General features: G+C 34.4%; 2 protein-coding genes, 1 long non-coding RNA gene, 1 other non-coding gene and 1 pseudogene across 7 annotated transcripts; 2 read left to right on the top strand and 3 right to left on the bottom strand.

Moving 5' to 3' along the window:
- Positions 1–9,377: 9,377 nt before the first annotated feature.
- On the top strand, positions 9,378–10,080 carry LOC120179731. The gene is made up of 4 exons (XR_005521640.1): positions 9,378–9,447; positions 9,559–9,624; positions 9,811–9,873; positions 10,053–10,080. It is a non-coding gene; the product is annotated as an uncharacterized LOC120179731 (long non-coding RNA).
- Positions 10,081–20,176: 10,096 nt separating this feature from the next.
- On the top strand, positions 20,177–20,258 carry TRNAS-AGA. The gene has a single exon. It is a non-coding gene; the product is annotated as a tRNA-Ser (tRNA).
- Positions 20,259–26,720: 6,462 nt separating this feature from the next.
- On the bottom strand, positions 26,721–75,892 carry LOC120179734 (probable LRR receptor-like serine/threonine-protein kinase At1g56140). Of its 4 annotated transcripts, none has more exons than XM_039185256.1 (24): positions 75,787–75,892; positions 50,211–50,400; positions 49,971–50,042; positions 49,770–49,841; positions 49,594–49,665; positions 49,445–49,516; positions 49,271–49,342; positions 48,806–48,880; positions 48,611–48,682; positions 48,447–48,518; positions 48,240–48,311; positions 48,087–48,158; positions 47,939–48,004; positions 47,717–47,779; positions 47,510–47,554; positions 47,301–47,362; positions 46,676–47,185; positions 28,575–28,640; positions 28,320–28,478; positions 28,106–28,224; positions 27,813–28,023; positions 27,507–27,738; positions 27,253–27,403; positions 26,721–27,173 (listed from the first exon to the last, which is right to left on the bottom strand). In XM_039185256.1, exons 3-24 carry the CDS (start codon positions 50,009–50,011, stop codon positions 26,781–26,783), a joined length of 2,769 nt encoding a protein of 922 aa, XP_039041187.1. In that variant the 5' UTR covers positions 50,012–50,042; positions 50,211–50,400; positions 75,787–75,892; the 3' UTR covers positions 26,721–26,780. The 4 variants fall into 4 exon arrangements, with proteins under 4 accessions (XP_039041187.1, XP_039041185.1, XP_039041184.1 ...); XM_039185253.1 differs by lacking the exon at positions 75,787–75,892 and adding an exon at positions 50,482–50,589 and having other exon boundaries at positions 26,722–27,173; XM_039185255.1 differs by lacking the exon at positions 75,787–75,892 and adding an exon at positions 50,482–50,554 and having other exon boundaries at positions 26,722–27,173; positions 50,211–50,371.
- Positions 68,207–77,173, bottom strand: LOC120179733 (annotated as a pseudogene).
- Positions 77,174–78,343: 1,170 nt separating this feature from the next.
- On the bottom strand, positions 78,344–85,289 carry LOC120179732 (G-type lectin S-receptor-like serine/threonine-protein kinase RLK1). The gene is made up of 3 exons (XM_039185252.1): positions 82,861–85,289; positions 79,427–80,357; positions 78,344–79,312 (listed from the first exon to the last, which is right to left on the bottom strand). The coding sequence occupies exons 1-3, from the start codon at positions 85,287–85,289 to the stop codon at positions 78,344–78,346; spliced, it is 4,329 nt and encodes a 1,442-aa protein (XP_039041183.1).
- Between the last annotated feature and the right edge of the window lie 48,577 nt (positions 85,290–133,866).

The following is a 133,866-nucleotide window of genomic DNA, read 5'->3' as shown; positions in this document are numbered from 1 at the left end:
CTAACTCCATCCAAGCCACTACTAGATCAGTAGGATTACAAGGAAACCCCCGCTGTAATTTTCCAATAATACAAAAAAGAACACCAAATATCACAAACAAACTTACATGATACTATAAGATACAAAACAATTTCGGGTTCGAGCTGAAAAGAGGGCACAATATTTTTAAGCCTTCCATACCTCATTTAGCAAGCTCCACCTTAACAACCAACTTCTAATGATTACTTGTTATACAAAAGTTTCCACTCTCGGGGTTCCACCCTGATCCAAACTTGCTTCTTCCAAACAATTTATAGGTTATCGTTCATACATTAAACTCACACAAACTTACTAAATAAACGCCCTTCCCATTCCCCGACCATCATCCCATCATTACTTTCCTCACCACAAGGAAGATGAAGTAAAGAATTAGGTTTACCCATTGCTCCACCTCCCAATCAGCAAGGTTCATTCTCAAAGGAATGTTCCAACACCAACCCTATTGATTCTGACATCTAAACTCAACAATCTTTCCCTCCTTATTGACTCATAAAAACATTCTCGAGAATTGCACCTTAAGAGGTAACAATCCAGCCAGTTATCAAGTCAGAACCTTAAATTCACCATTTCCAACCTAAAATTTTAAATGACTTTGAAAACATTACCCAACTCTCCTCATTCTCACAATTATTCAGTATTCCTTTCCAAATCTAGGATTCCCTATTAGTTATGTAAATTCAATCCGAATAGCTCTCAGATCTACATATACTTTTTGCACACCAATCTTTTCCACCAAGTGTCTATTTCTCTCAGAAATTTCCAAGACCATTTTTCCAAAGAGTGCTCAATTCATAAGATTTAAATCTAAGATACACACAATTGACAATTAACCCAATGGATCTTGTTCTTATCTTCTAAACCTCCCTGCAAAAACTTGGCCATAATAGAATTTAGCTTCTTTAAAACATGGGTTGGTATTCTGAAATGGACAGGAATATTGGGCAAAGAACTTAGCACTAATTTGACTAAAACCACTATCCCAGCTAGAGACAGCGATGCCACTTTTGACCCCGGCTAATGTTTTGTAGAATCTTTGGACAACCGGCTCCCAAAGCGCATCTGAGTTCTTTTTCGCACCAAGGGGAAGTTCCAGGTACTAGATCAAAATTCCCCCATAACATCCAAGTTCGTCCGTCCGTTCCTTAATAGTTATTTCTTCTATATTAATTCCAACAATTCTGCTATTCTTCAATTCAACTGCAGACCCGACATTAACTCAAAATACAAAGAACTATATCATTCTTCAACTGACCTATAGAAGAATTGCAGAAAATTCACAAATCATTCGTGAACTGTAGATGTGATAGCATAAAAGATTCCCTGCCATTCCGATGTTAAACCCATAGAAAAACCCCAAATTTACCGCCTTGGACAACATCAAGTTTAATAATTGCCCGACCAGATTAAATAACAAGGTGACAAAGAACACCCTTGTTGAAGCCCTCTAGCAATCCTAAACTCTCTGTCGGATTTGTTGACTAAAATAGAAATGGAGGCCGACGAAATGCACTTGAATATCCAGGAACGCCAACTCGTTCTAAATCCATCTTCTCCATAATTTTCAACAGAATCCCCCAATCGAAAGAGTCATACGCCCTCCTAAAATCCACCTTAAAGCTACCCCTTTAAGCCTTTTTTCCTTTAGTGATCTATACATTCATTTGCAAGGAAAGAACAATCCATAATTTGCATTCTCGATATGAAAATGAATTGTGATGACCCTATTAAATCATCAATACACCATCTCAATCTCCTATCGAGAACCTTTGATTAAATTTATAAAGAACCTATAAGGCTGATTGGCCTATAATCATCAAAGCATTATCGGCTATACTTCTTAAGAATAAGCACAATGAAGGAATGATTTGTTTCATTCTCCCAATCCTTCTGCATATAAAGTCATTGAAGAATCTCATTATCTCGGGCTTTAATTTGTATCAAAATTTCTTGAAGAAGTCTATACTTAAATCATTAAGATTCGACGTTTATTACTATCCGTCGAAGTAATAGCCTCTTCTATATCCACCTCTGAGAATATGCTCTCAATGAGTGAACTCTGTTATTCTGATAGCCTACAAATTTAGATCCATAGAACCACATCTAGGTGTTTTTCTGATTATAGGAAGCTTTGAAAAAATCCCGGACAATGTTCTTTCTGTTTCGGATCCGAAACAACATATCTTCTATTCTTAGATACTTAATTATGTTAATTCTACCCCTATTCGATGCACTTTGATAGAAAATCTCTAGTTTCTATCGCCCTCTTAATCCACTTAACTCGAGATTTTTGAAACCAAATTTTCTCATCCTTTTTGTACAACTCCCTTCTTCTTGCTTTCGCCAGTTCTTCCCTTGAAAATTCCAAATACCCTTGTTGTAATGACACCTTCATCTCATGAATCTTCTTTTCCAAATCCAAAATCAAACCCGACAGTTTTAAATAATTATTATTTGACCACCCCTTTATTGACTTGTTAGATTTTTTAGAGTACTCGTAACAATTCTTCTCCTCCCCTTTTGTGTCTTCTCTATCTCCATTTCTATCATTATTAAAAGCCATTTCTTCTAAACAAATAGTTTAAAAATCCAAATGGCTCTGGACCCCAATTGTGTCCCCTATTTTCAAGCAAATAACATGATCAGACAATAATTTCGATAGTAGATGTTGCAATAATTTTGGAAAAACATATACAAATCAATCTAGCATAAATCGGTCAAATCTGATTTTCGTTGATGCTTTTCGATTATTACTCCACGTAAAATGCTCACCCGACAAAGGTAAATCAATATGATTCACATGCATCACAAAGTCGTTAAACACCTTCATCGAATGCAAATTCTGTGACACACCAATTTTCTCCTCTCGATTCAGATAAACATTTAAATCACCCTTTATACAGAAGAAATCCAACTGACCCAATGAAAGACATCAGTTCCATGAAAAAATCTTCTTTTTTTCGAGTCTAGATGGCCCATAAACATTTATAAAACATTGTACACCAGATTCCTTAAAATCTACTCAAATTGTAATAAACCTTATGTGACTTTTTGTTTCTTTAGAACAAAAACATTCTCATCCCACAACTTACCATACCCCCGTTGTTCCAATCGAATGCCACAAACAACTCCTCATAAATATTTCCCCTATCTTTTCAATAACATAAGACTTACTAACTCCATTTTTTATTCCTGGATGAACACAAAAGACAACTTATTCTCCATAATCAACCTCCTCACTGCTCCACCCTTCTCCTTTGTACCCAACCCCCTTTCATTTCCTGAAATTATTGACATCTCCAAAATTAGATGAAAACAAATTTACCATCAAGTGAAGCGAGAGATTAACTCACATTCCTCTTAGTCCTCTCCTTTCAACTTGGCCACTTTATCTACAAATACTTTCTTCTTATCCCAAAAGGTTATGCCCATCATATTACTGATTTTGCACGTAGTTTTACCTCTTCCACGTCAACTAACCTTTTCGAAGATACAGAGGGGCGAGAAATTCCCATTTCTTGTTATACTGTAAACCATATTGAAGAATCTTCTATATTCTCTTCCCACCGAAGCATGCCTCCTACTTGACATTTAACGATCTCTTTGACCTAGAGATAGATACTTAGATTTAGATCTATTTAATGATATTCCCTCTCAAAATTCTCCCTTTATCGCTTAAGATCATCTCTCCATTCAATTGGGTTCCTATCCCTTAGATTAGGTCTCTCATAATACCCAATTAAGGAGTTTTCAAAAGTTACAAGGCTATAGTTCAACCTTCTCGACCCATTTTCTAATTACATTCACAAGAACTATTATTTAAACCTTCTTGACATTCCACGTTGACTTCGTCCACTCTCCTTATTTCAACGGTCTACATGCCATTAGGTTCATTACCTGAGACAATCATTAATGTATCCTAACCCAAAACAACTGGAGTATTAAAACCTCTTTATTTCCAAGAAGACTGCCATTCTGACTCTCCCTGCAGCCATGCTTCTACCCTTCCATGCAAGATCTGGTCTGACTGATGGTCTTCTCTGTTATCCTGAAACACACATTCTTACAGATTTTTGTTAATCATTCGAAAAGCTCCCCGACGAATCATTTTCCGTCCCTATAATGATCTACTTCTGATTTATTCCAAAGAACATCTGTGAAGTTATCCTCCATCAAATCGACCTTAATCATGATTTTATACGACCTTCTATTCTTTTTTATATAATGTATTCAGGAATATCAAACAGACTCGCCTTCCTTAACACTAACTTTGCTAAACAGAATTTGACTTTTAGGAGAGTCTCATATTGTATCTTTACCAATGATCCCCATCTCAACGTCAGTTTCAAAAAGAAGTCTCCACACCAGCAATTCATATGCACATCTATATTACTGAGCAAAAAGCCATAGATATTAATCCCTTGGTACACAGAGACCAACTTTTCAAACCAGAATTCTAAATCATTCGCTCTGTTCTCTATCGCTTTCTTCTTCTCCTCCTTAGATGAAAAGGTGACAATGTAATCTTCTTTGCATAGCCCCAAGATGCCACTTTACCTTGAAGTCATCACTCGTAATACATTTTGAATAAACTCCAATTCAACAGTGGGATTTAAGAATAATTGTATATGACAACTTAATCTACTCCATTTCTTTCATCGGTATGAACATATTCAGAGGACTCTTTACCTCCCTATCACTATTATTCTTTCTTCTTCCATCACCCGTTTGATCATTCTTAATTCCCATCAATGACTCTTTATAAGATCTATCATCACAAAACTTGTTAAAATGTCGTTTCTTTTCTCTATTTCCCTAACGACTCCTGAACTCCTCCCCCTCTTTTTTCTTTTGCTCATCTCTTTTCTGATACTTCACCACCACAACAGTTATCCTTTTCCCATCAATCATAGTGTTATTGATTTTCTCAATGGCCTTGAGATTATCATCTTGGTTTCAAAAATGGACAAAAGCGAACGTGCATATTGTTGGATCCCTCCTTAATTGGAGAGGTTTTAAAAAAATTTAGAGCTTTCTGAAGAAGTGTATACTTCTAGAACATTTCGAAGAACTTTAGAGAAGTGTTTAACTCTCTATAAGCTTGTGGAAGAGTGTGGAATCCTCTAGAATATTCTAGAGATGTGTGGAATCTTATGGAAGAGTATGGAAGAATATGAAAGCGAGTTGAAGAGTCTAGAGATTCTCAGAGTGCGGAGCATTATAGATAATTAATCTTTACCCTTGGATGTAAGTAATCTCCACTGTTCATTGTGGAGGTGGAGTAGTATAATAGGGGTTGAGACTTCATTTCTAACCATCCAAGAAATCCAAAAATACTAAGAGAGTTAGAGAGCCTTGTTGAGATATAATAGAGATAGCTTGGGAAGTCTTTATCCTCAAGCTTGAGTGAGCCACCAAGTGTGAGTAAAATTTTGTGAACACATTCTTGTAATCCTACTATTATTTTGTATAGTGAAATAATCTCCAAATTGGAGAATTATACTCTTGCTCTCTTTTATCCGTAATCTCTAAGTGTCTATCTTAACTTCATAAAGCGGGAAAGACCATGATTCCCAACACATCTATGTACTTTGGCCTTATATTAATAACATGAATAACACTTTATTAATCTTTCCATAGTGTTTAAAAACCGCTCCCATAAGGCAGTCCTCGACATTCTTCTACTCAGATTATCAACAAAAACACACCACTTTGCTCCAGTGGGGCGAAGCGTCAGAAGAACTTATTTTTTTTTCCAAAATTTATTAAACTAGTGGTGATAGGTTATAAACTTATAAATTCTTAATACCTGAAGGTGATTCTATGCATCGAGTGCATCTTTCATAGTTGAAAAAGATGCAACTCATACAAGCTTTTGGCCCTCATGATCCATCTCGAAAAATATAAACTCGAGCACACTTTCAATAATTTCATTAGCTCTCTCTAGTGTCTAAAGGAAGACTGATGATAGAGATGGTACAAATAGATAGACTGTCAAACTGAAAGCTACTCATTCATGTTATATAAGATATATCAGAACTAATTAAGGGACTAAACATAATTAAATTTAAAATTAAGAATTTGTCTGAGTCATGAATTAATTTGAAATTTTACAGACCTAAACAAACTAACTCTAAAATTAAAGCTACAATATTTATCCTAGTTAATCGAATTAAGGATCTAATTAAAAGAAACCTAAAATTTAAGATTGATGAAAATTGTTTATACTCCGGCACAATGGTCGGGCATCGCTGAACGACAGAATTTAACAGAAAAATAAGACAATCGAAGATAGCAACATGCAATCGAACAGTTGAAGAGAATCACCGTATCAGAAACTATACCACAATTTAATAAACTTAAAAATCATAAAGTAATGTGGAGTAATCTAGATGCCTTACCAGAAACTGAAATCAAACGTGCAATCGACGAGATCAAATCCAATTTGAAGAAAATTATCGTATCAATGACTCAACAGTCTAACCACAAACAATAGACTAGTCTAACACACAATGCATAGCTACTCATTTAGGAGTTTCATCGAGCAGTTTCTCATTCAGATTGATAAACCTCACTAAAATGAAAACATGAGCAAACCAAATAAGAACAAGAGAGATTATTTTGGGGAGATAGAATTATAGAACTAGACTTGTGGTACGATTTGTGTGCATGGTAAAATCCTAAATTTTGTTTCTTGTTTGATTTTTGTGCAAAAATATTGACAAGTTATTTTTCAAGAATTACGTTAACTTTAAATCAATGTTTTTAAAACTGGACCGGACATTGAACCGGTGAAGGTACTGGTTCACTGGTTCAACCGGGTTCAACCGCGGTTGAACCGGATTTTATATAAAATATTTTTTTTAAATTTACATAATATTCAAAGCAATATTAATATATGTAACACTCTTTTTAAGTTTACAATATTAAAAGGTATAAATATCACAAGTCATAACATATATTATTAAAAGGTATAAAATCACAAGTCATAACATATATAATTAAAAACCATAAAATCAAGTGAAACAAAATGATTCAAATCAACTACAACATAATATTTAAGGTAAAACATATTAAATAATAAATATAATTATATAACTATAATAAAAAAATAAAATTGGGGCTTAATTATAACAAATGATGTAATTTGGTTTAATTGTTTTAAAAAAAATCCCACATGGCTAAAACATAGAAGAGCATTTCAAAAGTTTAAAGAGTAAAAATGAGAACAAAACAATCCCACATAGCTAAGAAACATAGAAGAGCATCCCAACTTACTTCTATAAATAGTAGAGGTAATTTGACATTTAAAACATAGAGTTTTTGGTGAGCACAAAGCGAACTATTCTTTCGCTTCAATTGAGCTCAAATTTTAGGCTTCAATCGAACTTCTAAATTTTTTTTGCGTTCGAGCATTTTCGATTTCAAGTTTTAGTATTATATTTCGAGTTCGAGTTGAACTTTATAATTTTTAGCTCGTGAGTTTTTGTTGAGTTGAGCTTACTTTTAAAGTTTTCGAGTTCGAGTCGAGCTCAGCAATACTCGAATTTGACTCGGTTCGTTGAACAAACGACGTCGTTTGGTTTATTTTTTTTTAAAGAAAAAAAGTGAACTGGCGGTTCAAACCGGTTTTGCTGGTTTTTAGCCGATTCACCTCGGTTTTACCGGTTTTCAGCCGGTTCTTCCAGTTCTTTACCGATTCTGTGCTCATCCGGTTTTGGGAGTTAACTGGACCGGACAGCCCACCGGTTCACGGTTCAACCGGTCGAACCGGCCGGTCCGGTCCGGTTTTAATAACATTGCTTTAAACATGTGTAAACGGTTCTTGATTAAATTTAATATACCAAAAATGAAATTATAGTAACAACATAGTGGACTTGACGGAATGGTTATCGGGCATTACTACAAATAGTTTGGGCTTGTCCATGCGGGTTCGATTTCTGCCATGCACATCATTTTTGTCATATGATAAAATAGTTTTGTTTTTAAGCAAACAATTACTCTTAATTCTACCTAATGCCTATGTGAAAGGATAAATTTGTTGATAATATCTTACGATATTCTACCCCCTTAATAAGCATGAAGTTTTAGTTACTTAGTACATATTCTGCTATAGTGTTGTTGCTTTAATACCATTTGAATCAAAACTAGATAACATCAGTTATTCTCTCAATAGAAATTAACGATATAATTTATGAAGATTTTTTTCTTTTTAAGTTTTTCTCTCGAAATTATGGACCAATGTCATGCAGGTCTTTTGATAATAATGATTTTATGGAACATTGCCTCCAGAACTTTGTAATTCAGCCAACCTTGAGCAATTGTAAGTTATTTCTTAAATCTTTGTAAGGGACGTACATGGTTGTCTTTAAAGGTTACATTATGAAATTATAACTGAGATAGGTTTATGAATTTGACAGATACATTAACAGTTGTAGATTGGGTGGTGAGATTCCTTCAACATTATCTAACCTTAAAATACTACGAATTATATAAGAAAAATCATTCTTTATTCTTATTGTCTCTCTCCTGGTCCTACAAATTTTATTAATAACTGCAAGCTTTGTTGAATTTCAGGTGGGCATCTGACAATGCATTCACAGGCAAAATACCAGACTTTGTTGGCAATAACTGGACAAAGCTTACATCGTTGTAATTCATCAAAACATCTTGATTATAATCTTCATATAAGTTCTCTCTGATTCAGGCATAAAAAATGATATTTGCCAAGATTTTTCATCAATTTGATTAGTCAGCCAAATGTTTGTACAGGAGATTAGAAGGTTACTCTTTTGAAGGTTCAATACCATCCAATTTTGTGAATTTAACCTCCTTGAGTTCTCTGTATGTAGATATATCTTGCTTTCTTGATGGTATACTCTCCTCCACCATTGGACTTTCTGCTTTGTCTGCATATTCATGCATGATATATGTATGTTTTCATGAATTTATGTGTATATAACAAGCACTTGTTTTTTATGCTCATATAACATGTAGGCGAATTGGAGGCATATAAATTGGGAGTTCTTCTCTTGAGTTCCTAAGAAATCTGAAGAACTTGACTGACTTGTAAGTGAAGAATATTCTTTACTTCTTAAATTCATATGGTTTCTTGTAAGTGAAGTATACTCTATTTGAATTTATCTGATTAACATACTTATTTTTCCTTTTTTTTTAAAATAATCCTATAGGTTCTAAAAATGTGTTGCTCACTGGCATTTTGCCATCTTATATGCAGAATTACAATCTTTACAAAAGCTGCAAGTTTTATTAAAAGTTAATCGCTTGAGTAATTTATGATATTCACTTTACTTCATGTTTAATTTCTTACGGTTCCAGGGATTTGAGTTTCAACAACTTAACAGGCCAAATTCCAAGGGCTTTGTTCACTATGAATTCTCTCAGAGACTTGTAAGCAACAGAAAAATGAAAAATCGCCTTTAATATTTGAAAATCTCAGGGTCCAGCCTTATGGTTTTCGCTTGACATTATTCCCTTCATTCATGCTACTGAAATGGCCAGGTTTCTTGGAAATAATAGTCTATCAGGTTCTATTCTCAGCCAAAAGAGTGAAACTCTTCAGACCATGTAAGTTATTCTACCACAGTAACAGTAACAGTAACTTATTTCATGTAATGTTACTTTCAAATGTCCAACATCTGATATTAATCATAGTCGGTATCTCCATTCAGTGAACCATCAAATAGAAAAACAGTTAAATCCTTCTGATTATGGTATGCATATACTTGCTGTCTGATATACTTTTTTATGCAGAGATTTATCATACAATTTACTATCAGGAAACTTGCCTTCTTGGGTAAACTCATGCTTAAAACTGTATGTATTTTAGACCAGGCTACTTCCTTATATTTTCTTTCTAATTCAAACACTGTTTTGAAGCTTATGCCATTTTTGGGGCTTAAATTGAGCATACTTTCTTATTGTTCATATCACATTGTAAAATGTAATCAATTGCAAATAAATACCAAAGAGCTAGTTTCATGGAATTCATGTAGGAACTTTGTAGCTAACAACTTCACACCTAGTAGCTCAAATATAAGGTGAGTTACTGTTCCTTCAACACCTGACTTTCCCTTCCCCTAAACTTTCTTTAAAGAATTCTTATAAGTTATACCTCTATAAAGACAAGTGCTTGCTATTATCTCTTCTATGCAATGAATTCTTTCAGTTTCTATGCCAGGAGTGTTTTGAAATTCCTCAGGATATTTCCAGGATTAGAATGCCTTCAAAGAAACTTCCCATGCAATAGAAATCCTCCACGATGTACTAGTTCAAAATTTTGAGCCATTATCTTTGTTGAGGTCTTAATTATAATATTTAATCTTGACTAGTGCTTAATACTTAGCTAACACATTTTAATGTTGGCATTGGAAGATGCAAACTTCTCAATCAAATGTGGGCGGACCACAGATGACATCTGATGGGATATCATTCGAGGCTGATGATGACACTCTCAACACAGCAAAATTTATGTTAACCAGTACACAGAAGTGGTCAGTTGGCAATGTAGGTTTGTTTTCAGATAGACAAAATCAAGAATATATGCAGAATGCCTCATCGCAAGTGAGAGGTACCGACACTCCGGAGCTGTATCAGAGTTCAAGGCTATCCCCTGGATCACTCAGATACTATGGTCTAAGCCTCGAGAATGGGGTCTATAATGTAACCTTGTTCTTTGCCAAAGCAAGTTTCAAATACAGAAGCTTACAGTCTTGGAAGAGTCTAGTAAGGCGTGTTTTTGATGTTTATATTCAGTAATGTTTCGTTTGAAGCAAAAATTCATGCCATTCTAAGTTGTATATTGTAAAATGTATTCCCTCTATTTGTGATGTTTCTTTCTATGATGATAATTGTGTTCACTAAATTCTACATTTAGAAATCTTATCGCTCTAGTATCTCATCAACATTTTATCAGGGAATCTGATAATTAAGGGATTTTGATATATCGAAAGAGACAGGTGGTGTTGAGAGAGCAATAACTAGGAATTTCACAGCTAATGTAACGGGGAACCATATTGAAATTCACCTTTTTGGGCTGCTAAGGGGACTTGTTGTACACCAGAACAAGGTTATTATTGTCCATCCATTTCAGCTATTAGTGTTGTTGAAAGTCAAGCTATTCGGTGCATTGATGCACCGAATGGATCAAAAAAGGGGCACCGAATGGTGAAGTCAAAAGGAGCAGATTTTGTTGAAATTGTGGTAAGGGAAAATTGCCAAATTTAGTTAATGTACTTTAGGGTATTTATAAGATTAGTCCTTAAGCTTCAACAATAAATACCCTAACCCATTTAGCTTCAACAACAAATACCCTAACCCATTTAGCTTCAAAATCATCCCAAAATCATTTATTTCTCCCAATACTAAAGAGTTTAGAGAGTTTTCTTGTGAGTGTTTTGTAAATACCTATAAATTTTTTCCCTTTAGTAAAAGATCTGCAACAGTCTAGAGACGTAGGCATAATTGGCCGAACTTCGTTATCAATTTCGGTATTATTATTTTACTTTTATTTCGTATTCTCACTAATCTGGTTATAGGGAAATTACTTGTCTAATTTCCTAACAATTGGTATCAAGAGCTTTTGGTGGTGAATTTTGTCAGTTTTTCTGCAATGCTACTATTCATGTGAATATTAAAATTTGGTCGGTGATACGAGTTTATCGATGGAGGTGTTCTAATATACGGTTCGCAGAAATTGTTAGAAACGATCCAAAAAGCCAGATTCGAGTGGGAGCGATGGTTGCAGACAAAAAATGAAGGTGAAAATTGAGAAGTTCGATGGTGCGGACTTTGGCTTTTAGAAGATGCAGACTGAAGATTTTTTGTACCAGAAAAAGCTATATCAATCTCTCTTAGGAAAGCAACCATAGGGCATGAAAGATGAAGACTGAGTTCTTCTCGACAGACAAGCCCTCGGAGTTATCCGACTGACATTATCCTACAATGTTGCTTTCAACATAGCAAAGAAAAAGACCACGGCGAGTATTATGACGACTCTCTCTAGTATGTATGAGAAGTCATCGGCCTCAAACAATGTTCACTTGATGAGGCGATTATTCAATTTGCAGATGGCGGAATGGGCATCAGTGGCTCAACACATAAATGAACTCAACACAATCACAATCCAATTGAGTTTCGTAGAAATTTAATTCGATGATGAAGTTCGAGCTTTAATTCTCTTATCATCTTTACCATACAGTTGGAATGCTACAGTTACAGTTAGCAGCTCATCGGGAAACAATAAATTGAAATTCGACGATATTCGGGATTTGGTATTGAGTTTGACAGAGAGAATCGAGTGAAGCATCAAGCTCCTCAGCCTTGCACACAGAGTCTAGAGGGAGAACACCAAAAAGAATCTAAATCATGGCAGATCGAAATCTAGAACGGGAAAAAAGATTTTAACTATTATAATTACGGCAAGAAGGGTCACTTTAAAAAAGATTGTTGAGCACTGAAGAAAGATACCGACACACAAGAATATGCAATATGACAGAGAAAAAAGGTGATGTCATGATTCTAAGCGTCAACAGTCCGATTGAATCATGGATCTTGGATTTAGGGGCATCTTTCCACGCTACCCCATGCCAAGAAATCATGGAAAACTATGTCAGTGGTGATTTGGGAAGGTTCATCTAGCTGATGATAAAACCTTAAAGATCGTTGGAAAAAGAGAAATCCGATTAAAGTTGCCAAACCAGACCACCTGGAAGCTGAAAGGAGTGAGACATATTCCTGGCCTCAAAAGAAATTTGATTTCTATAGGACAGCTTGATGGAGAATGATATTGTACAACATTTTCAAGTTGTGAATGGAAGATTACCAAAGGAGCACTCATCATTGCTCATGGTAAGAAGACTGATACTCTCTATGTAACCTCAAATTTGGAGAATATCATTGCAGTAGAAGATGTTGATGGAAAATTAAACCTATGGCACCAAAGGCTTGACCATATGAGTGAGAAAGGGATGAATACACTTTTGTCAAAAAGGAAGTTGCCGGATCTAAAAAGAATAAATGTTGGACTATGTGAGGATTGCATCTTTGGCAAATAAAACAAAGTCAATTTTGCAAAGATTGACAAGACACCCAAGACTGAAAAGTTAGAGTTGGTTCATACTGATATATGGGGACCATCTCTAGTTCTATCTCTTACAGGCTCACTATATTATGTCACCTTCATCGATGATTCTACAAGGAAGGTGTGGGTTTATTTTATGATGAAGAAATCAGAAGTATTTGATACCTTCAGAAAATTGAAGGCCATGGTGGAAAATGAGATTGGTTTGAAAGTCAAGCAGTTGAGGTCTGATAATGGAGAAGAATATAAAAATAGTAGATTCAAAGAATTTTGCGTAAATAATTAGATGAAGATGGAGACAACAATTCCAATGACACCGCAGCAGAATGGCGTAGCAGAGCGCATGAACATAACTCTGAATGAACAAATTGCTATGGGCTGAAGCTATTAACGCTGCAACTTACTTGATCAATCGTGAACCCTTAGTTCCCTTGGATGATGGAATACCAGAGGAAGTTTGGAGCAGAAAAGAAATAAACCTTTCACACTTAAGAGTGTTTGGTTGTATTTCTTATGTACACATAAATTCTGCATAAAGAAGTAAACTTGACGCTAAGTCCAACAAATGTGTCCTTGTTGGTTATGATGGTGATGAGTTTGGTTACCATTTTTGGGACTATGAAAATTGAAAGATCATCAGAAGCAGAGATGTAATTTTCAATTAGAATATGATGTACAAATACATGTCAACCATAGAAACAAAGAAATTTGCTGAGTTTGAGGAGATTTCTGGAAATGATGTTCAGATCAGTCCTGAAGCAGTTCAAAAAGAACTAGGCACACCAGAACTGAGACGCTCCTCCAAAATTCCTAAACCAACCCAACGTTATTCACCTTATTTACACTACTTGTTGCTGACTGACAATGGTGAACCAGAGTGCTATGATGAAGCAATACAGGTGAATGATTCAGTCAAGTAGGAGTCTTCCATTGAAAGATCAGATGGACTCACTTATGTCAAATCAGACGTGGGATTAGCTGAATTACAACCAGACAAGAAAGTACTCCATAACAAGTGGGTTTACAGGATAAAAAAATAGCACGATAGGAGCAAACGCTATAAAACAATATTGGTTGTCAAAGGTTTTCAGCAAAAAGAAGGTATTGACTATAATGAAATTTTCTCTTCAATCGTGAAACTGTTTATAATCATACTGGTGTTGAAAATTGTAGTTGCAGAGACTGTACATCTTGAGTTGTTAGATGTAAAGACAACTTTCCTTCATGGTGATTTGGAGGAAGAAATCTATATGAGGCAGCCAGGAGGCTTCATAGAGGCGGACAAGAAAAACCTGGTATGTAGGTTGAAGAAGAGCTTGTATGGTTTAAAACAAGCTCCTAGACAGTGGTACAAGAAGTTTGATAGCTTCATAGGTAGCAGTGGTTTTACCAGATGCTAAGCAGATCATTGTTGCTACATCAACAAGTTCGACAACAACTTCATTATTTTATTGTTGTACGTTGATGAAATGCTCGTTGCAGGCTCATACATGCAAGAAATTATAAACTTGAAGCCAAAATTGTCGAAGCAGTTTGCAATGAATGATATGGGCGCTGCAAAGCATATTCTTGGGATGAGGATTAAGAGAGACACAAAGTCGAGGACTTTGATGTTATCACAGGCTGAGTACATCAACAAAGTACTCTCCAGGTTCAACATACAAGATGCTAAACCAGTAAGTACACCTTTAGGTGTTCATTTTAAACTATCCAAAGAACAGTCACCAAAGATAGAAGAAGAACATGCACACATGGTAAATGTGTCGTATGCCTCAACAATTGGAAGTCTGATGTATGCCATGGTTTGCACTATACCAGATATTGCTCAAGCAGTGGGAGCTGTTAGCAGTTATATGAATAATCTGGGCAATGTACACTGGGAAGCATTCAAATGGATCCTCAGATATCTGCGGGATACCACAAACAAAGCACTTTATTTCAAAGGTGAAGATACAATACTGATAGGCTATGTAGATACTGACTTAGCCGGAAATGTTGACATTATAAGAAGCACTACAGGGTATGTCTATACTCTAGGAGGTATTACAGTGAGTTGGGTTTCTTAACTACAGAAGATAGTTACTCTCTCCACAACTGAAGCAGAATATATCGCTGTTACGGAAGTCAGTAAGGAGATGGTTTGGCTCTAAAGTTTCTTGGAAGAGTTAGGCAAGAAACAAGAAAACAATGTCTTGTATTGCGACAATCAAAGTGTTATCCATCTAGCCAAGAATCCATCTTTTAATTCCAGGATGAAGCACATATAACTGCGATATCATTTTATTCGGTCTCTTCTAGAAGATGGGATTTTGAAACTTAAAAAGATTAGTGGAGCTCAAAATACGGCAGACATGTTAACAAAGACAATGACTACGGACAAACTAAAGTTGTGTTCAGCTTCATTTGGCATGCTAAAGTAACAAGACCAGAAATGTTGCTGCATTGATCGAGGTGTGAAGACAGATTAAAATCAATATTCAAGTGGGAAATTGTTGAAAGTCAAGCTATTCGGTGCATTAATGCACCGAATGGGTCAAAAAAGGGACATCGAATGGTGAAGTCAAAAAGAGCATATTTTGTTGAAATTTTGGTAAGGAAAAATTACCAAATTTAGTCCATGTACTTTAGATTATTTATAAGATTAGTCCTTAAGCTTCAACTATAAATACCCTAGCTCATTTAGCTTCAAAATAATCCCAAAATCATTTATTTCTCCCAATAATAAAGAGTTTAGAGAGTTTTCTTGTGAGTTGTTAGTGTTTTATAAAACCTGTAAATTTTCTCCCTTTAGTAAAAGATCTGCAGCAGTCTGGAGACGTAGGCATAATTGGTCGAATTCTGTTATCAATTTCGGGTATTATTATTTCGCTTTTATTTCGCATTCTCACTAATCTGGTTATAAGGAAATTTGTAACATCCAAAATTATGGGTTAGTGACTAAATTGTAAAATTTTAGAATTTGGTGATTAAAGTGGAAAAGTTGAAAAGTTCAATGATTTGTGTGGAGATAATCCCTGGAAGTTTTAGTAATTATCCAAAGTAGTAAAGGGCAAAATGGTCATTTGACAATAAAAGATATTTTTATCCCCTTTAATAGGAGATTAAAACGTGGAAGATGAAAACATTTCATCTCTTCTTCCTTTCTTTTTTCTCCTCCCGTAAGAGCTCAAGGGCAAAGGTAAGTTTCTTCATTAGTTGATTATTTGTTCAATTAAAGGTTGGGTTTTAATCATTGGATGGTAATTAAGCTTAAGGAAAGCTTAATTGGTTCTAAAACAACAAGATGAAAGATATAGGAGAGATTAAAGATTTTGAGTTTTTGAATGAAATCTTGAAATAAAGTTGATAAGTTGAATTTTAAGTTGAATCTGACTTGTCAATAGTTGAATTAAGAGATTTGGAGTGATAGAAAGGAATTTAGAACATGTTGAAATTTGAGTATAATTCTTGAATTTCATTAAGAGGAGAGGATTTTGAGAATTTAGATGGATTAAATGAGTACAAATGGGCTTAAGTATGTGTGTTTGAGTTTAGTATATAGAAGAGGTTGAAATATGAAGTGTTTAAGATGAAATGAAGTAAATTTCGTGCTGAAAATATGATTTCTGGGCAAGGGGAATCGGTACCCATTCAAGGGGAATCGATACCCATTCAAGGGGAATCGGTACCCATTCAATGGGGAATCGATACCCCTCAAGTGAACCAGAAATTCCAGAATCTCATAGGGGAACCGATTCCCCCACAGGAGGGAATCGATTCCCCCTAAAGGAAAAATGTGAATATTGGTTTAATAAGTTCGTTTAAGTTGCTAGTATCAAATTACAAGGTGTAGGTATTTAATGATTGCCTTAAATGTACATTTATGTAGATTCTGAGCGTAAAGCAATTCCGGAACATTTGGCAAGTAAGATCGATCAAGGGAATGATAAGAGATTTGAATTGATTAGTGAGGCCAAGGTGAGTGCATACTAGTGACATGTAGTGTTTAAGGGAAATAAGACTTGCGATGAGTCTATTTCCTAGAGTAATATGCATGAAGTCATGGACATGATTATGTGTTGGTTATAATTATATGTGATTATATGTATTACATTGATTGTATGTATGCATGACTAAAAATAATGATATGCTTTGTATATGTTTATGATTTATGTAAAACTTTATTATGTAATAATGGAAAAACATGGAATAAGTTATATGATAGAGTCATAAGAAATGAAATGAACATGAGAGAATAAGATAATCAAGTATAAGTCATATAATATGGTATAAGTGATTATACGAGAAATGTTAGGAGACTCTACGAGGATAGTATAAATTCGAGGGCATAAACATAAATAAGGATACATAAGTTATATAGGGAAGATTGATAAATTAAAGGAAACTATGGTTTATGTATTAAAGTGAAGAGCTACAAAGTTTTATTAAAGAGTATTGTGGAAGTCATGAGAAATTGAACTAAATAAATAGATGGTTTATGTGAGTGGAAAGGGAAAATGATATAAAATAAGTGGAAATTATTTATAAGATAGAATGAGACTAATTGAACCTGTAAGATAAACTTTATAAAGGAGTACTTGGGTAAAATCATTATATGATACAATTATAGAGTATTACTATACAAATTATATTAAATAGGATATATGAGAATATGAGTAAGTTTATAGGTTATTGATAGGACATATAAGAATATAAATGTATGATAATATGAAAAAGTGAACTAAGTTTAATGATGTTGAACCCTATGAGTAGAAGTTATGTGATTATAAGTAACATGATTATATGATTACAAGATATGATACATGATATGAGATATATGAAAGAGAAAATATATGTTATATGAAATATTATATGACTATGTGATTATGAAAATGTTCTACGCGTAAGTGAACCATGTGTTTATATGTATATGGGATATGTTATTTATATAACAATGAGCTATGTGAAAGGACTACATGACTATGTGTATATGTGAATGTATGTTAACACAAATATTAATGCCCATGTTATGTGTCATGAGAGCTAGGGATATAGTTGGCATGCCAAGAGTCGAGGGTCTACGCGGTTCTTCGGGACATATATGTATTCTTTGGAACATGTGTGAAGTCTTGTGAGACACATACTTGATCCCTAGTATATGTATATGATTCTTAAGGAATGATATGTGGTCCTTATGGACATTATTATATGGCACTCCGGTGCAATTCTATGCGGCACTCCGGTGCAATTCTACGTGACACTTTGGTGCAGTTATACGAGCTGTGGTGATAGCATAGTGCACAACCTCTATACTCACATATCTATAGTTCTCACATGTGTACATGGGCTTTAAAAAGAGAACATAATTTAATATAATGATATGTGTATTTCTAATGACATGGTACAAATGCATATATGTCATGGTGATATGAGATGCTATGTGTTTATGTATTATATGACTATAGAAATTAGTAATGTATTGTGGTATGTTAAAATGTATATTATATGTTTATGCTCATATGACGGAATTGAAGTCATGACAAGGGAATTAGTAAGGATAAACATGTTGGTGATATGAGAACAATGTAGGTGATATATGTATATGATGTGTGATATGAATTGCATGATATGATATATGTGTGATAGGGGTTATGGTATTTGTTACATAATATACATGAATATATGTTGATGCATATATAAATGAGCTGTATGATTTGATAGCATAAAACGATCATGCATGATTAGTGGGTATGAATTCCATTAGATGTGTTTTCTTTATGCCTCACTAAGTCATCGGCTTAGCGTGTGAGTGTTTCACACGCATGTTACAGAAAGTGAATATAGAAGCTGTGAGGAGCAAGACAAGTCAGCATCTCCCTTACAAGATTTCAGATCAGAAAATAGATGAGTTAAGTGATTTTTTGTTATTTTGAATCTAGTTGGCATGTACTAATTGATTGAGTTAAATATGCTGTGATCGATTTTGGTTATTGTGGTCAAACTATGTAACTAAATCGCTTTTACTTTAATGGAAGTTTTAAATTTTCTTTGAATTTTGTCACGAGTCAAAATTTGAAAAGTCAATGTGACACCTCAGACTCGTATCCGGGTCGGGTACGGGTTGGAGGGGTGTTACAAAATTACTCGTCTAATTTCCCAACAGATACCGTAACACTTACGAGTCTTTATGTAATATATGCTTCATGTGCTTATTTTTTGTTTATAATACATCTATTTTGTTCTTCAGATTTCAGACCAACTGTTAGTGGGATACTGCCAGACAATCGTAAAGAGAAGAACCAAATATCTAATGCAAGACTTTGAAAGACTTTGAAAGAATCAATTAAAAATCCAAAATAATTTTCAAAAATCTTTAACTGCTCAAATCAATATTTCAAAGAAGCAACCGTCATATCAACAACAACAAAAATAATTAACTTTGAAAGACTCATCTGCTGATTGCATTTCTTTATCATGGTCATTCTCATCAAATTGTCTTTTTCTAAAAATACGACGCTTAGTCGGAAAAATTGGCTCTATGTTCATATCTAATGCAAGACTTTTAGCAATATCTATACTAACTTCGAACCCCTTATTTCTATAGTTTTCAAAATTGAAATTATGATTAATTTAGTTTTTAACGTTATGATGAGAACAATAAGTCAATAAGAAATAAGTTTATAAGCCCTGCTTCTAATTTAGTTTATTAATATTTATGAGCCCTGCTTTTAATTTAGTATATTAATATAGGTTTTAACGTTATGATGAGAACAATAAATCAATAAGAAATAAGTTTATGGGCTCTCTTGCATTAATTAAGAAAATAATATATTAACATTTATAGACCCTATTTTTAATTTAATTTATTAAAATATAATAAATTAATATAAATTAAAATTATAGATCCTGGGCGGGTGCCCCTTTTGTCTCTGGCGAGAGCCGGCCCTGCTAACTTGTATATACCAATGTGAGTGAATGAGAAAATCTAGTGCTTACCTAGTCTTAATCTATGCTTACTTAAAGTTGTGATAAAGCTTAATCCACTACTTATCAAGTAATGTGGACGTGCCGGAGTGGTTATCGGGCATGACTAGAAATCATGTGGGCTCTGCCCGCGCAGGTTCGAATCCTGCCGTCCACGTTCATGAATCTTTCTCATGTCTTGTGCTTTCCTCCAAAACTGTTTTCTTATATTTCTCTTTAGTTATTAATCCTTAAATGCTCATTTGGAAGCGTGTTTTCTATTTTGGCGGCTGACCCTGGCCTTCACCGACGTGCAACTTCTAGTTAATTAATGCAGGTGCTACACCAAAAAGGAAAAAAAACTGGGTTATGTTTTCTCCATTCTTGATCATGATGATTTTTTATTGAACGTTGTTGAAATTTCTACTTCAAAAACAATATCATTCAATGAACCAACTACAATGGTTTCTTCTTCCAACAATGTTGCTAATAATACAGTTCCTCACATTGAAAATGTAGCCCCTAAATTGGGGTGTTACAAACCCTAAAATGACTTTGATCTTCGGCTCTTACTACATTGAAAACTCTCAACCAGTCAACAAGTCACCTTATTTCAATGGAGCAAACAATGCCTATTAAAAGAATAGGATGACACTCTTCATTTAAGCCAACTATCTAGGAGCTTGGAACTCTATCATGAGAGAATACTTCTTTTCAACCGGTGAGATGGATGATTAGAGTAATGCAGGAAGAAGAAGTTCCAACTCAATGCTAAGGCTATGCACATTCTCTTTTGTGCATTAGGCCCAGATGAATATGGAAGAGTCTCCTCTTGTTCCAATGCCAAGGAGAATTGGGACAAGCTCCAAATCACTCATGAAGGAACCAATCAAGTGAGGGAAACCAAAATCAATATTCTCAATTTTGAAAACAATTTGATTTAGAGTTGCCACCAACCTTTAAGTTAGGTAGGTTGGAAACCTTAAACGACAAAAAATGGTATGTGTTTTACCAAAGATTCATTTTTAAGAGTTCGAGAGTTGATTACGTGTGGGGAAGGGTGAGCACCTCCACAACACCAACATTTTGGTACCTAAACGATTATATGTTGTTTAAATATTGGGAATTACAAACTTCGAAAATATATTTAAATTATGATCCTTCTATTTATTCAAATTTATTTATATAAGTATCAATTAAAAACAACTTAAAATAAGGAATGCAATGGATCAAAAGATTAAATAGCCCAAAAAATATTTTTATAGAATAAAAATATTATAATTATTTTTATAAGAGCAAATGTGTCATTTTGTACGAACAATCCTTGAAAATACACTTCCTTTATAGTTAGGAGATTTTTTCATAGATTCCCCTCACAAAAGACGTTACTTCACAATTTTTCGCAAAGATAAAATAAAATAAAAGTGAAAAAAGGTGAAAAATAATAAAATAAATAAACGTACAACAAAATTATTGAATACAAAACAAACAATCATGCGAAAAATCCTCGAGAGACGCCTTTCCTTGTAGTTGGGAGATATATTCGTAGATTTCCCTCACAATGAAATTTTTCATTTACATATTTTAGAAAACAAGATGATATATAAAAAAAAATAAGGTGTAAGCAATAATACCAATGTGCAAATAGATAAGGGACCAACGTGCAAACTTTCTAAACTAACCATCCATATTAAAAATACCATACAAGTGAAGGAGTAAATAAATAAGACTGAAACATAAATATTAAAAAATTACAGGCAAGAAACGTAAATATACCATCAGCAAGCTCAGTGACTAAAATAAAATAACAGAAAGCAAAGTGCCAAAATCAAAAATAAGTAAAACATGAAATATAACATATTATTGACTAAATTGAAAGTAATAAAACTAAAGTGCTAAAAATAAAAATAATAAAACATAGGGATTCATGGACTAAAATGTAAAATACGACATAAAGTAGAGGGGCCTAGAAGAAAATAAATCAAAATGTTAGCGTTGAGAAGTAAAAAAAGGAAAATCACTAAATCAGTCCCTAAGTATTAAAAATAATTTAAATAGTCACTACACATGACCATAATGCAAAACACACCTAAAAGTACAGGGACCAAACAAAAATTAAACCAAAAATATATAACATGCATCAAAAATATGTAAACTACAAAAATAGTCCATGTGGGTGACCATTTTGCAAAAAAAAGCTAAACTTAGGGGGACCTAAGTGAAATTTCCACTTAAAATAGATTTTAGAGAGAGATGGTCTCCGCTCTCTCTAGAAAATCGGCGGGTTGTCAGTGGGTTACATCCGTCGACTGCCATGACGTCTGTCGCCGATCGTCGTGTCGTCCACCACCGTCGATGGCCACCAAATTACATCTGGAGGTCCGTCTCAGCCACCCCGTCTCCGATCTGGGGTCGGTTTCGCGAGTATAGGCTCAAGGTTCACAAATCTAGTCAAAACCATTCGACTTTCTCTCTCTGATCTGTCTCCGTCAGCCGTTGAATCGTAGCCATTTTTAGATATGTCGTTCTACATTGTCTTATCTTCCTTCTCAATGGTCGATCCACAAACCGAGCCCTCATACGCCGTGAGCGTCGCTGACTGAATGGGTAAGAATCCATTCTCTCCCTTTTTTTCTTTGTTTCGAAATAGGAAAAAATATAAAAAAAAGAAATTTGTTTAAACTTTTTTTTATTTCTTTTCCTTTCGAAATGTTACACTATGTTTTGTTCGATTCATAGTTCTATTTTCTAGAAGATTGATTCTTTTTTTCGAGAATGTTTTTCAGTAAAACTCAGAGCCCCTTTTTTTTCTTTTTCGGCTTCTCCCTTTTTTTTGGATTGATTGTTATTGATATATGTTGGAGCTGCTTGAATGTTTGGTGAGGTTTGTTGTTGGTGACAGGGTAAGCTTGGGATGACTGCAGCATGGTCACGGGATGGCTGTTGCAGGCAGTTAGTGGACGTGTTGGAGCAGCGGGGTATGGGGTAGGGGTGTGCAAAATTACCCGACCCAGTTGACCCGACCCGTCGACCCGAATCTAAAAAAATCGGGTAATTCTCTAAAAAAAATTACCCGGTCAGGTCGGGTACCGGCCGACATTTCCCGGGTCGGGCCCGGGTCACAAAATCTAGTTTTTCCGGGTACCCGGTTACCCGAGTACCCGGTTAGTTTTTATTTTTTTATATTTTATATATAATTATATAAAATATAATGAATTATTTATATTATGGATTATTATATTTTATATTTCGAACTTTTAAATTTTATGTTCGGATATTAGAGTATGTAATTCGAAGTTTCGAACATTTAAATTTGTGTATATTTTTTTAAATTAATAATTTGAAAATAAAAAATTAAAAACCGGGTATCGGGTACCCGATTACCGGGTACCCGTAACATCCGGGTCGGGACACGGGCCGAAAAATCGTCGACCCGGAAGTTCCGGGTACCCGGAAATCAGGTACCCGGATTTGCACACCCCTAGTATGGGGTATGGCAGCAACAAAAACTGAGTCTGGACCGGGTCGGATCCCTCTTTGGGTTGGGTTGCACACTGGGCCTGAACCGGGTTGTAATATGAGTTTTAGGTTTTGCAAGGTATGTTGGGCTTGATTTGTAACTTGGGCTCAGGGTAGGGCATGCAAAATAAATGTAAATATATATTAAATAATAATAATAATAATAAATAATTAATAAAATGAGAACCCATGCAAAAGTGGGTGTCTACACTTTTAAATCTGTTATACTGTAATGGCTTAGAGAGCAAGAAACATGCAAGCTAGTAATGTGACAAAGGGTTCGATTGTTGAAAGAACAATCACATCTGATGGAAGGGTTGTTAGCAGGATCCTCGAACACAGAAAAGCTTTCGGTGATGGCAGTTCCACTGCATGGCTCTCCACTGATGTTCCATGAATCCACCGCTTGTATTTGCCATTGTTGGAAGATCGAGTTCAATGCCCTCACTATTTCCCCCCATTCATTAAACTATCAGTGAAAGGAACGAAAAACATTAAAAAATTATACGAGCATATTAGCATATGTATCCCTCTTACAAAATTAAACATGCATCGTATAAGCTGGAATCACCAGCTACTTCAATCCAAAAAAAAAGTACCATAGCACGTTAGATACCTAAAAATATGTTTGTGTATAATTAAAAACATCATTGATGCTCAAATCATGCAAAATAATATTCTTTATTAATTATTAAAGTTTAAAAAAATTCGATTTTTCTTTATAATTAATCAAGACTACTAAAAGAATTTCTAAATAAAAACTAAGATAAATTACGCATGTAGTATCTAAACTATCAAGTTTAGTTTATTAGTACTTGAACTTTTAATTTTTTTAAAATTATATCTAAAGTTTAGTTTTTGTTTCATTTTATTATCCGCCGTTAAAAACTTTAGTTTTTTGTTTCGTTTGAGCACCTTGTTAAAAATTTAAAGTTAAGTTTTGAATTTTTTTTTAAAAAATTTAGGAACTAAAATGGACGAAAACTGATAGTTTAGGTACTAAACGTGTTAAATTTTTAAAGGATGGTACTAAAATAAAATGAAAACTAAACATTATATATAATTTAAAAAAATTAAAAGTTTAGATACTAAAATAGATAAAAACTAATAGTTTAAATACTAAATACATAATTTGTCCTAAAAAATAATCACACTTAAACCACTCGAACCGTAACTTCTTGAGTATTGTAATATTTATTTATTTTTAATGCAACCTTTAATTTTTTGGATAAACTACACGAGAGACCACCAAACTATGATTATTAATCAATTTTACCACCGAATTAATTTTTGTCTCAATTCGACTACCAAACTTTTTAATTGATTCAATCAGACCACCGTACCGTTAATTTTAACAGACTTTGTGACGTGTCCGTTAATAAAGTTGGCATAATTATATAATTGGTCCTTAATATTTACATATTCTATCAATTTAGTCACCATTTTAATTCAATTACATAAATTTAACTATCCAATTAGAACATGACACGTATCACCACCCAATTGAAATAGAAAATAGAAGAACACGACAATGCAGCAAGGAGTTTCAAACCTGTGTCTAAGGGGGAGAGTAACCAAGCGCCCAAACCGTTGGGTCAAAGCTCCCAATGGTTTTACCTTATATCATTTTGTATTTGACTTGTAAAAGTTTGTTAATGATAAAAAAATTAAACAAATTATTTGTTTAAATATTTTTTATTTAACCGTTAATCGAACCGAAATTTATTTTAAAATATTAATCGAACTAAATTAACCAAATTTTTTCTTTAACATTAATCGAACCAAAATTATTTGACCGTTAATCGAACCGAAATTTATTTGAAAATTATTAACCGAACCAAATTAACCGAATTTTTTCTTTAAAATTAATCGAATCAAAATTATTTGACCGTTAATCGAACCAAAATTTATTTGAAAATTATTAACCGAATTTTTTCTTTAACCATTAATCGAACCAAAATTATTTGACCGTTAATCAAACACAAATTTATTTGAAAATTATTAACCGAATTAACCGAATAAAATAAATTATTTTCTTTAACCGTTAATTGAACTGAAATTTATTTGAAAATTATTAACCAAACCAAATCAATCGATTTTTTTCTTTAAACATTAATCGAACCGAAATTATTTGACCGTTAATCGAATCGAAATTTATTTGAAAATTCATCCCTTTCATCCGAAAATACCTTAAAAATATGACAATATCGCTGCTCTTCTTTGGAAAATAAAATAAAAAATACAAGAAAAAAAGACCCACTTTCACACATTAAATAGGCTTCTAAAATGTATCTTTGGTAATTTTCTTAAAGTATTATTAGTTAAACTATTCATTTTAATCACAAAATCAAAATATAAATGGATAAAAAATTAAAAAAATAACGAAAAGGATGGTTTTAAACGGATCGTCAAATTTTACCCTTACTAATGTTTGAGCTCCACTTAATTATGTATTTACATTTTACTTTAATAATTTAATACTAGCATCTTTAAACATAATTTATTACTTAATAATTTATTTTAATTACTTAAAATTAAATAAAATTCATAGTACTAATAAGGGTAAATAAAAGTCATAGTATTCATGTCTACAATTGACTCTCTATCTTTTCAAACTCACTTTTTAATATCAATCTTAAATAATTAAATTTTAAACTACATTTAAAAAAAATCTTTTTTGATATAACTTATTATTAATGAGTTAATTCATCAAATAAAATATTATTATAAATAAAATTAATATAGTTTAATTAATCAATTGTTTTTGATCAAATGAATTAATGTCACCGATGATATATTTGAGTTGTAGTGATTATTAATTGTCCACTTCTTCTGATTTAAGGAACATGATAAGTAAAATTAGTAGATAATATTTCCTTTAAGTTCGAGTAAGTAGAGAAATGAAGATACTAAGCCTAAGTTGAACGATTATAATAATTTGACATTAAACTTAATTATGATAAATTATGTGAATACGTCGATAGTCGAGAAGATAACTTTCAAAAGATATGAAATTTTTGAAGAAAAAAATATTATTTTCGTCTTAGTAATTATAAATTATCCACAATAATTTGTTTATACTAATCAACATTTTTATACAGAATTTTCAACTGAACTGGAATTAATCAGATTATTAAACGTAGGGCGTTTATTACAAGACAACTTACTCTCTGCAGAAACGTTAGTTTGTAGAGCTCACTCTCACGGTCTCACCTTCCTCCCCTCTACAACTTACGACTGAATAGAGCATTGGTTGATCATCTTCCCCTGAAAAAGTGTTGCCCTTACTCTCGATTTCACTGCCGTTACGATCGGATGCAACGGTAGATAAGGTGCCTGTTACATCCTTATAGTCCCAGTCGGTTAAATAACTCGGTTTCGTCGTAACAGTGCTCACTTCGATATCTCCTGCAAGCATAGAAACAACACGAGACATGGGTGGCCGCATTGATGGTGATGCCTGAGTGCATAGAAGTGCTACCCCTATCACTCGGAGAGCTTCATTTTCATCGAACTCTGTTACTTGCGGGTCAAGCAAGCTCAAGAGTTGGTTATTTTCGTTCAGGGTCCACACCTAAATATATCCAAGAATAGTAATGATGAGTACTCCAACAAACAGTACTACAAAAGGGAAAGATGTCCTTATGGATTACCCATTCTAGAAGATAAACTCTGTCATCTTCTAATCTTTTGTCTGAGTTTGGTCTACCACTCATAATCTCCAATGCAACAACTCCGAAGCTAAAAACATCAACTTTCTCTGAAAGATGCCCGCGCATTGCATACTCTGGAGCCAGGTAGCCACTGCAAGATTATTTCATTGCATTTGTTAATAATGTTTACTGATAAAACTACTAATTCTAGCAATTAGGCAGCACTGATGAACAAAATGGTCGAAAGGTCTTACATCGTTCCAGCGGCGCGAGTTGTCATGTGTGTATCATTGTCATCATATAGCTTTGCCAATCCAAAATCGGATATCTTCGGGCAGAGCTTTGCATCAAGCAAAATATTGCTTGCCTTCACGTCCCTATGAACAACCCTTAGCCTAGACTCCTCATGAAGATAAGCTAGGCCTCTTGCAGTCGATAAGCAGATATTGAACCGGGTCGGCCAATTGAGATGAAGTGCATTTTTTCCTGCATTTGCGGTACAATTGTCCATTAACCAACAAATAATAGCATAAAATTGTCATATTATATTGTTCTCATACCCCAGAGTGCCTGATCAAGGCTTTTGTTCACATGATACTCGTAAACAAGGAGTCGCCTATTTCCTCCGATGCAGCACCCATATAGTTTGACAAGATTACGATGTTGAACAGCTGATATGGTAGCTATCTCAGTAAAAAATTGTTCTTTGCCCTGGGTTGATGCTAGAGAAAGTTGTTTCACAGCTACTACTTTCCCATCAGAAAGTGTACCCTAAACCGGAACACGATTTCGTAACATTGTATACAGGTCATAACCAAAGTGACACATACTGAGAATGTTAGACGTTGTTTACCTTATATACAGGTCCGAACCCCCCTTCTCCTAACTTCTTTGAAGAACTAAAGTCTTCGGTGGCGGCTTTCAACTCGGAATAACTAAATGTGTTTGGTCTAGGGCTGATGCCAAGAAGCACTGCAGAGTCAAGTAAGGCAATAATTACTTGGCTGTAATTTCTAATATGAACGATATGATAGATATATTTTATGATAAAAAACCGATGTTTTTACCTTCCTCGTCGTCGTCATCTGTGTTTCTCTTCACATAAATAACTGCAAAAATAAGTATCAAAGCCAATGCCAAAGCAGGAACCGTAACACCAGCAATCAATGCAGTGTGGTTCTTTTTATGATTTCCTGATGGTATCTCATTAACAGTAGGTCTGAAATCTGAGAAACAAAATAGATGTATTAGAAACAGAAAACTGAAGATAAGCACATGAAGCATATATTACATAATGATTCATAAGTGTTAAGGTCTCTTACTTGGAGTAACACGAATAGCCGAAATGGATGGACCATAATAACCTGGTTCTGGTGCACAGCAAGTCCCCTTTGTCGTAACCGGTTTTCGCCCGGGCACGAATTTTTTTTACTTGGTTGAAAAAGTGATGTGAATAAATGGTTTTGAAAAATAATTTGGGAGTCGCCATCGGCTTTTTGGGCCAGGTAGGTCGAATACCTAAAAATTATTTTTTTAAAAGAGTTTTAAGAAAACATCAATTAAAAAATGAACTGATCTGCGTTTATAACCAAAAATTAGTTCTTTTTTTTTTAAATAAAAAGGATTCGTGGTCGATTACGTTTAGGGAATGATTAGCACCCCTACAACGCCCAAAATTGGTACTTTTTAATTATAAATTGTCTCTTATTATTAAAATTTAAAAATTCAAAAATATATTTAATTTATAATCTTATTATTTCAAAATTATATATAAAAAATATTTATTTATTTAAAAATATCAGAAAAGAACTTCTAGGTGCCTTAAGACAGCTCTTTTCTTTGATATTGATAAATATTAATTTAAATAATATTGTTTAATTTTTAATTTTAAAATATCAGAATAGGACATCCAGTTGTATTAAGACTGTCCTTTTCTTCGATATTAAAAATAAATATTAAAATAATTTATTTAAAATAAATATTTATTTATTATATAACAACATTTAAATATATAAACAAGTAAAAATACAATTCTAACTATATATTTAAAAGCAAAAAAAAAAAAAACTTAAAATAAATGACTAAAATATAGTGAAATTAAAATTGAAAAACCTAATTCATAATTAATCAGAATTACAGAGATTAAACATGCTATTTTCTTATTTAATAATTTAGTGACTGAAATAAAATTATCTAAAATTCGGATATTATAATAAAATAAAATAAAAATATAAACTAGGGATTAAAATATTATTTATTAAAATTAAGGGATTAAATCTGTTATTTATCCTAAATATATTATTTTAATATAAAGGACTAAAATAAATGAAATTAAAATTAAAGATCTGAATTAAAAGTATTATAAACTCAATTTAGTGACTAAAATGTAAAGTTTACAAGTTTAGATGGCTGCGGAAATGATTTAACTATTCTTTAATTACACGAATAGCCCTCCCCAAAACGACATCGTTTGGGAAGGGCTATTTAATGCCCAAGACAGCCGGCCCTTCGGGCCATCTCTTTCATTTTCAATTTTCATTCTCTCTCTATCTGAGAGAGAATGAACAAAGCTCTCCCCTCTCTCTAGCTTCCCTCACCGGAGGGAAGCTGGTCACCGGACGGCCACCGTCTGCCGCCGTGACCGTCACCGCTGGCCACCGCATTCGGTGGCCGGAAAATTTTATTTTTATGCTATTGGGTAGATCGGACCGTCCTAAGGACGGTCCCGGTGTTCTCTTCCCTTAAAAAGCTCTGAATCGGAGCGAATCTACAAAAATACCTTCGGCGTTTCGAAGGTTCTGGCGAGATCCGGTGGCGGTTGGGGTTCTCCGATGACAGTAAGTTTCCATTCTTTCTTTTTCTTTTCTTTCTTTTCTGTTTCTTTTTTCTCTCTCCCTGTCTTTTTTTTTCTTGCAGATGGGGTGATGGCTTTATAGCCATCACCGGTGTTCGTCTCAGACCGGTCCGAAGAATGCCCTTTGGTGAGTCACCGGACTCCCAGTGGTGACTCACCGTTTGGGGGAGACGTGTGCGGCTACGGCCGGCCTTCTGGACTCTTTGGTAGACGTGGTGGAGGCTGGAACGTTGGTGTGGCGGTGAAGTCTTCTGGAAGCAGCAGCGGCGGCGGTGGGACGTGTCCCTAGGGTATTGATACCCTAGGGTTTCCTCTGGCAAACTGTGGACCGTTGGATCAAACCAGATCCAACGGCTGGAATTGAAGATGGCGGCTGAGGAATTAGAAAACCCTAATCTGTTAGGGTTTGTTATGGGCTCGTTGGTTTGGGCCATCAAGTTTGTAATTGGGCTTCCATTTGGGCTTGTAATTTTAAATAATAATAATAATAATAATAATAATAATAATAATAATAATAATAATAATAATAATATGAGTAAAAAAATTAGTATCTTCAGCTGCCCCTCTTTGCTCATTCTTGTGTTAACAAGAATAGGGCAAAGATGAAAAGATAATAAATTTTTTTTATCCATTTGGCTTCACTTGATCATAATGAAGATATTGAATAAATTCTTCTCTCTCTCCAGATGAGTTCTTCTCATTATGAACTTTCTGCTGGGGATGATGATGACCTCCTTTTTTTCTGTGATAGAGTCATTCAAAAGGTTGAATAAGCTTTTGATGAGTTCTTCTCATTATGAACTTTCTCTTCTTTCTTCAGATGAGTTCTTCTCATTATGAACTTTCTCTGAAAAAAATAACCCATCAAGTAATAGATTTGAGCAAAAAGGTTGAACAAATTCTTCTCATTATGAACTTCTTCTTCCTTCTTCAGATGAGTTCTTCTCATTATGAACTTTCTCTGGCAAAAATAATCCATCAAGTGATGAATTCAGACAAAAGGTTGAACAAATTCTTCTCATTATGAACTTCTTCTTCCTTCTTCAGATGAGTTCTTCTCATTATGAACTTCTCTGGCAAAAATAATCCATCAAGTGATGAATTCAGACAAAAGGTTGAACAAATTCTTCTCATTATGAACTTCTTCTTCCTTCTTCAGATGAGTTCTTCTCATTATGAACTTCTCTGGCAAAAATAATCCATCAAGTGATGAATTCAGATAAAAGGTTGAACAAATTCTTCTCATTATGAACTTCTTCTTCCTTCTTCAGATGAGTTCTTCTCATTATGAACTTCTCTGGCAAAAATAATCCATCAAGTGATGAATTCAGATAAAAGGTTGAACAAATTCTTCTCATTATGAACTTCTTCTTCCTCCTTCAGATGATGAGTTCTTCTCATTATGAACCTTCTCTGGAAAAGCTAATCCATCAATTTGATGAATTCAAATAAAATGTTGAACAAATTCTTCTCATTATGAACTTCTTCTTCCTTCTTCAGATGAGTTCTTCTCATTATGAACTTCTCTGGAAAAGATAATCCATCAAATGATAGATTTGAATCTTTGCTAAAGTCTTTGAAATTCCTGTTAAAAATTCAACATAGATGAAAATGAATGAAAATGCACCTATTTTTGTAAACACCTAAAATATGATGCATGAATGTTAATTTATTTGATTTCAGACTGGTGAATTGAGTATTTCTTCAATTGTAAAAACCCAATAGATCTTTCTTCTTCAAATCAGAGAATCTATCATCTTTGACAAATGTAGATATAATGTCACAAAACCTCTTGAGAATAAAACTCAATAGTATAGGCTCTTGAAAAGCTTGCATTCAGGCAACATGTTGATTCTGATAACAACTCATCTGATTATGAAGTGACCTTTCAAGATGATTTCACAGATATCGATAGTTCTTCTAATACTGAGAAATCTTGAATTTTGATTCTGATGAGGAGAATAAACTGTTATACTTGACAAAAATGAGATTCTCAAAGGCTGAAGCTTCAATAGCCATGTAGAGATGTGTAGTCCAAATTCATCAATTGCAAAATTAATAGATTTTACATGTGCTGTTCAAATGACTAAAAATGCTGACGCACTTCTTCCGGTAAAAGATGGGAAGCCATTATGTAATAATCCCAGTTACAAGCAAAGACGAAACTTATGCTATGATTTTTGGAAAAGGGATAAGCAAAAGAAGCTTGAAAAGAAACTTCTTAATGAAGACGATCATGCAGTTCATCTTTTAATTCCAATGATTGGTTTCTGGGGTTCCTACCGAATCAGATCAGATAACTCAAAGAACACTTCCAGAAGATGCTATTGGCAAATTATCTTCTAAATTCAATGATTGGTTTACCAAACCAGATCAGATAACTCAAAGAACACTTCCAGAAGATGCTATTGGCAAATTCATCTTCTAAATTCAATGATTGGTTTACCAAACCAGATCAGATAACTCAAAGAACACTTCCAGAAGATGCTATTGGCAAATTCATCTTCTAAATTCAATGATTGGTTTACCAAACCAGATCAGATAACTCAAAGAACACCTCCAGAAGATGCTATTGGCAAATTCATCTTCTAAATTCAATGATTGGTTTACCAAACCAGATCAGATAACTCAAAGAACACTTCCAGAAGATGCTATTGGCAAATTCATCTTCTAAATTTAATGTTTGGACTAGGATATCACAATGCTTATTCGAGGTAGAGCCAGAATTTGTAGATTCGAAGCATTTCCATGCTACTACACTGAAAAGGGCTATATTCATAATTCTGCCAATTAAGAACAGATTTTCTCTTTATTCTGCTTCCTCCATGTGCTGATGCTTTTCCATTGACAAAGAAATGATGGCCTTTCTGGGATCCAAGAACAAAGTTGAACTGTTTATAAACATGTACAGGAAGTGCCAAATTGACAGAAAAGATCTGTAAGGCTCTTGAAGCTTATGACAATGAGCCACCTTCGAGTGTCCAGAAGTATGTTCTTGATGAGTGCTGAAAATGTAATCTAGTATGGGTTGGAAGGAATAAAGTTGCTCCACTTGAACCTGATGAGGTGGAAATGATTCTAGGTTTCCTTAAAAACCATACACAAGGATCTGTATAGAGATATGTTTCCCAGTGATATCAATGTCTTGTTTCTTTTTGCTGAAATCAATGCTACAAAAGTTGCCTTCTACTGTCTTAGTATATTTTTGAAAACAGATGTGCAAGAACTGAATGGTGATCGGTTGGAGCAATTGATGAGTAGAATTGTCAAATTCGACCTTGTTCAAGATGGTGATGATTTGCTTACTTTGTATTCCACGTATTAAAAGTATTAACATAAAGTGATATTCAGAAATCTTTAATTTATTTCAAAATTATGTTAAATCATAGAAGAATAAATTGAATTTCCAAAAATAAATTGAATCTCAAATAAATTGAACTTGAAATAAATAGAATTGTATTCAAAGTTATGGCAAACATAAGAATGATAAAAATTCAAATGTCTCAACAAATTATAAGCATAAGTATTTCTAAATTAATTAAGTTGACACAATTTAGAGATGATGTAAGCTTTTGTCTGGAAGATCTCAAACGTTGTCAAAATGATTGTAGATGTGAAGTTTCTCCCAAACTGTCAAAATCTTAAGAGAGTTCAATTGCCGGATGCCTAATATCAAACTTCATTTGAGCCGCCTTTTCAGGTTTTCAACTCAAATCCTTCCTTAGGTTACAAGATGCTCTTTGCGAGTTTTCACCTTGACCCCCCTTTTTTTTTCAAGCATAATATTTCTTGACAGAATCCGAGTTTATTGAATTTTTCAGAATTTTTCCATCCATTTCTGCCAAGATCAACGCTCCTCCGGAAAAGGCCTTTTTCACAACGTATGGCCCTTCCCAATTAGGCATCCATTTCCCACGGAAATCTTTATGTATAGGCAAGATCTTTTTTAGTACTAGATCACCCTCTTGGAATTCTCTTGGATGTACTTTTTTGTCATGAGACTTCATCATCCGTTTCTGATACATCTGTCCATGGCAAATAGCTTTCAATCTTTTCTCCTCAATAAGGTTCAATTGATCAACTCTAGCTTGGATCCATTCAGATTCATCCAATTTTGTTTCTCTCAATATTCGAAGCGATGGAATCTCAACTTCAATTGGTAAGACTGCTTCCATCCCATAGACTAAAGAAAAAGGCGTTGCCCCAGTAGATGTTCGAACAGTAGTTCGGTATGCATATAGAGCAAAAGGTAACTTTTCGTGCCAATCTTTGTAAGTTTCAGTAGTCTTTGTAATGATTCTCTTGATGTTCTTATTTGCTGCTTCAACTGCCCCATTCATTTTTGGACGATACGCCACTGAGTTTGAATGTTTGATCTTAAACTGTGCACAAAGTTCAGTCATCATTTTGTTTTTCAGGTTCAGAGCATTATCTGTAATGATCCTTTCTGGTAGACCATATCGGCAAACTATCTCTTTCTTTATGAATTTACAGACTGTGGACCTCTTAATATTAGCATATGAAGCAGCTTCAACCCATTTGGTAAAATAATCAATTGCCACAAGGATGAAACAATGTCCATTCGATGCTTTTGGTGTGATTGCTCCAATGACATCTACTCCCCACATAGAAAATGGCCAGGGTGCTGTCATTACATGTAAAGGAGATGGGGTACATGAATCTTGTCTGCATATATCTGGCATTTATGACATTTCCTTGCATAATCAATGCAATCTGTGTACATAGTAGCCCAATAGTATCCATATCTCATTATCTTTTTGGCCATGGAAAGACTATTTGCATGTGTTCCACATATTCCACTGTGTACTTCTTCAATGACATTTCGAGCTTCGCTGGTATTTAAACATCTCAATAGCATTTGATCATTGCTTCTTCTATACATAATCTCTCCATCAAGAAAATATCCAGCAGCCATTCTTCTCAAAGTTCTTTTATCAATTTCCGATGCATTTGGTGGATAACTTTGATTTTTGATATATTGTAGGATATCATGATACCATGGTTTACCATCTACCTCTTCTTCCACACTATAACAATGTGCAGGAATTTCATACACTTGCATTTTGATTGGCATCATATCAACTTTCTTAGTTGCCTGAAACATAGCAGCTAATGTAGCCAAAGCATCAGCCATTTGATTTTCTTCTCGAGGGAGATAATTGAAGGTAACTCTCTCAAATTCTTTTACTAATTCGAGGGTAAAATTTCGATATTCCAACAATTTGGGATCTTTTGTTTCCCATTCTCCTCGCAATTGATACACCACTAAAGATGAATCTCCATATATCTTGAGACATTTGATTTTTCTTTCTATGGCTGCTTTCAATCCCATGACACAAGCTTCATATTCTGCCATATTATTGGTGCAAAAGAACTCCAGTCTACTCGTAAAGGGATAATAAACATTTTCTGGAGAAATTAACACTGCCCCGATTCCTCGTCCCAAAGCATTAGATGCTCCGTCAAAATAAAGCTTCCAAGTTGCAAATTCATCATTTGTTCTGACTTCTTCATTCATGGATATGCATAACAAATCTTCATCGGGAAAATTGAAGTTCAAAGGCTGATAATCATTTGATACACGACTGGCCAGAAAATTAGCTATTATACTTCCTTTTATCGCTTTTTGGTTGACATATACAATATCAAACTCAGATAATAACATCTGCCATCTAGCCATTCTGCCTGTCAAAGCTGGTGATTCCATTAAGAACTTCAAAGGATCAAGTTTTGATATCAACCAAGTAGTATGGTATAACATATATTGTCTGAGTCTTCGAGTAGTCCATACCAAAGCACAACATAATTTTTGTATTGGTGGATATCGAACTTCACAATCAGTAAATTTCTTGCTCAGATAATAAATAGCTTTTTCTTTCCTTCCTGATTCATCATGCTGTCCTAGTACACATCCCATCGAATTTTCGAAGACCGTCAAGTAGAGAATTAATGGTCTATCAGGTATTGGTGATACTAAAATGGGGGCATTGGATAAATATTTCTTAATAATATCCAAAGTTTCTTGACATTTTTCATTCCAGACTTCAGGATTATTCTTTCGAAGTAATTTGAACACTGGATCACATTTGTTAGTTAATTGAGAAATGAACCGAGATATATAATTTAATCTTCCCAAAAAGCCTCGAACTTCTTTTTTGTATTGGGTGGTGGAAGATCTTGAATTGCTTTGACTTTATCTGGATCAATCTCGATTCCTTTTTTGCTGACCACAAATCCCAAAAGTTTCCCAGAAGTTACCCCAAAAGTGCATTTAGCGGGGTTGAGCTTTAATTGATACTTCCTCAATCTCTGGAAAAGTTTCCTCAAATTTTGAATATGTTCTTCTTCAGTTCGGGATTTGGCAATCATGTCATCTACGTATACTTCAATCTCTTTGTGCATCATGTCATGAAACAAAGTTACCATGGCTCTTTGATATGTTGCCCCTGCATTTTTCAATCCAAATGGCATCACTTTATAACAGAATGTGCCCCACATGGTTACAAATGTTGTTTTTTCCATGTCTTCAGGATTCATTTTTATCTGATTATATCTTGAAAATCCATCCATAAATGAAAACCATGCATGTCCTTCAGTATTGTCTACCAATGTATCTATGTGGGGTAAGGGAAAGCTATCTTTCGGACTAGCTTTGTTGAGATCTCTGTAATCCACACACATTCGAACTTTCCCATTTTTCTTTGGTACGGGAACAATGTTGGCTACCCATTCTGGGTATTTAGATGCCTGTAGGAAACCTGCATTGATATGTTTCATCACTTCTTCTTTGATTTGCAACAACATTTCTGGCCTCATTCGTCTGAGCTTTTGTTGGACCGGTTTATATTCTGGATTGATTGGAAGCTTGTGTATCACTATATCTGTGCTTAAACCAGGCATATCTTGATAAGACCAGGCAAAAATATCTTTGAACTCTTGAAGGAGATTTATCAATTCTTGTTTTATCTGGACTGTCAGAGTGGTACCAATTTTCACCTCTTTTATTTCTTCATCTGTTCCCAAATTCACAGTCTCAACCTTTTCTTTGTGGGGTAGAATTTGTTTGTCTTCTTTTTCTACCAATCTTAATAGTTCAGTAGGAACATCACATTCCAGTTCATCCTCACACCCATTGATTTCTTCCAGACATATGGGCTGCTCTAAATTTATCACTGGATTAAATTTAGGAATAAACATGCTATTAACATGGTGACACCTGCAAATTTAAGTCGGACATATTTCCGAAAGAATATAGTAAATTTATGAAATAAATAAATGTAAAAATGTAAGAAAATGTAAAGAATGATTGCCATATGAAAATTTTAAAGAAAATTCCTTATATTTAACATAATTTCCTTTACAAGATAACAAAAAATTTTTCATATTTTTGAGCTAAACATAAAGATTAGTTCTGAATATTACTCTGCATTAATATTAAAAACTATAGGAAGATCTTCAGTGGTCCAATTGGTGAGTGTTTCTCCAGGAAGACATGGTCGAATCCTATCCAAGTATTTGCCAGTTTTGTTGTCATTCATGATCATGTTGATAAATAATCCATTCATAGCTTCTTCAACTATGTCTTGATCTTTCGTCAACTTTTCTTCTTTAAAGGCTTCAACAAGCTGCTGTTCTACATTAATTGTTCCCCTGATCTGAATATGGTCTTCAACTGTGGGAAAGACATGTGTTTCCAAAAGATTTCTCCTCCTTTCAATTTGCTTTTCTGTCTTCACATCTTCTTTGCATCTCTTTGTTCTTTTGCTGAAGATTGGGCTTAAACCCTAGCCCAAAACGGTCTTTCTTCATCTTTATACTGACAGGAACTGAAATCCCTTGAAGATTCTTTCCTAGACCTCTCCCAGCTTTAGCTCCGATGCCTAAAGTTTGTTGTACCATCATCTTGGTGCAATCAGACAATCTGGGATATGGAATTTTGCTTCCTTCTGCAATAAAGGTTGCATTTACAAATTCAAGAGCTCGAAAAGAGCATTCAAGAGCATCATCATTGGTGTCAATATATGGAACATCGCTTGTTACAGACGCAATGATTTCTTCTTCAGCACCAACGCATATTAGTTGTCCATCAACAACAAATTTCAATTTCTGATGTAATGAAGAAGGAACGGCTCCTGCTGAATGAATCCATGGCCTCCCTAATAGACAATTATATGTGGGGTGGATGTCCATCACTACAAAATCAATATTGTACACGACTGGGCCGATTAACAACGGTATTTCCATTTTCCCAAGCACTTCTTTTTGAGTACCATCAAATGCTCGTACCAAATTCTGATAACTCTTCATGTGTGATTGATCCAGAGGCATTCTTTGAAGTGTAACTAGAGGCATCAAGTTGAGAGCGGATCCATTGTCAATCAATACTCCTGGCAACACATGACCATGACAATGTGTCGTGATGTTCAAAGCTTTTACTGACCCCATTCCGCCTTCCGGTATTTCATCATCTGTGAACGTTATGTAATTGTCAGCGGCTATATGTCCCACAATTCTGTCAAGTTTATTGAGGGATATATCTTCGGGGATAAATGTTTGATTGAGGATTTTCATCAAAGCATTTCTATGTGCTTCTGAATTCATCAAGAGATCAAGAATAGAAATTCTCGCTTGTTGTTTGTGTAGTTGTTCAACCACACTATACTCACTATGTTTCAAAAATTTCAAAAATTCTTGAGCTTGTTTTTCTGTCACAGGCTCATTAAATGCTGGAAGGGATTCATCCTCAAATACCTTCTGATGTATTGCCATGGCTTTTCCTTTTGCTTTCACTTGTTCTGAAGCATTGGATGTTTCGGGAGAGTAACATCTCCCACTTCTTGTAAAGAAACCGACCTCGCTCACTGCTTCAGACGTCGATGTTGTACTCAGGCTTTGTATTTTCTCTTCTGTTTTTTCTAAAGAAACAGGTCCTCCTACCATTGAAACATTGGTAGTATAATTCCAAGGTACCCTGCGGGTATCTTTGTATGGAAATGGTAGAGGAGTGGTAATAACTACTTTCGGCTTTATTGGTGCAGGAATCGCCGTAGATGATTTCACATTAATGATCACAGGATCATTTATTCTTTGACTTGGTTTAGAATCCTCTGATGAGCAAACATCATCTTCTTTTTCTTTGGTTCTTCTTCAAAGAATTCTATTTCTCTGTTGTTCATCAATTTTTGCACCAAATCCCTAAACTCAGGACATAGTTGAATTTTATGCCCTTTCTCCTGATGATATTCACAATAATTCTTGCCTTCATTCTGCTTTGGCTTGAATTGTTGTGGAATTATACCGGCTGAAGAGAGTTGCTGGAATACCCAAACAAACGGAGATTTAATTTCAGAAATGTCAGTCTTTGCTTTCTTTCTGTTCTCTTCCTGAATTGCATTTACGTTTTTATCTCCATGATTTGGCAATGGATGATTTGATGCAGATGATGTATTGAATTCCAACTTCCCAGTGTTGATCAAATTTTGAACCACCCTTTTGAATGCTAAACAGTTTTCAATGGAATGACCCGTAATTCCTTCATGGTAAACACAGTGTGCCTTTGTATCATACCAAGGAGGGAATGGTGGTTGCATGGGAACCAAGGGATAAGGCCGTATAACATCTGCTTTTAACAGCGAATCATAGATCTCTGCATACGGTACTGGTAAAGGTGTAAAAGACAACCTTTCATTTTCCTTTCGAGATCCTCTGGACTCTGTTCGATTAGTGTTTGTTTCCTCTTTCTTAACCCTTGGCTGGGTTATTGTAACACTTTTCGATGAATCCTTGCTGTAAGAATTTGCATTATTGACTTCATTCTCCTTTTTCCGGTACGTAGGTCTTTTGGAACTAGACCCGTCATTTGATTCAATCTTGCCACTTTTCAAGACATTTTCAATGAGTTCTCCAGAAATGACTAAATCTGCAAAATTTCTGGTTGCATTCCCCATTAGATGATTTAAATAAGGAGCCTTCAAGGTATGAACAAATATTACTGTGGCCTCTTTTTCTGACAAAGGTGGTTGAACTTGGGCCGCAGTGTCACGCCATCTCTGGGCATACTGTCTGAATGTTTCATTATTCTTTTTCTCCAAATTTTGGAGAGTCCATCTATCGGGGACCATGTCTGTTACATGGCGATACTGCTCTAAAAATGCTTTAGCCAAATCTTTCCAGGATCTAATATTGGCTTTGGTCAATTGAGTATACCATTTTAAAGCCGGTCCTGTCAAACTATCCTGGAAGCAGTGAATTAACAATTTCTCGTCCTTCACATATCCTGCCATTCTTTGACAAAACATAGTAATGTGGGATGAAGGGCATGTAGTACCGTCATATTTATCAAATTCGGGAGCTTTGAACTTGATGGGGAGGATTAGGTCTGGAACCAAACTCAACTCACTAGCATCAAACCCATAGAATGATTCAGTTATTTCCACGGATTTCATTCGTTCTTCTAAGTTCTTGATCTGTCTGGTCAGTTCTTCATTTACTTTTTGTTTCTCATTCAGCTCATTCAAATCCGGGATCAAATGATCAGTATTAAGATCCCCTATTTTCACATCTGATATAAGCGGATTTTTGCTTGAAGATACAGGATCCACTTGTTGATCTTCATGTGGTTTGACTTCTTGTAATGCAGATGTACGAGCATTGATTTGTATAGGTGTAGTACCAGAATGATAAATTGGTTCTGGTGGAAAACCTAGAGGATACATAGATTCTTGATCAAAAGATACAGGATTTTCAGGCATTTTTCCAATAATAGCCTGCCTTTTAAACATATCCTCTATTTCTTCATCATACTGTCTTGTGAATTTGCAATACTGGCTTCAATTTTTTCCAACTTCATTCTCATTTCTTCTTGTTCTTTATGATGCTGTTCTTCAATACGCTGTATTTTATCCTCCATAATTCTCTTAGTAGCTTGTCTAGTACCGTAGTGATGTAGTATTTCTCTTTTGGCCAGAGTAACTGCGATTGAAAAATCTTTTAATATTTTTTTTTTCAACTTTTAATTAATGAATTTTAACTTAATAAATAAAATAATTCATAGCGAAAATTATGAAATGAATGATGAATGTATGCAAAATGTATGTATGCAAAAAAGATATTGATCCCAAAAAGTTAACTGTCATAGAACAACTTTCATCGGCATACAAAAGTTTCTTTATAATAGTTCAGAACTACAGATAAGGCGTAGCTTTCCTATTAAGCTCTATAATTTCTTTCATTAACCATGACACCTTCTTTCCGCACTTAGAAACTGGATCAACGTGATGCTCAATTATTTTGGCTTCAACAGCTAGTTCCCCAACATATCTAGCAACTTCGCTCATTTGTACCATGGCCTCGAACACCATATTACTTCTTTCTTCACTTCTTTCAACATAGAACTCAGTTGACTTTTGCCATTGTTCATTTGTTCCTTCAAGAGTTTGTTCTAACTCAGTGATTCTGACTTGACAATTGTGCAGAATTTTTTCAAGATCTCTAATGCGTCTCCGCAGTGAAGCATTTTCCTCATTACTTTCTTTGAGATCATTAGGCCCTAGACGAACCTTTTCTTGAAACAACGATTCCTCAAGTTGCAAAATGTAAGCATTAAACTCTGAGTTTTTATTTCTAGACTGATCCAGATCTTCTTCAAGTTTTGTTCGTGCTTCTTGCGTTCTTTGATTAAGCTTCTGGATCTGAACATCTTTGTTTCTGCATCTTCGCATCCAATTTCTAGCCACTTCCTGCTCTACCTCAAGTCTGGTGTTGAAATTTTTTCTTTCCAGCTCCCATTTTTCTTTTTCAACATTGGATTCTTCCATCTTTTGGCCTCTGACTTCAAGTTCAGCAATCAACTGGTTCATTTCAGATTCAAATCCCTTGAACATGATATTTTTCTCACCTTCAAATTTATTAAAGATGTCATTCTTCATCTCTTCTAAATCTTTGGCTCGATCCCTTTCTCTTTGCATTTCATTCATGATCTCGCGGTGTTCAGCCTTGTGTTTTATAATTCGCTCTCTTCTGTCGACCTCAAAATCTTCCATTTTTTGCTTTCCTTTCTCAAGGCTTTTGAGTAGACGACTATTCTTTCCTTTCAGATCTTCAACTCGTCTTTTCTCGATATTCAATTCTCTGGTCATCTGTACCGTCGATTGGCTGGGTCCTGATGCTTTTCGGGATTTATATAACTCCTGGTAATTTTTCTGTAAGGCTCTGTACTCATCCTCACCTTTTTCTTTATCTTTTCTCAACATTGCACATTGTGATGAATGAAAGTCAATGTCAACCCCCAACATAGCTTTATCTTGTCTCATTTGCTCTAACTCTTTCGACCAGCCTTCTCTTTCTGCTTCAAACTCAGCTCTCAAGATTTCAATCTCTGATGGAACCACCTTAATGCGATCTTCCATAGAAATATCCTCATTTTGATCTGGTAGAGGAATATTTTCGTTTTTTCTGACAGATCTCCAATCTTCATAATCAGGAGTTAGCATTTCTTTTGCTGCTTTAGCTCGGATACAAAAAGTTGTTTTCCAAGCTGTAACGGCTTCCATGATATTTCTTTTATAATTTTTGCTGTGGAATGCGAATTCAGATGACTGTAATCCAGCAGTGATAGGTACAAATTGACGACCTTCATACTGTCTTATAACCAGAAGTGGTGCATATCCAATTCCTCCCCATAATCCGAGCAGCATTATCCAGTTGTAATCACCACACCTGTAAAAGAATTCCCTTTGTATTTGCCACGGGGCTCGCCAAACAACGTCATTGCTTTGCAGGTTTCGAAAGGCATTAATCCACATATCTTTCTTAATTTCTTTAGGCCATTCCTGCTCCAGAAATTCTTTTAATGGTGAATAATCCGTATTAAAGCGTCGGTATGAAACCTTTTCTGTCCTCCAGAAATGACTACGGATCCAAACATATAACAACTGGGTACACCCTGAGAATCGTCCACCTCCTAGCCTTCTACAAGTATTTAATGATCTGAAGGTCTCTGCTAGGATTGCAGAAACATGATTAATCTTTTTCGGTAGCTGTTCAAACAAATCTACCACTGCAGCTTCAACATATCCCAATACTTTTGGGAAGATGACCATACCATATATACCCAGAGCAAATAAATCGAATCGTACTTTATAATCTGGATGGCTCTGAATAATTTCTCTAATGTTGGTCCAAGCAATGCCTTCGCTTTCGCCTTTTTGTTTTGTATGGGATGCCACCCATTCTTCTCGTACCCCAGCAATCTTTGCTAATTTAACTCGAAAGGGTTGAGTTTTAATTGACTTTGAATAGATTCGATTCTCCAAAACCCCATCTATATGTAGCAAAGTTGTGTATTCTTCAATAGTAGGGACCAAATCCTCTTTATTGAGAGTGAAGCAATTGTACCCTGGATTCCAGAATTGAATTAGGGCTCGGAGTAATTCATCATCAACTTCTACATAGAGCAAATATGGGATGTCTCCGTACGTCTGATAAAACTGCAATTTTTTGTTTGAATCCCAACTTTCCCAAATGCTTCGCAAATCTTGCGTATCATTTCTTTTTAGTGAAACTGGAGCATAACTGGCCAAGTCAGATACATAATCATCCTGCAGACTATCTCCTTCTTGTCTTTGTAAGTCCTCAGCCCACTGTCGTACTTCTGAGTTTAGAATTACTTGATTTGAACACTTTTTATCCATAGATGAAGGCTTTCCAATGAGACAATTAACACAAGGATCAATGCCTTTTATCCTGTATGATGCTATGCAAACAGAAAAATAAAGAACACACAAAAAGAAAATAAATTAGTTTACATAATAAAAAATTCAATAATAACATTTACATAAATATTCTTTATTTAAACATGCTTTTCTGAATTTAAATAATTTAAATAAACATGTAATTTAAACAATAGGAAAGTCAGAATTCATTTCTCCTGTGTGTACACCTATTTTGGACAAAATTTCGGCATGACTTCTAATCGGAAGAGTTTCTAAGGTTTTTTATATGCAAGGTTTCAGATCTAAGAATAAAGGTACTCGAATTGTCCTTGTTAGTGTCCCCTTGGGCTGCTAACCCTCAATCCTAGTCCATCACAGACTAAAATGGATCGAGTTCAATTCGAGGGGATACATTTCTCTATGCCTGACACGGAGAATAAATTCTCACGAAGACATAGAGCATATGAACCCCGAAAGTTACTTGCTAGGTCTGACACGGAGAATAAATTCTCACGAAGACGTCGCTTTCACTCCCACTTAAAAAGGACAACTCAATTATAGAGCTTTATGTTATGTAATGCAATTATTGTGTGTGAGGAGAAATGTTCATACCTCTGACAAAATAAATAATGAAATAAAATAATTGCAAATAAAATACAACATATAAATATTATAAAAATAATAAGTAAATATAAAGATTTTGAAAAGAAAGAATTAAAAATTAAATATATAAATTTTTAATTTTTAATTTTTAATTAATGGAGACAAATTATAATTGATTTTTAAAAGTTTGACCGTCCCCAACGGAGTCGCCAAGCTGTCGTAACCGGTTTTCGCCCGGGCACGAATTTTTTTTACTTGGTTGAAAAAGTAATGTGAATAAATGGTTTTGAAAAATAATTTGGGAGTCGCCATCGGCCTTTTGGGTCAGGTAGGTCGAATACCTAAAAATTATTTTTTTAAAAGAGTTTTAAGAAAACATCAATTAAAAAATGAACTGATCTGCGTTTATAACCAAAAATTAGTTCTTTTTTTTTAAAAAAATAAAAAGGATTCGTGGTCGATTACGTTTAGGGAAGGATTAGCACCCCTACAACGCCCAAAATTGGTACTTTTTAATTATAAATTGTCTCTTATTATTAAAATTTAAAAATTCAAAAATATATTTAATTTATAATCTTATTATTTCAAAATTATATAAAAATATTTATTTATTTAAAAATATCAGAAAAGAACTTCTAGGTGCCTTAAGACAGCTCTTTTCTTTGATATTGATAAATATTAATTTAAATAATATTGTTTAATTTTTAATTTTAAAATATCAGAATAGGACATCCAGTTGTATTAAGACTGTCCTTTTCTTCGATATTAAAAATAAATATTAAAATAATTTATTTAAAATAAATATTTATTTATTATATAACAACATTTAAATATATAAACAAGTAAAAATACAATTCTAACTATATATTTAAAAGCAAAAAAAAAAAAACTTAAAATAAATGACTAAAATATAGTGAAATTAAAATTGAAAAACCTAATTCATAATTAATCAGAATTACAGAGATTAAACATGCTATTTTCTTATTTAATAATTTAGTGACTGAAATAAAATTATCTAAAATTCGGATATTATAATAAAATAAAATAAAAATATAAACTAGGGATTAAAATATTATTTATTAAAATTAAGGGATTAAATCTGTTATTTATCCTAAATATATTATTTTAATATAAAGGACTAAAATAAATGAAATTAAAATTAAAGATCTGAATTAAAAGTATTATAAACTCAATTTAGTGACTAAAATGTAAAGTTTACAAGTTTAGATGGCTGCGGAAATGATTTAACTATTCTTTAATTACACGAATAGCCCTCCCCAAAACGACGTCGTTTGGGAAGGGCTATTTAATGCCCAAGACAGCCGGCCCTTCGGGCCATCTCTTTCATTTTTCAATTTTCATTCTCTCTCTATCTGAGAGAGAATGAACAAAGCTCTCCCCTCTCTCTAGCTTCCCTCACCGGAGGGAAACCGGTCACCGGACGGCCACCGTCTGCCGCCGTGACCGTCACCGCCGGCCACCACATCCGGTGGCCGGAAAATTTTATTTTTATGCTATTGGATAGATCGGACCGTCCTAAGGACGGTCCCGGTGTTCTCTTCCCTTAAAAAGCTCTGAATCGGAGTGAATCTACAAAAATACCTTCGGCGTTTCGAAGGTTCTGGCGAGATCCGGTGGCGGTTGGGGTTCTCCGATGACAGTAAGTTTCCCTTCTTTCTTTTTCTTTTCTTTCTTTTCTGTTTCTTTTTTCTCTCTCCCTGTCTTTTTTTTTCTTGCAGATGGGGTGATGGCTTTATAGCCATCACCGGTGTTCGTCTCAGACCGGTCCGAAGAATGCCCTTTGGTGAGTCACCGGACTCCCAGTGGTGACTCACCGTTTGGGGGAGACGTGTGCGGCTACGGCCGGCCTTCTGGACTCTTTGGTAGACGTGGTGGAGGCTGGAACGTTGGTGTGGCGGTGAAGTCTTCTGGAAGCAGCAGCGGCGGCGGTGGGACGTGTCCCTAGGGTATTGATACCCTAGGGTTTCCTCTGGCAAACTGTGGACCGTTGGATCAAACCAGATCCAACGGCTGGAATTGAAGATGGCGGCTGAGGAATTAGAAAACCCTAATCTGTTAGGGTTTGTTATGGGCTCGTTGGTTTGGGCCATCAAGTTTGTAATTGGGCTTCCATTTGGGCTTGTAATTTTAAATAATATATTAATAATAATAATAATAATAATAATAATAATAATAATAATAATAATATGAGTAAAAAAATTAGTATCTTCACCCTTACCGGCCCAAAACAGGTGAACCTCAAGATGGTTCCCAGTTACATTAGCAGTGAAATTCCTAGTTATTGCTCTCTGAGCACCACCAGCCTCCTTTGTTATATCAAAATCCCTTAATATCCGGTTTCCCTGAATATATACATCGAAAACTCGCCTTGCTAAACTCCTCCAGGACTGCGAGGTCTGGTCGGGGAAACCTATCTCTGCAAAGAATAATCTTACAGTATAGGGTCCATTCTCAAGGCCTAGGCCATAGTATCTGAGAGATCCAGGGGATAGCCTCGAACTCCGATACAGATCTGGAGTGTTGGTACTTCTCACCGGTCCTGAGTTGGTTTCCACATACCGTTGATTTTGTCTTTCTGCAAACAATCCTACATTGCTAATTGCCCATTTCCTCTTACTGGTTACATTAAATATTGCGGCACCGAGAAAGCTATTATCAGTCTCGAATAATACCCCATCAGATATCATTTCTGGTCCACCACATTTGATTGAGAAGCTTGAATCTGCAAATGCCGATATCGAAATATGTTAGCAAAGCATTATGTATTGGTCTCGACTAAAATCTTATAATTAAGATCTCAAAAGCAGGACACTGGTTTCCAAAGTTTTAGCTAGTACATCTTGGAGCATTTCTATTGCACGGGAAGCTTCTTTGAAGGCAGTCTAACCCTGGTAAAATCCTAAGGAATTTCAAAACAAATTTCGGATTAGGATCTTAAAAGAATGCATTGCGTAGCAGATGTAATAACAAGCATATCAGTAACAATAATTCTTTCATAAAAGTTCAGAAGTGGGGAAAATCGGATGCTGCCAGAACGATAAATCACCGTATGTTTGAGCTGGTAAGTGTGAAGTTGTTGGCCACAAGGTTCCTACATAAAATTCCACGAAACCAGCTCTTATTAGTAGATGTGAGTATTAGATCGAGCCGAGTCAAAAAATTTCGAGCACCAAAGAGAGCCAAAAGCTACAAACCAGCGATAAAATTAGAAAGCAAAGACAATAAAGGAAGTATCCTGGTTCAAGATACCTACAATTGCAAGCCTGAGTTTACCCAAGAAGGCAAGTTTCCTGATAGAAAATTGTATGATAAATCTCTGCATAACCAAATATAGCAGACAGTAAGTATGAAGTATGACCATATTACCAGAATCAGGAGGATTTAACTGCTTTTACAATTTGATGATTCAATGAATGGAAGCTTCCGGGGAGAGACATGTGATTTTATGTTAGGGGACCAACTTATGATGACTTACATAGTCCGAAGAGAGTCACTCTTTCGGCTGGGAATGAAACCAGAGAGACTATTATTTCCGAGAAACCTGGCAATTTCAATGGCATGAATGAGGGGAATCATGTCAAGTGAAAACCATAAGAACAGACCCTGAGATTCTGATTTCTTACAAATATATGAGAGAATCCATATTGAACAAAACGCTTGGAATTTGACCTGTTAAGTTGTTGAAACTCAAATCCCTGGAACAGAAAGAAGTTAGAAGCTTGGAGTAAGCGAATATCATAAATTACTGAAGCAGTTACTTTTTAGATCAAACTTACAGCTTTTGCAGAGATTGTAATTCGGTGATATAAGATGGCAAACTGCCGCTGAGCAACACATTTCTTAGAACCCTATACGAAACCAAACGAAAGGGAAAATATAAGTATTTCGATGCATAAATCTGGATAAAAACATGCATCTTCCCCCCCCCCCCCCAAAAAAAAAAAATAACAGATGAATTCAGGTAAGGAGTATGTTTAACTTACAAATCAGTCAAGTTTTTTAGATTTCTTACGAAATCCAGAGAAGAACTTCCATTGTATATATCACTGATTCGCCTACATTACATATGAGCATAAGAACGTGTTACATACATACATACATGAACTGGATGGTATACTATCATTAAAAGCAAGATATCTCTACTTACAAAGAAGTTAATTTGGTTAAATTCGCAAAACTGGATGGTATTGGACCTTCAAAAGAGTTCCCTTCAAATCTCCTGTATAAGCATTTGACAGATTAGTCCAACTGATGAAAAATCTATGCAAAATTATCCTTCTTGATGTCTGATTCAGAGAGGGCTTATATGAAGATTATAACCAAGATGTGTTTGATGAATTACAATGATGTGAGCTTTGTCCAGTTATTGCCAACAAAGTCTGGTATCTTGCCTGTGAATGGACTGTCAGATGCCCCCCTGAAATTCAACAAGTCTGAAATTTAGTCCAGATCTGATTCAATTCAATTTAACCGTATAAAGTTAACAACAATAATCTGCCCAACCCGGACATGGAAATGAGCAGTGAGTGGGTAGGTAGGGTGGACAACTGTGATGATGGCCCGAGGGCATCACGAGATTGAATGGGAAGAATGTTACGTTATGGAGAGGAGAGAGACATTAATCTCACATCGGTAACACTGTACAACTTATCAAATATGTTTTTTGGGAAAATAATAATGACATTCAGGCCAAATCAAAGGGAACTCGAGTCACACAAGTCAAACAACAGGTCTTGTTGTTATGGTAAGCACTAGGTAAATTAAGGCAATTTGCATTAGGCTGTAAGCATTAAGGGAAGTGTCTTACACAACTTGCAGGTTTTGAAGTTTAGCAAATGTTGAGGGAATATGACCACCCAATCCACAACTGTTAATGTATCTGCCAAATTCAACCAATCCTTGTTATAATTTCATAGGGTAACCTGTAAAAACAGTCATCTACTTTCCCTGCATATAAGCTAAAAGCAGTTAGAAAACTTACAGTTGTTCAAGGTTGACTAAATTACCAAGTTCTGGAGGCAGTGTTCCAGAGAAATGGTTAACACCAAAAGACCTGCACAATATTTATCCACAGAATGTTCTTGAGAAACTTGAATATATATATACATATATAGTTTCTTCAATTCTTACAGCAGATAGAGCTCCTTGAGATTTCCAAGCTCCTTTGGGATAGGTCCGGAAAAATTGTTGTAAGCAATTGACCTATAAAAAGTAAGATGATAGTGGTTCATCCTTGTACGGTGAGGATTTAGAAATTGTTTTAGGCAATTGAACTATACATATTATCAGATTATATGATCACTCACAGAAACTCTAATCTACTCATGTTTCCAATGAATGCTGGCAAATGTCCAGAGAAGAAGTTTTGGTCAATCTTCCTGCACCACCAAACATTATAAAAGATTATCACTAGTTACTGTAAAACACTATAAAATCTGCATTCATTTGGAAAATATTTCGAAATCGAATTTGGCTTACGAAGATCAAAGGCGAGGAGAAAAACTTACAAGAATGTCAGAAAAGGCAGATCCAAAAGTTCCTTTGGCATCTCTCCCCGTTTATCTAGAGCATAAACCCTCCTAATGGAAGTATTCAAAACATGTAAAATGTTTCTACAAATATCAATGAAGACCCATTTCAACTTATTACCAGTTAACATGAGTGGGACTAGCCTTTGGATCCAACTAGCCTTATTTTAACTGCTATACAATATAATTGCAGAAGAGAAAGGACAAGAAGAAGCTTACAGTCGAGTAATGTGGCAAAGAGTTTTATTGTTGAAGGAACAATCGCATCGAATCGAGGGATTGTTCGAACCATCACCGAAAACAGTGTCATCTTGGCTGAGAGAAGTCCCACTGCAGGGCTCTCCACTGATGTTCCATGAATCCGCTGCTTGTGCATCCCATTGTTGTAATATCGAGTTCAGTGCCCTCACTGTTCCCTCATTCATTAAACACAAAATTCATCTCACTGCTAATAGTAATTTCTTTAAAGCAGAAAGAGCAAGAAGAGTACCTTCTTTAGGATCGGTGGTGGCATTCTGGGCAGTAATGGATTGACTCCATGAAAATAAAACTACCAAGAACAAACATTTCGAAATCATTTTTCTTTTCCCTTCTTTATGTTTTGATTCACAAATGTTTCTCATCATCAAACAACACTGTTGTTAACATCTTTGATCAGTATAAAGACTCCTAAATAACTTGTAAATTATCAAATTTGAATAAGTCCATCACAGACTTCAATGGGACTTATGTAAGTGAGCAAGTTGGTACTGTCCCTCGAGATCTGAATTATTGTTGGGGACAAAGTCTTCGTCTATGTTTTGGTCAATGTAATTAATCCAAAGTGACTGTGGGAAGCTAAAACCCCACCAAATTGAAAAGCTTGAGAACCAAGTTGTAAACTTTCTCAAAAATATTCTATTTTGGCGGCTGACGTTAGATTTCTCCACCAATCTTTTTTAACCAATAATTTCAGATTTGATACTATATTTTACTTTGTTTAATGTTTACCACTAGTACTTTTTAAGAATAAGGTGATTTTTCAAGTGTGTTCCCCTTTTATTAGTTTTACTTTAAAATGTATTACTTTTAGACCCTCATTGAATTTTTTTTGCTTGATAATTACTTTTAATCATTAAAGATAAATTGTAGTTGAATTGTGATAATCATCTTTATATGTACTTTTAGAAGCTCATTAATTCTCTTTTCGAATTGTTTGGTTGAATTTTTAATATTATGTTAATCATATTTTATTTTTAGGGTAAACTATACAATTGACCACTCAATTATTTAGTCTTTTTATTTTTATCATCGATCTTTTAATTTTGTCAATCAGACCACCTAACTATTTAAATGCATTCAATCAAGCCACTAGCTGTTAACAGTTAACGGAAGTGCTGATATGATAGTTAATAAAATTGGTATAATTTACATTTAGTACTTATCACTTACGCAATCTATCAAATTGGTCATAATTTTAAATTAATTCAATATATTTAATCCTCCAATTATATAATGAAATATGTCATGATATCATTAGAGGGCTTTTATTAATTTAATTTATATTTAATTTAAATATTTTTTCACCATTAAGATGGTGACACGTGGCTCCATATGATAGTAAGAAAATAAATTAAAACAACATTGCCCTTGGAGGGGAATGAAGAATCAAACCTGAGACTGCTTGGCTGATATGCAACAACCTTAACTACTGCTCCAAGATTAATTTTTGATATAATGGTTACATCAATTAATATTTATCTTATAATATAATGAAGGCCATAACAATGAAAATAGAAGCAACACGAAAACAATTCGATCCAATCCGGTATAAATTATTAGTTTATTCTTCTATATCTATATTTGAATCGGTCCAAGTTTAAGGCAAAATATATCATTTTTACTATTTAAATTATAATAAATAATTATAAATGTATTATTTTAACTATTTTCAACTATTAATATATTCAAATTGGGGTGAGACCGGATTTAAGATAAGAAATCACTAACTCAACCCCAACCGATATAAATTACTAGTTTACCTTTTTTATATATTCAAAATGGATCGAGTTTGAGGAAAAAATATTATTTTAACCATTTAAAATATAATAAATAATTATAAGTATATTATTTTAACTATTTTAAAATATTAATTTATTTGAATCAAGTTGGGGCGAGTCGAATATAAACAATATATTTTAAAATATTAATTTATTTGAATCAAGTCGTTTTAGTGTTGCTTCTATTTTCATTGTTCTAGCCTTCATTATATTATAAGATAAATATTAGTTGATGTAAGCATAATATTAAAAATTAGTCTCAGAAAAGTGGTTAAGGATGATGCTTATCATCTAAGAAGTATCAGGTTCAACTCTTCTTCCACTTCCAAGGTGTCGAAACGATTTTTACGTGCGGGGAGCGAGATTTTGAAAACCGCGTCATTTTTAATTATTCTCTTTTCAATTGAATTTTTAATTAAAAACAATGCGATTTTTAGAAAACCTCTCGTTTCGAAAATTTGGAAATTCCTTTACGATAAAAACATATGGTTCGAGGAGTCACCACCAATATTTGATTAGGGTGTGATTGGGCACCCAAAAATGTTGTCATTTTAAATAAAAATTAATTTTAATTAAAACAAAAAATTTACGGTCTACGTTACCAAAATCCAAGTTCGGGAGTCGGTTACGTGTGGGGAAGGATTAGCACCCCCACAACACCCTAAATCGGTACCTAGTCGATTAATTAATGTCTTTGCAACGAATTTCACAAGTTTGAGTTTAATTTGATTAATGATCCCTTTAAACAATAAAAGTGCAAATTTGTAACATTGAAAAGCAACAAAATATGTTAATTTAAAATTACCAAGTCATTAGAAAGATAAAGGATATTCGATTATTTAAAAATATCGAGACCAGATCTTTAGGTGAGTTCTAACGATCTTTTCTCAAATAATTTAAATAGCCGAATATTTCTTTTTCTTTCATTCCCAAATTTTAAAGTGATTAATCAATTCTTTTGGTGACATTGTTGAGATACACTTTTAATTTAAAATAGTCAAAACAACCCTCTAGTAAGTTAAGAGAAGACATTCTGATAGTTTTAAATTAAAAGAGTATTCCCATTAATCCGATTATGTAATGGTGACGGATCATGCTTATGAGGATATCATGCAAATCATGCAAAAAGGATGTCATGTAAAAATTGATTAAACATGCGATTAAAATAAATGAGTAAATAAATCTAAAGCTAAAATCACTATTAAACAAAGATCACAAAAAAAACCCTATCAATGCATTACATATTCTAAGATCAAAGTAAAACCGAGACCACCTATAAAACTAAAATGAAAATCGGAAAAATGCTATGCCAAATATGCAACATCACAGAAACTTAAAATAACATACCCACATGACTAAAATGTAACATGCAAAAAGCTTAAAGTCTAAAATCTAAACAATAGAAATGAAACAAATCAACATTTAGGATGGAAATTAAATTAACATAAAATAAATAGACAGAATTAGAAACATGCAAACTTCGACCTAGGGACTAAAACGAAATATGCAGAAACCACAAATCAAATGTATAAAGAACAGACGCTAAATACATTACCAATCAGGACTAAAATTGAATACTCGTAAAATATAAAGAACAAATTAAAAATACTAGACTATATTCTAGGACTAAAAGAAATAAAAGTAAAACTGGAATGGCTCATACGAGGAATAAACCACGCGGGAAATGGTGCCCTAAACCCCCCTAAATGACGACGTTTTAATAATCTAATATATATAATATTTTGGGTGAAAAACAGAACCCTAGCCTCATTTCTGCTCAACACCCCCAGCCGTAACTCTCCTCTCTCACCAGACCCACGCAGCGCTGATCTCTCTTCAAACCACACAGACCACCGATCTGGTGGCCATCTCACGCCCCGATCGATGACAGAAGGAAACACAGGGACGACCCAAACATTGACAACGTGAAACCCCCCTCCAAACTACCTAGCTCAACTAAAAATCGAAACCCAAAGGAGCCACGACCGTCGTATATCGACGCCGCCTCTACTCCGACCTACAAACGACGAATACCACCAAAGCCCAAAGCTACCTCACGCTCACCTTGACCCTATCGTGGTTCGAATAATATCTTAAACAACCCTAAACTATGGCCACCGGCTGGCTACTAAACATCAACGGCTACCCTTCACTCCGGCGAAGACTTGAACAAACTAGGTAAAATCTCCTTCCTCTATTTTTGTATTTTCCTCTTTATTTCTTCTCAAAATTTTCCCTGACTTCGAACAGTGCCCATGCTCGTAGAGAAAAAATTGCTCGCCTACGCTCGAACTCCTTACCCTGACCGCCACACGACTCAACCGACTAAGGTAACCAAGATAAATCTCTTTTTATTCCTATTTATTTTGATTTTAAAATAATACAAGTAAACATAAAGAAAACTGGAAAACAAGAGGAAAAAAACTGAGTGAGGATACCTCGAACCAAATTGTACTTCTATTACTTCTTGGTTTTTTGCATACAATGGTCAGTTTCCTGTCACAACCTATTTTCCCGGGTTTTAGAAATACCCTGATTACATCCAATTTTTGATAGAGTTCCCCTTGTTCTTATTTATGTGGTTGCCTTTTGTTCATGAACCCTATCCCCTATTGTAGGTGTTCATTGTGCTCTCTGTTTGCTGATTTTTTTCTGTTTTGATGACTGATTTTTTTATCACCCCCTTTTAACTATTGATAGTTGGTTTTATTTGTTCTTGCCTTCTCGATCCTCCTCCCCTGGCACCCTCGGAGAACAAAAACAAATATTTTGCAAGGTATGGGCTCGAGTAATGGTGAGCAGGGGCGGCAATAGTGGTTGTCTCGATGGCAGCAGTGGTTGACAGACATGGGTCGATGCGTACTGTCTCGGGGCTCTGGGAGGATCTGCTGCTGGCTCGGGGATTGAGTTGTTGGGTGCAATGCTGCATGGTGATGTCCTCACGTGGACATGCACGAGCATTTGTGGCAGTAAAGTATGGGCAACGTTTAGTGGAGCAACAGTCCCGAGGGACTTTACGTGAGCAGCCACTAAATGGGTTGGGTCAAACTTGGGCCTGCTCTTCTTTATGGGCTCGGGTACTGTAATTATTATTGTAACTATTTGTACTTTAGTTGGGCTTGTAAATGGACATTAGACACTTAAATTTGGAAATTGGAATTCAATTTGTGTCTCGATTTTCATATACGATTCCACTTCCAATCGAGCACCTAAAGCTTTCAAACGCAAAATTCCACGCTTCCTTATTTGAATTAATTCTTCATCGAACACCAACACCTTCACATTATTTCCCAATCATCTTTAAATGGAATTAAAATGTCTGGACAAAATTAGGGTATTACAGCTGCCCCTCTTTGCTCGTTATTGTGAACACAAGAACGTAGCAAAGATAAAAATAACCTAATTTTGTCTGTCTGCAGCGTCTTTTCCCTTCTTCATTAATCTTCTTGACTTTTGCCTCCATCTCACGTGCACAAACCCTTTTAATCGATTGCTCTGCTTCTTTGTACCCGAGAAACTTCGATTTCCTTCCACATCTGATGATCTGATGGTTTACTCCAATACTCTTCTGAGAAAGCATAAAATAGCTTAGATGACTTATATTGTACTTGGGTGTTTTTGTCCAGTTCCATCTTCTTGCTTTAAAATTTGATAAGAGATCTGCGCCACTCCTCCTCCGGGGTAAGTGAGACTTGAAAAATCTTCAGAAAACATGTCTAATCCCTATTCTTTCAGAGAGTATAGGACTTGATCAATCTTCGATCAGCAGGTTCACTCCCTATTTTTCAGGGTGCATGAAACTCGCACAATCTTCCATAAACGTCTATGCTCTCTATTCTTTCAGGGAGTATAAGACTCGAATAATCTTCAGCAAACTTGTTTGCTCCCTTATTCCTTTCAGGGAGTATAGAACTCAAGAAATCTCCTGAAAAATGGGTTCGCTCCCTATTCCTTTCAAGGAGTATAGAACTCGAGAAATCTTCTGATGTGACTCTGCTTCACTACTTTTTAGTGAAGGCTTACAAATTACCCGAAAGATTTAATCATCATGCTCGAAGACTTACTGATGGTCCGAAGGACTTATCATCTTGCTCTAAAGGCTTACAGATGACCCGAAGGGTTTAAGCATCATGCTCGAAAAACTTACTGATGGCCCAAAGGACTTATAAATTGTGAAATTTTGAAAATCACATTCTTCGTTTTCAAAAATTTCATCTTCTTAAAACATCATTTTTTTTTCATTTTCAAATTCAATGAAAACATCCTACCCGAAGGTCTTATGGACGGCCCGAAGGACTTATCATCTTGCTCTAAAGGCTTCTAGATGACCCTAAGGATTTAAGCATCATGCTCGAAAGACTTACTGATGGCCCGAATGTCTTATAAATTGTGAAATTTTGAAAATCGCATTATTTGTTTTCAAAAATTTCATCTTCTTAAAACATCATTCTTTCATTTTTCAAATTCATTTGAAAACATCCTACCCGAAGGTCTTATGGACGGCCCGAAGGACTTATCATCTTGCTCTAAAGGCTTACAGATGACCCTAAGGATTTAAGTATCATACTCGAAAGACTTACTGATGGCCCGAAGGACTTATAAATTGTGAATTTTTGATAATCGCTTTTTTCGTTTTCAAAAATTTCATCTTCTTAAAACATCATTTTTTCATTTTCAAATTCAATGAAAATATCCTACCCGAAGGTCTTATGGATAGCCCGAAGGACTTATCATCTTGCTCTAAAGGCTTACAGATGACCCGAAAGATTTAAGCATCATGCTCGAAAGACTTACTGATGGCCCGAATGCCTTATAAATTATGAAATTTTGAAAATCACATTCTTCGTTTTCAAAAATTCCATCTTCTTAAAACATCATTTTTTTCATTTCCAAATTCATGTGAAAACATCCTACCCGAAGGTCTTATGGATGGCCCGAAGGACTTATCATCTTGCTCTAAAGGCTTACAGATGACCCGAAGGATTTAAGCATCATGCTCGAAAGACTTACTGATGGATTTGCTTCACTACTCTTGTGAAGGCTTAAGATGGAATTGCTTCACTCCTTTCAGGTGAAGGCTTAAGATTGCCTTGAGGACTTAATCATCATGCTCAGAAGGCTTGCTGATGGATTTGCTTCACTACTCTTCGGTAAAGGCTTAAGATTGAGTTGATTCACTATTCTCCGGTGAATGTTTCAGATGGTTTGCTTCACTATTCTTCTGTGAATGATCAAGGTGGTGTTTCACTAATCTCTAGTGAAGGCTTAAGATTGATTTGTTTCACTATTCTCAAATGAAGGCTTAAGATGGTTTGCTTCACTATTCTCAGGTGAAGGCTTAAGATTGCCTTGAGGACTTAATCATCATGTTCGGAAGGCTTACTGATGGATTTGCTTCACTACTCTTCGGTGAAGGCTTAAAATTGATTTGCTTCACTATTCTCAGGTGAAGGCTTAAGATTGATTTGCTTCACTATTCTTCGGTGAAGGCTTAAGATGGATTGCTTCACTACTCTCTGGTGAAGGATTAAGATTGACTTTGCTCCAATCTCATGTGTGCAAGTCTCTCTTCATACACGAAAATCTTTGTTTTTCTTCTACATCTGATGGTCTTCACTTCAAAGCTATACTTCTTTTGTGGATTAGACCTCTCTGTTCTTCAGGGTATGCCTCTTTAAATGTAATTCTTTACATTTAAGGTTTGAAATATTCCTTTCGATCATCAGGATTTTAACATTCTGCATATTCTCTTTTCGCTAGAAGATCTGTCAAAATCATGTATTTATGCATGAAACACGATTGCAATTAAATGTATAAGTGTAATGCATTTTCTTTTATGCAAATGATGTTTTCATGAATGCATAAATGTCGATTTAATCTTCAATTGCCTTCATAGTGGCAAACTCAGTCTTCTTCTACTTGATCATTCTTTTCTTGGGTTTGCTTCGTATACCCGTGTAGCAACTCATAATTTCCAATTTGCATTTTTGGAAGAGCCCTCTGATCTTCTTCTATCTTTTTGTCATCTTTATTTTCTGTCTTCATTTCGGAGAAAGTCTTTTCTCTCTCAACTTCTTGCTACGGTCAGAAATACGGTTGTGTTGCCCCATTTCTGTCATTGGCTCAATTATGCTTTCAGAGTTGTTCTTCCAGGACTTTGCCATTGATTGATGCTCAGTTGATTTGCTTTACAAGGTAAGCTCCGCTCAAATTCACGATCTGCCCCTGACACTTCAGGTTGCGAGACTCATTCTCAATAACTTCTTGGTCTGAATATTGTCATCTCAACATGATGTGGGTTTAGTCGTGCCCCAATATTATCTTATACTGGTACAGGCCTTCAAAATGCCTCATCACCTTAGATTTTAAGGCTCATTCTTCATGCCTTCTTCTTCTTCTAAATCTTGTCATCTCAACCTGATGTGGGTTCAGCCGTGCCCCAACAAATCATAACTTGAATGTTCTCATTCTGGTGTCACTACATAGTAGTGTTTTCAAATAGTTTGAGGGCTTTTCTTCATGCTACTTAAGAAGTGATCAACCATTCTAACACAATGTCTTGCATTTTCATTTGGGCTGAGATATGTGTCCCTTTCAAATATGGCGAGCATCTACTTCTTGATGGGTTATTGACAACGTCATTTGGAAATACTAAAAGCTCTTATTCTTTATCCATTCTGCTCTCTTTAGACCATCTACTTCAAGATTGTGGAATGCTTCACGTTCAGACATTGCTTATTCTTCTTCTCAAATAGAGACACAATGAGCCTCGTCAGCTTTAAGGACCTTTCACATTTTAACTGTCCTGTTTGAAAAATGTTTTCATTCTTTCTCTTATTTCAATGATCAAATAATGAAAGAATTTTATTAAATATTGCCCCTTAATTTAGGCTCGCAATCAAATCAAATCATAGACATGAGTTCACAGAATATCAAAAGAATCAATAGCTCTATAATGTTTTTAGGGTTATAGCTCTTTGACAAGTGTCAAAATTGAGCGGTTGGTTTTAGGTTGGCTTCCTATTTTCTAAAGCTTCGTCCACTAAAATACCATCTCTTTCTTGATCATTGTGGCCATCGCAACATGCCCTTCTTTCTTAGCTTGGTATTTTAATCAGATGCGGAAAAAATGACGCAACTAGTATAATCTATTACTAGACTTCTTAGAACACTTCCATTTCAGTTCTCTGAAATCTTCCATTTGTTCAAGCTTCGTAGACTCCTCTAACCAAGTCAGTGTAGAAATATCGATCTAAAAATGAAATTTCTGAGTGCTCGTATGAAATTGACTATAACATGTGTTCCTTGACTCCCTTAGTCAATCTTTACCGATACTCTTTATTTATAAAATTGATTTAATTTGCCATTTTTTGGCTAGCTAAAATCAGCTTTATTGTAATTTGTCTTTATCGGGCTAGCTGAAGGGTTCATCTCATCACAAAGTCTTTGACTTGACAATCGCAGTGGAGCATACACCGAATTGCCAGGTACCCGATCAAGGTCATGGTTTGAATATAATCTATTCATAAGGCCAGGGCTTTCGAGTTTCCTCTATAACCAATTGCCTTCGCGGAATAGCTCAGCTTTATTGTATACCAATATATTATATCTCTCTATATATATTTTGTTGGGTATGCGGATTCAATTTCTTAAGCTTGTCAAGAAGAACCTGTCATAGTCTAGGTGTTGTTGAAAGTCAGAAAATCTCATTGTTAGAGTTCAATTTCCAAGCAACTGACCTAAACTAGATTCACCTACTCGACTATTCCATCCGTAAAGATCATAATCATCATCGAATGTCGTCAACAAAAAGTATGGTCTAAACAGTTTTGTAACGTCGTACACAAAAAGATGCCCCATGTTGTCCGCTCTTATGCATACCTGAATACCAAGCCTATGGTTCATTCCTTTATGATAGGACAAGGCTATATTGGTCCTTGTAATAAAAATGTACGGTGTTCGATTGTAAATTCTGGGGGTAAGGTCCAGGGTCCTTGTTTTATCAGGTTTCAACCTTGTCATTTTGTCAAAGATTTATAACTCTAATCATTAAAGAGCTTTTAATTCAATTTATATTCAAAGAATTTCAAGTCATGAATTCGATTCAATGCTCACCATCCTTAAAGTAACATGAATTCATTTAAATATCATTACAAAAAATTGATGAGAAAGTCCAAAAAACATGTTCAAACAAGATGTTGCAAATGATAAAAAGTTTCATGATGAACAAAATGATTTCTGCGCAGTCAGGATGCCCCATTATTCTTCTGATGCAGTGACGTTTGACTCGATCGGTTGTTACACATTATGTTCTGGTGCCCCACTCGAGCTCGTCATCCATTGTTTCACCAATTCTTGTATCAACGTCCCATTTTCCACAAGAATTTCTATCTTCTTAAACAGAGGCCTACAATTCTCCGTAGAATGCCCCAATGCCCCCAAGTGAAAATAACAAACACTATCTTGATCATAACTATGAGAAAAAGGGTCTGGTTGCACTTTCACTGGCCTTGGTGTGAGGTATTGACCTTTAACCAAATAAGGATATAGATCCGAGATAGAAGTTTGGAACACTTTCAAAGTATTTTTTCGATCTTGAGATTTTCCTTAGATGACTCGAGTAACTTGCTACCCCTTTTTTTTTTGCGGTTGTGGGAGCTCTGGACGTGACATTCATTCACCTCATCATCTCTTCGTTCTTTATTTCTTGAGATTTTGGAAGTGACTTTCAAGTTTCCCTTACTGATTGCATCTTCAATTGACTCTCCAGCCAGCATAAGATCCTTGAAGTCATTCGTCGAATTTTCCAACATTAACTCAAAGAAAGAAGCCGGAAGAGAATCGTGAAACATATGTCATATTTCCTCTTTTACCAAAGGAGGTTGAACTTGCGCTGCCACTCCTCTCCATCTTAGGGCATATTTTTTAAAGCTCTCAGTAGCTTTCATCCTTATCTTTTGAAGGTGATGATATTTTGGGGCTAAGCCTTTAACATATTGATATTGCCCCAGAAAAGCATCAGCTAGGTTGACCCATGTCTTGATCTGCTCTTTGTTCAAACAATTGTACCATACTACAGCTGGCCCAACCAGACTATCATGGAAGTAATGAATCAACATATTATCATCATCTAAGTACCCTTCCATCTTTCTGCAAAACATTTTCAGATGAATTAGGGGACAATTGGTGCCATCATATTTCTCAAAATTAGGCACCCTAAATTCATGTGGGATGACCAAATCAGGGACCAAACTGAGTTCTCTGGCTTCTAACTCCTTCTGAGTGGCATTAACAACCTTCATATTTTTAACGGCTTCATTCAACCACTTGAATTTGTTCTCAAACTGCCCATAATTGACGAGGCTCTTCCCTTGGTTTGAGTTAGATTCTCTGGGGCAAATTATCACTCTTGATGCATTAGTTTGATGAAATTGATTTCCTTTATCCTCCACTTTCTCTTTACCCACAACCTGTGGTGTCGACACCTGGATCATTTGATTCGATGCATCTTATAGAGAACCCGATGCTTGATTCCTCGTATCTTGTTGTGACCCGACCAACTGTTCTTGCAATGGATCTTGTGATTTCTCATTAACTTGCTCTATCGCTTCCATTTGTTTGTTCATGACGACGAGGAAGAGTATAAATGAATGACCTTGTTATTTCTGTCACATAATCTTTCATAAGTTATTTACATGTTTTCATAATCAATGCATATAAAAAATGCTTAAACAAATACATGCAATGCAAATGCAAATGCACGAGGTGTTAATCCCGAAAGTGACCACTTATAGAACAACCATTCACTTAGACAACAAGAATTCAATAAGTACACCATGTAGTCAAAATACAACTGTGAGTCTTCATCTTTTCATTTCCTTGAGTCGTACTCTTCATGGGATCTAGTATTGCATCTCCAAAATCGTCGTCGTATTCCATCACCTTTGATGACGTCAAATGTCCTTAAATTGAATCTTGAAATCTCCATCCTTACCTTCAGTGAGAAGTGGTCTTCATGTCTTTATGAATGATCTTCTCGTCCTTGTGAATGGTCTTCTCGTCTTTGTGAATGATCTTCTCGTCTTTATGAATGGTCTTCTCGTCCTTGGTATGACTATATATATCTTTTGATTCAACATCTTGACCTTTACACCTTTAAAGGAAATTTCCAATCCACTTTAGATCTCTTCATTCCTTGGGTGCCCTTCTTCATGGATCGTTTGAACATCTCTGGATCTCCCGGTTTTGACTACATAGTGGAGAATTTCTTGCCTCAATATGGTCAGCCTTCTTGCTAGTCAATCACCTGTCAATCAGCCTTCTTGCTAGTCAATCAGCCTTCTTGCTACTCAATATGCTTAGTACGGGAATATAAAACCTAACCGCATGCTTTTCTAGTTCTCATACTTTTTGCAAAAACCAATAACTTCGAGGAAAAGGTTAGAATGAGTTTCCCCTTCGTGTCTGCGGACAGGGATTCAACATAAGACGGGCAGAGTATTGGTATCACTAACAAGGTCCTCGAATTATCCTTTGCTGGTGCCCCCTTGGGCTTGTCAGACCCTCGATCCTCACCCATCATAGGCTTAAAACGGATCAAGTTCAATTCGAGAGGATATATTTCCCTATGTCCATACGAGGAAACTCAATGTTTCACTCGTAAACATAAGGCATGTACCCCAGAGGTTACTTGCTAAAGCTCATGCGGAGAAAAGTAATTTTTCCCACGAAAGCGTAGCGTTCACCCCTACCTAACAGGACAGAGCACAGTAAGAGGCTCTAAATATCGAAAGGTTGTAGCGACAGTAAGGGGAAACCCATAATCCTTTACCTCGATCCAAGGAAATCAACAAACTAAAGTCAGAAAACTGAAACACGCAAATCACACGTTAGTACAACTATTTATTAGTTAACCAAATAACAAATTAAAATGTAAACTAGAAATTTAAAACAAACAATGGATCAAAAACCAAATTAAAGCGAACTTACAACTTACGTTTGCAAAGACAATTAATCAATCGACTATTGGCCTGACTCTCTACAAAAAAATTCCCCAACGGAGTCGCCAAGCTGTCGAAACGATTTTTACGTGCGGGGAGCGAGATTTTGAAAACCGTGTCATTTTTAATTATTCTCTTTTCAATTGAATTTTTAATTAAAAACAATACGCTTTTTAGAAAACCTCTAGTTTCGAAAATTTGGAAATTTCTTTACGATAAAAACATATGGTTCGAGGAGTCGCCACCAATCTTTGATTAGGGTGTGATTGGGCACCCAAAAACGTTTTCATTTTAAATAAAAATTAATTTTAATTAAAACGACAAATTTACGGTCTACATCACCAAAATCCAAGTTCGGGAGTTGGTTACGTGTGGGGAAGGATTAGCACCCCCACAACGCCCTAAATCGGTACCTAGTCGATTAATTAATGTCTTTGCAATGAATTTCACAAGTTCGAGTTTAATTTGATTAATGATCCCTTTAAACAATAAAAGTGCAAATTTGTAACATTTAAAAGCAACAAAATATGTTAATTTAAAATTACCAAGTCATTAGAAATATAAAGGATATTCGATTATTTAAAAATATCGAGACCAGATCTTTAGGTGAGTTCTAAAGATCTTTAGGTGAGTTCTAACGATCTTTTCTCAACTAATTTAAATAGCCGAATATTTCTTTTTCTTTAATTCCCAAATTTTAAAGTGATTAATCAATTCTTTTGGTGACACTGTTGGGATACACTTTTAATTTAAAATCGTCAAAATAACCCTCTAGTAAGTTAAAAGAAGCCATTCCGATAGTTTTAAATTAAAAGAGTATTATCTTTAATCCGATTATGTAATGGTGACATATCATGCTTATGAGGATATCATGCAAATCATGCAAAAAGGATGTCATGTAAAAATTAATTAAACATGCGATTAAAATAAATGAGTAAATAAATCTAAAGCTAAAATCACTATTACACAAAGATCACAAAAAAAACCCTATCAATGCATTACATATTCTAAGATCAAAGTAAAACCGAGACCACTTATAAAACTAAAATGAAAATCGGGAAAATGCAATGCCAAATATGCAACATCACAGAAACTTAAAATAACATACCCACATGACTAAAATGTAACATGCAAAAAGCTTAAAGTCTAAAATCTAAACAACAGAAATGAAACAAATCAACATTTAGGACGGAAATTAAATTAACATAAAATAAATAGACAGAATTAGAAACATGCAAACTTCGACCTAGGGACTAAAACGAAACATGTAGAAACCACAAATAAAATGTATAAAGAACAGACGCTAAATACATTACCAATCAGGACTAAAATTGAATACTCGTAAAATATAAAGAACAAATTAAAAATACTAGACTCCATTCTAGAACTAAAAGAAATAGAAGTAAAACTGGAATGGCTCATACGAGGAATAAACCACGCGGGAAACGGTGCCCTAAACCCCCTAAACGACACCGTTTTAATAATCTAATATATATAATATTTTGGGTGAAAAACAGAACCCTAGCCTCATTTGTGCTCAACACCCCCCAACCGTAATTCTCATCTTTCACCAAACCCACGCACCGCTGATCTCTCCTCGAACCACACGGACCACCGATCTGGTGGCCATCTCACGCCCCGATCGATGACAGAAGGAAACACAGGGATGACCCAAACATTGACAACGTGAAAACCCCTCAAAACTACCTAGGTCAACTAAAAATCAAAACCCAAAGGAGCCACGACCGCCGTATATCGACACCGTCTCTGCTTCGACCTCCAAAGGACGAAGACCACCAAAGCCCAAAGCTACCTTACACTCACTTTGACCTTATTGTGGTTTGACTGATATCTCAAACAACCCCAAACTAGGGCCACCTACTGGCCACTAAACATCAACGGCTACCCTTCACTCCGACGAAGACTTGAACAAACTAGGTAAAATCTCCTTCCTCTATTTTTTGTATTTTGCTCTTTATTTCTTCTCAAAATTTTCCCTTACATCGAACAATGCCCATGTTCGTAGAGAAAACACTGCTCGCCTACGCTCGAACTCCTTACCCTGACCGCCACACGACTCAACCGACTAAGGTAACCAAGATAAATATATTTTTATTCCTATTTATTTTGATTTTAAAATAATACAGGTAAACATAAAGAAAACTGGAAAACAAGAGGAAAAAAACTTAGTGAGGATACCTCGAACCAAATCGTACTTCAATTACTTCTCGGTTTTTACAATGGTCAGTTTCCTGTTACAACCTATTTTCCTGGGTTTTAGAAATACCCTAATTACATCCAATTTTTGATGGAGTTCCCCCTGTTCTTGTTTCTATGGTTGCCTTTTATTCGTGAACCCTATCCCATATTGTAAATGTTCACTGTGCTCTCTGTTTGCTATTTTTTTTTCTGTTTTGATGGCTGATTTTTTTGACACCCCCCTTGTAATTACTGATAGTTGGTTTTATTTGTTCTTGCCTTCTCGATCCTCCTCCCCTGGCACCCTCGGAGAACAAAAACAAATATTTTGCAAGGTATGGGCTCGAGTAATGGTGAGCACGGGCGGAAACAGTGGTTGTCTCGATGGCAGCAGTGGTTGACAGACATGGGTTGATGCGTACTGTCTTGGGGCTCTGGGAGGATCTGCTGCTAGCTCGGGGACTGAGTTGTTGGGTGCAATGCTGCATGGTGATGTCCTCACGAGAGCAGGCATGAGCATTGGTGGCAGTAAATTATGGACAACGTTTAGTGGAGCAACAGTCTCGAGGGACTTCACGTGAGCAGCCACTAAATGGGTCGGGTCAGATTGCTACAAATGGGCTCGGGTTGTAACCGGGTCAAACTTGGGCCTGCTCTTCTTTGTGGGCTTGGGTCCTATAATTATTATTGTAACTATTTGTACTTTAGTTGGGCTTATAAATGGACTTTAGACACTTAAATTTGGAATTTGGATTTCAATTTGTGTCCCGATTTTCATATACGATTCCACTTTTAATCGAGCACCTAAAGCTTTCAAATGCAAAATTCCACGCTTCCTTATTTGAATTAATTCTTCATCGAACACCAACACCTTCATATTATTTCCCGATCATCTTTAAATGGAATTAAAATATTCGGACAAAATTAGGGTATTACACAAGGACAGTGTTGTTTCAATTTATTTTCCTTCCATTAGATGGTGCCACGAGTTACCATTTGATTAGAGGAAAAATATTTAAATTAAATATAAATTAAATTAATAAAAGCCCTTTAATGATATCGTGACACATGACATCATATAATTAGAGAATTAAAAATAATGAATTAATTTAAAATTATTGCCAGTTTGATAGATTATGTAAGTAGTAAGGACTAAATGTAAATTATATCAATTTTATTAAATGTCACGCCATCACTTTCGTTAACTGTTAATGGCTAGTGGCTTAATTGAATGCATTTAAATAATTGTGTGGTTTAATTGACAATAATTCAAAAAATGGTGATCGAAATGAAAAAGGGTTATATTTATTTTCAAGGTAAACTATACAATTGACCACTCAATTATTTATTCATTTTATTTTTACCACCGATCTTTCAGTTTTATCAATCAAACCATATAATTATTTGATTGTATTCAATCAAACCATTAGTGCTTAACATTTAACATAAATGGTAACGTGCTTGTTAAAATATTTGGTATAATTACACATTTTGTCGTTGTTACTTGCATATTATATTAATTTGGTATTAATTTTAATAAATTAAATTTAATTTAGTTATCGAATCGGATAAAGTCATATGTCATCATTTTATTATTGGATTAAACTTATTTTAATTTATTTTTAATTTAATATATTTAAATTCCACCAAACATAAGATAACACATGTGGGGCTCAAACCTGGGCCCTATGGTTTATAATGGGAGCATTCAACCATTGAGGCAAATGGTTTTTTTTTTTTTTGTTTAAGGTACACAAATATATTTATTATATATAGTATATCAATGTATAAATTTTTAATATTTTATACCTTTTAATTTAAGTTCACACACTAAATTAAATTCACATCTAAACATTAAAAAATATATTTTATTTTATTTTTAACTTATTAAATATATTTTATTTTTATTTAAAAATATATTTTAATATTATTTTAACTTAAAGAATATATTTTATTCCTATATTAATTTTTAAAAAATATATTTAAAATGAAATTAAAATAAAATATATTTCATAAGTAAGATAAAAATAAATATATTTAAATTAAATAAGTCTAAACTATATTTTTAAATTAAAAAAATATATTTAATAAATTAAGATAAAATATATTTTTAATTTTAATATGTGACTTTAATTTAAAATATATTTTTTAAAAATAAAATAAGATTAATATATATTTTTAATTTAAAATGATATTAAAATATATTTTTAAATTAAATTAAAAATAAAATATATTTAATAAGTTAAGAAAAAATAAAATATACTTTTAAATATTAAGATTTGAATTTAATTTATTATGTAAATTTAAATTAAAGCACATAAAATATTTAGGTGTTTGTTCAACGGTTTAAAGTTTCCATTATCAGCCAAAGACCCCGTGTTTGAATCTCCTTGGAGTCGGTTGTAGTTTGTGATTGGTGGAAAGTAAATATATAGAATTAAAAAAAAATTAAAAAAAATAATCTCTAATTGGTTGATGACACATGACTTCATCTAATTGTGTGATTAATTTATTTTATTTTTTAAAATTAGGATCAAATTAATATAATAAGCAAGTAACAATGACCATATATGTAATTATACCAAATGTTTCGTCACCATTTCCGTCTAATGCTAACGGTTAGTAGTTTGATTAGATACAATTAAATAGTTATGTGGTATGATTTACAAAGTTAAAAGATCGATGATAAAAGTAAAAGAGCTAAATAGTTGAGTGGTCAATGTTATAGTTTACTCTTATTTTTTAATGACTAGTTTGTATACTTTGATGATTTTAGCGTTGTTATGTCCGGTTTCTTTAAATACCCCGAAATTTTATATTGTTAAATGTATTGTATATTACAAGACAACTCATTCAAAATAGAAATGATAGTTCCTTGAACAACAAAGTTTGTAGAGTTGAAGAAACAGCATAAATCCTTTATGTTTTTTCAAGACGTATGATATGGTATTATAGCAGACTCCGAACAAAAAGACTCTCACCTTCCTTCTCCGATGCTATCGCTGTCGCTGAAGTCGGTAATATTTACCGGCGAGAGTATCGGTTGATGATCCGACCCCGAAAGAGTCTTGTTCGTACTCTTGTTTTCGCTGCCACTGTGATCGGATGCATTGGATGTTTGTGATTCTTCATTCATGTAGCTGCCTGTTATATCCTTATAATACCAATCAGTTATATAGCTCGGTTTTGCTGTCACATTGCTCAATTCAATATCTCCTGCAAGCATTGCAAAGACACGGGACATGGGTGGCCGCATCGACGGCGATGCCTGAGTGCATAACAGTGCTACCCTTATCACTCGTAGAGCTTCGTTTTCGTCGAAATCCGCTAATGTTGGATCAAGCAGGCTCAGGAGTTGGTTATTTTCAAGCAGGGTCCATACCTGATTACAAATTAAGAATCATAAGTACTACTTGAACAATTAGTACTGCAAAAGGAAAATTTTCCTTCTGAATTACCCATTCAAGGAGATAAATTCTGTCGTTTTCTATCGAGTTATACGAGTTTGGCCTGCCACTAGTGATCTCCAATGTCAGAACACCGAAGCTGAAAACGTCTGCTTTCTCTGTAAGATGGCCGAGCATCGCATACTCCGGTGCCAGGTAGCCACTTCAAGATATAACATTACACATGTTGAGTAATGTTTACTGATACAAAAAAGTTACAGGCTAGTAAGGTAGGATTGAAGAACAAATTAAAGGGTTGAAAGATCGTACATCGTTCCAGCTACGCGAGTGCTGATGTGCGATTTCTTGTCATCGTAAAGCTTTGCCAATCCGAAGTCGGATATTTTGGGACAGAGCTGTGCATCAAGCAATATATTACTTGCTTGACATCCCTATGAACAATCCTTGGCCTTGAATCCTCGTGAAGATAAGCTAGCCCTCTTGCAGTTGATAAGCAGATATTGAAGCGTGTTGCCCAATCAAGATGCAAATCATTTTTTCCTGCATTTATAGTGCAACAAATCTCATACAATTGTTCATTAATCAACACCGAAAGGCACTATGATGTTGTATTAGAATGCTCTTATACCAAAGAGTGCCTTATCGAGGCTTTTGTTCTCGAGATACTCGTAAACGAGGAGGCACCTATTTCCTTCGATGCAGCATCCGTATAGCTTGACGAGATTACGATGTTGCACTGCTGATATGGTAGCTATCTCAGTAACAAATTGATCCTTCCCCTGGTTTGATGCAACTGAAAGTTGCTTCACAGCTACAACTCTTCCATCAGAAAGTGTACCCTAATGCAAACAACTTAGTAAAATTCTGTAATAAATCATCATTTCTCAGTAATTTCATCCTTGTATGACAAGCAAGTTACCTTGTACACAGGTCCAAAACCGCCTTCTCCTAACTTCTTCGAAGGACTGAAGTCTTCAGTAGCGGCTTTTAACTCAGAATAACTAAACGTGTTTGGTCTGGGGCCAATGCCAAGAAGCACTGCAAAGTCAAGTAAGGTAATTAGTATGCAATAATTGCAGATATGATTTATATATATATTCTCTTACCTTCCTCATCCTCATCTTTTGTTTTCATCTTCAGATAGATAATTGTACATAAAAGTATCAAAGCCAATGCCACCAAAGAAACTGTAACACCTGCAATCAATGCTGTGTGGTTCTTCTCTTCATGATTTCCGGGCGGTATCCCGCTGACGGTTGGTCTGAAATCTGAGAAACGAAATCAATGTAACAGAAAACTGAAGCTAAGCACATGAAGCATTTGTTACATGAACATGTCTTACTTGGAGTAACACTAATAGCCGAAATTAATGGTCCGTAATAACCTTGTTCTGGTATGCAACAAGTCCCCTTACCAGCCCAAAACAGATGAATTTCAAGGTGGTTCTCTGTTACATTAGCAGTGAAAGTAGGAGTTACTGCTCTCTGAACACCACCAGCCTCTCTTGATATATCGAAATCCCTTAATGTACGGTTTCCATGAATATATACATCGAAAACTCGCCTTCCTAGACTCCTCCAAGACTGCGAGATCCGGTCTTCGAAACCCGTCTCTGCAAAGAACAACTTCACAGTATAAAGCCCGTTCTCAAGGCCTAGACCATAGTATCTGAGTGATCCAGGGGATAGCCTTGAAGTCTGATACAGATCCGGAGTGCTGGTTCTTCTCACTTGTCCTCCATAGTTTTCCACGTACAATTGATTTTGTCTGTCTGAAAACAAGCCTCCAGTGCTAACTGCCCATTTCCGTGTACTGGTCACATTAAACGTTGCTGCGCCAAAAGCACTATCATCGGCCTCAAATGTTGTCCCATCGGAAATCATCTGTCGTCCACCGCACTTGATCGAGAAATTTGCATCTGCCGTGTCGATACCGAATTAGATTAGCAGAGAGTATTAAGCTTAACAACAGATACCAGTTCGAAAGTTTCGGATAGTACATCGTGGAGTATTTCTAAAGCATGGGAAGCTTCTTTGAAGGCAGTCTAATCCTGGTAAAAGCCTGAGGAATTTCAAAAAAAATTCTTTATTAGGAACTTTAAAAGAATGCATTCCAAGAAAGTTTAGAAGACCGGAAAATGAGGTGCTGCACAAGGATGATTCACCTTAGACTTGAGCTGTTAAGTGTGAAGTTGTTGGCCACAAGGTTCCTACATAAAATTCCATGAAGCAAGTTTTTATTGGTATTGAATTCAATTGATTATTACAGTTGTTAAAATTCCATGAAACAAGCTTTGGATACACACAGTTGCAAGCCTGGGTTCACCCAAGAAGGCAAGTTCCCTGAGAGTAAATTGTGTGATAAATCTCTGCATAGGGGAGTATAATGGCAGGAAGTATGTAATATGAACATATCACCAGAATCATGATTTTACTATTTGATGGTTAATATCAGGTGGTTAAAAGTTAACTCACATATTCTGGAGAGTTTCACTCTTTTGGCTAGGAATGTCACCTACTAAACTATTGTTTCCAAGAAACCTGCCCATCACAATACCATGAATGAGCATAATAAAGTGGAGATATATATATGAGATATTATGTATTTATATTTTTTAATTTCTAAGTTTATGTTGATCTCATTTTATTATTTTTCATTTACAAATTCGTAATACTTACAAGTCTCGGAGAGAATCCATCGAGAACAAAGCACTTGGAATTGTGCCGGTTAAGTTGTTGAAACTCAAATCCCTGCAAACATGATGTAATTAATAACATGAAGCAAGCGAATATCACAGATTATTGAAGCAGTTCAATTTTGGATAAAACTTACAGCCTTTGTAAATATTGTAATTCCGTGATATAAGATGGCAAAACACCATTGAGCATGACATTTCTTAGAACCCTATAGAAAATGAAAAGAAAAGGATAAATTTAGGTTAAAAAAATCTTTTTCCCCACAAAAAGGGAACTGATGAATTCTAGGAGTATGTTTAACTTACAAGTCAGTCAAGTTCTTTAGATTTCTCACGAAATCAAGAGAAGAACTCCCATTGTATATATCACCAATTCGCCTACATAATATACAAGCATAAACAACAACAACAACATATGTACGTACGTACATGCATGCATCATCAGGAAAGCAATATGTCTCTACTTACAGAGAATTCAATGAGGTTAAATTAGCGAAACTGGATGGTATTGGTCCTTGGAACGAATTCCCTTGAAATCTCCTGTATAACATTTGACAGGCTAGTAAAACCGATGAACAATCTAGTCAAAACTATCCTTCTCAATGAAGATTATAACCAATGTGTTTTTGATGAATTACAACGATGTAAGCTTTGTCCAGTTATTTCCAATAAAGTCTGGTATTTTTCCCGTGAATGCATTGTCAACTCCCCTCCTGCAATTCAACAAAGGTTACAATCAAGAACAGTTAGTGACGAATTTATAAAATTTTAAAAGACTATTAGCCATAAAAAGTAAAAAAAAAAAATATCTAAAATTTACAAAATAAAAGCAATAGGGAAGTGTGTTTATTACACAAGTTGCAGGTTTACAAGGTTAGAAAATGTAGAGGGAATCTGACCACCCAGTCCGTTACTGTTCATGTACCTGCCAGATTTATAAACCAACCATTTGTTCTCATAATTTCACAGGATATATGATCTTTAAACACAGTCATGTACATTCCCCTATGAGAAACTTAAAAAAAAATTAAAACTTACAGTTGTTCTAGGTTGACTAAATTACCAAGCTCAGGAGGCAGTGTTCCAGATAAATTATTATTACTTATGGACCTGCATGACATTGATCCACATATGATATCTTTGAGAAACATGAAAACGAAAAACACACATTCTTACAGCAGATAGAGCTCCTTAAGATTCCCAAACTCCTTTGGAATGGGTCCAGAGAAAACATTGTGTGACAAAGACCTGTACATGGTAAAAATAATTAAATAGCTCAAACAAAGGTGTCTTCTTCTATTTAAGAAATTTGATCATTCGCCCCTAGCATAAAATTCTACGACAACCAAATGCTTTTATCCGATAATATTTGAGTACTCACAGTAACTCTAATCTGGACATGTTTCCAATGAATGCTGGCAAAGGACCAGAGAAGAAGTTTTGATCAATCTTCCTGCATCACAAAACAATATTAAATGAAGATCAAAGGTGAGGAGAAAACAGAGAGATGGAGGGCAAAAAATAACATTCTTACAAGAAACTGAGAAAAGGCAAATCCAAAAGCTCCACTGGTAACACTCCTCGCTTATCTAGACCAACTAACCTCCTGTTACAAGTGTTTACAACATGATTACTAGTACAAACGATGCATTAATTAGCATTAACCTTATTTTGTCTGTCATACTATAATGATATAATAATGGCTTGAAAATATTGCAGAAGAATGACAGGGAAAAAACATACAGTCGAGTAATGTGGCAAACAGTATTACTGTTGAATGAACAATCACATCTAATGGTAGGGTTATTAGAAGGATCCTCAAGCACTGAGTCACTTTGGCTGAGAGCTGCTCCACTGCATGGCTCTCCACTGTGGTTCCATGTATCCGCTGCTTGTGCATCCCATTGTTGGAAGATTGAGTTCATTGCCCTCACTGTTTATATGCAATATTAAAAATTTCCCATTGTTCATATTCTTTTAAACTAAGATATCATTAAGTAGTTTCTCATCTTATACTATGCATGAATCGATTAAAAATAGTTAACTTAAAACACTTGAATGAGTAAAATAATTGTGCTTCAATTTGTTAAGATCAAAGATGGTTGCTTATTGAATAAAATTGTTCCTAAAACAAATTAGTAAGGGACAGTATTATGGACAAAAGGATATAATAACTTTTAGGACTATTATTCTATTAATATTATGATATTGTATGTTTAAATATATTTGAATTTGTTTTTTTATAAATTACAATAATAAATGATAATAGTCGAATTAAGATTTAATGATAAATATATAGATTTTAAATCTGTTTAGAGATAAAAAAAATTTGTTATATATATATATGGACAAGCTAGGTAAAATTAATAAGTTTTACACTAATTTGTAGCCATTAGATTTAAATACATAAATGATTTAGATTTAATTAATATTTATAACTCATAAATAAATGGTAAAATATTGTTTCTTTTTAGTGTTAGGGTTTAAGAATTAGGGTTTAATATTTAATATTCAGGGTTTAGGGTTTGAGATAAAAAGATATTATTTTACAGTGAGTTAAAAATATTTATTTATAGATTATAAATTTTAATTAAGTCTAAGTTATTTATTTATTTAAATCTAATGACTATAAATTTTAATTAATAAGTTTTACATAGTGTAAGTATAAGCTATCCAAAATGTATATAAGCTAATATCTATCACATTTATTTGTTGGAGCTAAAAGCAATAAAGTAATTTCTAGTAAAATATGAGTGCATTTATGGAATTTTAATCAAACTATTTCCCCCCCAAAAAGTCAAGACACACGCTAATTATACTTGATTAACGAAAATGACATATCTAAAATTTGACAAAGTATTAATAAATAAAAAGTGAACAAGCCTTACAAAATGTTTGACAAAGAGATGGATGATAGATAATTTTTTTCAGTGTTGTCAATGAATAATTCTTTGATGATATTATTATATTAATAAAGGTTTATGTCAATGTTATGAATAATTTATATTTGATCGATGACTATGACATATCTAGAATTGTACAATAAACAGTACCGATAAAGAATAAGTAAATATTGACTATATCAACAAGTCTTAAATAACGCTTGATAAAGAGACCAACGAGAGATTTATTTTTAATATTGTCAAAAAATTTATTTTTTTATGATATTATCGTGTTAAATAAGAAACTTTTGTTGAGGGTATTTAAGAATTCATATTGATGTAAAAGTCGTGATTTCTTTATCGCTGGTTGAGATAATGTTTACTGGGTCAAGCATTAATCTTAGTATATTTTGATTATACTGATTTGAAGTTGTTTTAATGGTATATTTTGATTACAGTGTTTTGAAGTTATTTTATTAGTATATTTGGTTCAAATGGTGATATGTTTTTTAAAGGGTTATTTTATATTAGATGAAGTATTTTGGGGATAAATAGAGATTATATTACAAAATTTAAAGTCTATATTATAAAATTTTCTTATTTGAGCATAATTCTTATACAAGAAGGATAGATCTTGTACACTTAAATTAGATCTTTTATGAATCTTTTGATTGAAATAAGTGGTAAAAGATTAAGCGACCTAAATGATAGAAGAGAATGCTATTTTTTCTAGAAGACTTGTTTAAACAAGTACATATAATGTGTGTGCATTATCGATAGAATAAGAAAAATTCTGAGCATAAACCACCTTAGAAGCAATATGGATTCGAATAATTAAAATTTAAAGACATCTATTCGTATATGCTTTAAATATTAAAATAATTTTAAAAATAATATGATCATATATATATATATATATATATATATATATATGATTTAACATCACCACAAAATCTAACACAACTACTAACTTTGAAAGTAAGAAAAATGTAGATGCACATAATTCTTTTGACACTTAACCCAAAAACAGTGATGGAAGAACAACCTAATTTCTCTTCTTCATACGTCTCTATTTGTCAAATTTCAAAAGGAGACTTTTGCTCGGAGAAAACTTTTATTATGTTAGGGTACACATGACTGCAACTCTCTCTCTCTCTCTCTCTTGCAGCAGCAGCAGTAGCAGTTTTAATTTGATGTATAAAATCCAAAGGCATATGGATGTATTTTCACCAAAAGTTATCATATATTAAACAAGTGTTTAATTACAGTTAGGAGGCGAACGAATTTTCAGATTGGATTAGGAACTTATAATATAAAATACAAAATAAAACCCATAACTTATCTGCAACTTTTGTCGGAGAGATCAGAGATTGTGTTACTTTAGTTAATCCCATAATCATATATATATATATATATATATATATATATATAATATGCAGTGTATAAAAATGTACGTATGTATCAAGTAATTAACTATCAATATATACATATATATATATATATAAGGGGAGAGACAGGGAGGGAGGGAGGGAGAGAGAGAGAGAGAGAGAGGAGAGAGAGAGAGAGAGAATACCTTCAGAAGGATCGGTGGTGGCATTCTGGGCACTGATAGATCGGCTACATGAAAAGAACACAACGAAGAAGAAGAAGAAGAAGAAATAGAGCAAGCCTTTCGAACAAGACATGAAAATCATTTTCTTTGTGCTTTGTCTGTTTTTTCCCCCTCATCACAGATGTTTCTCATCATCAGTCGACCACTTATATCGACATCTAGTTTGTACGGCTGCAGTTTGACTTTGGCTAAATTACATTCCAGGTCAATTAATTATTAGTTAAATCACAAATTGGTTATGTTTTTTTTCTAAAAAATATATATAATTTAATTATTTAATCAAAATATTATTATAAACAGATAACTGGGTATTTAATATTAGATTGAATAGTTAAGCGCTCAAGTACAATAATAGATTTAATCCCCAAAACTTATATATTCTATCAACTTGATTATAATTTAAAATAATTTAATGAATTTAACCCTTCATATTTAAAAATTATCACTTTAATACTTTTCTCTCAAATTGTTTGTTCTTCGCCATTCATCATCGTCTCTACTTGTGTACCCTTGTTAATGTGTTGTACGAAACTTGATATTTTCAATTCATTCTAACCATGTATATATTTTATTACTATGTTTTGAGTAAGATATCTGTTATCATTTTATTCATATTTAGCATTTAATATTATAAAATATAAAATATAATTAAAAAATTATGTATATATATGAATCTTAAAAAATATAATATATGCAAGATGATTATAACTATAAAAATTATATATATGAATCTTAGATAACCAGCCACAATTTGCAGTTTCGTTGTTAGAAGCAGATGATATTATTTAGTTCCCTAGCTTCTACTTCTAGTTCTGTGTGTTTTCGTACATGTACTTATTTTATGCTTGGCAATAAATTTATTAAGTTGCTCTAAAAAAAATTTATATGTTATTCAATTTAAAATAATGCCTATATTTAAAAAAAAGTATTTAAATGAATTACAATCTCACAAAAATTAAAGCAAATATTTATAAACATCGATAATTAATAACACATAAATTTAATAAATCATACACATACATGAAATATAATAATAAAAAATTAAAAATCTACGCTGACTAATATAAATATAAACTTAAAATTAATTATATAAATGAGTCATATTGACTTATCGCATTTTAAAATTCGTGTTCATATTTGTTCTCTACCTATGCAGAAACGCACAGATAGAAAAAGAAATCAAAACGGGAAGAAGAACAAAGACCCTCTTCTTCAACACCTCCGCATCGTCACATTCCTCTTCAGGTATGGGCTCCAATCGAGGAGAAATCGTAGGTTTGTAGGGAGTTTTCATGAGGGATGGCGCCATTTCTCCCAATTCTTGCATGTAGCTAAGATCCTTGTCCATTTTTTTATGGTCTTGAGATATGAAAATGTTTGTTGAATCAATTGTAAGAAGCTTGGGAACATTTGTATATGTTTTAATGGGATACACGAGAAGAGAAAGTGGTTGGTATAACAAAGAATGTTGGTTTGACTAATCTATAATCAGTGCTAAGGACAGATAAGTTTATCTCTTGAATTGAACATGGACAGATAAATTTTAGACAAAGAAAAGGTGGATTACATAAGTTTTTGCTAAAATTAGAAGCATTGCAAGAAAAGATTCATGACTATTTAGTTTGTATTTGCTAAATAATTAATGACATAACAGCTAATATAATCTCGAATTTGAGTCAACATATCGATGAATTTGGAGCTGATGAATATTATGTTAGGAATTTACAAAATAAATAATTAAAAACGAGATTTACAAGAAATAAATCAATACAAAAAAATTTATTGTGGTGTATATATCAACCTCTTAAAATAAATAATTTAAATAAAGAATAATGGCACATTTGGTACCTATACTTTGACAAAATATCTTATATGATATACGTACTTCTAAAACGTATGATGTGGTACTTGTACTTTAATTAAATTCTAATATGATATTTGTACTTTTACAAGAGGAGGGACATCTCATTGTCGTTAGAGAAGAGGATCGCTAAATTTGAAGACTTCATGGAGGAAGTCAAGGAGATTAAGAAGTTGTGGAATCACATCTTTATAAGTTAAGAGTCTACGGAGAACAAGTTCAAGGACGAACATGTATATTAAGAAGATATAAATGTAATATTTGACCTATTATTTTGTGTATTATAAAACTTTTGATTTTTCATTAAATAATTTGACACTTACTAATAGTGATAACCTAAATACCATAATAATTAACAAAATTCAAATTCATGTGTATATGTGTGTGTGTGATGAACACTTACTAATTTTATACACCACAATTAAGCATATAATTATAGTGCACTATGCCAACATATATGATGGAGATGGCAATGGAGGAGCAACCATAACCATTTCCTCAAGCATCAGCAAAACTTTCTTCATAGTGGGTCTTAAAGAGATGTCTTCTTGGATGCACCAAAGAGCAACCATTACAAACCTCTCCAGCTTCATCTTCTCCATTAAGGCCTCCACATCGTTCTTGACGATAGCATCGATGGTCCCTTCTGAGAAGCTATCACAAGCCCAGTCTGTCAAAATCACTCTCTTCATCACCAACATCCATTGCTACATTTCTTCTACAACAAATGATTTCCAGCAGCAAGACACTGAAGCTGTCCACGTCGACCTTCATGGTCAAGGGCACGATCTTGAACCATTCGGGTGCTATATACCCCTTTGTGCCCCTAATGACGGTGTTGGTAAATGATTGGTCGATGCCTAAAAGATTCGAATGCCTGAAATCGGAGATCCAAGCCTCGTGGTAGTCGTTGAGGAGTATGTTTTGAGGCTTTAAGACACAATGGATTATTTGTGGGCTGCACTCCTCGTGCGAGTAACAGAGTCCCCTAGCGATCCCCACTGCAATTTGTGTCCTTTGGTTCCATCTTGGTTTAAGATCACCAAAGAGGAAGCTTGCTAATGTCCCATTGCTCATGTACTCGTATACCAACATTCGATATCGACCCTCGTCGCAATATCCGAGCAGATTGACGAGATTCCGATGGTGTGTTTGAGCTATGACACTCACTTCAGTTTTGAATTCCTTGTCTGCGTCTTGAACCACCCTGTCTAACTTCTTGACCGTGACTTCGATCGGATCTTGAGAATCTGATTTGATTACGCCTTTAATAACGATGCCAAAAAATCCCCTTTCGAGCTCCGTCTCGAAACCATTAGTGGCATCTTCAAGCTCCTTGTAATTGTAGCACATTAAGCTGCTTTGTATGCCATTTTTGTTGCTGTGATTTCTTGCAACCCTTTTGTGGTACAAGAAAGATGATGCCATGCATAACACCCCAACTGATACAAAATTGGCAAACACAGAGCTACCTAAGAGCACTGAAATCAGAACTGTCAATGAATTCTGGTCCCGTTTTTTATATACCGTCGATATATTTGGAGGGTTTCTGTGAGCAAATTCAGGTTTTCTCACTTTCACAAAGGCTATGGTAATCTCTTTTTGTGCCACTGTGGAATATTGCCACTGCACAAAGACAATCCTGCAAACAATAAGCTTTGGTCCAACGTCAAGGGCTAATCATCTCATGGTCCAATGTCGGCCAATCGGTGTTTTGTAGTTCGACGAAATCGTATAAACCTTCATGAGAACTCTGGGGATCTGCTTCACAGCCCTGCATGAAATCTGCTCGGCAATTACCATACTCGTAGTTCGGATCAGATAAAGAATAGCCCGGTGAGCATTTACATTGTGGCCTTTGTCTGGTTTAAGCGCGCATATACTGTTGTAGCCACATGTTCCATTACCATACGTACCAAATCCTGTTGTGCAGATATTATCTGGAATGGTGGTTCGATTAATCCAGTTTCCATCGGTGCTGATGGGATTCTTTGGATAACTAGAAAGAGTCAAAACTCCATCAAAATTTAGTGTTACTCTATGATAATAATCTGCATAGTCAACACCATCGTCTTCTCCGTTGAGTGATTGTCTCTGACTGTTTCCTCTCAGTACATAAAACGATCCATCTTCATCAAGCCTCACTTGATAACCCGAATTCGTCTTATTTGCTTGGTCATCAATACCACTAGTGTAGTACGCAATGTAGAAAAACTCGGATTCAATATTAATTGTATTGAGCGAAGCATTTCCATCTTCGCGCAGCTGGAACTGGGATTTTCCCTTCGAGAAGTTGCTCTCTTTATGCCAAGAAGAAAGCTTACCACCCCTTTGGATCACCTGAGTCGGTAACAGAGTATCGGTGGGATTCTCGAAGCTCTCCCACAGTCGCTCGGAACCACCGCCGTAAACCACGAAATTTTCAGTGTCGTTCATTCTTGCAATAACGACATCACCGGTGGTAAACTCGGATGTCCATATGAGTTGGCCATTGGGAACGGTGAGTACGAGTCCTCGATCAGCTGTTAACTCGAGCTTGGATCTTCTTGGAGCTGGTTTACTTCCCCTTGCGTACCAAACTATGGTGCGGGTTGGGATTTTGTGATACCAAGTGGCGAGTTGGAAAAGATCATTATCGTTTTCCAGTTGGTGGAATCCAAAGGCGAAACCACTGGAGGGAGAAACCCATGGTTTTGCATCAAGAGTTGAAAAAGATCATCACGAGTTGGAAAAAGATCTTACTTATTAGTCGTATGATATTTTCTACTTTACGTCGTCGAATTGAATTGGATTGAATTTGATATGTAATTTGTATTCAGAGATAGTTATCTCATAACGCTCGAATTTGATTTACAATTGTTGATGGTTTTTCGATAACTTTATTTACTGTTATAATTTGTTTGTCGATACAATCAGATATGTTCGTATCGTCTTTTACTCGAATTTTTAACACGAATTTTTAGTATTTTTTTATTCTGATATGATCTCAAATGACTAATTTATTCTTTAATTGTTATAAGAAAATATTTATTTAATATACACTTATGATCATAAACATTTTATTGTAATTTTTAATATTTTCTCTTCTTTTAATAAGATTAATGACTTTTATTTACACAAAAAGATATGTTGTTAAAATATTAAGATTTAATAAAAAAAATCGAGCGTTGAATCATTCGATACTATAAATTTTCTTTAGGGTTAAGCACGTAAAAAGAGCCAATCAAGCTTAGAAGATATGATCTTATTGATCATGATTCTGTCATAAATTAACATGGTAGAGTCTATTATAGACAGGTTTTAAATTGTAGCCCGACCACGATGTTAATGAAATATAATCAAAGCCATATTTATTAAAAAAATATAATTTATAAAAAAAATGAGTGAAATTGTTTATCTTTTGCTTCTTATATTTTATTATTTAAGTCATAAATTTTAGATTTATTGAGTCGCGTATTTTTCTTTTTAAATGAATTGAACATTCATTTTTCAAATGATTGAAATTACTTATAACATATATTACTTTATAGTTACCTTCAACTTAATCAAAAGAAAAATTTCTCATTTCTCTCTCATCTAAATAGGATTAAGATTATATTTAGAACTTACTAAAATATAATATATAGAGAGTAAGTTCAGTTCATTTATTTTAGTAAACAAAATTTTAAAATAATTTTAATCTGATTAAAACAAATAATTTAGAAAATTTTTTTTAATAATTAATATAAATGTATCCATCCTCAAAAGTATTTATGAATCTATGGCTAATCATTGGCTAAAATTTATACAACCCTTAACGTACGATTAGGAAATTATGTAGATGAAAGTCGTCGGAGACGATTAAATATGAACCTTTCAGTCAATAAAGAGCTTAATTGAATCGAGTAGTGCCAATGCACGCGGTTTTATTATGTTTAGTCAAAACAAAGAAAACGATGGATTTTGGTGTTTTTTCTTTAGCTAAACAGGGCAAGAGTACATTTATTGACGAGTCGAGCTACTATAAGCTACGAGTCTTTGTACTTTGACTTCTCTAGAGAGGATTAAACGTGTTAACTGCTATTGAAGAATAATCATCGAATGAAAAATCGTAGAAAATAAATATTTTGACCGAATATCAAATGCTTTTAGACACTGAATTAAGGCAATTTTGGTATCCTTAGACACTAGAAAGTGATTATTACCCCTTCACCGACATACCCGACTTTAAGTGTTCCAATAACGTAAGAGAATACGAGAAATGTTTAATGAGAATGATCTTGGAACACATATTGGGTATAAATGTTTTGTACAAAAGATGAATCGGCAATACTAAACACAATTTTGGGGTAAACCCTATATTAATCAAACCTCTTCGTTCATAAATAAACGATATTAATCGTTTAAACGTGTTTAATTTTAGGTCGTTTTATATAATATATTAACACATATATTAAACAGGCTAGACTCAAATAGTAATTTTGATTTGATTAGTTATTTAGTTTGCATATAATTTGTTTATAATTATTCCTTATTGTTCATTCAATATTGTTGATTTAATGTTGTTTTGATTCATTTGCGTGCATGACCTTTCTTTTAGGACGAACTAAATTATAAAGTAATATCTGTTGTAAATACTCTCAATCATTTGACATGAACGTCCAATCACCATTGTAGTTGTTGTTGTTTGAACCCATGACCTCTAAGAATAACAATAATTCCTTTAATCATTGAAGTAAGTTGGTTGATACTAAAAAATCTCATATGATATATGTATTTCTAAAATGTATAATGTGATATTTGTACTTTAATAAAATTATAATATGATATTTGGATTTTAACAAGAGGCGAGATATTTCATCGTCGTTAAAGAAGAGGATCACTAGATTTGAAGACTTCTGGAAGGAGGCCAAGGAGATTAAGAACTGGTTGTGTGTCATCTTTACAAGTTAGAGTTCACGGAGAATAAGTTTAAGGACAGACATGTATCGTAAGAAGATATCAAATATAATACTTGAACTATTATTTTATGCATTTTAACACTTTCTATTGATTTATCATTAATTAATTTGACACTTTTAGTGATAACCAAAATACCATAATAATTAACAAAATTCAAATCCATATATATGTGTGTGTGATGGACGCTTACTATCTTATTATACGACACAATTAAGCAAATAATTATAGTGTACTATGCCAACATATATGATGGACATGGCAAAGGAGGAGGAGCAACCATAATCATTTCCTCAAGCATCAGCAAAACTTTCTTCATGGTGGGTCTTAAAGAGACGTCTTCTTGGATGCACCAAAGAGCAACCATTACAAACCTCTCCAGCTTCATCTTCTCCGTTAAGGCCTCCGCATCGTTCTCAACGAGAGCATCGACTGTCCCTTCCGAGAAGCAATCACAAGTCCAATCTGTCAAAATCACTCTCTCTTCATCACTAACATCCATTTCTACATTTCTTCTACAACAAATGATTTCAAGCAGCAAGACACCGAAGCTGTACACGTCAACCTTCACGGTCACGGGCACGGTCTTGAACCATTCAGGTGCAACATACCCTTTCGTGCCCCTAATGGCAGTGTTGGTGAAGGACTGGTCAACGCCTAAAAGCTTCGACAGCCCGAAATCGGAGATCCGAGCCTCGTGGTAGTCATTGAGAAGTATGTTTTGAGGCTTTATGTCACAATGGATTATTTGTGGGCTGCACTCCTCGTGCAAGTAACAGAGTCCTCTAGCGATCCCCACTGCAATTTGTGTCCTCTGGTTCCAGCTTGGTTTTGGATCACCAAAGAGAAAGCTTGCTAATGTCCCATTGCTCATGTACTCGTATACCAGCATTCGATATCGGCCCTCGTCGCAATATCCGAGCAGCTTGACTAGATTCCGATGGTGTGTTTGAGCAATCACACTCACTTCAGTTCTGAATTCCTTGTCTGTGTCCTGAACCACCCTGTCTAACTTCTTCACCGCAACTTCGAACGGATCTCGAGAATCTGATTTTATTACCCCTTTATATACGATGCCGAACGATCCCCTTCCGAGCTCCGTGTCGAAACCATTAGTGGCATCTTCAAGCTCCTTGTAATTGAAGAAACATAAGCTGCTTTGTATGCCATTTTTGTTGCTGTGATTTCTTGTAACCCTTTTGTGGTACAAGAAAGATGATGCCATGCATAACACCCCAACTAATATAAAGTTGACAAACATAGAGCTACCTAAGAGCACTGAAATCAGAACTGTCAATGAATTCCGGTCCCGTTTCTCGCATACCGTCGATATATCCGGAGGATTTCTGTGAGCGAACTCGGCTTTTCGTACTTTGACAAAGGCTATGGGATTCACTTGTCTGTCCTGTCTCCCATAAGGAAGCGGCAGCGTCTTCTTCACACAGTCTTTGCCATTGTTGAATATTGCTACTGAACAAAGACAATCCTGCAAACAATAAGCCTTGCAGGCATCAGCACTGCAAGGGCTAATCACCTCCTGATCGTAAGTAGGCCAATCCGTGTTTTGTAGTTCGTCCAAATCGTATAAACCTTGATGATAACTCTGGGGATCTGCTTCACAGCCCTGCATGAAATCTGCTCGGCAATCACCATGCTCATCGTTCGGATCGGATAATGAATAGCCCCGTGGGCATTTACACTGTGGCCTTTTGTTGGGTTTAAGAGTGCAGATACTGTTGTAGCCACATGTTCCACTACCGAACTGATTAAATCCTGTAATGCAGATATTATCCGGAATGGTGGTTCTAACATCCCAGTTTCCATTGCTGCTGATGGGATTCTTTGGATAACTAGAAAGAGTCAAAACTCCATCAAAATTTAGTGTTACTTTATGATAATAATCTTCATAGTGAACACCATCTCCTGAGATGAATGATTGTCTCTGGTTGTTTCCTCTCAGTACGTAAAAGGAACCATCTTCATCAAGCCTCACTTGATAACCCGAATTCGTCTTATTTGCTTGATCACCAGTTCCACTATTGTAGTACGCAAAGTAGAAAAACTCCGACACAATATTATTTGTATTGAGCAAAACATTTCCATCTTCAGACAGCTGGAACTGGAATTTTCCCTTCGAGAAGTTGCTCTCTTTATGCCGAGAAGAAAGCTTATCACCCCTTTGGATCACCTGAGTCGGTAACAGCGTATCAGTGGGATTCTCGAAGCTCTCCCACAGTCGCTCGGAACCACCTCCGTAAACCACGAAATTGCCTGTATCGTTCATTCTTGCAAAGGCGACATCGCCGGTGGCGAACTCGGATCGCCAAATCAGTTGGCCTCTGGGATCGGAGAGGACCAGCCCTCGATCAGCTGTTAACTCCGCCTTCGATCTTCTTGGAGCTGGTTTTGTTCCACTTGCGTACCAAACTATGGTACGGGCTGGGATTTTATAATACCAAATGGCCAGTAGGAAGAGATCTTTATCGTTTTCCATCTGGTGAAATCCCAAGGCGAAATCACTGGAGGGAGAAATCCATGGTTTTGCATCCCGAGTGGCTTCGATGGACCTGCCGACCCGAATGTCTCCGGCGCTACTTTGAGCGACAACAAGAGGTAGGAGAAGCATTAGATAAGCTGAAAAGAAAGGAAGGAAAATTGAAGCCATAGATAAACTTGTAGGAAGTTAGATGAGATAAGTTGCTTTAAAAAGAAAGTTGTAGCTTAGTAGTGATTAAGAATTGAGGCTAGTTTCTTGCTTAAATTTTGGAAATATTGTAAACGGGAAATAAATAAATATTATGAAAAATAATATTTTATTATTATTAAAATCATTAATAAGTTCAATTGAGCAATTAAAATTAAAGATAAAATATATAAATGGTCTATAAATTATATTATTGATTTGTTGAGTCTATTTACTATTAGAAGTTATAAAATAATTTCGAATAACAAGATGTTGCTTTACTAAATCCCTCAACTATTAAAAGTTACAAAATAGTCAACTAACTTTTTATTATGTTCTAAGTTCATCCTTTTTCGTTAAAAAATTTGACGACATTCTGAGGTGAATGTTAATTCTTTGTCTTAGATATGATAAAATATGGTTATAAAATCTCAAACGACTATCATATCTCAAACAATAAATTAACAACACACTCAAATTGTCATCAATATTTTAACGAAAATGAATGAATTTGGAACATAATAAATAGTTAGATAACTATTTTGTAACTTGCAATAGTTGAGAGACTCAACAAAATAATGTCCTATAATAAGAGGACAATTTTATAACTTTTAGTAATCGGTGACTTAACAAAATAATGTCCTATAATCAGGACCATCAGTATACTTTACCTAAAATTAAACAAATTTTAGACGTGAACTAGAGGTTAGCTCGAATTCTAGATAAATTATGCTTAACTTCTTAAATTCGTGAGTTATTTTATTCAAATATTCTTATTCAAGTCTTTCTTTTTTTAAACATTAAAGAAGAAAATTTATATTCAAGTCTTAATATACCGTGTTTAAATTTCTATAAATATGATAAAATTATATAATTATTTTTAATTATAATATTATTACCCAAGACTTCTGTTATTAATATTATCAATAAATATTTAAGTCTTAATATCAAATGATTGTGAATTTTAATATATACTATTTTATAATTATCCTATATCAATTTAAAAATATATTATTGACAAATATTAAGATATTTAAATTTACTTTTTTTTTTCTTTTTTGTAATTCGAGCGTCAAGCTAGCGTTGAATCATTCAACCCTTGGAATTTTCTTGCTTAGAAAAATTCATCGTATTGACCAATGATTCTGTAATAAATTAATATGGTAGAGCCTACTATTTCTTTTAAACTTCTTACCTTATTTAATAAATCTAATAATTTATCACATTAGACGAACGGGTTGTTGGTATGGTAAAGCCTACTATTGACCATTTGAACTTATTGTAATCTGTCCACGATGTAAATGAAATATAAGCTAAGCTTAATTTATTAAATAAATATAATTGAATAGAGTAGGGCCAATTATTGAATGCACGCGGTTTTATTTTGTTTAATCTAAACCGTGAAGAGAGGGCGACAATACTAAATAAAATTTTGTTATAAGCCTAATATTAATGAGATCCCTCAACTTGAAAAATAAAAGATACAAACATTTAAATACGTTCAAACTCACATCTGATGATATAATATATATATCGACTATGCAATATCATCATTCATGCTCTTGCTCAATGATGTTGACCATGAACACTGTTGTTACGTTTGATTATGGTTTTTCTAATTTTGTTTCTATTAATATACTTCAAGATGTTATTTTCAATTAATACAATTGCGTTGAATTTTAAAAAATTAAAATCAAATTACATGAAACTTTGATAGTATATAGTTAATATATAATCAATCCATGTTATAATATTGTTGCAACTAAAGTGATGAAGTAAAAATTTAATTGTTACTTGATCACACACTCCCTCTCCCTGGGAAAGTCATAGCTATGACTGATCCTCCTCCAGCACCTTCGAAGGAGGATCACCTATTTAAATCGATTTAAACTGTTTTGAGGTAAGCTGTATCAAACGAGAATCTTGATTTTATATTTGAGATGATTCATATCTTTGAAAATATTGTTTGAATCAGGTAATTCGTCGTTGTGTTGCCGAAAGTACGAGGTAAATTATATCCTTAATTTTTGTCATTCTTATTTTTGTGGAGGGCACTTTGAACCAAAAAGAACCACATAAAATTTTTGAATGTAGATTTTACTAGCCTAATATTTTTTTGTGATACATATGTGTTTTGTAAGTCTTGTAAAAAATGTTAGCGCGCCGGTAATTTAAGTCATCATAATGAGATGTCTCTTAATCTGATTCAAGTTTGTGAAATATTCGATGTATGGGGTATTGATTACATGGGTCTTTTTGTTTCATCCTTTGGTAATTGTTATATAATTCTAGTCGTTGATTATGTTTCAAAATGGGTAGAAGCTAAAGCTACCCTTAATGATGATGCTAGAACTACTGTTGAATTTCTAAAAAAAAATATTTTTCCATGTTTAACGCTCTGAGGGCGATCATTAGCGATAAAGGAACGTATTTTGTTAATCGAATCATCGAGACGCTTATGAAGAAATATGAAGTCACTCAATGAATCACCACGACTTATCATTCTAAAACTAATTGACAAGCAGAAATTTCAAGCTGAGAAATCAAGTCAATTCTTGACAAGATTGTGAAATCGAAAAGAAAAGATTGGGGTTTGAAACTCAATAATGTTTTATGGGCATATCGTACCGCTTATAAAAGTCTCATCGACGTGTCCCCATATCTCCTAGTTTTTGATAAACCATGTCACTTACTAGTTGAATTAGAACATAAAGAATATTAGGCGGTTAAAGAATGTAATATGGAGATGGTTGCAATCGGAAAATCAAAGAAATTGCACATTCAAGAACTTGAAGAAATTCGTCGCAACGCTTATGATAGTGTTCAAATATATCACGACAAAACTAAAGATTTTCATGATCTTCATATTTCATTTAAATCTTTTAATGTTGGACAAAATGTTCTGCTATTTAATTCTAAATTGAAAATCTACTTTTTACCGTGATTCAAGTATTTCCTTATGGTGCAGTTGAATTTCAAGATGATTCGGGAGTTTGCTTCAAAGTAAATGGTCAACGATTGAAGTCTTATTATGAGAATAATCTAGTGTGTGTGATTGAATAAATTACTTTAGAAGAACGTGTAGTCTGAATCAGGTTGTTGACCTAAACGACGTTAAATAAAATGTTTAATGGGAGGCAATCCATTTTATTTTATTTTAGTTCTATTTATTTAATTTCAATTCGTTTTTAATTTTAATTTTATTTGTCTTAGTTTCATACTTATTTTATTTTATCTGAATTTTTAGGTACCCAATTATTTTTAATCGAGCTTAAATGGAGTTGGATCGAATATTTTCGCTCGAACAGTAAACAAATTTTTGTTCGAAAACAGCGTAGGTTGTGAGCACAGCTGGGATTTATCTCCCTTCCCCCATGCTTACCGTTTCATTAAACGATGTGCGTAAGCTTTTCTCATTGGAGTCCGGTGTAAGTTAGCATTCCCCAATCCCAAATTTTAACTTTTTTTCTCCCACCCTCTTTACTCTTCCCCCTATTTCAAACATGCTTCCAAACACCCTTACATCAGTCGCCGCCCACCCCCAATCACCCCTACCTTTTCCTCACGTGAACCCTACCTCATTCCACCCGTTCTCTTTTCAATTTTTTTTATCTTCAAATTCCTTCTTTGACCAGCCAACAAAACCTCTCCCATTCCAACTCAATCTCTTTTCCTTTAAACCCCCACGTAATCGAATTTAACACCTAAGAATTCATTTTTTTCTTTATTTTTCTACCAAGCCGCACTCACATTCCCCTTTCACTTTCTTTACCTTATAATCGAACCCCATAACCAACATCCCTACCGCACCACCGTGCACCATCACACATCACTGACTCATCACGTCACCGCGTGCTCGCTCCTGCCGTCGCTCGTTATCTATTCTCCTCGTCATCTACTGTTCTCTTTCAAGATGTTAAGAATAAGAAACCTAGCAAACGCCGGGATTTTCCTACCACCAGTGAATCTCAGAGGACTTCACTGATAAGCTTCTTCAGTATTTGTACAAGTTCCAAGTGATTCTTATTCCATTCCCACGCCTCCACGACCTCTCGCCCGCCGTGGTCAACGTTAGCCCGCCACCGCAAGAACTGAAACCAATTCATGTCACCCCTAACTCGTCGCTTGTTGCATTATCATCACGACCGAATCGCTCTATACCATCATCCTCCCCATCTTTTTACTCTATGATGTCAGTCGCTGTTGCGTCCTCATACTCGATGTCGGGTTTCATTCCCTCATACTCTATGCATTTGGTAATGTTGGAACAATCCAACGAGATGTACGATGCTTAGACACGATGGGATTACTCGCCAACACTCCCGCCACACCTTTTATTGTCCCTTCTAACACCATGACACCTTAGAACGAGCGTGTCTTTCTTCTGAGACGTGCACCACCACAGGCGTCAACGGAGGATCCTCGACCAGATACGTAACATCAAATTCATGAAGTGCACGGTCTTCTTAACTCCATCGTGTCCAATCTTACCGAGATTTTATCCTACCTTCATTCAAACATCTCTCGCTGAGGCAGCGGCCATGGTCGTCACTAAACACAAAGGGTATCTCTATTCCTTCTCCTATACTTTTATTTTACATATTGGGACAACATGATTTTAAGTAAGGGAGTAGAGAACGCTTGCATCGAATTATCGCTCGCTTGTTTATATGCTTGAAATTAAGTTGCCTTGGCTGATTCATTGAAATCTCTTGTTATTAATCTTGAATCTTGATTTGTTTCATTGATTACATGAGTTTGTGATCACACTTTTATTGGATTTATGGTGCATGATAGTAAAATGACATGATTGATATTCTTCTTTAAAATCTTGCTTGATATTCCATGAGTTCATTGGTTGATGTGTTTCTTGACTCGATACACAATACACTTTCTTATGAGATTTGAGTCTAAACGAGCATACCTTCTTTTTCTTGCTCATTTGTTTGATTAAATGTGTCATATTAATTTTGACATTATAGAACTTGTGATTAAATGCATATCGAGACTACAAGTTGAACTTGATGCTTTAAGATGATTAGGGCACTTAGGATTAACCCACTTCTCTACATTGCCTACCAATTTATATCAATTAGTGAACCAACTTTGTGCCTTTATCCTTTTCTTTGTTTTTACCCCATTATTAACATGAAACCTTTTTTTTTATCTTTACCTTCTTTTTTTACCCATGTCAAGACATGAATTGATTTGTTACACAGACAACGAAAAAGAAAAAGAAAGAAAAATAACCATCTAGAAAAAAATTTATGGTATGAATAAGTTTTCGAACATAACAAAAAATAGTAAAGAAAATAAAAATATGAAAATAAAAGGAAAAAAGTTGATTACTTTATTACACTTCTTCAAGTTTGTTTATTTCGTTGAATTCGTGGCTTGAACTCATATATTTTTGCATCTCTTATCTTGACATCTAAACTAATTTTTTGGCCTTATCCCCCGTTACAATCTTATTAAAGATGTAATACCACAAATTTTGGTTAGTGACCAAAATACAAGTTTTGAAAGTTTAATAGACAAAGTATAAAATTGGGGAAAATTTAGGGAACTATGTGGTAATTTTCACAAAAATAATTTTTATTTCATAAATAGACAATTTACTCTTTAGAATGGAGTTTTATTGAAATTATATTCTTGATTTGGAATTTATGTTGAAAATTAGAAAGGGTTAAAGTCTGGTAAGAAATCGATAAATTTGATCGAATAGAAATTTCAGGTGTAAACACTCATTTTCGTCTATATATATATATAGTAATATAGTATATTTTTTAAAAAAATGTTTTTGAAAAATATAATATATAGTTTTCAAAAAAACGGTTTCCGAAAATATATATATAATATAGTTAATGTTTTTGAAAACTTATATACAATATATAAGTTTTAAAACATTTTGAAAGTTATATAATATATATTTTTGAAATCATTTTGAAAATATAATGTATAGTTTTTAAAAAAAAACATTTTTGAAAAATTTATATAATATATAGTTTTAAAAAACATTTTGAAAAACTTATATTATATTTTTAAATCATTTTTGAAAACTATATAATATATAGCTTTGAAAACGTTTTTAAGTATAATATATAGTTTTAAAAAATATTTTTATATATTATATACGCTATATATTATTATTATTATTATTATTATTATTATTTATTATTATTTCTTTTCATTTATTCGTTTAATTTAAATTCATTTAATTTTATTTATCTTGTTTTGTGGTCCAGATCTACGATCAGGTCTGAGTCCACTACTCGGGTCCAATAGATTTGGGGCCTGAACCAGCCTAAACCCTAAAATTAGGGTTTACTCAACCAAGGCGCCGCACGACCCGGGCAACCAAAGGACACACGAAACAGACGGGCAACAGTGCCAACGACGGCCGAGATCCCCGGGACTGACCCATCCCGAGGTGACCGGTCACGAGTGCCCCTATTTCGGGACCACAACGGCCGGTGGAGGCCTATAAATACCAACCAGAACACCATCGTCAGGGGGGGAGCAGTAAACGAAAGAACCATCAACAGTACCCAAAATCTATAGAGACCACCACGGTCAAACAAATCGAAAGCCAACCCACACAGACGAAACTGAGAACAAACGAAACCATACACAACAAAAAATATAAAACCAAAGGCCGAAGCCTCACAGTAGAAAAATCCAAGAAAACCTATACAGCAAGCAAGGCAAAAGGAAAAACCAGCAGTCACTGTGAAACGGTGGAATAACGACGAAAAGGTAAAGCCTTTCGCCTTAGATTTACTCCGATCTAGTGGCTCTTTGGCGGTTTTGAGGACAGATTCGGCTTTGGGGTAAACGAAGGGACACCGACGAGGGGTAAAACATCGAAACTTATGCTCTAGATCTACGTCGAGTCGTAGGGATTTTGGGGATTTAGGTTTTGGTTTAGTATTGAGGAGGTAGAGGACGTTATTTTGGAGAGGTTTGGCTTTTCCGATCGCCGTCGGCGGCGGCCGGAGATCGCCTTATAGAGAGAGGCGAGAGAGAGATATCTGTTGAGGGAGAGAGTGTAAATTGGAAAATGAGAGGAGTGTGGAGAATTAAGCGTATTTTGGGGGTTTTATGGGTTCAGCGAAACGACGCCGTTTTGGGGTGCAACAAAACTACGTCGTTTTCCAACTTCGTACCCGTGTTGTCAGATTTCCCTTTTGGTCCCTTGAACTTTGTAAGGATTCATTTTGGCCCATGATTCGAATTTAGCTCTGGTTTCTATTTTAATTTTGTTTTTCAATTTTACTTTATTTTAAAACGGTCCCTTTCCGTATTTTTATGATTTATTTATGTCTGATGTTTTATTTTAATTTCATATATATATAATTTTTATATACATATACATATTTATTATTATTATTGATTATTTACTTCTTATTTTGTTTCCTTTTACTTTATTTTATCTTACATACATTTTTGGTTTATTTAATATTTTTTATTTTTATTTAATTTCCTTTTGGTTTATTCTTTTATTCCACTTTCATTTTTCGTGGATTTTATTATTTTATTCACGTTATTTTTACTAATATTTTTTTTTACTATTTTTTAGAAGAATCCCAATCGATCGAAGGTAATTAATTCGGATTGAATTTTTGAGTTTCAATTTAAATTTAAATTTTCGCAATTAAAGACAACCGATAAATTAATTGGTACCGAAAGGGCGGTTCAAGGGTGCTAATCCTTCCTTGACCGTAATCGACTCCCGAACCCGACATATTTTTGGTACAACGCAGAACAGGTAAGATGGTATCCGACCCACCTAAATTCGTTTTAAAGTGGTCGGTGGCGACTCCCAAATCTATTTTCCTAAGTCGAAGCCCAATTCCGGGGCCCAACCGAAAGACGGTTGCGACAGCTTGGCGACTCCGCTGGGGAGGTAAGTGAGTCAGGCTGAAATTAATTTTCGGCTATCTTTTTATGCGAAAATGGTAAATTTAAATTTAAATTTATTTATTCGATTCCAGTTATTTACCTTTGATTATTTTTTTTAAAAATAAATAGTTGTACTAACATTTTTTTAATGATTTCAGATTTTTCAAAGTTTTCATCTCAGGCTCTATACCCGAGCTCCGAACCCTTTTAAGTGGGGGCGAAAGCGACGCCTTCGTGTGAATTTATTCACCGTATGGGCCTAGCAAGTAACCTTCGGGATTCATATACCTTATGTCTTCGTGTGAATTTATTCACCGTGCGGGCATAAGGGAATGTGTCCTCTCGAGTTTAACTTAGTCCATACAAGCATGTGATGGGTTTAGGACTAAGGGTCTGGCAAGCCCAAGGGGGCACCGGCAAGGAGAACTCGAGTACCTTTTTAGAACCTAAACCGGGAGAGTACAGGGAATTAGAGCCCACCCTGAAACCTCATTCCAAACCCTAGGATGTTTTATTTCCTGCTTTATTTTCTGTTCAAAGCATGCGAACTAGACAAACATGTGGTTAGGTTTTGTTTGAAATTAGCATGCGGGATAGAGATCATGTCCGGGTAGGAATAATAAGCATGTGGGGTAGATATCATGTGGGGTAGGATTTTTCATTTTTTTTATTGTTTTGATTTACCTCACTAACCCTTTTATTTTTTTTTTGTTCTCTTTTATTTTGTGTTCATCGTTTGCATCATTTAAAACGATGTGTTGATTCACCAAAAATGTGTTTGTTAAACATGAATAATCTGTATTAATGGACAAAGGGATTATAATACAAAGAGATAAAAAGCTCATAAGTCTAGCCGTGGTCAAAGAATACTCAGAGGCAAAGGTTGCAGGGGCAGGACGAGGAAAATGTTGTTGACCCAGACGCTCCTTTTGAAAACTACGATAACAAGTGGCGAAACCCCAGTTAAGCCGCAGACCATTATTGACAAATTCTAGAAACAAGTCGATAAACTTCGGATAAAGGGCTCCAATGGCACTTTCGTTTGGATCAAGCTCGACATAGGGTGAAAGTCGGAGATGCAGTCCTTCGAGACCCTTTTGGGGCAAGCAGCCCATCACCTGCACAAGTTTAGCCAAAGGAGCCGGAATGGTTCGACAGGATATTCAACCAGTGAAAAAGACGAATCAACTTGTCAGAAGCTGTACAGGATTTGTACCACCTAAAAAAAAAGTTTTTTGTCTCTTCAGATGTAACACTTTTGTCACCAATAAGGGTTATTCAGAATAACAGGCACATTTTTTGGATCAATGCCTCGGACATTTCATGCATCATGCATTTAGACATTTTGCATTTCGTTATTTTCTTTGCATTTTGTTATTTTCTTTGCATTCACATTAACTAACATATACATGTCTCATTAGAAGGAGAGTAAATACTGGATACACCGTCTCAAGCATTGGACACACCCCATCCACATAACACTCGTTTGAAGAAGAAGAGGATGGAAGCCAGAATTACACAAATCGAGGAGAATATGTTAAAACTACAAAAAGAGCTAGAAGACAAGATAAACCAGAACAATCGAAATACTCTAGAAACAATCACAAAGAACCAAGAGTCCTTGGTTGATCAGATCGTTGCCAAGTTAATTGGCCTACAACAGACCAGTGCGCCTGGGGCAGGTTCATCGAAAGGGGTAACTATACAACCTACCCCACAAGTGGTTATCTCACCTGAAATCTTACCAGAACTCCGAGGGGACTCATCGACGGCAAAAGCAAAGCCCTCGTCCTCTGTATTTAACCTTAAGGACAATCCGGGTTATTACCATGTACCGGATTTGGACGAAGAGGACAAAGCGAAGAAGATGGAGGAAAAAATCAAACAATTGGAAGACCAAATGAATATAGTCAAAGGAGACCGTGACTACCATGAAATCGATGCAACGGAACTTAGTCTAGTCCCGGACTTGGTTCTTCCCCCGAAATTTAAGTCCCCAGAGTTCGAGAAGTTTGACGGGAACAGTTGCCCATCCGCTCACATCACCATGTTTTGCCGAAAGATGACAGGATATGGAGGAAATGACCAACTCCTGATCCACTGTTTTCAGGATAGTCTGTCGGGCTCAGCCATTCGGTGGTACAACCAGCTCAGCCGATCAAATATCAAGACCTGGAAGGACCTGGCCAAGTCATTTCTGGAACAATACAAGCATAACAATGATATAAGGCCAGATCGAGTTATGCTACAAAACATGGAAAAGAAGCATAACGAGAGTTTCAGGCAGTACGCACAAAAATGGAGGGACTTGGCTGTGCAAGTTCATCCACCGTTAGATGAAAAGGAAACTCGGAAACTTTCGTGCAGACTCTGAAGGCTCCATACTTCGGGCATCTGGTGGCGATCACATCAGGAAGCTTTTCAGACTTGGTTATGGCCGGAGAAATGATTGAGTCGGCCATAAAGTAAGGCAAGATTAAGGATGGGGAAGCCAGTAAGAAGCCTCCTATGAGGGAGAGGGGTGGAGAGGTTAATAACATCAAACACTCCAGCAAAGGTGTTACAATCTCCAGCCCAAAATCAACTGCAGCTGTACCGTTAGGTACTTCTAAACAAGATTCCAGGAGGGAAAGGGAACATTTCGACCCAATTCCCATGACCTACAAAGAGCTTTACCAGCAACTTCTTGACACCCATGTGGTGTCACCATATCCAGTAGAACCCATGAAGCCCCCATACCCCAAGTGGTATGATGAGAATGTGTATTGTGAATATCACGGCGGAGTCCCAGGGCACACAATTGAGAACTGTTACGCATTCAAGAGGGTTGTACAAAAGATGCGTAACCAGAACTGGATCGACTTCAACAACTTGGGGGCATCCAAGTGAGGAATATCATTTCATCATTTGAGGCATTCTGTTTGACTTTGTTTTTCTTCCATTTTTTCTCAAGTTTTTGTAAAGACATTTTAATCAAATTTATGTTACTTTAAAAGATGTTAAGCAATGGATCATATTTGCAAATTTGCAATTCTTTGCATATCATTTGAATTAAGAAACTCTGTAAACGGTTCAAAGTTACGAATCTTTGACGAAGTAACATGATTTAAAACAAGGACTTTGACCTTATCCAAAATATACCCTCAAACACCATACCCCGTTCTTGGAATTAACCAATTTTCCTTTCATAAGGTGCGGACAACATGGGGCATCGTTTGCATATGAAGATTACTATACTTTTTATTTAAGACGTTCAGTGGTGATAATGATCTTCACAGATGGAATAGTCGAGTAAGTGAATCTAGTTTAGGTCAGTTTCTTGAAAATTAAACTCTAAAGATGAAATTGTTGACTTTCAACAAATACCTAGGCTATAACAGGTTCTTCTTAACAATCTTAAGAAATTAAATCCGTAAAAACTGAGCTATTCCGCTACGGCAATTGGTTATAGAGGAAACTTGAAAGCCCTGGCCTTATGAGTAGATTACGTTCAAACCATGACATTGCTCGGACACTTGGCAATTCGGTGTTTGCTCCACTGCTCTTGTCAGGTTGAAGACTCTGTGATGAGATGAACCCTTCAGTTGACTTGATAAGAGTGATTATAATGTTAAGTTGTCCCTCTAAGGCAATTGGTTAAATGCCCCAGCTTTATGGATTCAGCTAGCCAGATAATGACAAATTAAATCAAATTTATCTAAGAAATTTTCGGTAAAATGGACTAAGGGAGTTAAGGAACACCTGTTATAGTCGACTACACACGAGCACTCAAAAATTTCATTTTTAGACCGATATTTTTTGCGCTGCCTTTGTTGGAAGAGCCTACAAAGCTTGAACAAATGAAAGATTTCAGAGGACTGAGATAAAAGGTCTAGTAATTGATCATGCTAGTTGCGTCATTTTGTCCGCACCCAATTAAAGTGCCAAAGCATGTTGCGATATTTAAAAAATGACATTTTTTACCAAAAAAAAACCTTAGAAAGGAGGCCAACCTAAAGCCGACTCGTCCCTTTGAACATTTGTCAAAGATTTGTAACTCTGAAAGCATTAAAAGAGCTATTGATTCCTTTGATATTTTTTGAACTCACATTTACAATTTGATTCAATTGTAAACAATATTTTACAACATTTTTATCATGTCTCTCTCCTAAAACAAGAAAAAGGAGAAAAACATTTTCAAGCAGAACAGTCTCAGATATGAAAGGTCTGTAAAGCCCGAGCTCGAGAAGCAAATGGGGCACGATCCATTTCAAAGACCAGATTGGCAGACAAAGCACGAGACTCCAGTCTAAGAGATAAAACATAATTCATTCATGTTGCATGCATCTTAGACATAATTAGGTGCATCACATTCATCATTTTAGCATACATTTTTTACAGCCCTTTGAGTCAGGTTTCAATTCTATTTCAAGATATACTCGACTTGCAAGCACCTTTAAAGAACGATGGTGTAACTCAGCAGCAAGAAGCTACACATCAACCGACTTTACACAACTACAGATCTCAGAACCAATTTCAGATGGGTTCGAGAACCAATTCAGATCAAATCTAGTTCGGTTCAAACTCACCAGGAGCAACATGTTTTCAGTTAACACTTTCAAGCCAGATTTCAATTCCACGACGGAAGATATCCGGCTGTCAGAATTTATCAGTAGGTTTTCCCATACCAGCTTAGGGGAACCACCAGAAGAATCATGACCGTTTTCGACCCGTAAAGAGAAGCCATTTTTAAACAAACTATTTGCAGCTTAGCTCAAGGCCAGAAGGGCTACCTGCCACAAAGACCTTCGAGTTCGACTACGCTCAGCTCCAAGGCATATCATTTGCAGCATAACTTAAGTCAAGAAGGGTTATCTGCCAACCAAAGACCTTCGAGTTCGACTACGCTCAGCTCCAAGGCATATCATTTGCAGCACAACTTAAGTCTAGAAGGGTTGTCTACCAACAAAAGACCTTTGAGTTCGACTACGCTCAGCTCAACGGCACATCATTTGCAGCATAGCTTAAGTCGAGAAGGGCTATCTGCCAAAGACCCCTGAGTTCGATTACACTCAGCTTCGAGGGCTCATCATTTACAGCATAACTCAAGGCTAGAAGGGTTATCTGTGACCAAAAGACCTTTGAGTTCGACTACGCTCAGCTCAACGGCATATCATTTGCAGCACAACTTAAGTCTAGAAGGGTTGTCTGCCAACCAAAGACCTTTGAGTTCGACTACGCTCAGCTCCAAGGCACATCATTTGCAGTATAGCTTAAGTCGAGAAGGGCTGTTTGCCAAAGACCCCTGAGTTTGATTCCACTCAGCTCCGAGGGCACATCATTTACAGCATAACTCAAGGCTAGAGGAGTTATCTGTCAACAAAAACCTTTGAGATTGTTTTTCTTGAAATAAAATTTGTCTCTCTTGAGACAGATTCTCTTGAAACAAATTTTGTCTCTCTTGAGACAATTTCCCTTAAAACAAATTTCGCCTCCCTTGAGACAGTTTCACTTGAAACAAATTTCGTCTCCCTTGAGACAGTTTCCTTTGAAACAAATTTTTTGTCAATCTTTGAAACAGTTTCCCTTGAAACAAAATTTTGTCTCCCTTGAGACAGTTTCTCTTGAAAAAACCTTTGAAATTGTTTCTCTTGAAAAAACCCCTTTGAAAATGTTTCTCTTGAAACACGATACCTTCGAGTTCGACTACGCTCAGCTCAAAGGGCACATCATCTGCAGCACAACTTAAGTCTAGAAGGGTTGTCTGCCAACAAGAGACTTTCGAGTTCGACTACGCTCAGCTCAAAGGCACATCATTTGCAACATAGCTTAAGTCGAGAAGGGCTATCTGCCTACCAAAGACCTTTCGAGTTCGATTCCATTCAGCTCGATGACATCCCAATCACACTACTGTCCGGTTATAATCGAGGTTTTCAAGTCAAGAATAAGACCTCAGTTAGCCGTGCCTTAGTGGCAAGAAATTGCATTCCGACAGCATAGCTTAAGTCGAGAAAAGCTATATGTCAGCGCCCGTCGAGTTCGATTCCATTCAGCTTGAGGGCTTATCAACCATATGGTGGAGTCAAAGAACTATTTTCCACTCGAATTTCCAACTAAAGTCTTTAAGCCGAGAAGAAGACCGAGGCTGACTACATTTTAGCAACGAGAAGCCATATTCCGGTTTCAAATTTCGAACAATGGCTTCAATACCATGTAATTTCAAGATGGACTCGACTTTGCGATGGAGGAGCCATCCGCAACCCAGTTCGACAGGGAGTTATTCTTCAACTCTACCGAACAAAAATTTGTATCTTTTTATCTTTGTCCTATTTTTCGTTCCACGAAAAAGGACAAAGAGGGTCAGCTGTAAACACTCATTTTCGTCTATATATATATAGTAATATAGTATATTTTTTAAAAAAATGTTTTTGAAAAATATAATATAGTTTTCAAAAAACGGTTTCCGAAAATATATATAATATAGTTAATGTTTTTGAAAACTTATATACAATATATAAGTTTTAAAACATTTTGAAAGTTATATAATATATATTTTTGAAATCATTTTGAAAATATAATGTATAGTTTTTAAAAAAACATTTTTGAAAAATTTATATAATATATAGTTTTAAAAAACATTTTGAAAAACTTATATTATATTTTTAAATCATTTTTGAAAACTATATATAATATATAGCTTTGAAAACATTTTTAAGTATAATATATAGTTTTAAAAAATATTTTTATATATTATATACGCTATATTATTATTATTATTATTATTATTATTTATTTCTTTTCATTTATTCGTTTAATTTAAATTCATTTAATTTTATTTATCTTGTTTTGTGGTCCAGATCTACGATCAGGTCTGAGTCCACTACTCGGGTCCAATAGATTTGGGGCCTGAACCAGCCTAAACCCTAAAATTAGGGTTTACTCAACCAAGGCGCCGCACGACCCGGGCAACCAAAGGACACACGAAATAGACGGGCAACAGTGCCAACGACGGCCGAGATCCCCGGGACTGACCCATCCCGAGGTGACCGGTCACGAGCGCCCCTATTTCGGGACCACAACGGCTGGTGGAGGCCTATAAATACCAACCAGAACACCATCGTCAGGGGGGGGAACAGTAAACGGAAGAACCATCAACAGTACCCAAAATCTATAGAGACCACCACGGTCAAACAAATCGAAAGCCAACCCACACAGACGAAACTGAGAACAAACGAAACCATACACAACAAAAAATATAAAACCAAAGGCCGAAGCCTCACAGTAGAAAAATCCAAGAAAACCTATACAGCAAGCAAGGCAAAAGGAAAAACCAGCAGTCACTGTGAAACGGTGGAATAACGACGAAAAGGTAAAGCCTTTCGCCTTAGATTTACTCCGATCTAGTGGCTCTTTGGCGGTTTTGAGGACAGATTCGGCTTTGGGGTAAACGAAGGGACACCGACGAGGGGTAAAACATCGAAACTTATGCTCTAGATCTACGTCGAGTCGTAGGGATTTTGGGGATTTAGGTTTTGGTTTAGTATTGAGGAGGTAGAGGACGTTATTTTGGAGAGGTTTGGCTTTTCCGATCGCCGTCGGCGGCGGCCGGAGATCGCCTTATAGAGAGAGGCGAGAGAGAGATATCTGTTGAGGGAGAGAGTGTAAATTGGAAAATGAGAGGAGTGTGGAGAATTAAGCGTATTTTGGGGGTTTTATGGGTTCAGCGAAACGACGCCGTTTTGGGGTGCAACAAAACTACGTCGTTTTCCAACTTCCTACCCGTGTTGTCAGATTTCCCTTTTGGTCCCTTGAACTTTGTAAGGAATCATTTTGGCCCATGATTCAAATTTAGCTCTGGTTTCTATTTTAATTTTGTTTTTCAATTTTACTTTATTTTAAAACGGTCTCTTTCCGTATTTTTATGATTTATTTATGTCTGATGTTTTATTTTAATTTCATATATATATATATATATATATATTATTTTTATATACATATACATATTTATTATTATTATTGATTATTTACTTCTTATTTTGTTTCCTTTTACTTTATTTTATCTTACATACATTTTTGGTTTATTTAATATTTAATATTTAATATTTTTATTTAATTTCCTTTTGGTTTATTCTTTTATTCCACTTTCATTTTTCGTGGATTTTATTATTTTATTCACGTTATTTTTACTAATATTTTTTTTTACTATTTTTTAGAAGAATCCCAATCGATCGAAGGTAATTAATTCGGATTGAATTTTTGAGTTTCAATTTAAATTTAAATTTTCGCAATTAAAGACAACCGATAAATTAATTGGTACCGAAAGGGCGGTTCAAGGGTGCTAATCCTTCCTTGACCGTAATCGACTCCCGAACCCGACATGTTTTTGGTACAACGCAGAACAGGTAAGATGGTATCCGACCCACCTAAATTCGTTTTAAAGTGGTCGGTGGCGACTCCCAAATCTATTTTCCTAAGTCGAAGCCCAATTCCGGGGCCCAACCGAAAGACGGTTGCGACATCAGGAAAAATTAGAGGATGCTAAATTAGGCTTAAAAATATTATTTCCACATGTTAAAATGATGGAAAGTAATATGGTAATTGGATTTGAAGATTTATTTCCATGTTTAATTTGGAGCATTGGATTAAAGTGGCAAGATTGCGAATTTTTGGAAAGTTGCTTGGTAAAATTGGAAAAGGGTAAAATAATTTGTTCATCTTTGACTTTTAAAAGATGATAAGGTTTATGTGTCTTGGTTGGATGGTAATTATCAAGTTTCATTAATGGCAAAATGGACATTTTTCATTAAATGAATTTTTTATTCATTTAAGCTTAAATAAAGATTATATTCACATGAAATTAAAGGAAAATTTCATGAAGATTGGTATTTTAAGCCACCATTATCGTGAGTCCCCAACCGAAGGTAAGAAAATTTTATTTTTCATTTTCGAGCAATTTCCTAAGGTTTTTTATCGTACCGTGAAATAGAAAATTATGTTCACATTAGAGTTTATGAAATTAATGAAGGATTTTTGATGTGTTTGACGTTGTAGAATCATATACAAACATGATTGTTGATTAAAATCAATTGTACATGGCTATATAAGCCTATGTTGAATTCATCCAAACCCTAGCTTTAGGGGGAAATATGTTTTGATGAAATTAAGTTAGGGGTTTGATTCTATAGGTCTTGAAATGTTGAATAGAGGTTGGTTTCATACTTGAATCGAGTGAAAATCATGAGAAATATAACCCTAAAGCATTCGTCCATGAGGAAATAAGTTGGGAAAAATTGTGCAAAAATTCCTATGGATTAGAAATGATTTTGGAAGGTTCTTCAAGCCTTAGAAAAAAATTTGGGTCATTTTTTTAATTTTTCAAAAGTTGAGGGACCTATTCGATAATTTTGACAAGTTATGGGTTTGTTGTGTAATTACTCAATAATTGATGTACATTACTGGAAATTACTGTTTGAGGGTTGAAATTGAATTTTGAATGTGAAATTAAGCCATTTTGGAAAGTTTGCGAAGTTTAAGTACAAAATGGTGAATATTGAGAAAGTTTGTGGCTTAAGTGGTAATTATAGTTTGTTGAGGTATTGAGCTGGAAATGAAATTCTGTAATTTTATTGGGCTTAATTGGGTTTGGAATGAAGAATTTATGGCAATGGCCCATTATGAATAAAAAGGAAAAGTTAAGATGAATTTTAAAAGAATTCGAAAATAATAGTACTTTTGAGTATTATTGTTTTTTAAAAATGTTAGTAACAATACTAACATTGTATTTTATAATTGTATATGCTTTGTATGCATGGTTGTGTAGATCATCACGAGCAAAGCGAAAGACAAGGAAAAAAATTCAAGAATAATTGAATTTCGATATTAATACATAATAATGAGGCATATAGGTGAGTGCATTTATTATGTACTTATATGATATGAGGACGACTTGCGATGAGTCAACCTCGAATGTTTTTATAAAAACATGATTTACCGTATTTTGAAATATTTTCATAAAGTTTATGAAAATGATTTTACGAATAATTTTAGGGTATGAACTGTCCTAAAATAGATAGATGAACTTTTTATATTATTTTAAAAGATATCAATATTTCATAATAAATTTTTAATCTTCGAATTTGATTTAAAGGCCTATTATATGTGCATTGAGAGTCGTAGATGCATTTCGACATACTTTGTGTATGATGGTTATCGATTGATTTTGTTTAATGCATATGTTGCATTTTCGTATCAGTACTTTGTGTACTTTCAGCACTATGTGTGCATCCATGGTATTCATAATGAGCTTGTGAATTACCATTTCGTTATATTAGTATAGTGTTGTTGTCACTGCAGAACCTATGCTTTCGTTTAGCACTTATGTGCAACTCATGTACCTTGCATTCTCATTTGACATACATTGGGTAATAAATGAATATTTTGGAAAATACTGATTGATAGGTATGTTGGGCATACTAAATATTGTTTCGCATGTTATTTGAAAGAAACTTGGTTTACCAAGTCAGTTTTATGTATTATTATGATTTATACGATTAAAATTCGTATTTTGATATTTTATGACATACTTATGTTTTGGTTACGCCTCATTTTTATTATTATGGCTCACTAAGTGAATATTTAGCGTGTGATTGTTTCACGCATAGGTAATCGAGTATAATCGGAGTAAGAAGTGCAACTGATATCATCTATAAAGGATTGCATCATCAGTAATAGTATGACATCTCTAGATGTTTAATTTGATATTACTAGTTAACGTGTACTTAGATATGTTGTGATACTCTGATAAGATACTTGGTATTTAGTTGTAGTATTATATTATGTGTTTGACTTAAACTATTGTTTGATGGATTTTTAAACTTTATTTTATATATTAGTACTTGAAGAACGTTTTATAAACTATATTATTAAACTTTTTATTTAAAGAAACAAAATTTTACAGCTTTTCAAGTACAAAAATGTTTTTAAAATCATGTGACATCTGTGACTCGTGTACGGGGACGTATTCGGGAAATAGGTGTTACATGTATTGGTATCAGAGCTATAGGTTTAGTCGATTCTCAACCGAAAATGAGTGTATTTTATGTAAAATGTTTGTAAATGCCACTAGGATGTGAAAGTTACTGATATGGTGTCAATATGATATGATTAATGTCAATTCTCACTAACTTAAGTTGTTATTATGTGTGTTGTGTTAGATGTATGAAACTAAGGGTAAAGGTAAAAAAGTTGATAATGTTGAAAGGAAGGTCAAGATTGAAATCGACTCAAAAAGATCCGACATGACTTCAATATCACGCCTTAGAAGAGTTGGAGTTGTAAGGGATTTTCCTCCATTCTGTTAAAGAAATGCCCTAGCGTTTAATGAAGTTATTATATTAGAGGAATCCATTAAAAAATTTAAATGGATTACAAGAGAAGTTGAATCGGATGAGGATCCAGAGGAGATTATTGAATCTATTGATGACTCTGAGGTTTCTACAAGTAAGCTTAAATATTAGAGGAATATTTAAGTTAATCATTAAAGTTGCTTAAAGAAATGTTGATTTGAGTTAGAGGAAATAAGTAAGCGGTAAGTAAGTTGTCCGCTAAAAGTTTAAAGAAAGTTGAGTTATTAGTGAATTAGGTGATAATTATGTTATCATTATAAAGGTTTTAAAATGATTTTGAATGATAATATATGTTAAGTTTATGGACTTGATAGAGTTACCTTGTGAATGTAAATTTGTGGAATGAATTGTCTACCCCTTCCATGCTACAGTGAATTTTATTAGTGTGATTTTAGCATTGATAGCTATGAAGTTATTGCTACAAAGTTTTCAAGTCTTCTTATTAAATGATATGGAGACTTTCATAGTTGAGATGGAAAATGTTTCAACTGCTAGAGAATATTTTCAATGGATCCGAAAAAGTTAGACGTATTACCTCGAGAATGAAATAAGGAATTTTAAAATAGAGGTGTTCAACTTGATCTCAAGTGATATGATAGCGGTAAACCCTATGAGTCGTGGTGCAAGTGTGAGTTAGACATGTAGTAAATGTCCGATAAAGATTCAAGCGGCTATGTTCCCGGTGAATCTGATGGAATTATCATTTGACGAGTTTAAGATCATATTGGGTATGGGTTGGTTGTCTCTGCATTATGGTTGGTTTGATTGTCGCAAGAAGCGATTATTTCATAAAGATACGGAGGATTTAGAAATTATAGTGATTGGTGAAAAAGTAAAATCACCATCCAATGTGATATCGACAATAATTGTGAAGAAAATGATGTTAGAAGGATGTATAGATTTTCTAGCTAATGCGATAGATACTCAAGTATCTGAAGTAAGATTGTATGATATTCACACAAGTCAGGAATTTCCAGATATCTTTTCAGATGAATTACCTGGGTTACCTTCAAATCAAGAGGTGGAATTCAAGATTGATGGTTATCAGGGTATTGAGGTTGTTTCTATGGTTTCGTATCAAATGACTATGACCGAGTTAAGAGTACTAAAGGTTCAGTTACAAGAGTTGCTTGATCAAGGTTACATCAGACCGAGTGTTTCACCTTGGGGTACATGTGTTTTTGGCGAAAAGAAAGATGAATCTATGCGATTAGGCATAGATTATCAACAGTTGAATAAAGTGACAATAAGAATAAGTATCCACTTCTGAGGATCGATGATTTGTATGATCAATTGGAAGGTGCAACAATGTTCTCTAAGATTGATCTTTGGTATGGATACCATCAATTGAAGATCAAAGAGAAGGATATTCCTAAGACAACTTTTCAGACGCGATATGGACACTACAAGTTGTGGCGATGCCATTCGGTTTGACTAATGCTCTTGTAGCATTTATGAATATGATTAATCGAGTGTTCCAGCTTTATTTGAATCAAATTTTGGCGACTCTTTGAGAGAAAAAGTTATATACCAAGCTATTGAAATGTGAATTTTGGTTAACAGAACTTGCTTTTCTTGGTCATGTTGTTTCGGCAGATGGCATAAGGGTAGATCCCAAGAAAATTCATAATATAGTGGATTGGAAAACCCCCAAAGAACGTCTCAAAAGTTTGGAGTTGCTTGGGACTTGTTGATTACTATCGAAAGTTCGTGAAGAACTTTTCGATGATAGCATTACTGCTAACCGAGCATTTAAGGAAAGATATGCCTTTTGTTTCGACGGAGAAGTGCCAAGATAATTTTGAAATGCTAAAGAAGGTTTTAACAGAGGCACCAGTGCTTGTACAGCCTGAGTAGGGTAAATATTATGTGATTTTAGTGATGCATCTCATAACAGCTTGAGATGTGTGCTTATGGAAGAAGGCAAAGTTGTGGCATATGCCTCGAGGTAGTTAAAGACTCACGAGAGAAATTACCTGATGCATGATTTAGAGTTGGCAGCAGTTGTGTTTGCTTTAAATATTTGGTGCCATTATTTGTATGGTGAGCGATGTTGTAACATCCCTAACCCGTACCCGACCCGAATACGAATATGAGATGTCACATTGATTTTTCAAATCATTGACTATTAAAAAGTATGAGAAAATTTAAACTTTTATTCATATTAAAATAATGGACCCTTAAATTAAAGTAAATAATAAAAAAATCACATTAATATTTAAATAAACACTTAAAAATTTAAATAAATGCAAAAGTATAAGTTTACAAAATAGATCAGAGCATTTCAACTTAAACTTGTAGTACATGCCAACAATTTACAATTTACAGGAAACCTAAATTTAAATTGTTTTGAATTGATCTTTGTGGGAGTATGTTGCCCTCATTATCTTAAATCCTCTTTTTTCTTCAAACCTACATGTGAAACAATCACATGCTAAGTCGTTGACTTAGTGAGGCAAATACGAGTCATAAAAGCTTTATAAAAAAAAATTCTTATTCATGTCATAAAACATTTCATAAGGGATTCACATTGCTCTTCATAACAAGAATAGATTCTTTTACTCATTTTTGGTTCATATAACTTTGTTTTTAATGGCCCAATGTATAATACTGAGAACTCTAGATATTTGAGTACATTGAGGTTGTGCACTAATGTTGTCACCACAACTCGCATAATTTGCAACGAAGTGCCACATATTTGTCCCGAAAGACCACATAGCTTTGTCCCGAAGAACCACATAGAACCCTCAACTCTTGGCATGCCAAATATACCTATAATCCTCATACATATACCATGGGATTTTAACCACGTAATTATTTCTCATTCATTATTCGAAGTATATCTTGTTCACATACGCACTTTCACATCGATTATTTTCGTATACACATTTTCACATGTCACATTTTCATAGTCATGTACACATAACATCAAACATATCTTAAGTAATATAACGAGAATAAAACATTGTAAAAATATAACATAAAAGAAATTGAAATGTTTTCGATCGAAAACTCTGAGGTTGGCTTATCGCAAGCCTCCCTCGAATCGAATATAAACAAATGAGTTGCACTCACCTTTGCCTCAATGAAGTCCTAAACGAATCCTTATCACTCTTGATCGATAACTTATAATGTCGAAGTATCCGGAATTTGACTTTGTTCAATGTCTACACAAGAACAATCGAAAAATGAATATCGCAATTCAAATCACTTATAACCAATCATAATAACTTAAAACTTAAAGAAACACTTATTTTATCATTTCAAGCTCATTAGTATCGGTACTCCCATTACAGTATCGATACTTCCATTCTATGGTATCGATACCCACTTCGGTACGATACCATTTCGGTATTCTGGAATTTTAACTTCATAATGGTATCGATATCCCCATTTCAGTATCGATACCTCCTTCAATCAGTACCGATACTGATCCTCGAATTTAAATTAGTTTTACCTTGAAGTATCAGTATTGTTCTTCTAGTACTGATAACTTTGCCCGAAATTTTCTATTTTCATTTCTAGATGTAACCAAAACTTATTCAAATCTCCCACTTTTATATCCTTTCATGCCTTAAAACTAAACTTCACTTGCCCAAACCAACTTATCTCAATTAGTACTTCTAAATATCCCAAAATCTCACTAGAACACTTGAATCTAAAAATCATACCATATTTTCAAACATGTTCTTAAACATTCCTAATACTCCTAACTCCTTAGATATACCCTTGACAAGTCAAATTTATAAATAACAAACCAAAATATAAACCATATCAAAAATTTCTTTAAAACCCCACTTTACCAATTCATCACTAACTCAATCATCTTTTATTTTTACTATATCATAAGCTTTCCTTAAGCTTATATATTACCCTAAGAACGAAAACCAACTTAAAAATTCAATGAAAACAACTGGAAATCAACTCACCTTTGAAATGGTTTCCACGAGCAAGGAGAAAGAAGATAACTAAGGTTTTCAGATTTTTCCTTTTTCCCTTCACTCCTCACGTTGTCTATATCCCTTAAAAGGAAAGATAAAAATCCTACCTTAAAAAGATCATCATGCGCTTCCAATATTCCAACTTTTATATCAAGTCCTAATCAAAATTTCCAAAAGTAGTCCTTGACTTTTCAATTTTTCTACTTAAACCATTAAATTTTGAATTCTTACATTTTGGTCACTGACCCGATGATTGGGGTATTACAGATCTCCCCTTAAGAAAATTCGTCCTCGAATTTTTATTACACAAAGAGGTGGGGATATTGTCATCTCATATCTTCTTCACGTTCCCAAGTAACTTCTTCTACTTTATGATATTTCCAGAGAACTTTAACTAACATAATCGTCTTGTTCCTTAGCTGTTTGATTTCACATGCTAAAATCTGAACTAGTTTTTCCTCGTAGATCATATCAGATTGATCTTTTATTACATCCGGTGTGATGATATGTGCAAGATCTGATCGATATCTTCGAAGCATAGACACGTGAAAGACATTATGGATCTTTTCTAACTCTGGTGGTAATGCTAACTGGTATGCCACTAGTCTAACTCTTTTCAGGACTTCATAGGGTCCAATGAACCTAGGACTGAGCTTTCCTTTACGCCCAAAACGAAGTACTTTATTCCAATGTGACACTTTGAGGAAAACTTTGTCACATACTTGAAATTCAATTTCTTTCCTCTTCAAATCCGCGTATGACTTTCGTCTATCTGATGCCACCTTAAGGTTGTGCTAGATTACATGAACCTTTTCTCCAACTTCTTTAATCAAGTCTGGGCCATGAACTTCCTAATCTCTTAATTCATACCAATTAAGTGGCGTTCTACACTTCATTACATACAAGGCTTCATACGGTGCCATTTTAATGCTTGATTGATAGATATTATTATATGCAAATTTCGCAAGTGACAAATACTTTTCCCACAATCCATGAAAATCAATCACGCATACTCTCAACATATCTTCTAGAATCTGAATCGTCCGCTCTGATTGGCCATCGGTTTGAGGATGAAAAGCAGTGCTAAAATTCAATCAGGTACCCAAAGCTCCTTGTAAAGACTTCCAAAATCTCAAAGTAAATCTCGGATCTATATCAGAAACTATTGAAATTGGTACACCGTGTAGTCAAACTGTCTCCTTGAGGTATAATTCAACATACTTTTCCATTGAATAATTCGTTCGTACAGGAATGAAATGCGCAGTCTTTTTGTGTTGATCCATAATTACCCAAATTGAATCCTTTTTGTTTGGTGACAATGTCAATCCTGTTACGAAATCCATCGTAACTCTTTCTCATTTCCATTGAGGAATCGAGATCAGTTGCAATATTTCTGAAGGCACTTGATGTTTAGCTTTTACTTGTTGACAATTAAGACACTTTGAGACAAACTCTGTAATGTCTTTTTTCATGTATGGCCACAAAAAATGCCCTTTCAAATTTTGATACATCTTGTTCCCTCCTAGGTGCATAGTTAATGGACTACAATGTGCTTCGTAAAGTAGATCTCTTTTCAACCCGTCATCATTGGGAACACAAACTCGATCTCTGTAGTATAAACATCCATTAGACTTTACTTCAAAGTCCTTAATTTCACCCTTTTCTATTTGCTCCAACCAGGTTAAACACTTTTCATCCCTATTTTGCAAATCTTGAATCCATTCTAACAATAACAGTTTTAACTTTAATTCGCCCATGAACGCACAATTGCCCTTTAACATAATTCGGGCATTTAACATACGCAAAGTGGCAAAGGTTTGTCGCCTAGTAGCATCAGCTACTACATTGGCTTTCCTGGGATAATAATCTATAATCACATCATAGTCCTTGAGTAACTCTATCCATATCCTTTGCCTTAAATTAAGCTTGTTGAAAACATTTTGATATTTCGATATAACAAATAAAGTGTTAAGTAATTTTAAGATTTTATATTCGATTCAATTATTCGAATATTTCAAATATTACTCCAAAGTTTTTCAAATATCAATTTTACTCCTTACTAAATATAAAATTGAGATGTATACTTAAAATATATTTGAAACAGTTTTTACAAAGTATTTCAATCCACAATCGAGTCAAAATTGAGATTTCATAAGGGTAGTACTGATACAGCCTTAACAGTATCGATAACCCCTAAACATCGAATGCTAAAGTGGTATCGATACTATCGATACCCCTATACATAGTAGTACCGATACCATAGTCAATGGTACCGATACTACCCCTTTGGTTTTGACTCTGAATTTTAACAGAATACAATTTGGGTACCGATACCATGATCAGTATTGATACTACTTTACATAGTAGTATCGATACCCCCTGGTCGGTATTGATACTACACTACAAAGTAGTACCGATACCCCTTGTCCTGTATCGATACCATTGGATTACAACGGTTGAAATATTTGAATTTATAACAGGTAGTACCGATACCCCTATGAAGGAGTATCGACACCCATACGCTCCCAGCAACGTTTTTAAGTGGATTTCACACTACAAGAGCTCTATTGACTCCATCAAGATTTCCAACGTTCAGAATTCATTTGAGGTGTATTTAAACAAGTTCTGAAGCCATTGGTGAACAAGAATTGAGATAAAAACAAGAGAGAAAGCATCAAACCTCAAGTTTGAGTAATTTAAGCCAAAATCCTTTCAATATTCATTTTGATTTCAAGAACAAACTTTGTGTTCAATTTTATTTATCTCTGAGTGTTCTTTCTTTGTTCTAGAATTGTGCAAACATTCTACCTTATGAGGTTTTTTCTGTAACTTTGCAAAATTTGTAAGTTTCTCTTTGAGAGAGAGTGTTCTCAAGAATTTGGGGTATAATTCTTGAGAGAGTTGTAATGTTACTATTTGTCCTAAAAAAACAAATTAGTGAATTTGTGGAAAATCCTTAGTGTAGATAGCTAAGCTAGTGGACATAGACTTTAGTTGAGAAATTCAAACCACTCTAAATCTATGTGCAAATATTTTCAATTTTCTGTCAAAGCTTCCACCAAAATTTTAATTGCCAATTCACCCCTATTGGCTATTTCATCCGATTGATTAACTCAACAATTGGTATCAGAGCTATAGTCATTTAAAGGTTTTACCAATTCTTGAGTAGATTCAGGAAGAGTTCAATCGATATTCAAGTCATTAATGGCCTCTACATCAAACTTCGACTTCGTTCTTGATTCTCATCCCGTCAATAAGCCTCTTTTCTTCAATAGAGCTAACTATGACTATTGAAAGAATAGAATGAAGTTCTTCATTCAAGCTAGTGACATGGGAGCATGGAAAATCATGATGAAAGGATTCTCTGAACCATCCACAGATCCAGAAATGTGGAGTGAAGAAGAGACGAGATTATTCCATATCAACTCAAAAGCTATCCATATTTTTTTCTGTGCACTTGGACCAGATGAATACGGGAGAATATCATATTGTTCAACCGCCAAGGAGATCTGGGACAAACTTCAAGTCACACATGAAGGAACTGAAGAGGTAAAAGAAACAAAATTAGTCTTCTTACTCATAGCTATGAAAATTTTAGGATGAAACCAGATGAAGATATCAAAGCTATGACGGATAGATTCTCGGTGATTGTCAATGGCCTCAAGGCATTTGGAGAAATAATCCCCAACGAGAAACTTGTGAGGAAGATAATTTATTCTTCTCCAAAAGCTTGGCAATCGAAGAAGACTGCAATTATCGAAGCTAAAGACCTAAAGTCTTTAACTCTCGATGAGCTCATTGGTTCTCTCCTCACTCGTGAAATGATGATTCAAGATGACGTAGATCACGAGAACAAGGACGATACAAAAAAGGAGGTGGAGAAAAAGAAGAATGTTGGTGTTACTCTCAAATCCACCAAAGATGAGAGTGACTCTGACGATAACAAGGATGAAGAAATGGCCTTGCTTTCCAGAAGACTCAGAAAATTAATGAAGCCAAATAGAGGAAGAAAATTCCAACGAAATAAAGGCTTCAAAAATAAATCAAAGGATAATGACCCAATCATTTGCTATGAGTACAAAAAGATCGGGCATGTTAAATGCAATTGCTCATAATTGAAGAAGAATGGTCTTTCAAAGAAGAAGTATAAAACACACGTGGCTACTTGGAGCGATGATAAATCATCCAATGAATATGAACAAGAATTAGTAAACTTGTACTTAATGGAATTCGGGGAGGATTCTCAAGTAACCTCTAACTCATCTAATTTAGAAGATTATTCATTTGATGAGTTACTAGAGGAATATTATGGGTTGGCTTCGGATTATGAGAAATTATTTTCAAAATACAAGAAAGATATTTCAAAATTGAAAAATAAAAAAGATCTCATATCCAAGACCAACAATGATCTTGAAAGTAAAATAAAAGAATTGCAAATCAAAATAAAAAAATTTTAAAAGAAAAATTCAGATTTGCGTAATTTACTTTCAAGAGTCAATGATGATCATCAAAAGAAAATTGATGATCTTAAAGCTTCTTTTAATAAAGTTGGATCAAAACGTTTTGAAAAAGGAGAAAGTTCAAAATCCAACTATATTAGAAAGAACTTTAAAGCTTACAATCATAGAGGTCTCCAAAGAACCTCTAATGGTAAAACCATTAAGAGTATATGGGTTCCTAAATGACTTAATGCTTCTAAAGATAAGGATATCCTAAACAAATGGATACCCAAGGGGATTAGGATTTTAAGGACTAATGAATATGGACCCAAAAGAATTTGGGTACCAAAAATAAAAAATTATTCTATGTTTGTAGGAAAATGAGCATTGCTTCAAGGCACGAAATGCAAGCTCAAATTCACGGTACCTTGACAGTGTATACTCGAGACACATGACCAGAGACAAGTGCCAGTTTATTGAGCTTAACGACAAAAATGAAGGAGTAGTAACCTTTGGTGACAACTCAAAAGGTTACATTGAAGGTATAGGTACTATACGTAATACATCTTCCATACAAATAGAAAATGTATTATATGTGAATGGGTTAAATCATAATCTACTAAGTATTAGTCAATTGTGTGATAAAGGATACAATATCTTATTTGAATTTAACGATTGTAAAATTATAGACATTGCATCTAATATGATTATGCTTATTGGTCATAGAATACGAAACATTTATATGGTGCATTTAAATTCAATAAATATGACTAATTTATGCCTAGTTGCCAAGGATGAACATGATAGTTGGTTATGGCATAGGAGACTAGGATATACAACCATGAGTGTTTTACAAAGGTTAAATCAAGGCAATTTAGTAAGAGGGTTGCCAAAACTAAAATTTAATCTTGATAAAATCTGTGATGCATGCACAAAAGGAAAACATAAGAAAGTTTCCTTTAAATCCATTAATGATGTATCCACTAGTAGAGTTTTACAATTGATCCGCATATATCTTTTTGGGCCAATTAGAACAACTAGCTTGGGTGGAAAACAATATGCCTTTGACTTGGTAGATGACTACTCTAGATTTACTTGGGTTCTATTTTTAAGTACTAAAGATGAAGCATTATAAAATTTTATCACTTTTTCAAAAATAATCCAAAATGAAAAAGGTTACTCCATTTCAAGTGTTAGGAGTGATCATGGTACTGAATTTGAAAATCTTGGATTTACTGATTTTTGTAATTCAAAAGGAATTAGCCATAATTTTTTAGCACCTAGAACCCCTCAACAAAATGGATTGTTGAGAGGAAAAATCAAACTTTAGAAGAAATGGCTAGAACCATGCTTTGTGAAAAAAATTTGCCAAAATAATTTTGGGCGGAAGCCATAAATACTGATTGTTATGTAATTAACCGAGTATTGATTAGGCCTATTTTAAAGAAAACTCCATATGAAATTTTTAAAAATAAAAAACCTAACATTAGTTATTTTCATCCTTTTGGATGCAAATGTTTTGTTTTAAACAAAAGTAAAGATAATCTTGGCAAATTTGATACTAAAAGTGATGAAGGAATTTTTCTGGGTTATTCCTTAAATTCTAAAGCTTATCTTGTATTTAATAAAAGAACTTTAGTGGTGGAAGAGTCTATTCATGTTGTTTTCGATGATAATCCCCTTCTGAGGAAGGATTCTTGTGTTGATGATGACGTAGGTATAATAAATGCAAATGACATTTGAGAACCATCATTAAAGAAAGAAGTGAAGAATGAGGAAACTCAAGATGCCTTCAAGAATCTAACCATTGAAGAAAGGGAAGTCACATACCCAAGAGAGTACAACTATATCAAGGATGGTGAAATTTTAGGTGATCCATCCAAAGGGGTACTACTCGATCTTCTCTTAGGAATGTATGTAATTATGTTGCATTTATCTCATGCATAGAGCCTAAAAATATTAAAGAGGCATTAACCGATGAAAATTGGATTATGGCTATGCAAGAAGAGTTAAATCAATTTGAGATAAGTAAAGTATGGAAATTAGTTGAAAGGACAATTAATAAATCTACTATATGTACTAAATGGGTATTTAGGAACAAACTAGATGAAAGTGGTAATATAGTGAGGAACAATGCTAGACTTGTTGCTCAAGGGTATACTCAAGAAGAATGAATAGATTTTGATGAAACATATGCTCCCGTAGCTAGAATGGAAGTAACTAGAATGTTGTTGGCATTTGCATGTTTCAATGAATTTAAACTATACCAAATAGATGTTAAAAGTGCATTTTAAACGGTTTTATAAAAGAAGAAGTCTGTGTGGAAGAACCTCCTGGTTTTGAAGATTCAAAATTTCCAAATCATGTTTTTAAATTGAAAAAAACATTATATGGTTTAAAACAAGCTCCTAGAGCTTGGTATGAAAGATTGTCAAATTTTTTAATTGAAAAAGGTTTTTCAAAAGGGAAGGTTGACACTACATTGTTTTTAAAGTGAAAAGTTAAAGATTTATTGGTAGTTCAAATTTATGTTGATGATATAATATTTGGTTCTACTAATGATGCTCTTTGCCAAGAATTTTCAAAGCTATTGCAAGGTGAATTTGAAATGAGCATTATGGGAGAGCTTTCATTTTTCTTGGGGCTCCAAATCAAGCAAAGGAAAGATGGCATCTTCATCAATCAAGCAAAGTATGTTCAAGATTTGCTCAAAAAGTTTGATTGGAGAATGTTAAACCCCAAGCCACTCCTAGGAGTTCATCTACTAAGCTTGACAAAGATGAAGGAGGTAAATGTGTTGATGTTAAACTTTATAGGTATATGATTGGCTTTTTACTTTATCTAACCGCAAGTAGACCGAACATTATGTTTAGTGTTTGCTTATGTGCTAGATATCAATCATGCCCTAAGGAATCACATATACAAGCCATTAAGTGAATCTTTAGGTACCTTAAGGAGACTCCTAGTATAGGACTTTGGCATCCTAGAGACTCTAGCTTAAGCTTGCATGCCTTCTCTGATGTGGATTATGGAGGATGCAAAATAAATAGGAAAAGCATCTCCGGTACTTGTCAACTCCTAGGAAGTATGTTAATTTCTTGGTTTTTAAAGAAGCAAAATAGTGTTGTATTATCTACTACTGAAGCAGAATACATTTCAGCCAGTAGTTGTTGCGCACAAGTTTTATGGATGAAAAAATAACTTTTAGACTATGGAATTGAAGTTTGTACAATACCTATCAAGTGTGACAATACTAGTGCTATTTGTCTCACTAAAAAACCTATCCAACACTCTAGAACTAAGCACATTGAAATTAGACATCATTTCATTAGAGATCATGTCACAAAGGGAGATGTAGTTCTAGAATTTGTAAATACTTTGCATCAATTAGCCGATATTTTTACAAAACCCTTAGATAAAGATAGATTTTGGACACTTATGAGAGAATTAGGTCTGACAAACCTACCTTGATTTTGTGTTTAAAATAATCTTGGCACTTTTAATGATTAAAGAAAAATGCATGTAAAAATAACATTTTTGAATGCCTTCTATGCTAATAATTAGGGGGAGTTTATGATCTTTAGTGAAAATTAATAATATGTTCAAATAAAACTTAAGTGTAGATTTAATTGATTGAACATGATTAATTTTCGAAATATGAGTTGTCAATACCACTAGAGCTTATTAATTTAGCATGCAAAGTGTTTAAATGCATATTTTTGTCCATTTTATGCACTTGGTATCGATACTGGTCACCCAGTACCGATACTTCTCTTGCTAGGTATCGATACTACTAGCATAGTATCGATACTGCTTCAATGGGTATTGATATTGTTCTTAACAATACTGATACTTCTTCAACGGGTATTGATACCCTTGTATCGATACTATGTAAAAATGCCTTGAAGTATCGATACCCCTCGAGGGGTACCGATACCTCCTATCGGGTTTAGGCTTTAAAATCCCTAAAATATCACATTTTTTCAAAACCCTTCAAACAAAAACACTCTCGCCGTTTCACTCTCTAAACCCCAAAATATCATCTTTACTCTATTTCAACGGTTTCAAGTCAGAAATATGTCGTTCTTCAACTCCGAATCCTACCAAGATCATTAAATTCGTGCAAACAACACTACATTCCACTAAATCTCAAATTTTTTTCAAGGTAATTTTTCTAAAACACTATTTTATTTATTTTTGAACATAAGAATAGTTTTAGTTAGTTCTAGTTCAAATTAGTGATCGGGCATTACATAAATTGTAGTTTTACACTGGAATCTACAAGTAATTTTATCAAAAACACATTTTTCTTGAAATTTTCAAAAATTAAATAAAACAAATTTGTTTTAATTAGTGTTTTTGATTTAATTACATTGTTTTCATGAAAACTATACGAACTATTATTTTTCAAACTTATTTTTCAAAATAGTTTTCAAATTTGCCCATTAGACTCTAGTGCTAGAGAACCTTGAATATTGAGTTTTGGGATTAATTGTGTTGCATACATATGTTGTTTAATTGCAGGTATCCCATCCTATTTCGATTTCTTGAACCATGTCTCAATATAAACATCCTAGGTCATCATCTAGTCGTTCCTCTCAACTACAAAACCCACCTCCTATTCCACCTCCAAATCTCAATCCTAATGAACCCAATATGACCATTCTAAATTCTTGTTTCAATGAGACGTAGGGGTCTCTATACTAGGTACGTTAACCACTTTGAGTCATAAAATATTAGGGAATAATGTATCTCGTCTATTCAAGCCATGGTTGACATGAACTTCAAATACCTTTCTATCCTCAAATCTTGGAAATTTGATAACCTTTTTAAGGTCAAACTAGTTGTTTATCTACAACTTGTTCGTATTTTCTATTCCAATGTAGTGTGTATGCAAAATGAGTCCCAAACCGCAATCGAAAGTATTCGCTCCTATCTCTTGGGGCAATACATTAATATAGACTCATACTATATAGCTACTGTATTTGGACTAGATAACCAAGGTTTAGATAATGAGAGAGATTTAGTGCCTTCACAATATGAAGTCAATTCGAGCGCAAGCCTTCTAGACTATCAAGAGCATTTTCTACACTTCATGATCTCTTGGTGGTTTAGACCGTCCAGAGGTAAATACTATAGGTTTAGAGCTCTTGACTTATGGTGGATGCATTGCATCCAACATAAAAAGAAAATAAATCTCCCTCAAATTATCTTTGGGGAACTCGTAGAAATTGTAAACAACATTACGTCAAAATGAGTCAAAACTTTAGTTTATGGTTGTCTATTGAGTAATATGTTCATCAAAGAAGGTCTTAAGGTAGACCTAGACATATCCATCCCTTTGACCACATAAATTAATCTCAAATCCTTACGAAAATCGGGGTAGACTGGAGACAACGAAAATTGGGTTCGCTCAACAAAGAAAACTCTCGGTGCTAGCTCTTCACGAGCTGCTCCGGCTCCGGTTGCTGTTCAAGAGCTTGAAGACCTCTTACAAGATTTTGAAGATCCCGTAAACCAGACCGAGGATGAGCCAGCCAGGCAAGAGAGTATATGCCTTCATACTTTTGATCTTTCATAGAGACATTTGACTTGAGGTTTGCATCCTTAGAGTCCCAACTCACGGCTCAATATTTAGAGAAACAAAGGGACACTCGAGCTCACTTTGACGAACTCAATCCTAGGGTCGATGCGCTTATATGAGATATGGCTTCTATGCGAGCACATTTTTCTCCTCCCGATCCACCGATGGATGACTGACCTTGCCTTGCTAGTTTTCTTAGTTTAAACTTTGAACCTTCCATTGTTTTAAACATTTTGATGGATTTTTGTGTTTTGGATATTTGGCTGTGTGGATTGTTTTTATTTTGGATGTTTAATTTTGAATAATTAGACTTTTGAGCGTAATTGAATGATTATTACTTTATGTATCATTTACATTTTAGATCAATTATGACCAATCCCTATTGCATATTCTTTATGAATATTGATTATGTGGACTAATGGCTAATACTTCTCTTGACTTTGATCTTAGCAGCTATATACATATATATATACATCAAATTGGTAAACTTGTTTTAAAATGAATCATAGAGTCTTTTTGATTTAACAAAAATGGGGAGAATATAGTAAGGGGGAGTGGGGAGTAATTCTTCAAAATGTTTTTTTCAAAAGAATATCTTAAAATTTCTAAAATATTTTGTTATATCAAAAAGGGGGAGATTATTGATTTTTTTATATTTCGATATAACAAATAAAGTGTTAAGTAATTTTAAGATTTTATATTCGATTTAAATATTATATTCGATTCAATTATTTGAATATTTCTAATATTACTCTAAAGTTTTTCAAATATCAATTTTACTCCTTACTAAATGAAAAATTGAGATTTATAATTAAAATATATTTAAAATAATTTTTACAAAGTATTTCGAACCACAATCGAGTCAAAATTGAGATTTCATAAGGGTAGTACCGATACTGCGTCAACAGTATCGATACCCCCCAAACATCGAATGCCAAAGTGGTATCGATACCCCTATACGGTATCGATACCCCTATACATAGTAGTATCGATACCATAGTCAATGATATCGATACTACCCCTTTGGTTTTGACTCCGAATTTTAAGAGAATGTAATTTGGGTACCGATACCATGATCAGTATCGATACTACTTTACATAGTAGTATCGATACCCCCTGTTCGGTATCAATACTACACTACAAAGTAGTACCGATACCCCTTGGCCAGTATCGATACCATTGGATTGTAACGGCCGAAATATTTGAATTTATAACAGATAGTACTGATACCCCTTTGAAGGAGTATCGATACCCATATGCTCCCAGCAGTTTTTTCAAGTGATTTCACACTACAACGACTCTATTGACTCCACCAAGATTTCCAGCGTTCAGAATTCATTTGAGGTGTATTTAAACAAGTTCTGAAGCCATTGGTGATCAAGAATTACACAAGAATTGAGATAGAAATAAGAGAGAAAACATCAAACCTCAAGTTTGAGTAATTCAAGCCAAAATCCTTTCAATATTCATTTTGCTTTAAAGAACACACTTTGTGTCAATTGTATTTATCTTTGAGTGTTCTTTCTTTATTCTAGAATTGTGCAAACATTCTATCTTGTGAGGTTTTTTCTGTAAGTTTGCAAAATTTATAAGTTTCTCTTTGACAGAGAGTGTTCTCAAGAATTTGGGGTATAACTCTTGAGGGAGTTGTAAGGTTACTCTTTTTCCTTAAAAGAAAGACAAATTAGTGAATTTGTGGAAAATCCTTAGTTTGGATAGCTAAGGTAGTGGACGTAGACTTTGGTTGAGAAAGTCGAACCACTCTAAATCGATGTGCAAATATTTTCAATTTTCTATCAAAGCTTCCACCAAAATTTTAATTGCCAATTCACTCCCTCTTGGCTATTTCATCCGATTGATTAACTCAACAAATACTTCAAACTTTTGTGATCTGTGAAAATGTAACAACGTTCACAATATAAATAGTGGTGCCAAATTTTCAATTCAAAGACCACCGTTGCTAATTCAAGATCTTGCGTCGGATAGTTCTTCTCATGGGACTTAAGTTGTCTCAAAGCATAGGTGATTACTTTTCCATCTTGCATTAATACACATCCCAAACCATTAAGGGAAGCGTCACTATAAATTGTATAATCCTTGCTTGATTCTGGTTGCACTAACACTGGAGCCTCCGTAAGAACTTTCTTTAGAGTTTCAAAACTCTTTTGACAATTAATTGTCCAAGAAAAAGGAACATATTTCTTCAACAGATTGGCCAAAGGGGAGGAAATCATTGAAAAGTCTTTTACAAACCTTCGATAATATCATACCTAACCTAAGAAACTTCGCACTTCCAAACATTTCTTGGAACTTCCCAATCCAATATAGCTTTTATTTTTTGAGGATCTACCTGAATCCCTTCTACATAAACCACGTGTCCAAGGAACAGTTAGCCAAAACTTGCATTTAGAAAACTTAGCATAAAGCTTCTTGTCTTGTAACGTTTAAAGAATCACAAGAAGATGGGCATCATTCTCCTTCATTGTCTTCGAATACACTAAGATGTCATCAATGAAAACGACCACGAAATGATCAAGGTATGATTGTAAAAATCTGTTCATAAGGTCCATTAACACTGCAGATGCATTAGTTAACCCAAATGGCATTACTACAAATTTGTAATGGTCATATCGAGTCCTAAACGTCATTTTTAGAACATCTTTCTCTTGTATCTTCACCTGATGACAACTAGAGCGTAAATAGATTTTTGAAAACACCACAGCTCCCTTGAGTTGATCAAATAAATCGTCGATTCTTGGGGAGAGGATACTTGTTCTTTATGGTCATCTTGTTGAGCTGTCGATAATCAATACAAAGGTGCATCGAACCATTTTTGTTCTTTACGAATAATACTGGAGCACCCCCAAGGTGACACACTGGGTTTGATAAATCCTTTATCCAAAAGCTCTTGTAACTGAATCTTTAACTCTTTAAATTCCTTTGGGACCATCCTATAAGGAGCCATTGAAATTGGTGTTGTTCTCGCCACAACTTCAATTTGAAACTCAACCTCCCTATCTGGAGGTAATCAAGGTAATTATTCATGAAAAACTTCAAGGAACTCTTGAATAGTTAGAATATCTATACATTTTCTTTTTTTGATTGGAATATCGATTACATTGCCGATATAAGCTTGACATCCTTGTAGCATTAATTTTCGAGCCAACATCACTGATATCATATTAGCTAAAAGATTGATTCTCTCACTGGCCACACTAATTTTTGATCCATCGAGACTTCTCAGCGCAACTCGATTAAGTCGACAATCCACATTGGCGAGGTAATGATATAGCCAATCCATTCCTAGGATACCTCAAACTTGTCAAAAGGTAATTCCATTAGATTAGCAGGAATTCAATTCTCTGAATCCATATAGGATACCCTAGACAGGTTTATCTCACCCGAGCACTATGTCCTAATGGATTAGTCACAATAACCTCGCTACGAATAGATTCTAACTGAATTCTCAAATCTTTCACCAATTTACTGCTAACATAAGAATAATTCGATTTCGAATCAATCAGAACTAAAACAGGTTTACCAACTAAATGAAAAGTGCATGCGATGATTTTAGGATCATCACAATCTTCACTGGTCTTAAGATTGTACACTCGAGCAGTGGATCTTTCTATTGGGCAGGCTCTCTGATCATCATTGGGCAGTCCCGAATAAAATGTCCTACCTCTCTACACTTAAAACAAGCTCCAAAGACTCTTCGGCATACACCACTGTGATGTTTTCCACATTACTGACATTGATTGGACTTTTCCACTCATGACTCCATTAAGTGAGTATGTCTGGCTCTTCCAAGATTGGATCCTCTACCTAAGGATGCAGCTGACTCCGATCTAGTCTAAGGTCGAAAACTTGAACCTTGACTCTTCTTTGAGTATGATACACTTGACAAGAAACCCGCTCTTTTATTTCATTGAGTCTTTTGCTCTCCAAATCTCTCATTTTGAGCTCGCTCCAGGGCTTTGCCTCAATTCACTACCTCTTGGAATGAAGAGAGGTTTAGTGCCAACATCAACTCTTTTAATCGATGACGTAAACCATCTACAAACCAATCACAAGAGTCTTTTTTCGTATGGACCAACTCCGCTACAAATTTACTCAGTTTGTTGAATTCGCGCTCGAACTCATACACAGTGTGATTCTCTTGCTTTAAACTCATAAATTCTTGCTTCATCTTACGAATGAACTGGTCCCCTATGTACTTGTTCTTAAACTCCTCCAGAAAGAATGACCATGTCACATGGTCCTTTGAAGCTTGCATCATCACATTAGACCACCATATTCTGGTTTGACCTCGCAATAACGAAACTACCCCATCCAACTTCTCCATTTCAGAACAATGGAGATTCTCTAGCATTCTCTTAAGGTCGTTCAGCCACAGATTGGAAGCAACTGGACCTTCCTCAACTTCACTTTTATATTCAGGTGCTTCCAGACTTCTAAGCTCTTTACTCACATTCATATTAGGAGCTGAGGCGGAAGACGGTTGGAAACGCATCAAAATTGCATCCAACGTCTGGGAAAAGGTCCCTTGATCTTGTACAGGTACTCCCTGATGTGTCTGTCCCTCACCTTGTCTACTAGGGGCAGGTGAGTTACTGCTATCTTCATTTCTATCTCTCGCTTCACTTCGGGAGCCCTCAAATTCTAACATCTAATAAGATCAAATCACTACTTAATTAGTAAGGACAACATACTAATTACCTTATCAGATCAGAAAGACTAATCTCTTAGTTAGCATGTACAATTTTTAAAACCAAAAACGACTTCATTTCGAATCAAAAATCAATTAAACCATAGCTCTAAAACCATTAAATGTAACCCCCTAACTCGTACCCTACCCAAATATGAATCCAAGGGGTCACATTGACTTTTCAAATCATTGACTATTAAACAGAAGGGGAAAATTTAAACTTTTATTCGTATTAAAATGATGGACCCTTAAATTAAAGCAAATAATAAAAACTCACATTAATATTTTAAATAAACACTTGATATTTTACATAAATACAAAAATATAAGTTTACAAAATAGATCAGAGCATTTCAATTTAAACTTGTAGTATATGCCAACAATTTACAATTTACAAGAAACCTACATTTAAATTATTCTGATTTGATCTTTGTGGGAGTATGTTGTCCTTGTTATCCTCAATCCTCTGTTTTCTTCAAACCTATGTGTGAAACAATCACATGCTAAGTCGTTGACTTAGTGAGGCAAATACGAGTCATAAAAACTTTATAAACAAAAATTCTTATTCATGTCATAAAACATTTCATAAGGGATTCACATTGCTCTTCATAACAAGAATAGATTTTTTTATTCATTTTTTGGTTCATATAACTTTGTTTTTAATGGCCTAATGTATAATACTGAGAACTCTAGGTATTTGAGTGCATTGAGGTTGTGCACTAATGTTGTCACCACAGCTTGGATAATTTGCACTGAAGTGCCACATATTTGTCCCGAATGACACCCTCTACTCTTGGCATGCCAACTATACTTATAATCCTCATACATATACCTTGGGCTTTTAACCACATAATTATTTCTCATTCATTATTCGAAGTATATCTTGTTCACATAGGAACTTTCACATTGAGTATTTTTGTATACACATTTTCACATGTCACATTTTCATAGTCATGTACACATAACATCAAACATAGCTTAAGTAATATAACGTGAATAAAACATTTTAAAAATATAACATAAAAGAAATTGAAAGTTTTTCGATCGAAAACTTGAGGTTGGCTTATCTCAAGCCCCCTCGAATCGAATATAAACAAATGAGTTGCACTCACCTTTACCTCAATGAAGTCCTAAAAGAATCCTTATCACTCTTGATCGATAAATTATAATGTTGAAGTGTCTGGAATTTGACTTTGTTCAATGTCTACACAAGAACAATCGAAAATGAATATCGCAATTCAAATCTCTGATAACCAATCATAATAACTTAAAACTAAAAGAAACACTTATTTTATCATTTCAAGCTCATTAGTATCGGTACTCCCACTACAGTACCGATACTTCCCTTCTATGGTATCGATACCCACTTTGGTACCGATACCATTTCTGTATTCTAAAATTTCAACTTGATAATGGTATCGATACCCCCATTTTAATATCGATACCTCCTTCAATCAGTACCGATACTGATCCTTAAATTTAAATTGGTTTTACCTTGAAGTATTAGTATTGTTCTTCTAGTACCGATCCATTTGCCCAGAAATTTCAATTTTCATTTCGAGATTTAACCAAAACTTATTCAAATCTCCCACTTTTATCTCCTTTCATGCCTTAAAACTAAACTTCACTTATCCAAACCAACTTATCTCAATTAATACTTCTAAATATCCCAAAATCTCACTAGAACACATAAATCTAAAAATCATACCATATTTTCAAATATGTTCTTAAACATTCCTAATACTCCTAACTCCTTAGATAGACCCTTGACAAATCAAATTTATAAATAACAAACCAAAAGCTAAAGCATATAAAAAATTTCTTTAAAACCCCACTTTATAAATTCATCACTAACTCAATCATCTTTTAGTTTTACTCTACCATAAGTTTTCCTTAAGCTTATATATTACCCAAAGAACAAAAACCAACTTAAAAATTCAATGAACAAACAACTGGAAATCAACTCACCTTTGAAATGGTTTCCACGAGCAAGGAGAAAGAAGATAACTAAGGTTTCCATATTTTTTTCCTTTTTCCTTTCACTCCACACGTGCTCTATGTCCCTTAAAAGTGAAGATAAAAAATCCTTTCTTAAAAAGACCATTATGGTCTTCCAATATTCTAACTTTGATATCAAGTCCTAATAAAATTTCCAAAATTAGTCCTTGAACTTTTCAATTTTTATACTTAAACCATTAAATTTTGAATTCTTACATTTTGGTCATTGACCCAATGATTGGGGTGTTACAGATGTTATATTTATACGAATCATAAAAGTCTAAAATACTTGTTGACTCAAAAAGAGTTTAACTTGAGACAGAGAAGATGGATAGAGCTTTTAAAGGATTATGGTGTGATCTTTGACTATCATCTAGGAAAGACTAATATGGTGGCTTATCTACTTAACCTAAAGACTTTTACAGTCTTGAGAGCTTTGGATGCGTGTTTATCTTTAAAGGGAAATGACGCCTCGATTGTCGAGTTAAAGTTAAAGATGGTACTTTTAGATCGGATAAGAGAATTACAAGGAAAGACTAAAAGTGCTTGGTAAGAATTGCGCAAATAGAAAAAATGGCGAGATTAAGGACTATAAGGTTAGGTTCGACAGATGTTTGTACTATCGTGGGAGACTTAATTTGTATTCCCGACTATGAAGAACTAAAGAAAGATATTCTTGTTGAGGCATTATAGTCTGTTGACTATGCATCCAGGTGGAAACAAGATGTATCAGGACATAAAGATCAATATAAGTGGCCTGGTATGAAAAGAGTTATTACAAAAATTTTGACATAGTGTCTGATTTTCAAATAGGTGAAAGTTGAACATCAAGTGCCTTTTGGATTGCTACAACCGATATTCATTCCTGAATAAAAGTGGAAACGAGTCACATAAAAGAGATAGATAAGATATATAAAGTGCATGTGTTGATTGTATCAGGTAGAGATCCTAGGTTTACTTCAAGATTCTGGAATTCCTTGCACGAGGCCTTGGGTACTCGATTGAATTTGAGTATGGCTTATTACTCGAAGATGGATGGTCAGTCGGAGCAGACCATTAAGATATTGGAGAATATGCTAAGGGCGTGTGTGATCGAATTAAATGAACAAAATCATCTATTCCAATGCATGATCAGAGTGGTTTGGTCAAGTCCACCATAACTGCCATTCGACAAACTTGCCACGTTCCCCAACATGTGTATTGTAATCCACCTTGATTACTTGCCCCACCACCATGGAAATACGATGGAAGAGCACTTTGCAATAATATCGATACGGAAGTCCATGGAGATAGACCCAAACAATTACCTTCGATGGATGTTTTTCGGATGTTGAGAAAGCATGTGTCCATGGCTGGACAGTTAAATAATTCCCATATATAGTCCAAGGGCCTTCCGTGAGAATCTTTACGTAATCTCTTTCATCCTCAAGCCGAACGAGGAAATAGTGATTATCTAGGTCAACCAATTGTAGCTCTCCAACCGGTTTCCACAAAGCATGAATCCGATTTAACAAGGTACTGTAACCTATAGTACGACCAAGAAGACGAACAATAATTGCGTTGCTCATGCTTTGATTAATTTGTTCGTGCACTCTTTGAGAAAATGAGATCTTTGGATACGGAACTAAAACATCAATCAAACAGTCTTCATCTATGGCCACAATCATATCATCATCAAAACCTTCACCAAAACTATTTGTGGGATCATTCGTTGCCGATTTTGCAGTGATCGACCCATATGTAGTAATTCCCACCCCACTCGGTTTCTGCTCTAGGTTCATGGTGGTGGTGGTGTCCTTATGCTCATTGGTGGTACAAGTTTCAAGGCCTTTCATCTTCGTTATCTCTTCATCTGCAACATCTGCAACTATGTTTTTCCCTTCTTCGCCAATTGTTGATCTTCGGGTGCCAGAGGCGAGCTCGATCATTCAAAGACTGGCGACGTTCCGAGTTGTTCTACTTCTTCTAGTGAATGACCACAATTGTTACCATAAATACTCAAACTAGGTTTTGCTCCCCCACTAGGGTTTTCGACTCCAGTAGGGTTGTTCTACTACAACTATGTTTACTATTATTGGATAATTTTTAATATATTTTTGTTGTTCATTATTTCAACTTAATTAGTTCGTAATTAAATTCGAAGTTTGCTGTGATTCGATAATGGTACAAGATGTTAAATATAACCAAAAATAATATTTGCCAAATCAATTAAACTTAGTGGTGTTTGTGTGAAAAACGCCACTATATATATGACTTTTAGTGGCGTTTACGTGTAAAACGCCACTATATATCATGACCTTTAGTGATGTTTCAGTAAAAAATGCCACTATATATAATGAATTTTAGCAGCATTTGTGTAAAAACGCCGTTAAAGATTTTGACCTTTGCGACATTTTATGCTTACAAACGTCGCTATAGGTCTAAAAACAGTGCAAAATACCTATTTTGATGTAGTGTGTGTTTGAGCTATCACACTCATTTCAGTTTTGAATTACTTGTTTGTGTCTTGAACTACATTTTCTAATTTCTTGACTGCAACTTCGATCAGATCTTGAGAATCTGATTTGATTAAGCCTTTATAAATGATGTCGAAAGATCCCCTTCCGAGCTCCGTCTCGAAACCATTATTGGCATCTTCAAGCTTCTTGTAATTAAAGCACCTTAAGATGCTTTGTATGTCATTTTTGTTACTGTGATTTCTTGTAATCCTTTTGTGGTACAAGAAAGATGTCACCATGCATGACACCCCAACTAATACAAAGTTGACAAACACATAGCTACCTAAGAGCACTGGAATCAAAACTGTTAATGAATTTCAGTCCCGTTTTTCGGATACCTTTGATATAATCGAAGGATCTCTGAGCAAATTCAGGTTTTCTTACTTTTATAAAGGATATGGTAATCTCTTGTCTATCTTGTCTCCCATAAGGAAGTGGTAGTTTCTTCTTCACACAGTTTATGCCATTGTGGAATACACTGCACAAAGACAATCATGTAAACAATAAGCTTTGCAGGCATCAACACTGATAGGGCTAATCAACTCAAGGTCGAACGTCGGTCAATCGGTGTTTTGTAGTTCGGCGAAATCTTATAAACCTTCATGAGAACTCTGGGGATCTACTTCACTACCCTACATGAAATCTGCTTGAGAATTACCATACTCATCATTCAGATCGTATAAAGAATAGCCCGGTGAGCATTTACATTGTGGCCTTTTGTCTGGTTTAAGCGTGCAGATACTGTTGTAGCCACATGTTCCACTACCATACTTACCAAATCTTGTTGTACATATATTATCTGGAATCGTGGTTCTAACAATCCAGTTTCCATTTTTATTGATAAGATCCTTTGGATAACTAGATAGAGTCAACTCCATCAAAATTTAGAGTTACTCTAAGATAATAATCTGCATAGTAAACACCAACATCTTCTCCGATAAGTGGTTCTCTCTGATTGTTTCCTTTCAGCATGTAAAACATAGTAAACACCAATATCTTCTCCGATAAGTGGTTCTCTCTGATTGTTTCCTCTCAGCATGTAAAACGATCCATCTTCATCAAGCCTCACTTGATAACGTGAATTCGTCTTATTTGCTTGATCAACAGTGCCACTGGTATAGTATGAAAAGTGAAAGAATTCATATTCCAGATTTACGGAATTGAGCACAGCATTTCCATCTTCACCTAACTGAAACTGGAATCTTCCTTTGAAAAGTTACTCTCTTTGTGCCGAGAAGAAATGTTACCATGTAATATCCCAAATTTTGGTTAGTGATCAAAATGTAAAATTTGAAATTTTAATGGCTAAAGTGTAACATTTGAAAAAAATTAGGGACCAAAGTGGTAATTATCCTGAAAATAAATTTTATCCTATAAATGAAAAGTTTATTACGAAATTGACGTTTTCATGGAAATCATAATTTTGATTCGGGATTTATATTAAAAGTTATAAAGTAGTAATGTCCGATAAGAGTTCGGATAATCGGATCGAACCAGAATTTTACAAAAATTTGAAAGATTATAGAAAAAGGTTGGAAATATCATTTCCATATAACAATGAAATTTAACATGGATTTTTGGATTTAAATTATTTCCTATGTTAAATCATGATTGTTGGATTATAGTGATTAGATTATAAATTCAAGAAAACTATAATGACAAAATTGGAAAGAATGAATATTTTGTTCATATTTGACTTTGAATGATGATATGGACAAGTGGCATGGTAATTTGGCAATTATCATTATTTGTAAAGAGTAAAATGGTCTTTTAACATAAAATGAATTTTTAATTTATTTTAATTAGTTTTAAGACAAGTGTATCATGATATTTTGATGGAAAAATTAAGAAATTTTCTCTTTTTCCTCCTTCAAACCGTGGCCTCTATAGCTAAGATAAGAAAAAAATTATTTTTCATTTTAAAGCCATTTTGTTATGTTTTTGGACTAAGGTGTGAAATAGAGAAATAATCTATATCAAATTCTCTATCATTTGGTATAAATATTTCATGATTTTCTTGCTTGGATCATTGGTTTGGTTATTAGTGTGGATGAAGAACAAGTTGGATTTTAATGATTTAAGGTTTGGATTTTGATTAAGTAGATGTTGTTGTCTTGTTTCCAAGCATGTTTGAAGAATAAAGTCAATTAGAAATACATGTACAAGGATTTGACTAAGGCTAGGGTTTGAAGGAAAGATTAATTTTGGATTGAATATGATATGGAAATATTTGAGATTGCATGGGAATGATGTTTAGAAGATGAATTCATGTTTGAATCAAGTTGAAAATCAAGCTAGATACAATTTATTATATTCGACCATGAAGAAAAAAATTAGGAAAAATATTGAAAATTTTCCATAAGCTTATAAATTATATTATAATGATTCTACATGCTTTTGAAGTTAAATTGGATCAATTTTGAACATTGGGATAGTAAAGGGACTATTTTGTAAGTTTTGGAAATTATAGGGCATTGAAGTATAAATGCTTAATTATAGATGCACTATGCTATAAATCATTACTTGAATGTTGAATTGGAACCAAATTGCAAATTTGGGAAAGTTTAGTGATTAATTTGAATGGGTTGGAAAGTTTGGGATTGTTTTACAAGCTTTCAAATGTTAAAGCACTAGATTGAATATTTTATTTTAATGCTGGAAAATTAAGTATTGGATTTCAATTGGATAAAGTGGTGAAAGACCATTTTGAATTAATTGGAAAAGTTGGTATGAATTCTAAAAGAATTCATAAGCGGTGACTAAATTGTAAAGTTTATGAAAGTTGAATAGCTTGGTGATGAATATGGAAATATAAGGGATTGAAGTGTCATGTTTAAAATGTTGAAGTTGTTATTGAATAGTGAAATGATTTTTATATTGAATATAATTTATGGATTTTATTATTGGGGTTAGAATATGTTAATACAATACTAACATATATTTTAAACATTGTGCTATTTATGTGGTGTCGTACAGACCAGAGCAAACCTTGTGATCCTAATGATTTGAAAGGGCAGAAAAAAGTACACGAGTAAAAGCTTATTGTATAAAAGGTTCGGTAGTGAGGTAAATGTGAGTGCGGTTTATTTATATACTTATTCGAATCGAGGAAGACTTGTAATATGTCAACCTCATATTATTTTTAAAGAATGATTTTATGTTAATTATGGGATATTTTCATAATGCTTAAATAAAGGCTTTATAAATGGTTTAGAGTGTGAATTAAAATTGATTTTTGATTTGGAAATGTTTAATTGTTAAATGAATATAAAATGATCTAAAAGCTCATTGTATATAGCATGGAGAGATAATTATAATTTTATCTTATATATTTAGAGATAATTACAATAATATCTATTTATATATTATTTTTTAATTGGATCCTTATTTTATTTAATAAAATTAATATTTTTATAAGTTTATTTATTTCGGATCGAGTTCAGATTTTATCTCAAAATATCGGATCGGATTCGAGTAAGGTGAAGTCAACCTTAAGTCGGGTCTAATAAGATTTTGGATGGAGGGTAAATATTTTTTGGGTCGGGTCAGGTCAGGTTGACATAAACCCGACCCATGCCCATCCCTAGTTATAAGATAGTATTTTTTAAGATATTTTTAATCATTGATAAGATATATACCGCTTATAAATTAAGTAACTCGAATTCAAAAGGAGAATAAAACTTCTTTTATTAATCAACTAATATGAATTGGATACTGCAAATGTGAGGGTAATCCTCCTTACCTAGTTTGCTTCATTCGCAAACGTCAAAATCTACCCTCCTAATTTCTATTAAAAAAATATAGTGTTTCATCTCATCAGACTAATTAATTGTTGGTTCATAAGCTATTTTTTAATAGAAGCCACTAGTATTGTTAAAAAGTGAAAATATCCAAATTCACAATATGGTTTACAACTATCATCGTAAACTAAATACATAATTTAGACATTTTCCTATAACATTGAAACTAATCACTTTAGACCATACATGAAAATTTTTAAAACCCAACCAAAATACTCGAATAAAAAATAGATACGAACAAATCTGAATACATCGAAAAACGAACCACAAAATGTGATTAATCAATTGAAAGACCACCAAGAACCACAAATTAGAAACGAGTGTCATGAGAAACTATCCACAAATGCAAAATCATGCATCCAAATTTAATATGAGGGCCTATAACAGAGAATGTCGACATGATTACAAATAAGTGACATATTGATAAGTCGTGACATCGTCAAATCCCCGTGAGAAACCATATAAAAAGAACGGTCAAATGATCGAGAAATAAAATAAAAAACGTGTTACGGAAATAAAATTATTCTTATTAAAAACTAAAAAAGAAGAGAAAAGAAAACTGACGGATGATAATTAACATCAAAATTAGTGTCACTGTCGGTCAAATAAAATCAAAGAAGAAGAAATTTTAATCTATAAAAAGGCACAAAATTCTAAAGAAGAAAAAAAAGGGTCGTAAGCTATTTTATTTAAATATTCATATTTTAATTTTAATAAAATCGAGGCTAAATTTTTATGAATGTGAAAATTATATTATTATCTATCAATTATGATATTATTACTTTGTGACTAATATTATTAATATTGTTGATAAATATTAAGATAGTATTTATTTTAATTCGAGCGTCAAGTACTAATTCCTAGCGTTGAATAATTCAAACCTATGAAATTTCTTTCTGAGGTTAAGCACGTTAAAGAGAGCCAATCAAGCTTAGAAAATATGATCTTATTGACCACGATTCTGTGGAAATTAACATGGTAGAGTCTACTATTGACCGTTTGAGATTGTAGCCTGACCATGATGTAAATGTAATAATCAAAGTTTAATTTATTAGATGCATACAATTTATAAAAATGTTGATTAAATTATTCACTGTTGTTCTCTCGTATTCTTTTAATTATGTTATAGATCTTAAGCACATTAAGAATATTTTCATTTCTCTCCTGAAAGTCTCCCATTTCCAACCCCAACGACAGACTCAGGACCAAATATTAGGAGGGACAAGATACTTAATTTCAAAATAATAAAGATTTATTATGTATCTAATATAAAAATTTAGTAAGACAAAATCCAATTTACTTAAATTAAAATTGATAAGAACCTAAAATAATATTAAACAAAAAAAATTGGAAGGACAAGAGTCCCTCCCACTCCCATGTAGCTCCATCCCTGCCCATTTCCCTTCCCTCTAAGTAGGACTAGGATTAGATTAAAACCTATTAAAAAAATATATAATTTGTAGAAGATAAGTTCAGTTCATTTATTTTAAAAATAATATTCTAAAATTAATGAAATTAATTATTCTTATTAAAAAGGAAAAGAAACCCAATTATAAACAACCAACATCAAAACTAGTGTTGTCATCGTTAAAAAAAAAGGTTAATTTGATCTATAAGAAACGGCATAAATTGTAAATAGAAAAAGGAGAGAGAGAGAGAGAGGGCTAGATTTTTTTTTCTAGTTTTAGTAATTGAAGGATTAAGTCTATAAGTTATAAGCTAGTAATATAATTATCACCGTAAATCTGATTTATCCGTCAATTACTATATTCTATATCTTATCATAAATAAATCCTTAAAACAATCGTATTAATAGGCAATATCTAGTGCAACAATTAAACGATTCAAACCTTTAAATTTGTGGACATGATGGAGATTATAATTAGGGCTGTAAAAAACTAACCCGACCTGCAAAACTGACTGAAACTGACTAAAGTCAAAACTGTTTTTGACCTGTGTTGTGGCGATCCGAAACCGACTCGAGTCGGAATTGGTGTTGACCTGAACCCGAGTTGGACCTGAAAATTGTGGATTTGAACCCGACCTAAGAACGACCTGAACCCGAATTGAACCGAAAATATGATACCCGAACCCGAACTACATCCGACTGATATGAACTCGAACCCGAGATTGACTTGGTAAATAACTGGTATTACCCGACCTGTTTTCAACTTGATCTGTTTTCAACATGCCTATTTTTAACCTGACCTGTACATGATCTGACTTGTTAATGACCTGATCTGATATTTACATGACTTATATTATTATGGATAAAATTATAAGATTTTAATAAAATTATGAGTTTT

This window comes from Hibiscus syriacus, unplaced genomic scaffold (genome assembly GCF_006381635.1).
Source record: "Hibiscus syriacus cultivar Baekdansim isolate YM2019G1 unplaced genomic scaffold, ASM638163v2 tig00112444_pilon, whole genome shotgun sequence".
In the NCBI taxonomy this organism is placed as follows: domain Eukaryota; kingdom Viridiplantae; phylum Streptophyta; class Magnoliopsida; order Malvales; family Malvaceae; genus Hibiscus; species Hibiscus syriacus.
This window is presented reverse-complemented; position numbering and strand designations above follow the sequence as displayed.

Coding starts and splice junctions, on each gene's coding strand:
- LOC120179732 (XM_039185252.1), bottom strand. CDS start 85,289: ATGGCTTCAATTTTCCTTCCTTTCTTTTCAGCTTATCTAATGCTTCTC. Junction 80,358..82,860: donor CCATCATATATGTTGGCATA/GTACACTATAAT, acceptor TTCTCCCTCCAG/TGGTTTCGCCTTTGGATTCC. Junction 79,313..79,426: donor TCCCCAGAGTTCTCATGAAG/GTTTATACGATT, acceptor GTCTTTGTGCAG/TGGCAATATTCCACAGTGGC.
- LOC120179734 (XM_039185253.1), bottom strand. CDS start 50,569: ATGATTTCGAAATGTTTGTTCTTGGTAGTTTTATTTTCATGGAGTCAA. Junction 28,641..46,675: donor CCTGTTTTGGGCCGGTAAGG/GTGAAGATACTA, acceptor TTACGACAAAGG/GGACTTGCTGTGCACCAGAA. Junction 28,225..28,319: donor AGATGACGACGACGAGGAAG/GTAAAAACATCG, acceptor TTGACTCTGCAG/TGCTTCTTGGCATCAGCCCT.